The 122,129-nt window shown below is 54.2% G+C and overlaps 7 protein-coding genes across 21 annotated transcripts; 3 read left to right on the plus strand and 4 right to left on the minus strand.

The window, feature by feature from the left end:
• Window positions 1-4,851: 4,851 nt before the first annotated feature.
• FAM76A (family with sequence similarity 76 member A) lies at window positions 4,852-24,856 on the minus strand. 6 transcript variants are annotated; one of them, XM_067543262.1, is made up of 10 exons: window positions 24,688-24,846; window positions 24,180-24,244; window positions 22,539-22,593; window positions 21,808-21,960; window positions 20,574-20,731; window positions 19,463-19,549; window positions 18,641-18,772; window positions 10,964-11,099; window positions 9,798-9,899; window positions 4,852-7,061 (listed from the first exon to the last, which is right to left on the minus strand). In XM_067543262.1, the coding sequence occupies exons 1-10, from the start codon at window positions 24,766-24,768 to the stop codon at window positions 6,975-6,977; spliced, it is 1,056 nt and encodes a 351-aa protein (XP_067399363.1). In that variant the 5' UTR covers window positions 24,769-24,846; the 3' UTR covers window positions 4,852-6,974. The 6 variants fall into 6 exon arrangements, with proteins under 6 accessions (XP_067399363.1, XP_067399367.1, XP_067399366.1 ...); XM_067543261.1 differs by lacking the exon at window positions 4,852-7,061 and adding an exon at window positions 8,391-8,610 and having other exon boundaries at window positions 24,688-24,852; XM_067543266.1 differs by lacking the exon at window positions 21,808-21,960 and having other exon boundaries at window positions 24,688-24,849.
• Window positions 24,857-25,031: 175 nt separating this feature from the next.
• IFI6 (interferon alpha inducible protein 6) lies at window positions 25,032-40,496 on the plus strand. 6 transcript variants are annotated; one of them, XM_067543275.1, is made up of 7 exons: window positions 25,032-25,161; window positions 26,305-26,362; window positions 34,746-35,011; window positions 37,190-37,284; window positions 38,534-38,596; window positions 38,963-39,124; window positions 39,681-40,496. In XM_067543275.1, exons 3-7 carry the CDS (start codon window positions 35,004-35,006, stop codon window positions 39,785-39,787), a joined length of 435 nt encoding a protein of 144 aa, XP_067399376.1. In that variant the 5' UTR covers window positions 25,032-25,161; window positions 26,305-26,362; window positions 34,746-35,003; the 3' UTR covers window positions 39,788-40,496. The 6 variants fall into 6 exon arrangements, with proteins under 6 accessions (XP_067399376.1, XP_067399378.1, XP_067399379.1 ...); XM_067543277.1 differs by lacking the exon at window positions 34,746-35,011 and having other exon boundaries at window positions 25,034-25,161; XM_067543278.1 differs by lacking the exons at window positions 26,305-26,362; window positions 34,746-35,011 and having other exon boundaries at window positions 25,041-25,161.
• LOC137149758 (heat shock 70 kDa protein 1A-like) lies at window positions 27,733-29,887 on the plus strand. Its single transcript, XM_067543357.1, has one exon. It carries the CDS (start codon window positions 27,838-27,840, stop codon window positions 29,788-29,790), a length of 1,953 nt encoding a protein of 650 aa, XP_067399458.1. The 5' UTR covers window positions 27,733-27,837; the 3' UTR covers window positions 29,791-29,887.
• LOC137149707 (ryncolin-1-like) lies at window positions 40,247-50,366 on the minus strand. 5 transcript variants are annotated; one of them, XM_067543272.1, is made up of 9 exons: window positions 50,178-50,304; window positions 49,529-49,645; window positions 48,011-48,148; window positions 46,973-47,026; window positions 46,520-46,585; window positions 45,275-45,402; window positions 44,057-44,186; window positions 42,925-43,059; window positions 40,247-41,574 (listed from the first exon to the last, which is right to left on the minus strand). In XM_067543272.1, exons 3-9 carry the CDS (start codon window positions 48,069-48,071, stop codon window positions 41,327-41,329), a joined length of 822 nt encoding a protein of 273 aa, XP_067399373.1. In that variant the 5' UTR covers window positions 48,072-48,148; window positions 49,529-49,645; window positions 50,178-50,304; the 3' UTR covers window positions 40,247-41,326. The 5 variants fall into 5 exon arrangements, with proteins under 5 accessions (XP_067399373.1, XP_067399369.1, XP_067399368.1 ...); XM_067543268.1 differs by lacking the exon at window positions 49,529-49,645 and having other exon boundaries at window positions 46,520-46,564; window positions 50,178-50,366; XM_067543267.1 differs by lacking the exon at window positions 49,529-49,645 and having other exon boundaries at window positions 50,178-50,366.
• Window positions 50,367-53,776: 3,410 nt separating this feature from the next.
• Window positions 53,777-64,481, minus strand: LOC137149709 (digestive cysteine proteinase 1-like). The gene is made up of 11 exons (XM_067543279.1): window positions 64,405-64,481; window positions 63,277-63,336; window positions 61,541-61,633; window positions 60,683-60,855; window positions 59,783-60,023; window positions 58,528-58,729; window positions 57,496-57,689; window positions 56,886-56,977; window positions 56,199-56,360; window positions 55,202-55,391; window positions 53,777-54,464 (listed from the first exon to the last, which is right to left on the minus strand). The coding sequence occupies exons 1-11, from the start codon at window positions 64,454-64,456 to the stop codon at window positions 54,277-54,279; spliced, it is 1,647 nt and encodes a 548-aa protein (XP_067399380.1). The 5' UTR covers window positions 64,457-64,481; the 3' UTR covers window positions 53,777-54,276.
• A 7,502-nt stretch (window positions 64,482-71,983) lies between these two features.
• Window positions 71,984-93,478, plus strand: LOC137149759 (digestive cysteine proteinase 1-like). The gene is made up of 12 exons (XM_067543358.1): window positions 71,984-72,018; window positions 76,092-76,160; window positions 77,428-77,487; window positions 80,709-80,801; window positions 81,661-81,833; window positions 82,814-83,054; window positions 84,863-85,055; window positions 85,788-85,981; window positions 87,664-87,755; window positions 88,387-88,548; window positions 90,340-90,529; window positions 92,687-93,478. The coding sequence occupies exons 2-12, from the start codon at window positions 76,094-76,096 to the stop codon at window positions 92,872-92,874; spliced, it is 1,653 nt and encodes a 550-aa protein (XP_067399459.1). The 5' UTR covers window positions 71,984-72,018; window positions 76,092-76,093; the 3' UTR covers window positions 92,875-93,478.
• A 4,148-nt stretch (window positions 93,479-97,626) lies between these two features.
• LOC137149760 (digestive cysteine proteinase 1-like) lies at window positions 97,627-113,222 on the minus strand. Its single transcript, XM_067543359.1, has 11 exons — window positions 113,112-113,222; window positions 110,210-110,269; window positions 108,012-108,104; window positions 107,036-107,208; window positions 104,418-104,664; window positions 102,900-103,095; window positions 101,919-102,112; window positions 100,466-100,557; window positions 99,833-99,994; window positions 98,956-99,145; window positions 97,627-98,079 (listed from the first exon to the last, which is right to left on the minus strand). The coding sequence occupies exons 1-11, from the start codon at window positions 113,161-113,163 to the stop codon at window positions 97,892-97,894; spliced, it is 1,647 nt and encodes a 548-aa protein (XP_067399460.1). The 5' UTR covers window positions 113,164-113,222; the 3' UTR covers window positions 97,627-97,891.
• Window positions 113,223-122,129: the final 8,907 nt, after the last annotated feature.

Genomic DNA, 122,129 nt, shown 5'->3' on the forward strand with positions numbered 1-122,129 from the left:
CAACCCGTAGCTTCCACTGCCTTGAGCGCTTGACGTGCACGTTGTGTGCTGTCCCCTCGCCCTTCACCTTGCTGTCCGGCTGCACAGCACTAGGTAGGCACTTCCAGAAAAGGACAAAGAATGAGAACAAGGGCAATCCCGAGACTCTGGCTTCCTCGGGATGGCGGGGTGCTTTATTCTACAGGTAGACAGCTTCGCTGGCCTCCTTGCTGAGGCTGGCGGGATGGGGCCAAGCGTGGGGGTGGGTTTGCGTGTGGGATATGGACACATCCACATCTTTGTTCATGGGCTGTTTAACCCTGGTGTCCTCTGGAGTGTGTCTAACACGCAGCTGCCTGTTTGGCACTCTTTCCCAGGGTGTAGAAGCTGGTACCCAATCCCGTGCTGCAGCTCCCCTGGAAGCTGCCTACCTGGACCCTAACCTGGGCAGCCTGCAGCATCTGAGAGCATTTCTCTGCGGCCTCGCTAAACAGGCGGCTCCCGGAGAACCGGAATAGCAGCACCTGGCAGAGACCCGATGGTACTTCCGACTGCCCCTTCTTCTGGGGAGAACAGGCACTTTCAATGCAGTGCGGCAGGACAGCCATTGCTTCTTGTCTGGCCCCCTCTCCTCTGCTGTGTGCGGCCCTACCCATCCTCCAGGATCCAAATCCTTTTGGGGGCCACCACTTCCTGCTTTCCTACGGATGGGGCGTTAGGCTCGGCGGCTGCACCTTCCACAGCATTTCTAGCAGGCTGCACATCAGTGTCAGCCATTGTGACCACAGCTCAGGGAAGATACTAGGTGCCTTCTCTGATGCCCTAGACAGCTGGTTCTAGTTCTCCAGGGCTGCTTGTGTCTTCCCCCACCCAAGGAGTTTCCAAAGCTGCAGCTCTCAGTCCCACTTCCTTATAGCAGTCCAAGTCCATCCAGCCGCCCTTCGCTCAGCACATCAGCCAGCTGGTTACGATGCGCAGCCGAGGAGACACAGTCCTTCCCCCAGCTCTGCCAGAGGGGTGCGCGCTCTGCAAAGCAAACAGACAGACACAAGTCAAGCTGTGCCTGGGCAGGCTGCAAAAGCAATTCTGGCTGATGCCATCTTATCACCCTGTCCATCTGGTAATCTGATCGGAGCCAAAGCTGCAGCTGCACAGGTGAAAGGAATCCCTGGAGAAACGGCGCAGGTGGCCTTCTGGGACTTGTAGTTCTCTTTGTGCAGCGCGTTCATGGAGTGGAGAAAACTGACTGTTCCGGCATCCTGAACGTCAGCTGGTGCTGCGGTGAGACCCTCTGTCTCAGGGTAACGTCTCCCCTCTCCCTCAGCAATGTCATGTCTCAAAGCACCGTGGCAAAAAGGGCTAATGCAATTCTTGGCTATATAATAGGTAGTCAGTGCAGGGTTGGGATTTTGTCCTGTATACAGCGCCGGTGAGAGGGAAACGGGAATCCTGCATAGAGTTCTGGCGACCCACAGTTTAAAATGGATCTGAGGTTTGGGGAAAATGCAGAGAGTGTTACCAGAGCCATTAAAAGAGGCACATGAAAAGATGCAGCTTTTTAGAAACACAGAATTTACCCCAGGCTCCACAACATGCTTAGACACAAGTTAAAACCAATTACCCTGTTTTCCAGATATGCCAGGCACTTCCATTTCTAACTGGAGTCACATGGAGCTGCAGATGCTCAGCACATTTGAAAATCAGGCCCTCGGGCTTAGCCATATAAGGGATTTGACACTTGTGTAACTACACTAATATAGCTGCACCAGCAGGAGCCCCCGTCTACGGATGTAAAAGGAAGATTGCACTGATGAAAAATCCCTTGTGTTGGAGCTTTAAGCAGCAGCTAGAGGAAGGTTGACCACATGCTCTGGGCATGTAACTGCTGGTCGTTGTTGGTGAGCACAAGGAAGGTCCTCCTGATGCTGCAGTATGTGCACCTTTTGCACGGACCTTCTGAAGCACGAGAGATTTCCTTTGAGAAATGGAGTCTTGGCTAAGAAATACCTGGGTTTCAGCAAGAAAAGTTCCCTTATGTCACCAGAAGGGTAAGGCACCAGCACAGGAGTGGTAGGTATCATTATTGATTGACGGCATACTACTAGGAAGTAACTTACAGATCAAAAGGCAGGAATGGACATCAAGACGTCTGGTCAGTTGATGGGACTGGGAACCAAGACTCTAGGGTTCCATTCCAACGTCTGGCTCTGTGTCCCTTGGGCAAATCTCTTCACCTCTCTCCTTCCCTTTCCCAACCCGTAAAAGGAAGATAATGCTTACCTTCCTCCTGGATGAGTCATAAAGTGTAATTAACTGAAGCTTGTAAAAATGTTTGGAGATCCGAGGTTAAAAAGGCAAAGTAGCTCAAACCTGTTGACCTTCAGGGCAAGTTGCAAAATCCATCTGTTTGCCTGGGCTTTTAGGCAGTACGCAAGGAATGGGAGGGGTTTTGTTTTCGGCTTGAAATTACCAGCTGGTTTAGCTAATTTACTTTTACTGTGAGCAAAGGCTGTTATGTTGCTAGGTGGTTATTCACATGTGCGGGCCATGGTTTCACCTAATTGCCAGGGTGCCCAGAGCTATGGCCAGGACATTTTGTATTTAAATAATTATTAATAAATAATAATCTAGCACATTTCATCAGATGATCTCAAAGTGCTATACAAAATAGGAAAGTATCATTTACCACTGTTTTACAGATGGGGAAACTGAGGCATTGGGGCTAGGGGGTGGGAAAGAAGTGACTTGCCCAAGGTCACCCAGGAGGCTAGTGGCAGAACCAGGAATAGAACTGAGGTCTCCAGCATCCTAGTCCAGTTTTGATTGAAGCTGGAGTTCATTCATGCACCATACACAAAGCAATGCAGTACACCAGTTAATGGCGACAGCAGTGCCCTCTCTCGTTCACATGGATTCCACTCTTCTTTCTTTCCTCATTTGTTTCTGTAGAAGGTAACTCTGGTTATGGGTTTTTTTAATTTTGTTTCTAAGGGCAGAGGCGGGCGATATGAAACCTACCAACCAATTGTTTGCGAATGCTTGTGATTGTCTACCAAAAAAAATGAGAGATTCTAGTCATGAAACTTTGCAATAAAACCAACTAGTGCTATAAGATGTATTTAGGGTCATTAAATCTGCTTGACAGAGTTTTGGAGAAGGATGTATGGGCTAGGAGCCAAGAGCTATGAAATTCTTATTCAGTCTGCAGGTGGAAATTTCAAAGCAGCACCAAAGACTTTGGAGCCTGCATCCCACGAAATTCCCTCTCTGTATCTTCATGGTCTGAAAGGCAGGATGGCCATTTTGAAAGGGAGTGTTTGTGTAGGGATCAGAGCAATGGATTGGAACTCAGCAGTCCTGCATTCTACTTCCAGCTCTGACTTTCCATGTAGCTTGGAGCAAATCAAACCACTTCCCAATTCTCCTAGCTCTTGTAAAGTGGGGATAACTGGGGCGCAGGCAGGGATAAAATAATGTTTACATAGAACTCAGAAGAGAGAAAGCACCAGATAAACACTAAGGGTTATTTCTGTATTGTTGTTTTCTTTCGCTTGTATCAACCTGAATAGGGAACCACCCAACAATTAGTTCCTGGGCATAAACTACCTTCCTCCTCCAGATTGAAAGGGACCTTCAGCCAGTTTAGAGCACTGGAGCTCCAGAAAAAACAAGATTAACAAACAATCTTGATATTATTCAGTTGAAAAACAAGTATGTGTAAAAAACAAACAAACAAACAAACAAAAAAACAACCCCTTCAGGACTTCTATAAACACATGAGAAAGGGAAAACTGAGTATGTGTCCAGTTTCCCCCTGGCCCCAGCAGGTCACACTAATGTTTGAAAAGGGCTTTGAGGCCATAATCTGACAGTTGCCACAAAAACCTCACTCACACGTTTTCCTTTCACTAAGGTTGGTGGACCTCATTCAAGTACTTGAGCAAGTAATCAATGTGGCCGGTTCTGGGGTTCAAAAGCTGTGATGGCAACTGCTTCTGAACAATAACGTTAGACTAGGCTGTGGTGCTTTGGACCAAGCCACCTCCAGTTTGTTTTTAAATATATTTCAATTCACATGATCAGTATCTCTTTTCTCATAAGACTCTTCGGCACTTGACTCGTAAACAACGGGGCTGGTCAAAAGTTTTCATCAAAACTATTTTGACAGAAAATTGGACTTTAGCTTAAATTAAACATTGCACTGATAATGTCTGCTTTCTGCAGACAAAACGGATTTTTCTTTGGAAAACAAAATCCAAACCTTACCATATTGGATTGGGAAATGTGGTGGTGGTGGCTCACTGGGAGTTGTAGTTTGATTGCCTCGTGTTCCCATTCTCCACACAGGCTGGGCTCTGTGACCAGATTACATCTCCCATATGCACCACCTTCCCTCTCTACGAGCAGACCATAATCCCTCATGGAATTCCAGTCTAGAGAGGAGAATACACACAAGACACCCACACTACAACTCGCATGAGGCCCTAGGACAGCAGTTCCAAATTGAAAATGTTCAGGTGTCAGATTCAGTTTTGTGGAATTGGAATTTCCCCTGGATAAAACCTATTTTTTCGATCAGCCCTACTAACAGATGATCTAGGGGCACAGGCACAAAGGACCGTTAAGCATCTGCCACTGTACCTTGAAAAAGCCATCCCTTAGTCTTTTTCCCTATCAAGCCAGTGCTTTTCACTGTTCAGTTTTGGTTTTTAAAGCAATTCTGGTTGGAGAAGCAAAATGAATGAGGATCTTCTTGTCTGGCCCATCTGGGATAAATTCGAAGAGTGTGGATGTAACTGGCTAAGTTACAAGGATTCTTGCAACAGTCTTGACTATGAGAATGTAAAAGATAGAAGCAAAGGTACAAGAAAGCCGAATTAAAGAAAAAGCTGTTTAATTCTCCACCCGCACCAAATCCAAGAGCAGTACCACTAGTCCATTGTGCATAGCCAGGATCAGCAGCCAGATCAGTCGTAGGTGAGAGCTAAGGATGCCTTTTAGGGATTCATCCCCAACAGGCAAACAGAAAATATCAGACACGCAGAGATCAAGAGGATTTTTTTAAAACACTTTTAACGTTTGTCAGAGTTTTGTACAAATCAAAGCATCCCTTTAAAATCTCCGTTATTACAAACATACAAAGAAACAACGTTATTACTACAAACCATCAGCTACTCAGTTGCATGATCATGTGTCACAATTTAAAAAACCCCAACACTGTATATACAAGGCCCTTCTCCCTCGGTTATTATTTCTGTGTCTTGAAGGAAGCTAAGAAGCCAAGCCCCCATTTTAAAAAAAATCCTATTCATACATTTCAGACTTTTTCTAAAAATATGTGAAGTATAAAATTAGGTGGGTCTTTTTTTCTGCTGTCGCCCTCTGGCAGAGTGCAATGATTTCTTAGCATCCTAAAAGTCTTTTTAAAAACAAAAACAAAAAACACGACAGTATCTGACGCTTCAGTGTGCTCTTCCACGTTCAAAGCTAACAACATCTGAAAAGTGCCATTGAATAAATCCATCTTCATAAAAAAAAAAATCTCAACTCTCAACTTAAAAAGATTTATAAAAACCCAGCTAGAGCAGATGTCTCTTTCCATTTGGTGCCTGACCACATTAAGGTCGTTTCTTTCCCGTATACCCCCAGGATAGGGTCTCCAACCCCTGAGTTGTCTCTTCACATTGTGTGAATAGGGCTGGCCACCGGGATCCCATGGAGTAACCTGGCCTGGAATCTACTGGTTGGAGAGTCCATCTGCGCATTTCCCCCTAATGGCAGAATGTTTTTTATCTCCCTCTAAGACGCCCTGAGGCCAGAGCTCAAACAGCTGCAGAGCTCCTCTAATGAGGGTGGGTTGAGAGTACATGGACCAGCTGACCTTGCAGGAGCTGTTTATGGCCTCTTTGCCACAGAAGTCAGACTGTTTCAGAAAAGTAGAGAACTTTCTCAGCCCTTTTATCTTGCTGGCTTTTGTTGGGAATGGGGGTGGGGGGCTTCCGTTCTCTGTCCAGCACCCAAGAAACACTTCCTGCTTTGTGTCACTACTGACCTGACTGAACTCACTTCTTGTAACCAGACTCATCCTACACCTGACCTCAGGAAGGGATGTATACAAAACCTCAGGTAGGTGGAGGGAAGGAGATGTAAAAAGATAAACTTGATCCGGGACAGAGGGTGTCCAATACAGCCTCAAACTCTCCTTCCGCCTTTATTGCAGAAGGCAGTGCCAGAGAAGTTAGATTAGACCAAGCCACTACTAGAATATACTGAAACCCCAATGGTTACTGGTAAGCAGAGCCCCACAGGGACACCAGATGGTTCGATGCAATTATTCTGTAAGACTCTGAAACCAAAAGTTATCAAAACAGGCAGTTACGTTTGCCAAGCCAATATTTTCAAAACCCAAGATAAATATATAGCCTGGATTTTGGAAAGGTTTTTGAAAGATAGCTTAACCACTCCAGGCAGCTCAGTCTGATGCCCCAGCTCGCTCTCCAGGGAAGGTGATATAAGGGCTTCCCTTTAAAGGGGAAACAAAACTCTTTAAAATAAAGCTCTCATCACGCACCCAAAGCTCTTGGCAAGTCTGAAAACCAGCCAACAATGTACTGTGCCTCAGATCAGCAGATTTTAAACTGGACAGAGGGAGGCTCCAAAACAACAGGATCCCTGTTTTCTAATGTATGAATACCTGTTTTCCAAACAGGTATCTTCTGGAGAGCATTAGTTCCAGGGCATGGAGGGCAGCAAGATGCAGAGGGGCGGGGGGCACCCCTCCCCATGGATCACTATACTATACAACAGTGTTCAACAGATATTGAAACCAGACACACTCAAACATGCTGTCGAAAGGCAACACACACCAGGCGTTTCCATTGAGTCCATAGCGATAGGATAGTAACAAAACTGAGGTTTTGGATTCCAGCCGAACAGACAGGTCTCTAGCCAGACTCCTTGGTTAATGCTGGGGAAGCTCCCAGTTTGTTTTTGTTTTAAGGGGAGGTTATTGCTCCTGACTTCTCAGGCTTTTTGCCCTTGGATAGGGCAGCTGCTTGCTTCAGGAGTTCTCTGTTCTTGGCCTGGAAACACAGTGAAAATGGGTATTTTAATGGCATGGATCACTGTTACCCAAGAACTACCTGGACAGGCACAGCTGGCTTCCTTGATTCAGATCAAAAGGGACGTAGAAGTTGCTGTACTGGATCACACCAGCAAGTCCACTATCCCATTTCCACCAGCTGACACCACCTGGCTACAAAGGCAGGCAAACTCCAATGAATCTGACCCATCTACATGGGAGGATGGGGGAATTCCTTCCCAATTGCGGCAGCAATCAGCTTCCATCATGAAGCACAACAGATTAAGTGATTTTTCATTAGACGAGAGAGGGAGGGACCTTTCAATTCCCTGGGGAGTTGCCTGGGAAGCTTTCCTTTCCATCCCCCATCCTCTTTTATTTTTTGTTTCTGAGAAGAGCTGGATTAATGGCTCTGGAGACCAAAATCCACAGAACAAGATGCACGATGGGTGCAAGTTTCCCCCACACTGAACCCCCAATCCTCTTCAACACTGACCAATTCGAGCAGGGAGTGGCTTGATCAGAATTCCTGGCTTGTTTCACTCTTGCCCTCTTTACCGAGGCTGCAGACGTTACCAGGAAGCATTGCTGCATTGGTGGGTTCTGTGATATGAATCCCGGTCTTAGTGAACAAGTGATGAGATAAACGATTTCACAGAAATCACCAAACAGCAAGCGGGTAAGAACTTTCAGTCGCTACTAACCTGGACTGGATTCAAACAAGGCAGCCTAGAAGTGAAAGACTCTATGTCTTACTACAAAGTCTGAACTCTCTCTCTCCAAGCTGAATAGATATCTGGCCGCTTGCTTTTCTCGGTGGTACAGCACAAGCTACTGATGGCTGTCTGCATGCAAAGCCAGACATGGTTGTTCCGGGTCACTCTGCAAACTGCACGGTGTGGGCATGCCAGGTTCTAGAATGATCCTTGCCTACATCTGAGAACTTGTGTGAGCCAATTCTCCAGCTGCCCAGCAGATGGATCACAAACAAGAGAAGGGACACTACCTGTATGCAGCGCTAGAACAGAAAGGAATTTCCTCTGCCTCCTGCAGCTTTTAATACAGGCACCCACACAAACCCTGAACATGCCCCCAAACACAGGGCGTTTAAGATTTAAAAAAAAAAAAAAAAAAAAAGAGTGAATCTTATGAACACTTCAAGGTACCTGCAATACACTGCCATGATTTCAACTTTTATTTTGGAACCACTGGAGAAAAGTAGCTTCCAAAACCTTTGCCAGTGTTAGCTGAAGTATTACACTCAAGCACTGGAAAGATCAAGTTCTGGGCTGTCTCACTTAGAACTAAGTATAAAACACACACACCTCTCCACCCAGGAATGACAGGTATGTGAGGGCAAGCCAGTTCAGTTATTTGATTTTTTTATTTTAAAACTGAGCAAGTTTGGAGCTATCGAAAGGTGTCGGATTAACAGCTTTGGAGACTGAAGTCCTCTCTTTATCCACAGAACAGGTACAGCACAGGTCACGGCAGTGCCAGCTTCCCCACCTATTGCCCAGCAGATGTGCTTCTGCCCTGCCCTGGAGGGACTGTCACAAGAGATAAAAGAGAACTTCATTTCCTTGGCCTCTCTGCAGAGACTGCCAATAAAGGCAACCGGTTAGTGGCGACATGTAACGGGGATATTTGTCTACTAGGGACTGGAATGTCAGCTCACTCCACACAGGCCACCTAATAGCTTGCAGAGGGGAACAATTTTGGGTCATTTGGGGAAGATTCAAGCAGAGACAACATCAGAGATCACAGGCTCTGCCTCCCATTACCAGCCCCACAAGCCATCCAGTGTCTCTTAATTTTTCAATTCTAAAAGAAGGTGTCTCAACCCCAATCCAACACAACTACACTGCACACAGCAGAACTGTACTCAAAGCCTGGGATAGTCTTAGACAGCTTAAGAAGTTGCATAGTGGACAGGATCTCACAAGCACTGATAGATTTCTGACAGCATCTGTAATCTACAAAAACCTGTCCTACCCTAATAATTAACTTGGGTGTGTGATGATGGGGAAAGAACATTTTCTGCTGTGTCTTATCTGCACTTTTGTTTTTTTTCCCCCTCATTGCTAGAGCCTTAAGTGATCATAAACGCCAGAAAGAATAATTAAGGAGATGAACTTTGCACCCTATATATGATTTATTTCCTTTAATCAATTCCCTGTTCACGTATTCTCTTCTCAGGCCAGAATCCACCCCTGTCAGTATACTGTTTTCATGGCCTGACAAAAAATGGACATTTCCTACAAACTCAGGGACGTCTTTACAATGATATCTATTTAGTCCAACAAAAAGAACTACCCCTTGTTTGTTAGCTTTGTTCTCCTCGGCTACTGAGCTAATAAATAAATTAGGAACTCAGTGGTGCAATGGGTGGACAAATAGGCCTTACAATCTTGATACCCGGGTTCGAACTTGACTTTGATAATAAATAAAATGCCTTTCATGGTTCCCATCCAGTTCACAGGGGATACAACTATGCAATACAATAAGACTGAGCCCCGGAAGAGAATAGCAAGGGATGCTATAAGGATTCAAGTGTACTGGCAGAGCACAGTGGGGCCAAGTCCTATTCTAACAGGTGGTACTACAGGTCAGGATTGAGAGGCATTAGCAGAGTCACATGCGTGGAAGCCTGAGAAATGTTCAGAGCTAGGTAGTGGTCTCAGTCACTCCTGCAAAGATCACAGTTCAGCACATATAAAACCAGAAATGCCGTCACCTGTAACTGCTCCATGACTTCCTTATGTGTCTTCTCCATTTGATTCATTTTTGCCCTCATCTGGGATTCCTGGTACTGCAGATCAGCCTTTAGCTCCGTGATCTAAGGAGAAACAAGCAAGCAGCTTTTGGGTGAGTGAGGGGAAAAGGGACTTACTCAGTTTCCTTCGCCCTGAACAAATGTCTTGCCCTGAAAAACTCTGTCTCTGTAGAAGCCACCTTGGAGAAAGGAACGCATTCAGAAAGGTACAATGCTGAGATCCTGTAGGCCAAGGAGGATTCAGAACATTTACTTCCCCTCTGCAAGCCAGAGAACTTGCACCAAAAGGTGATACCAAAGGTGGGACCCAGGCAGGATCCCAGCATAGGTGCATCTTTAGTGACTCCAGTGCATTCTGTGACTCTGGGTAATTAATTTGTGGCCTGATTTTCAGAGGTGCTGATCACTGACAGCTCTTATTCACTTCTGCCCTGCTGAACACCAATAGGCTATGAACCATTCTGTGCCTCAATGTGTCTCTGTCAAATGGAAATAATGTCACTTACCCACCTGAGAGTGGGGTCTGTAGGAGTGGATTCATTAGCACTTGTAGCGCGCTGTGTAAGGTGTTGAGTAAGAAAGAGGATTCTCACAACGTGCTGTGAAAGCAGCCAGGGCTGAGGTCCATCAGCAGAGCTGCAGGGGACTCAGGAATGCCAAAGCAGCAGGTGCCATAAGTTGGGACGGAGGCTTATCTGAGCATTTACAGCCCTACCTACGCACACAAAGCAGCCCTGGGCTTCCTTGGCCTCAACCCCACCTGCCTACAGCCATTTCTTGATGTGCAGCAGTGGTCAGGAACTGGCAGCACATCAGGCTGGGCATACTGGTAGCACAAAGCAAAGGAAAAAGGGGTAATGTTCACTGTGTGATAGTGGGTGGTCAGAATTTGTTCCTCTCCACAATCCTGTCCCACCAATCTCCCAACAGCCAGAAAGCCACCTTCCTTCCTGCCACAAATGCCTGGCTCTTCAACCCTGGAAATTAACCAGCTTACAGACAACACCCCCTGAGAGTTAGCTGCTTTCCACAAGGCTAACAAGACAGACACTGTACAAATGTGCAAGATAGGGACCAGTTCATAATTCCCTCTGCAGCTGGTGTGAGGAAGCAGTCCAGGACTGTACCTTCTTTTCTTTCTCCAAGATCATCTGATCCTTCTGGTGCAGCATCTTTTTTAGAGTGGCCACTTCTTCCTTCAGCTGGGCAATAATAACGAAGTGGTCAGTGCCAGGGGAGTCCAGGGCAAGGTCTGGAGAAAAGCTGCAGGAGAGAGAAGGGAAAGGATCTCATCACACACCCCCTATACTCTCAGGCATATGGAAACCCTTTCACAGAGGACATCACGAACAAGAAGGTTTAGTCTCAGATAGCTACTTATCCATTCAAACCTATTCAAAAGCTACCTGAGTTACCTACAGCCTTGTCACCAGACACTGTGGGAATTCTGAGAGTCACATGGCATGAGAGCTGATCGTCCTGATCTGCGATATGATTTGTATCTGCGACAACAAGTTTAACTAAGTGTTCAGTAAAAAAGGATTGGAGACTGTTAGGATGTTTTCAATCATTAGGCACTGTCTGTGACTACCTCTACTTGCAAGGAAAAGATCCATTTTCAAATCAAGAGGTGTTGAAAAGCAACCAAAGAGTTAATGAAACTTTATGTGATCACCTAGGAACCCTCTAAGTCACTTGGAGTCCATGAAAGTGGAGGAAAACCCTTCACTAAATGCAAATCAGTGCCCTGGTAAATAATGGAACAGGAAAAAGAAACAAATTAACCCCCTAACTTAAACAAACAATAGAAAGAGGACACCTAGGTTACAGCCAAAGTTATCTCAGGAGGAAACAGGAAGAGATGCAGTGGGCTTTTTGTATTTTGATTCCAGTCATAGCACAATGATTTGGGAAAAAGCTTCATTACCACATCAAAGGAGAAAAAGACTATTCAGGAAGAGAGGAGTGAAGGGAAGATAATACACACATTCTTCTGAAACATCACTCACACACTGTCAGACACTATGAGTCTAGCTGGTTGGCTGACAGCTTGTTTGGGCAAGACACACACACTCTCCTATTCTGGTAAAGCATGAAGTCTCCCTGTAAAACTATCAAAGTTCTGTGCAGCTACGTTTATTATTATGTGTGCTGCAATAATGCCTAGGAACCCCTGTCATGGACCAGGCCTTCATTATGCTAGGCACTGTACAAACAGAACAAAGAGATGGTCCTTTCCCTGCCCCAAGAATCTGGCCCTAGAAATTACCTAGTCACCCACCACCTTCTGTAATCTTTGGTCTGTCTTTACAATATCTTTAACAGTTACCCCTTCATGCTAAGGAATAGTTTCCCAATATTGCATGCTATTGCTGTATAAATTATTTTAAAATTAATAATAAATAATGCAAGTATCTGACCTGAACCCTGTATTTTGACTGTGCATTGGGCCCTAATATTGGTAGGGTCTAAGACAAATTTAGTGTGGCCTCGTGCACTTAGGGCCAACGATCACCAGATTATAAACGTAACTGTTACTGACTCACTCTGTGGCCTGGGACAAGTTATGTCACCTCTGCCTCGGTTTCCCCATCTGTAAAATGGGAATAAGAATATCTGCTGCCTGCCTCCCAAGGGAGTTTCTTCAGTGCTTTGAAAAGACAGAATCTAATTGGACATAGTTTGAATAATGGGACAGGGTGTCAGGGATGTGATGGAGAAAGGCTCTTCTCCCTCGTGGAGGGTGGGAAAGGATCACTATTGGGAGTCCAAGGAGAGAAATTCAATGAATGGAGTTGCGTAGGTCATAAAGGTAACAGGACAGCCCTGCAGGGATAAGAAAGAAGTCCTGGCCAGGGAGGAAAGGAAAGCTTAATAGTGCAGGTTGGTGGGGGGTTCTGCATTAGAAAGTTTTATTGTCTTAGAACACGTTAACTACCATGATGTTAAATGCTTGGTATAGACAAGATAATGTATTTAACTTCATGTCTGCTGGCTGGGGCTAACCCTAGGGTGGAACCCATAATGTTACACATGGCCAGTCTTTGTCCATATTGAGCATTTAACATTGTGTGTGTTAATATGTGCTCCAGCACAATTTAATTTCTGAGTGTAGACATGGCTCTTGCACATGCAGTAGAGGAGACCACCTGTTCTTCAAACTGCTCGCCTATCGACCGTCACAGGCAGCCATCCCAACGAGAGCCTGCACCCCATAACAGAATGTGCTACTGCCCTGAAATGCGACATACAGGGAACTGGATTGGAGTTAGGGAAACAAAACAGCCTCCAGCACCTTTATACATGCACAATGCATTAATGTAACTCTTAGGATGTCCACTCTCTCAACAAGAGCTTCAAGCTTCCACATGCTACACAGATGTGCTGGGGTGAGAGGGAGCAGAGGAGAGAAAAAACTAAAATTCTCTCTGTGGAGGGAAAGCCAGGTTTCTTCACTGAATTGTCTGTTTACAAATAAGTCCTTGCCTATCCTACTTCATTCCTTGGCAATGGGGTCTCTCAGAATCAGAGAAAGATAGGGCTGGAAGGGACTTTGTGAGGTCATCAAGTCCAACTCTCTTTTCTGAGGCAGGATCCAGTAAATATAAACCATGCCTGAAAGGTCCAACCTGATCTTAAAAACCTCCAATGACAGCGATTCCACAACCTCTTTTGGGAGCTGGTTCCAGTGCTTAACTATCCTTATAATTCGAAAGTTTTTCCTAATATCTAACCTACATCTCTATTGCTGCAGATTAAGCCCATTACTTCTTGTCCTACCTTCAGTGGACCTGGAGAACTATTGATAACCTCTCTCTTTATAACAGCTCTTAAAATATTTGAAGCCTATTATCAGGTCTTTCTTCAGCATTCTTTTCTCAAGACCAAACATGCCCAATTTTTTAAAACTTTCCTCACAGGTCAGGTTTTCTAAATCTCTGTCATTTTTGTTGCTCTCCTCTGGACTCTCCAATTTGTCCACAAGAGTGTGGCACCTAGAACTGGACACAGTACTCCAGCTGAGGTCTCACCAGTGCTGAGCAGAGTGGGACAAATTCCCTCCCATGTCTTACATACAACACTCCTGTTAATACACCCCAAAATGATATTAGCGTTTTTCACAGCTACATCACATCGTTGACTCAGTTTCAATTTGTGATCCACTCTAACTGCTGAATCTTTTTCAGCAGGGCCACTGCCCAGCCAGTTATTTTTGTACGTTTTGTAGTCGTGCATTTAATTTTTTCTTCCTCAGTGTAGTACTTGACTTTACGGAATTTCATCTTGTTGATTTCAGACCAATTCTCCAACTTGTCAAGGTCATTTTGAATTCTAATCCTGTCCTCCAAAATGCTTTCAACCCCTCCCAACTTGGGGTCATTTGTAAATTGTTATAGTATAATCTCAACTCCATTGTCCAAGTAATTAATGAAAATATTGACTAGTACCAGATTCAGGACAGACCCTTGCAGGACCCCACTAAATATATCCTCCTAGTTTGACAGTGAACAACTGATAACTACTCTTTGAGAACAGCCTTTCAACCAACTGTGCTCCACACCTTATAGTAACTCCATCTAGACCACATTTCCCTAGTTTGTGTGTGAGACTGTCATGTGGGACTGTGTCAAAAGCCTTACTAAAATCAAGATCTATCACATCTACTGCTTCCCCTGATCCACTAAGCCAGTAACTTTGTCAAAGAAGGAAATTTGGTTGCTATGGCATGATTTGTTCTTGACAAATCTATACTGCTTATTCTTTATCAACCTATTATCGTCTAGCTGCTTGCAAATTGATTGTTTAATAATTTGTTGCAGTATCTTTTCAGGTACTGAAGTTAGGCTGACTTGTCTATAATTCCACGGGTCCTCTTCGTTCCCCTTTTTAAAGATAGGTACTATGTTTGCCCTTCTCCAGTCCTCCATGAGTTCTTGAAGAAATCACTACTGGTTCCAAGACTGCTTCATGAACCCTCCTGCTGTATCCCAAGGTAACAAACATTGCCAGGAGATTCAAAGACTTCTCAGGGCCACCCACTCAGGAAATTCTGCACTCCCTGGCTCATTCCCAGGCAAGACTACTTATTAAGGCAGAAGAGGAGAGTGGAAGAAAGACCCATCTGCTCCCTCCAGCACAGAATTAAAGGAATCGACAGCTTGAGACTGTTTTAAAGAGAGGTCCTCACCTTATTGCATCATTAACAAATATTGGCAAGTCACAAGCAAAGATGGAGGCCCCAAACTGAAAAAGAGCCTCAACTCACCCTTTGGCTTGGTGCCTGCAAACAGACAGCGGGAGTAATTATGCAGGTGCAAGCTGTGAGTACATTTCAGAATGGTCAGGCATCTGCATATCTGTACTGTGTGCACAATCAGGTTCTTAGATGTCCAACTGCTGTAACATGCCTTTGCAATTACATCAAGGTGAAAAAAAACTCAGAGGGCACTTTTTTAAAATCATGTCAATAAGTGAAGGGGTTTTTTCCCTGTCTTGGGTGAATCTCAATCCCTAATTTCAAGTTAGGAGTGGAAGCTACAAAGTTAGCTACAAAATTAGAATAAAACACATTTTTTAAAAAAGGGGCATTTTAAGATGTCCAACAGATACAGTCCTTGACATATACAAACTGTGGTACAACGAGCCCAGCACACTTTAGGGACAGCCCAATTCTGGGGGTGTCATTCTTCTCCTGCTATCAATCCCTCTCTCAGGGATGATGTTTCAGTTCTTTGAAAACACTGCTACTAAAGTCAGGCTGGTTTAAAGGGACGCAGTCAAGGTCGACAGTCAAATTACACTAAAAATAGCTCAGAAATTTCGTCCCAACTATGAAAAATCTGCCTAAACAAATACTTTCTAAACAGAAATAGTAGCTTTGGTCTAAGGTTGATTTAACTATATCAAAGCAGAAGCAGTTCACTCCAAACCACCCTCTCCACACTATGAGTACTTTAAGTATAAGCACAGAATTTTTGTGCATATGGGAATATTTTTATTTAATAGCATTTACTGCTCAACATTCCCTCAGGACAATATGAGTGAACAGGTAGAGGCTTTTTCTGTGCTAAAGAGATGACCAAGGGGATTCAGAGTACCAGAAGTGAAAGGAGTGTGGTGTTTTAATCTAATCCACTGGAAACATTTGTCTGTATCATAAAACCACATTGAGACAAACATGGCAATTTCATGTAATATCCTTGAAAAACCTTACTGAATTAAGTTTAAGTAACTTGGGAGTCCATTGTATTAAATACAGAGCTTATGTATTATTGTGGGCTGGGACTGCATGTAACCTCTCTCGGTGAGAGATCTGATGTGAACCCTGGGAAGTATTATGAACATCAAAGGACAGTATTGAACAATGGGCCAGATAAGGACTTCTGGGACAAGTGATTTGCCAGGGGAATCTCTCTGGCAGGAGGTGAATGCAAATTCCCCACCACTGGCTTTTAAAGCTATGCCCCAGGAAAAGACCACTGTCTGCTGATCACCTTTTCCCAGAGTCTCAAGATCAATGGCCCAAGAAAAGGATAGACTAAACTATTCACGGATGTGCTAGTTCTGAGCTACGGTTGTTATGAATATGTAATCATGGGGAAAATCCAGTTGTGGAGTTTAAAGAACTGACTCCTACCAGAGACCCTGTTGGAGTTGGGGAGTTCTCTCTGGTAAGCTTATTAGCACACATGTAGGTTCTTTTATTGTTTTTAATGCATTTTCTCTGTAATGTCTTCACCTTAAGAATAAATGTGGTGACTTGTGACTGCTGGCAATGACAACTGTTCATAGCTTCCAGAGACAAAGCAAAATGCAGATGCTGGCCTGATTTCACAGTCTGGCTTGCTGGAGATATCACAGTGAAAGCAGGGAACTGTGAAGTCTGGCAAAACCCCAGTCAGGAGGGAGAGAGGTGACAGCTGAGGAGCTGAGAGCCTAGAGGGGGTGCCCTTGAGAAACCATGGAGAGGGAACACAGGTGCAATTGACCTGACCTATGACACACATTTGTTAGCCTCCGCTCAGGACAAGCAATGGGCTGGGTGCAGCAGGCAAGGACTGAGGTGCTTTCATGGACCTGTTTGAGGTGATTCAGGATTGGAATAGCAACAAGTGCTGCAAGTCAAGGTGGGGAACACACCATCAGAACTGTGTGGGACCCATGAGTGGAAGAGCAGTGATGTCCACTGTCAGAGTTGTGGAACTCGGGACAGTAGGATTTGCTGCAGGGGAGTGTTGAATTTCACTGGGTGGTGAGGGATACCTAACCTCAGCCTGTGCTATGCCCGGCTCTTGCCAGTGCGGTCAGCTTCTCCACTCCATACATAGTAGAATTCACCCCAAAATGAACCATAAAAACTCCAGAATGTGACATTTTTAAATATGTAACTCAAATGCCACTGAAAAATCCCCAACCCACATGTGACAGAACATGAGAATGATCAACTCAAAGATATTAAACAGGAACATATGAAGCCAAAAGAGAGAGTTCAGCAGCTAAATGCAACAGAGGAGTTTCCATCTGCATCCACGAGGATGGAAAGCCTTCAAAGGTGAAGAGTAGAAATAAACTGGACCACAAAGGGGCTGCTACCAGTTAACTCAGCCCCAGATCACACAAATTTTGCCCATCTGAAGGCTGCATTGGCAATTTGCATAGAGCCCAAGGCCAGCACCTACTCTGCATAAAGACACAGCTGCCCTCAGCTCTAACACAGCGGGATTGCCCATGGAGAAGCTGTCTCTGTGAGCCATGCCTCTAAGTTACAGAGGGGGCAGCTGCATTGGAGAACTTAACTATTTTTCGGAACATCTACAAGGAACTGCAGCCCCAGGATTAAATTTCACTAACCACTAAGTGGTACCGTTGCCTCACAGAAATGGAGCCACATGTATTTAAAATGGCTGCAACGTGGGTCTTGGACAATGCAGAGCCCATTGCTGGAGCTTAGCAGAAATAGTTATAATTACGTATAACTTATTAATGGGATTTTCCTAAGAGCAGAGTAAGTTTTCGGTGAGGATCGGGGCCTAAAGGGCTTTAAAGTGAGAACAAGAGATTGTGCAAGAGTAAACTGAAATGAAGTCATTTGATTTATTAATCATTTGTTACATTTTTTTGAATGGATGGCTTGGGAACTGGTATTAGGACATGGAGCCTCTTTGCTTCCAAGTCACCTGTTAAGCTTTGTTACCACCTAATGGCTGCTCGGTATTTATGTGAAACGAGTTACAGGGGCTCACTCCAGTTCCTAGCGAGCAGGTATTTTAAAAATTCCACTGTCACAAGTGGCACTGCTCTACAACACAGTTGGCAGCCTCTGCAGAGGTGTCACAGATTGAATAGACCACCCTAGAAGTCGTGGTTGAGGGGTACTGGGTAGAGGGCAGCGTGCAGTGTTACTGCTTGTGCTGTACCTGTTCTGTCCAGGGGGAGGGAGTGTTCAATCTCCAGTCAATCAGCATTAAAGTCAGTTTAAAGGATTCTGCAACTGCTACACCTGAAAGAATTCTTTAAACTCAGTTTCATGCTTCGGCATTTCTTACATCAATAGCCACAGACAATGGGATAACGGTGTCCTTAGGATAGAGTTAAATGAAGAACAATTGAAATGGATGGCGAGCGCTTTACTAATGACTTTAATCGACTTAACAAGGGCCCTGGTGCTAACAAGCCTATGCTCTGCTCTGTATTCCCAATTCAATGCAGTTTGGAAGGAGATCCATCGAAAGGGACAGTTTTCATATATAAAACAATTCCCAGGGCAGGAGGGCAACAGGGGAGAAAACGATAGGTGATCTCACTTCAGGACGTCAATGCCTTGAGAAACAGGATAATGATGGGCACCGGGACTCTGTTGGGAAGCAGCCCACTGCACCAACACGGACGGGGCACTCTGGGTAGGGGGGCAAAGCATCTCGGGAGAGGAAGGAACGCTGAGAATTAGAGAGGAAAGGGAGGAATGAAAATATGCATGTACAAGAGCGTAAAAATATATATATATATATATATCCATCTCACTCTCTCCTGACACAGCTACTGAGTTCCCTTCTGCTGCATGCTCTGATGTCAATGGGAGCTGCATGCATACAGCAGTGGCAGAATCAGGTCCATTGTGTTCAGAAGAAACTGTTTATCACTTTCCCTCCCCGAAGCCGGGGGGGTAGGAGGGTGGGATAAGATTTCTATCTATATTCTCTCATCTAATGATTGTCTCCCTGCATTTTATTCTTTATTCTGATTGCAGCCTAGCTTTTATTCTAATAGATAACGCTCTAGCGTCACACTGCAGATCACAGCCCTATCACGCAGCCACCCTCTCCCTGGCACTGCGGGGTGAGGATAAAGCTGATCAAGCTGCAGGGTGTAATTGCTGGCGAACTCAACCGACAAGCAGTTTCTAGCAGGTACAAACATTGGGCATCCATTTGATTTTCAAGTGTACGTTTATGTGCCAGGTAGGCTTGGCCTCTGGGATCCCCGATGCTGCTAATGCAGTCCTTGGAGTCCCAATATTTGAGAGCCCCATCCTATCATATAAGCATTTTGATAGTTGTACTGAATTCTCTCTTATGCAAACTTAAACGTGACCACCCACTGGCATCTTCCCCAACCAACTGGCTCACCTGTCACCATTGGCTGATATGGCCTCGAACTTGGGTTTCTTCTTTGGAATTTCGTTCTGAATAGAGGAGGTGGATAAGGTTTTCTGGCTATGAAGGAAAAACAAGGAAGATACGTGTCAAAACCAAAAAGGCCTGCGAATCAGAGACAGTCTGGAAACAAGAAAGAGGCGCGGATAAATACCAGCCCCCACTAAAAGCATAGCCACAACACGCTTAGAGAGAACATCGCTCAAAGCAAAGCAATGGCCAGATAAAAGACCAATCCTTAAAAAGGAACTAGAGTTTATTTTATGCAATGTGCCAATCGAACCTCTAGGCACATGAAGATGCTATCTCCAAAACAATATATTTTAAAATAAACCTAAGTTGACCCAATATCCACAAGAACTGTAATACACTCCACAGTACGCAGAACCGGATACCTTCCCCAATCAGCTCAACCCCCTCAGAGTACCCCGGCAGCAGCTCCCAGATGTTCGAACTAGGGAACATCACGAAGAGTCTCCCAGGTGATCTCAACTGCAGGGGTTGAGCTGAATCAGTCAAGTTTGAATGCTGGGAGAACATGTCTAGGGATCAGATCAAAAGTGTGGGGGTCAGGAGTCCTAGCTCCGCCAACTGACTTGCTGTGTCATCTGGGACAAATCATTTCACTTTTCTATACCCTAGTTTCAGCCACCTGGAAGAGCAAGGCTACTACATGAATTAATGCTCTTCTGTCATTAAGTTGACAATGCTGCTTAACTTTAATTATTTGAGAAAACAACATAACATGTCAGTAAACATTCTGTAAAACAGACTGCACTATAGAGTTTCCTCCCTGAAGTGTTGTGATAGCATTAGGAGTTTAGGTCAGAACTACTGGGTTTGCATATTCGTTAAGTCAGAACTGGCCAGATTTTACTGAAAAAGAGACATATAATTATGTTAAAAGTCACCACAGTTACGCAGCAGTGAGGTCCAAGACACTTCTCCCACTTCTGTTGGGAAGTGGATCTGATGAATTTGAAACGTTCAGACCTCCTGCCTTCTCATCCCAGAAACATGTGTCTGGCACAAGGGATGAAAGCGACAGAAGGGAGCATATATGCAGCAATTGCATGCGAGTCACCTGTTGTAGTGGCTACCACTGATGAGCCTGCTGAACTGCTCCTTCTCTTGCAGGCTCGTCCGGGAAGAGCTGCTCAGATGTTTGCGTTGCTCTTTGGTCTTCTGTAGGACCCGTTTGTAGGACAATGTACACAGCCAGCACAGCAGCTTCCCATCCACCTGAAAGGCCAGGTAGGAAAATCAACAAAGAGAGGATTTCATCTCACTTCCTCCCAACATCCCAAGCCCGGAGTAAACAAGCAACCTGACAGCAACTTCAGATCAACCATCCTCAGGATTTACAGGCCCAAGGTAAGCAATCACAAACAATACACAAGCAGAGACTTGAGGGGTCCCTGAAGTGGAAGGGCCCTGACTGCATTCAGCACTGCCAGTGCAGTGAAGCCAGCACAGTCACAGTGATAAAAACCTGGCATCGCTACCATCGGTTCTGAGCCGACGCTTCTTGGCTTGTTTACATCACATGTTCCCCTGGACATTTTAGAGCAAGAAATCAAATCCTATGTAATTCAGGTATTTATAAACACAGAGCTCTACACCAGGACATCGAAGGCGCATGCTTTGGGAACCCGAACAATAATGCTCTATGCCAGTGGTTTTCAACCTTTTTTCATTTGAGGACCCCTAAAAAATTTCAAACAGAGATGTGGTCCCCTTTGGAAATCTTAGACAGTCTGCGGATCCCCAGGAGCTCGCAGACCATAGGTTGAAAACCAGTGCTCTAAAGGGGCTTTGTCCAGATGGTGGGAACTATCTATACAGCAACCAGAACTGTGGATTTAACATGGGCCCCAGGCCTACAAAGACTTATGCATGTGCTTAACTTTGGGTCAACACACAGTGTGTAAAGTTAAGAAAGTGCTTAAGTCTTCACAGGATCAGGGCCATGGAGCGTGTTTGTGAACAGTACATATTTTCAGCACCTCCTGCTAAGACATAAACAGTTACAGTCCCTTTATCCCTAGCACCAGTTTTGGAGTGGGGGTAGTGAACCTACACTCAGTTCACAGTAAGACCTGATCAAGGAGCTACAGTGCTGAAAATATAAAGTAATCCAATGAATTTAGTGTATTAACACCTCTCATAGCAAATGTAAATTCTTGGGCTGGCCAGAAAATACTTTATAGCTGACATGTTACTACTGCTGAAATCTGTGACTCTGTACAGAAGATGAACAGTCTATTACTGTGGTTAGTTCTTTCACCTTTCCAGCCCCATTTTACACAGAAACTCACCTTCTTTCTATCATCCTTCCTGTCGAACGCACACTGTTGCTTGCACTGTTCACAGGAGTGAGGTGGCCCATATTTCTTCTCAGAGTTCGTACAGCGCTGGCACTTGTTGCCAATAAATGCTGCTATTATGTTGCAGTACTGGCAGGGTTTTGGCTTTAAAAAGGACAGATACTGTACAGTTTAGCAATGCTTTTAATCACATGGCACATGTGCATTTGCCTTTTTCTTCTACCATTCGAACACTCCCATCTTCATAGTGACCCAGGAGTTGAACATTTATCTAAATAAGCCAGGGATCAGGGATCCAAACTAATTGCAGTACATGTTATTGGCCCATATACTTAAATTTATACCAACTTCTGCATAAGATGCCATGGGCTCTTTAATGACAAGTGGTCAGGACCTCAGCTTCAAACCTCATCTTAAAGGAAAGAAATGTTTATCTGTTTCCTGGTCAAATTTCAATATAGGTGATCACATTCTGGCTTCCCTAAATCCCCATGTAGTTTCAACTGCATATAGGATAGTTCACTTGCTGTCCTAAACTCATGTGAAGTATTGCCATTCACCATTTAAAAAAAAAAAAAAAGTGTCTATGTTTCACCCCAAAGGAAGCTGCATTTCAGTGGTGGGTGAAGTAATCCCTATATACACAGGCTGTAACAAGCTTTGGGATGAAAGACAATGGAAATACAATTATGAGGGTGGACAGGAGCGTCCCTGGCACTTACCGTTCCGTAGAGCTTCACATTCTGAGCACATTTCTTGCATATTGTGTTGGTTTTGCTGTTAAAACAAAATATTAAGAAAAAGCAAGAATGAAGCATAACTGTGCCAGTAATATCTGGGTACAGATGACGCCCTCTGCACTTGAGGGCTGAGTTTCCCCTAACATCCAATTCTCCTGGCAGGATTTTTGTATTCATCTTCCCTAGGGCTTGTATATTAAAATTTATTTGCTATCCCTGTCTAATGATGATAATTGGCCTGAGTGAGGTATTTATTGAAAGAGCATTTTCTTAAGGCACCCACTTTAATTTAATTAAGGCACCAGCCTTTAATTTCTGCAGATATTTGCTCAGTTGGGATTCTGGTTACCAATGAAATGGGTTTGTTGGTCACTAACTAATCTGCAGTGGACCTTTACCCAGCATCAAACCATATGACTCAGCACTAGTGATAATCTCAGTACTAGAAAGGGCAAGAACTAGAATAGCAGGGTTGATGCAGATCAGGATGGAAGTTCATTGATCCATATACGCAGGATGGAACAGAGGAACCACGTTGCACAGTGCCTGCCTGCAACAGGCTCAAAAGCTGCTGGGTTCACTAGTCCCTCTTCTTCATAAACTCTCCAACTCACAAAAATGAAATTAAAACCAAGCAGAGAACCATGTTTTTACTGCTGTAAATGCAGAAGCACAAGACAGGTATTCACGCTACAGCATAGAGAATGAGAATTACTTTTGCATGACAAAAAAACAAGGGGAACAGCTTCCGGGAGCCCGTAGGCACGTCACTGAAAGATACAGCTGTGCTCCACCCAGGAAGAAATGCCACACACACCATGCTGCAAAATGAGAAGACCACAGAATATGCCTGCCTGCCTGACAGAGCCTGGGACTACGATCAGAGCCTCATCAAGTAGCGTAACACTGGCCCATGCAAGCACTCGGCCGATGTATGACTGTGAGTGCTGGATCGTGGAAGGCACAATGCAAGGGGCATAACAAGAGTTTCAGGGAACAGACTGCTGTCTGGCATATGGGTTATGGACAAAGACTCATCAGTGGAAGGAGAGGAGCAGAGATAGGGATAGGAACATTTTGCAACAGAAAACAGTAGTGGAGAGAAAGGATGTCTCAGGGGTTGAGGTAATAGTCTAAGAAAAGTCTTTCACCTTTAAATTGCCAGTTCACAGGCAGCACAGGCCACTGGTTACCCAAAGCTGTTACCACCAACTGATGGTTGCTCATTGGCTTCTGTGAAAGGAGTTTGGTGGGTCTCACTCCTGTTCCCTCACTATAAACCCTGTCCCAACTGGCACTAATGTACCATGTTCACTTTCACAGCAGAACTCTCAAGGCCACCAAACTGTCTCCCTGGTATTTATAAGTGATACCTAAATATCAGGGTTCAGTTACTTTAGTAGGCCACCGTGTGTGAAGCTTGTACTGGCACTGCTTGTGCTGTAGCTGTTCAATGGAAAATTTCAGTCTCCAGAGCTCTCACAAATGCTAAATTCACATATAGAAAAAGGAACCTTCTTGAGGGAATCAAGATGCTGCAGTGGGACCATTCTGGACACGTGTTAAAGAAGCAGATACCAGCTATTTCTTACTCTCCAGTGTGTAAGTTCAGCAGAAATGTACCTCTCCTGTTGGAATTCGGTCCTGCAGTAAGTGCATTTGACAATGGGATGCGCAATCCGACACTCCTGCAACAAGCAGTAGAGTTAGTGCTTCTACCACACACCTTTCCCAAAGTCTGGGCAATCCCTCCCCACTCCCCCCAACACAACAACAGAGCAGCACTGACAAAACAGAAGCATCCTTCTCGGCAAAGGTCATTGTCCAGTCATTCTGCAATCACTCCTTCCAGGCACCCCATCCCCTCATTCCCCCCCCCCCACTCCTCCCCCACTCTTCCCCAGCCCCCCCCCCACTCCTCCCCCACTCTTCCCCAGGCCCCCCCCCATATCCCCTCCCCAGGCCCCTCATCCCCTCCCCAGGCCCCCCACTCCTCCCCCTCCCAGGCCCCCCTTCTCCCAGGGCTCCCCCACTTCTCCCCGGACCCTGGACCCCCCACTCCTCCCAGGGTTCCCCATCCCCCCCATCTCTCCCCCACCCCCCGGCTCCTCCCAGGGCCCCGCCCCCTGACCTTGCAGAGCTGCTGCCCCTGGCTCAGCGCCTCGAAGGGGAAGCGCTGGTGGCACTTGGTGCAAGCGTAAAGCGCCGCCATCCCGCCGCCCCCACTGACAGGCGCAGCCTAACCTGACCCGGGACGGGCGGTCGGGCGGCCGCGAGGCGGGGCTGCCACACCCGTCGCCGCCATTGGCTTTCGGTAACGTCGCTCATCGGGCGTGGCGCGCGCTCCGCCGCCGTTCCACGGCGCCCATTGGTTTCTCCCAGTGCCACTCCTGTGTGAGAGGGCGGGGCACGTCGAGGTCCTTCGGGTTGGGTGGAGCGGGAGTGTTGACGTCACTGGGGAGTTCTCCCATCCGGGGTGCGGACGGCGCGGTGACGTCACCCCTGGCGCGTCCCGGGAGCTCCCTCCAGCATCCGGCCACTCACGCGAGAGGAAGGAATTTAGGAGGCCGCGCAGAAGCGGAAGTGTCCCAGAAGCCTCCGCGCGGTTGGTTACCAGGAAGTGGGGGCAGACCTCCAGTCAGGCGGCCTAGGGGGAATTTAGCGGGCTTGGGTTGGGGAGGTGGGAGCTAGGGTACGATAGATGGGGAGGGGAGTGGTGGTACTGGGGGGCAGATGGGGAGGAGGGAAGTGGTGGTACTGGGGAGCAGATGGGGAGGGTGGGTGTGGCGGTACTGGGGGGCGGAGGGGGAATATGGGGTGGGGGGCAGATGGGAAGGAGGGAGGGTGGATGTGGGGTGGGGGGCAGAGGAGAGGAAGTTGGTGCGTGTAGATCGATCAAAGGCTGAAGGAAAGTGGGTCTGAGAAAGGGAGGCAGGATTCCGTGTGCATAACTCGAGGAAAACCTGAGACTTTAGTTTTCTTTGCAATGGGAATTTGCCCCCATTCCAGCCATCGATGGCCAGCTGCTGATGTAACGGCACTTCTGCAAGCCTGAAGCATAGACAAAGCAAGCTGCAGCTTGCATTGGTATCAAGTACAGAAGTTAACTCAATACATTGGATCCCAGAGAGAGAGGATTTTTAAAACCCAACCTACATGGCACTTTGTTTTTTACATTTCTGTCAGAGAGGACAATGAAAAGCCATTAAATCAGTTTCACTTTCAGGTTCTTAAGCGATGCAAAATTTTAAGTTTCAGACACTACAGGGGAATGTTCATTAGTTAAAAAATTGCTTTCTCTAAAGTTTTAAAATTAGAAAATCCCTTTTCTCATTTGAAAAAATTATACTTTGGGCCAAATTTAAATTCACAGCACCTGATCCACATTAAACAATCAAGATGGCAGCTTGTGGAGGAGAGAGGGTAGATGTAATTTTTATTAAATTAAAAGCACTTATGCATTTTAATGATTTGCACTTGTATTGCTACAGTAATTAGAATGTCTAAGGCCTAACTATGTTTGAAACTTGTCCTGATTCCAGCAATTGATGAAACTACACCTGGTGCAAACTTTTACTTTACTTTACAAAGAAAGCTGAAATTTGCAATGCCTGTCCTTATCCAGGCTTAACAGTTGGCTTGTTCGGATCATAGTGACAAAGAATGCACAGTACTGGTTTCTGATTCTTGTGTGTCATATTTCAAGTTTGCACATAATTGTATAATTTCCTACTGCTCTCCACTCCAGGGAGGAACACCTGAAGTCTCTGGGGGAATTGCAGTTTCAATATACTTCATAAAATACGGTAAATCTTTAGCACATTTTAATAGAAGTAGTGACCATGAAATTGGAGGCCCTCACTGCAATGCTGTGGTGTTGAATCTTTCCCACAATGCATGATCCTTTGTCAAATGCATGACAAAGTGGGTTGCAGCCCACGAAAGCTTATGCCTGCAGAAATGTGTTAGTCTTTAAGGTGCTACAGGACTCTCATTTTTGCTGTATAAGGACTAACACAGCTACTCCTCTGGAACTTTTCACCATGTAATAACCCTGTATCTCATTCCACAGAGTCTGTTTTTTGATGTTTGTGACCAGCAGTATGGATAGTAAATGGTTTGGAGGTTCAGGGAGTACGAGAAGTTGCCAAAGAGAACTTGATTCAGCTTCTGTTCCCTGTCACATTCTAGGGTTCTTCAGAACCCTGTCAGTTACTTCAGTAAGTTATGAACAGATATTTCCAGTTTCTAACTCTCCTTGTGTTCAATGCTTTGTGAATAATGAGCTTGCTTTTTGCAAGTCATACAAATATGTTTCACAGAGATCACTCGTCCAGTGCTGAAATGCAGCCATCTCTGGGCAGGATCATGCTAGCTGTTAACAGCCACTCAGCAATACTGCATGAAGATCACTCACCCAGCATTGAAGTTCTGCTGTCTCTGGAGTAGGGCATGGTATGGCCTGCAACAGTTTTGTGCAGGGAGGAAACCCAGTCCAGTTGAAAACTAGGGAGACAGCATGGACTTAGCTAGACACTTTAGCAAGCTCCATCCATCCTAATAATCTGTCCAAATACCCAGGCTGACCTCCAGATTGGAATGTGTGTAGTTCAAAAGATCCCATGGCATTTTTTTCCAAGAGTATGAGCATTAAAGCCCTAGGTTAAGACTTTCAAAATTGACTAGTGAAGTGCCCAACTTGAGGAATGTTAAAGGGGCCTGGTTTTTGGAAAGTGCTGAGCACCTGCTTATGATATGATTGTTTGATCCACACATTCCAATCTGGAGGTCAGTCTGGATTTAATTCTGGATGTTTTCTGGAAGGCTGGTCTTGCTGTTAAGGCATTAAGTTAGGATTTAGGGACTTGAGCAACCCACTTTTCCACCTCATGATCATGTGCCAGCCCCCACGGTGGGATGGCTGCTAAGATCATCAAAAGAACACTCCATGGTTAGTAAAATGGACAGAGCTGAGGGATGCACCCAGAGTATCAGCCGTTATTGGCTGAAGTCCTTCAACTGTATTGTGACATGTCTGTTGTGAGGTCACCAAGGTGTATGCGAGGGGGGCTGGCTGCACACTACATTGATCAAGAGAGGCAGCCAGGAGGAAGAGCTGCCAGCACAGCTGAGTGGGAGAGGACCCAAGGAAGGGGCTACCACCAGCCCTGTTGAGGGGAACCTGAATCAAAGAAGGGGTCACCACCTGCTCTGCTGAGGGGAATATTATGAGAGGTTACTAGCCTGTGAAGGGAATCCCTCTTTGGCAGAGTGTAACGTCATGGAGAAGAAATCATCCAAGCCTGCACTGAAACACCCAGCAATTGGTATTGACTTGGGCACCACTAAATCCTGTGTGGGCCTCTTCCGAGACGGCAAGGTGGAAATAATCGGTAATGACCAGGGTATCCGCACCACACCCAGCTGCGTGGCCTTCACTGAGGCTGGGAGGTTGATGGGGGATGAGGCCAAGAACCAGGCAGCCCTCAATTCTCCTAACATCATATTCAGTGCCAAGCGCTTGATTGGCCGAACATACGAGGACCCCGTTGTGCAGGCAGATGCGGCGTTCTGGCCCTTCCAGATTGTGGGAGCTGAGGGGAAACCCCAGGTGCAAGTGTCCTACAAAGGAAAGGAGAAGGCTTTCTACCCAGAGGAGATCTCCGCCATGGTTTTGGGTAACTTGAAGCAGATGGCTGAGGACTACCTGGGTCACCCCATCACCCATGCCATTGTCACCGTGCCAGCCCATTTCAATGACTCCCAGCGCCAGGCCACCAAAGATGCCGGGGCGATCGCTGGCCTCAGTGTGCTGAGGATGCTCAGTGAGACTACAGCTGCTGCCCTGGCATACAGTCTGGACAACCCTCCCAGTGGAGAACGCAACGTGCTTATCTTTGACCTGGGTGGAGGAACCTTCAACGTGTCTGTCCTCACGATTGATGGGGGCATACTCGAGGTGAAGGCCACCACTGGGGACACCCATCTGGGAGGAGATGATTTTGACAACTGCCTGGTGAGCTTCTTCATAGACGAATTCCTAAAGAAACATCAGGAGAACATCAGCAAGGACAGGAGGGCTGTGTGGAGACTCAGGATGGCCTGCGAGGGAGCCAAACGCACTTTATCCTCCAACCTCAAAGCCAGTATTGACTTGGATTGCCTGTACAAAGGGATCGATTTCCATGCAGACATCACCCGGGCCCAGTTTGAGGAGCTTTGTATTGACCTCTTCCAAAGGACCCTGAAGCCCGTGGAGAGGGCGCTTCAGGATGCAAAGCTGAGCCAGGCCCAGATCCATGATGTGGTCCTGGTGGGCGCTTCCACCCGCATCCCCAAGATCCAGGAACTGTTGCAGGATTTCTTTGGCGGCCGGCAGCTGAACAAAAGACTCAACCCGGATGAAGCCGTTGCCTATGGGGCAGCTGTTCAAGCCGCCATCCTGATGGGAGACAGGTCAGAGGTCACAAGGAGCCTGCTCTCCCTGGACGTGGTGTCCATGTCTCTGGGGGTTGAGACGGGTGCAGGGAAAATGCACACCCTGATCAGACGCAACACTGCCATTCCTGCAGTGGTAACTCGGACCTTCACCACCTTCGATGACCACCAGCCTGACCTGCTCATCCGAGCCTATGAGGGGGAGAGAGCTACTGCCAAGGAGAACCACCTGCTTGGCAGCTTCCTTTTGAAGGGCATTTCCCTCGCCCCTCGTGGCATGGTCTTGGTTGAGGTGACCTTCTATATTAATGCAGATGGCATCCTGACGGTATTTGCCCTGGACAAAGTCGCCGGAAATGCCAGCCCCGTCATTGTGGATGCCAACAAGGGGAGACTGAGCAGAGAGGAGATACAGAAGTTAGCGGCGGAGGCTGAGAGATACCAGGCGGAGGACAGGACACATAAATGGAAACTCGCCACCAAGAACTACCTTCAGTCCTGCGCTTTCAGTGTGAAGCGGACCTCAGAAGACGTCCTTAACTACTTCACCTTGCAGGCCAAGAAGAAGATGATGGAGAAATGTCAGCAGGCCTTCTCCTGGCTGAGTCCGACTGCATGGCTGAAGAGGAGGAGATCAGGCCCTATGAAAATGGTCATGGGGAACTCCCTTCCAGGACTTAAACGCCTCAGTAACAGCACCACAGGTGTCAACAGAACAAAATCAAATAAATTCGTGGTCACCACTTGCAGCTGGACTTTCCAGTTTACCCAGACTACCACCGTGATCTACCCATAGGTCTCCTAACAGGGACCCTGGGCTTGCTGGTTGCTGTTGATTTACCTGGATTTACCATCTGATATAGTCAATTCATAAATGGGACCCTTCCATGAATAACAACCATTGGCCTCAATAAATTCTGCCTCTCATACATGTCTACACAGTGCATTTACTAATTAACGGGCAAACAGCATGCTCCATGGAGTGTATGCCACAGATGTGTTTTGGGCTGGGATGTTCAAAGGAACCTAAGAAAGTTAGGTGCCAAATCCCATTGAACTTCAGTGGGAGTTGGGCACTTAACTTTCTTAAACTCCTTTCAAAATACTGGCCTTGGTGTCACTGTCATTTGTGTAGGGACTTCTGAACATGTTTGGGGGTTTAATGCAGAACCTATAGAAAATGTGTCCTTTTCAAAGGATAACCTAGAAATGTCCAAACTTTTATAGAGCAGCTTTGCTTTAAATATAAAATTAACTTGTTTTAAGGACAGATTCTAGTCTGGTATGCAAGGGTAAATCTGAAATGACTCCATTGATGCTAGCAGAGTAAGGGGCAGATTCTAATCTCAGTTACACTGTGGTAAATCTGGAGTAACTTCAGTTAAGTCAAAATAGTTAGGTCCAGATTGTGATCTGCTACCATGGCTTAAATCTGTATTGACTCTGGAGATGCATATCTTTTCAGATACATCTCCTCTGTAATCTAAACTGCCCATATCTTTTCAAATTAATTGAGTCTGTCCAGGCTGCCAAAACAGTTCCTTAGCTTTGGATCCCTTCCATTTCTTCTATATCTAATATGCCAACATTACTAGATCTGTGAAAGATGTTTGCTATGAAAAAGGAAAAAATCCACAAAACTTGTCAACTCACCTGTGTGCTCTGTGACAAATATAAAACTTATAACGAGTTCAAAGAAAGGTCGAGATTCATGGTCCTCTGAAAGCCAAAATTGTTTTTTAGTGACTGTGGTCAAGGGAATAAAAGATCTGGACAGCTGGGTTCTCAAGATAGTTTGCAAATACAGCCTATACTCTGCATTTTTCCTGCATAGACATCATTGCTTTCTGTAGAACATGAATTGAAGTTAGCATCCTGCTGCGAATGATGCAAGATCACGTCAGAATCATCATCAGCAGATTGTAAAATAACATAAAACAGTCTAACAGAGTATTTTCTCATCTTGTTTCACTATGCTGCCCTCTGCTGGGGGGAATTCTAACCCCTAACGAAGATCCATCTCTCAAGTGGTGAAGGACTGTACTTTAAAGGAGGAGGATCTGTGGAGGAATGATTCTCAGGATCTCCAGAGATGAGCCTATGCCTATGATCCTGGTACCATCAGCTCTAAGTGGCAGCCCCCTACTGCTTGTGTGACATGAGAATTCTTATCGCTGGTAACAACAGAAGGTCAAATAGGCCTAGTCAATGCACAATTTATACTATACTAGTACAGTCAAAATGTTATAATCCCTGCTCACCTCCAGTTTGGAAGCAGTTACACCGGCATAAAGGTGTTTTATCCTAGTATAGCTTACTCCTGTTCAGAAAGAGGAATAGACTGTTCTGGTATAAACACATTGTACCTGTATACCTGCTTCTACACTAGAGGTTGTACTGGTATAATGATCAGTTAAAATAAAAAAAATCATACCTCTAACCAGCCAAGATATACCAGTACCAAAACTGTAGACCAGGCCTGAGTCTCTCTCTGGGGCCATTTGGTCTGGTGTCTAGAAGGACTCAGGGTCGGTTATGGACTGAACCACAGATAGGAGCTAGTTCAGGTTCTTGATGGAGACAAGGGGCTGGGATACCTCCATCCAGAGATTAATGCCAGAAGAAAGGCAGGACACTTTCCAAGAGGAGGAGAGGAATCAGCTGGCACGGTTCCCAAAGTAACTGCATCTCTGACTGGAATGGAGCAAACAACTGATTTTTGTTTTTTAGTTTGGGCCAGGGTGGATTGATGTAAATCATTGTTTTAAATCATGATTTACATCACCAAGAGAATATCATTGATTTAAATCAAGTTTCCCACTGATACTTCTTCACGTATTTCTTAAACAATGGTGCAGATCTGATCACTAAAACACGTTAATTTACCACTCAATACAGCATTTTACAACATCTAGGAAAGTATACTTTGTGTCATTTTTTTAGATAACTTGATTTTTATTAATTTAGGAAATAGTACATAATACTCATTACCTGTGTCAAGCTGCAGATGCAGCAGCAGTACATTAGGAATGGTAAGAACTAAATCTCACACACACAGACACAATAGAAATTTTATTTTATTAAACTAAATCTTAAATGTTACATAAATGTTTCACATTTGCAAGTACAGCTGTCTCCTGAATTTCTGGCTGGCGGCTGTCCTTGTACTCTTTTTTTATTAACTCTAACAGGCAAGTCATCACAACAGTAAACGTACGTTGTCCTTTAAACTTCTACAACTAGCTCTCATCTTCCCTACTCCCACTGTCATTTTTATTCATAGACTGGAACAGAAATACGAGTTTTCCTGCTTTTTCAACTCCCAGTCAATTTCTTAGTTTTGAGTGAATAATACCAAATGATGAAAATGTTCTCTGCCTGCCCTCAGAGGAAGCTACTGTTGTGAAAAGTTGGCTTAGTAACTGCAGGAACTCTGTTTCAAGATGCCTGGCTAATGATTTCCACCAATTCAGGGGAGTGACTTTGTTCAAAGCATCATCAGTAAACATGTACTGTTTAAATGGTTCCACTTCAGCCCTGAAATTTATTATGAGTGACATAACTGAGGAGTGATTTTGAGATGCCCATGCCATGGCAGCAGCATCTTCTTCAGAAGTTAGGCATCTACCTTTATATCTGGGGTTGAGAATGTTCACAAGAAAACGAAGTGGAGTTTAGTGCTTGATCCATTGCTTCTTTATTGCCTGCAGTTTAACTTTCTGGTGAGATTCCTTTCTTCAATGTCTCTTGAAGTGCCTTCCAAATTTCGACAGCGTCGGCAATGCAGCAACAATTTCTCTGAAGTTTATTTAAGGTTATGAATATAGGCTTCAGTATACTGAGCATATCCTCTACATTCCTCTTTAAGCCAATGTTAGATGCTTTGCATGAGATACTTCCGTCCATTTTATCACGGTTTTCTTCACAAAGTTTTATGAGAATAGGCCAGTTCTTAATAAATTATTCAAAATAATCAACCACAGAATTCCATCGAATATCTTGAGGGAGAATTAGTTTGGATCTTCCTGCTTTCTTCAGTGAAGCTGAAGCAAAATGGTTGTTATGGAAGTATTTTGCGACTTCAACAACATTTTATTTTATTCCTGGAGAAGACGAACTTAAGTCTTTGGCTAAAGGATGCATTAAATGGGCACTGCAGCCATCTGTTATTAAGAAGCATCCTTCTGTTTCTTCTTCTAAGTATCTTCTCATCTTTGCCATGTTTGCAGCATTGTCTGTGACAAAACTGCGCACGTGACAGCTGAATTTTTGTTCACGGTTTATTGCAGCTTTCACTGCCACTTCTTTTAAATGTTCTGTTGTGTGGGCATTTCCCGATGTATCTATTGTTTCTGAAAGATATGTAACCTCATCTCCTGCTGTCACACAGGCACGTATTACTGGATCATAGTATGCATTGCTCCACCCATCAAGGCTTAAACTGGTAAATTTCCCCTCAGTATTTCTTGCACACTGTTCAAGTTCTTTCTCATGCACTGTATTTAGCAACCTTCCACCAATGTCTGCGCTACCAGGTGGAGTGTAACCTGGTCATAAGGACTCAACAATGTCAATGAAGTGTTTATTGTTAACAATGCGAAAAGGAGAATTTGTGGCATAAATGACCCGAGCAATCTCTTCATCTATGGTGTCTTGTTGGTATTTGCTGGTCCTTACTACAAACCCATCCATGGTGGTGGTTTTACTGGATGATTGGAATCTTTTGCTTGCTACTGATACTTTGTTTGAAATACGTTTAGTTGCAGCACTGCTGCTAAAAGTACCAACGGATGACTCTGAAGTTGTTGCAGACAGTCACAGTCAAAGCCTCTTATGCTTAAATGGGATCCTAAAACAAAATTCAAAAATGATTTTGAATAGTTGTTCTTCTCAGTCCTTCTCACTCTATTGTTCAGTTGGTGATTTACATTTTTTTCAGCCAGGATGCAGATCTGATTCCAAATTACCACAAAAGCTAAGACTGACTGCATTCAGAGTGCACTTAATTTTGGAGTAAGCCCCATAGAACTCACTGGCACTTCTGTTTTTCGTGAAAACAAGTATAGGATGGGGGTTCCCTTGGGAAAGCTGAGTTATGCTGAAGTAAAATAGGGAATAGACTTATGGCATCACCATTATGATCTGTGACTATGATGTTCCAAAATAAGGGGCATGTATTATGTAATATAAAATAAGAAAATGACACCCAGTGGCAACTGGCAACTCTAGATTTCTCTTACTGCAGCTTTCTGTACTGTATACTTGGGTGATAGATTCTAAACCTAGTTAACTAATTAAACAAGCCATAAGGATTAAAGCTAAACTTTTTTTTCTAACAGCATCCAACATAGCAATCAGCTTGGGAATTTACTTGTTAAATCACACTTATACTAAACGGCATGGAGAGAGTCTTGATGAATGATGCATTGCAAAGTGAATTATTTAAGTTACTAACCAGTTGATCCAAATTGTACTTCAGACATATCCACATCTTCATCCACATCATTTTCTCCCAATGAGCAATTTTCATTATGATGTTTCATTCTTGCAACTAGGCCCTGCATCTCCTTCTTGCACTGCTTACGCTTGACACATTTTCCTTTTTTATCCTGGGAAGGAATTTCTTCAAAATATTCCCAGATAGGGTCTCTCTTACGCCCAGAAGCCATGACCGTTTTTCTGTGGCAAAAGTGTGGGGGAATATAGGAAGCTGTGTGTGTACTGAATAATGTCTTCCCTTTTTCTTTCCAGTCCACTCCACTGTTCCTGTCTACTCTGCCTCCACCCTTTGTCTCTCTGTCTTTAAGACAGGGTTTTAACTAACTCCTCTGCCTTGCTTGGCCCAGCTCCACCACCACATAAGCACAGAACAACAACAATCCTATCCAGCCTGTGTCTTTCTTTGCACATGTGACTTTAGTCTGCTGAGAAACAGATGAAAGCCCCGAACTTTCAAGAAGCAAGAGCTGGCAGCTAGGCTGGACAGACTAGAGCCATTGATTCATTTTTATGAGACTGTAAGTGTAGGTTTAGCATGTTTATGATAAGATTTAATTGTAACTGTTATTTTTTAAATGAGAAATTTAGTATTTTACTGATTTAAAAAAAAATCTGATTTAAATTAAAAAAAAATAAATCATTGATTTTTATTTAGCCTGGTTTGGGCGCTTAAATTCCTAACTTTGTCCGGGGATTGTAAAGGTGTTAACGGGCCACTTCACCTTGAGTGGTCCCTTGAAATGTGTGTTAACTACTTATGCTAAGAAATCTGTTCCACCTTGTATTTAGCTGTGACACTTGGATTACCTTACCTTTCCCTGACCTGAAGGAGAGTTCGGTGTAAACTGGAAAGCTTGCCTCGCTCATCAACAGACAGACAAGTCCAATAAAATATATTACCCTCCTTCCCCGCCCCACTCCCCTTTCTTTTCCAGCTCAGTCGTGGACTACAGGCACCTGTGTCAGGAATGCCATTATCTGATGCCTGTGGAAAACAAAAGCCATTATTTAAAGTGATCCTGCAGCGATAGCAGGATGTGCTCCCTGTAGCATCATCCAAGTGGCCTCTGTTTACAAGTAAAACAGTGACTGATTTCCCCCCTTGACTGCCAGCACTGCAGATTCGCCGTATTGGAAGCTAGTCTACAGTGACAGCTGAATGCTTGCTGCTGTTTTGGAGAAGGGAGGGAGGGACCCAGCTGCCACTGCTGGGGTCTGGGAGGGTAGCGGAGGGGCAGCTTCCACTGCTGAATGGGGACGGAGAAGACAAAGAGGTGAGGCAGTTTTTGCACCTGTTCGACTACAGCAGCTGTGACTGGATCCTCAACTCTCCCGTCCCCCCATTGATGGGGTGTCCAGCTTTGGCACGGGGAGGTGTGTGGGGGGGCGACTGTCGTGAGCAAAGTTACTGATGTGCGGGGTGTACGTTTGCAGGATCAGGTGCAAAAGGGGAAAGTGGAAGTACCCCAAGTGCTGCCATGTACAAAGGGGAAGTGGTGGTGGTACCGGGGGAGATGTTACTGTTCTCTCCAAGTGCTAGTGACCGTGGCTGGTACCATAGGAAGTGAAGTGTTTGTAAGTGGCTGTGGATGTGTGCTTTTTAAATGGAGGAGGTCCCTTTAAGACTGAGTCTCAGTTTCCTGGACTCATTAATCTCCTTCCAGCAGAAACTGAATAGCGTGTCCGGATGAGAGAAATGAAACTTAAACAGCAGCAGGGAAATGGCAAGTGCATTTCGCAGATAACCGTCACAGCTCAGGACGGGGAGGAGCAACGGGTTGGGGATGAAAAGGTGCCCAAATCTGCTCTTTAGTCTACATCCTGATCGCAGGGAGGTGGCTTGTCCGACTCCCCGTGGTAGCTGTGCCAGGTAAAAAGGCGGCGCAATTAAGCTCTTTTGCTCAGTAACAGTGGGTAAATGCAAGGCAATTGCACTAGGTTGGAGAGAGAGACTCTGGACTGTGCAGAGAGCACAATTTGTTGTAGGATTTTAAACTCTTAGGAGTGACAGTTGGGGTCGGGAAGGAATTTCTGTCCAGGTCAGATTGGCAGAGATCCGGTGGGTTTTTTTGCCTTCCTCTGCAGCATGTGGCACGGGTCACTTGCAGGTTTAAACGAGTGTAAACGGTGGATTCTCTGCAACTTGGAGTCTTTACCTCTTGATTTGAGTAACTCAGCCAGAGGTTGGGAGTCCGTTCCAGGACTGGGGGTGGGGGGGAGAAGGGGAGGAGAGGAAGGGTGAGGTTCTGTGACCTGCCATGTGCTGGAGGTCAGACGAGATGAACACGATGGTCCCTTCTGACCTTCAAGTCTATGAGATGTGAGACTGGCTTGTAATGCACGGCCCCAAATCCCGTGGAACGGACAACTTGTCCTTTCAATGTATTTGTGGTATTTCCCCCCGAATACCCTTCTGAGGGGTAGGGTGACCAGATGTCCCAGGTTTATAGGACAGTCCCAATATATTTGGGCCTTTTTCTCATATAGGCACCTACTACTTCCCACCTCCAGCCTGATTGTTCACACTTGCTATCTGGTCGCCCTCCTGTGGAAACGATTTGGGGAAGGTTAGGGTTTACCTGTCATCTCCAGTAGGGGGCAGTGGTGCATGCGCGCACACCTCCCTCCCCGCAGCTGAACTGCAGGTAGTGGAATGGTAACCGGTGGGAATGAGGGTGTCACTTTCATACTTGCAGGAGGCAAACCCACTCAGGCGCCATGTGGCAGCAATTCCATCTCCTCCTCCTGGTGTCTCTGGTTCTGTCCAGGGGCTCTGCTGACCAGCTGGAATGTACGTTTATTTTTGCTTATTCCCCTTCCTCCCTCCCTCTTCTCCCCCCCCCCCCCCCCCCCCAATCAAAATCATCTTGGTGCTGGAGCCAGGTGCTACGTCAGCAGCTCTGGCGACTGGACGCTTCTGCTTTCTCCTTGGCATGGGCAACGGCATTGATTGCATGGAGGAAGTTTGAAATCTGTCATGTCCCTACCCTGGGAATTTGTCCTCATGGCCTCTGCAGTCTTAGCTCTTTTCCATGCAGACCCCCTAAACGTCTATATGTGTGCGCCATGGACGCTTGTGTGAGGGATGCTGTCATTGCCCTAGCGTCATAGGCTGGCATGGTATCTTATAGGTGGCATAGTAGCACTAAGGGCTCTAGTGAAGATGACATGAAAGCTTCTCTTCTCAGAAACTCCCAGTTTCCTGAGACTCTCCAGGACTGGCCTCTGCACCAGAAATGGTTGGCTGGTTGTTTTAAATGGCTTTTCTTTTGTGAGTTATAGCAGCTCATCTCCCTACAAGCACAAGAAGAGGGGCGGGGGGAAATACTCTTGGGACCTTTATTTAGCACAGTTCCATAAGTGAAACCCAGGGGATAAAATGCTGAACTCTGGGACCTGATCCTGCCAGCAGATCTCTACACCCACATGGATCTGAGTGCCGGACCAGGCCCTGGGTGTGGAAATAGCTTAGAAGCATTTCTGGACGTTCCAGAGAAACCTGGCTTTGATTTGACCAATGGGACAAGTCCAGAAATGTGGGCAGAGTGAAGACTGACAAATTGTCAGACAGATAGAATTGGGAGAGGCCAGAGGAATCGTATGATACTGTGTTGTTTGTGGAATTAAAGGCTGTGTTGTGATACACACACACGAGAGTTCTATGCAGAGTTATGGTTCCGAGCACAACTTTAAATGTAGCCTTTTCTGGCTAGAAGGCCCTATGGGGCAGCACTCAGATCACTACTTCACCCAGGAAAAAATGGAGACAAGGCCCCTACCTCTTGTAGTTCATAATCGAAGGCGCTACCCCCTTCACCCAGAGACGTCACTGAGGGTTCTGCATGAATGTCCATGTTCCCATGCACGGATCTGACTGCAAAATCGTGACCTAAACAAGCCTCTCTCCCCGTGACAGAATCCCTTCTTATTTTGTAGATGCAAAAATAAACCAACATTAAAACACAAAACCCCACCCACATGCCTTCTCTCACCCAGAAGGCCCAGTAATGCTAACGCTGTTTCTCTGCCCGTGTCTTTAGATGAAGAAGAGGAGGATGGCTGTGGACTCATAGATGCTCTCCCGTACGTGGTCGTGGGAGGAGGTGGGTTACTGATGACTCTCTGCGGTGGAGGCTGGGGTGGGAGGTGGGCAGAGAAAAAAGTGCACAACCCTGGAGCATCCCATCCATACAACCCCGGGGAATAGTAGATGGTTTTGTAGCAGTGTGAGCATGTGTGTGCGCTGAGTTTGTCAGTTCTCCCCACAGCACAAGGCGGGGGTGAGGGGGAGGGAGAGCAGCTGAAGTCTAATGCTCCAGACAGTCCTTAATGTGTCAAATGACGCTGTGTAAACCAAACGTGACCTTCCTCCTCTGTGGCGAATGCCTTACTCGGGCCAGGCAGTTTGGGTTCCAAAAGGAGATTGAAACTGAAATGCCTGTGATCTAATCTGTCTCTCTTTGCTCTAGCTGCTCTGGCGTATGGAGGACCAGCCATGCTGGGTATGTTGGGGTTCAAGGCCACCGGCATAGCAGCCAACTCTGTGGCCTCCTACTTGATGAGCTGGTCCGCTCTAAGTTCTGGAGGCGGCGTGCCAGCCGGGGGAATTGTGGCCACGCTCCAGAGCCTTGGTAAGTGGGACGTGCCGGGAGGCTGCCCCAGGTACAACCAGGGCAATGGACGTTTCAGACCCAGTGTGGGCTTTTAAAGAGTTTCCCCCCCTTTCACGTGCCTCTTTCACTCAGGATCGTTGTGATGGGGGGTGGTTTGCAAGACGAGCAGGGGGCTGGGCATCATGGCATTTGGGGGGTTCTTAGTACCCATGGTACAGTTGTGCCTAGAGGGTCCACCTGAGATCAAATGTCCTTCATGCTAAGTGTGGCATCAGCATAGTGAGAGAGAGAACCCCTTCCCCAGGGAGTTCCTGTTCTAAATAGCCAAGACACAGGACGGGAGGGGAAGCAGAGACGGGGTGACAGTGATTTGTGTACAGCAAAGTCAGGAGCCGTGACTCTGGCTTGTGTAACCCATGAGATCAGGGTGGGACTCTGTGAGTCTCAGTAGTTCAGTAGAGGTCAGGCCGGCTTCTCGCCTGGAGAGTGCGGGCATTGGATCCCTTCCCTGCCCGCCGGATTGCTTGGGATCTGCGCTGGCTAATCACTCGCCTCTATTTTGTGTGTGTTCCAGGGGCTTCAGCAGGCAGCACGGTCTGGGGGTCGATCGGCAGCAAGCTGGGCTTTGCTGCCCACCAGAATTACTTCTGCCTCAAGAAGCAGAAATCCAAGAAGCAGTAATCCCCCCCAGCTCCCCGCTCGCTGGCTGTCGGGAAAGCTGGCGCTGGGCTCTCGCTGTCATGCCTGAGCACTTATTGAGGGAGCCATAGCAGCACCTAGGGTGATTCCATTTTAGTTTGTAGCTAGCCCGGGCCGGGATCACTTCCCTGCCTCTCTCTAGCACTGTAGTGGCTAAAATTCCTTCTTCTCTACGCACTGGTGTCTAGAGACCCTACCCTTGCACATGGACTTCAGCGCAAAGACCTTGTGGACCGATTCCTCGTCACTGGAGAATGGCCCTTACATCCTGCGTGAGTGCCTATTCTCTGGCCTGGCCACTGGCGTGTTCATGTCCTGGCCCTTCAGCATCCAAAGGGCACGGCCGATCAGGAGCCCAATCTTGCTGACCTTATGTGAGCCACCCTCCTTCACCCGAGGCGTCTCACTGCAACCAGCGAGCGCACTCAGGCTCACCGACTAGTGCAGCTAGCAGGACCAGCGCCCCACCTTCCTTCACTCTGCTGGGAGGGGGGATCTCAGAGGAGCGAGGGAGTGGGTGAAGGGTGCACACACTAGATAAACTCTGCTGATGGCTCAGTTAGAAACCAGAGTACAATTTAGATAGAGAAACGAGTTGTTCACCTGGGGACCTTGGGAGTTCTCCTGGGCCTCCCCTGTCTGTAATGAGACTATCTCCCTGGTTCTGAATAAAGCTTTGGGTGCAAACATCTTCTAAAAATTGTAGGCACTTTATTTTCAAAAGAGAGCTGAGAGGTACAGGCCTATCCACCAGCCACCACTGAACACAGACAGGTCGGACCAGTTTTTCAAGCGCTCAGACCACTGAGATCTCAGCTGCCCCTTTGCGAGCTGTAGGGCCAGACTTTGGGTGGAGGTCTCTTGAAAATCTGACACCCTCCCTCCCCCATCCGGCGGAGACTGAGCCCTGCTGAAAACTGGGGCTGGCGGGTGCTAAGCAAGATGGTAAAATGCCAGCCCCGAGTCATCACAACCACCTTCACTGCAGTAGCTTGGCATTGAGCCAGAATACAGCTGCACTCGGATGGAATGAGTCTGCTTCGTGGGCGGTGTTTAATATAGTAACACTTTACATTGCTGTCGTGTTCCCCCTCCCAGGATCTCAGAGCCTCCTAGGTAATATATTGAGCTGTGAGACTGGCTGATATTATCACCTGCATTTTACAGAGGGGCGGCAACTTGCCCCCGGCTCAGACAGCAGGTCAGGGGGACCTGACCCCCAGCTCATCTTCCCTGTAGCAGAACAAGCAGGGGTTTAAGTAGAGGGAGGTGGAAAAGAGGGAGTGGGGGGCTGGGGAAATGCTTCTGCTTTAACTCCTGGAAACAGCCCCCTGCCCCCGGCCGGACTGGAGCCTGAAGGGGAGCCTGAATTGCAGGCTGCAGTACCACAGCAGCCCATGAGGTCCCAGCTAATGGCGAGTTCCCAGTTTACGAGCCCAGCAGAAGGGGTGTGCAGCTGCCAGGAGGTCCTCGGGGAAGGTTCCCTGTGTCGTCAGTGCAGTCCCCAGAGAGGGAGGCTGCCTACTGGGGTCTTATTTTCATGTCCACGTATTTGTAAGAGTAGTGGTACCCCTTCCCGGCGAACCAGTTGATCCCGTTGGCGTAGGAAGTGTGTTCACCTTTGAGGTACAGCCCGTTGAGGTTGGAGGAATGGCACTGACTGTACCACCAGCCGCCTTTGTGGAGGAGGGCACAGCTGCCCCCATGGGTGTCGTGGTCTTTGTCCCGGGTGGAGAACACCAGCCCGTTGTGCCCCGAGAGAGAATCTCCTGCAAGGGGAAGAAGGCAAATGCAAATGGCTTGGCCTGCAGCATCTTCGCTCCGTGCCCAAACTCACGGCCTTCACCTGAGAGCAAAGGGCTTTCCCTAGCTGCAGTCATAAGAGTCTTGCCTAGGTCAGCGGTTCAAATCCAGCTCATGTCTCTCTCCCTGTTATTTATTAGTAAGAAGTATCCCGTATGGGGCCCCGAGTCACACCTTGCACAGTCATTTACACTAGTGATAGGAGTGACACCATGCTGATCTGGCCGCATTTTACACTGCCAATGCTGCCACGGAGTGCAGGGCCAATGGCGAAGAAGTGGTCCTTACCCTGGCTGACTGGTGTGAAATGGGTTTGATGGATCACAGTCCTGTTTCTAGGAGACAGGTGGAGCCCCCATGCCCCTGGAGTCCCCCTCCCCAGTGTGGCCACGTACCCAGCACCCCGCCGGAGTTGTAGTCGGGTGGCCAGTGTCAGCTCCTGCAGCCACACTTGGCCGTTTTTGGTGCACTAACTTGAGCAGAGCTATAGGGTGTACGGCAGCCCGAGCAGAGATTCACATCCCCAACTGCAGCCTAGCCGGACCCTTCAGTGCTGAGAGGAAGATGCTGCTTCCTCGACTTCTTAAAGTGTCGCGAACCGTCCTGGAGGTGAGGGGCGGGGACGTCACCAGCAGGATCCCGAGGAAGCGGTTCCCACCCCCAGCCTTGCTGAAGGGATCCTGACCTGCAGCACGCCTTCGCCCTCCTCCTCCAGGGCTGGGCTTCCCCACCCTGCCCTGCAAATGCACCCTGCCTTGACACTGCTGCACCCCCTTGGGCCGGACAGCTGTGACTGCTCTCCCCACACTATCTGCCGGTGGTGGGCAGGGCCCTGCACATCTGCGGCTATCCCCTTTATATCGGGACCATTTTTGTGGCTTGAGGATCGGCTGCGGATCCAAATGTTGTATCTGTGCAGGGCTCAGATGGGGGGGCTGCTGGTTTTTCCTGTGACTTGCTCTGGTACCCTTGGGGAGACTGCCAGCATGGGGACAGAGCCTCGGCTGATTCACATTGTCCTCACCCCAGTCCTTTAGGCCAGGGAAAGACTGTCCCTTGGTGACGAGCTAGCCTCATGGAACAAGCTTTCCCCGTCTGCAGTTCTGGGTTCAGACACCGGAGAGGGCCCGCTGCTGGGCGGAGGGCCTCACCCCTGCGATAGTCGGGTGGCAAAGCCACTAGGGCGAGCTGGTGCACTTCTGGCACGGCTGCCTGTCTCTGCTCAGGACAGGCCGAGGCGTGTAATAGCAAAGGGGTGCCCTGGTGACCCCGATCCCCCCCCTAGCAGTCGGCAGGCCTGAGTGAAAGTCACTCACCCAGGGTACCACCCACGTAGGAGCCCAAGGCCAGCCTGTATTTTTCCTCTTCGCTCTGGATTTTGAAGCTGCTGTACTTGGCGAACGTGCCCGACTCGTTGAAGTCCCTGGCGTCAACCCGCAGCTGGTAGGTCCCTGACGGCAAAAGGACAGCCAGACGTCAGAGGTCCAGCCGTGGCATGGGACCAACACGATAAGGGGCTGGGTGGAGACGGGGGAGGATGCAGGAAGCTGCAGTGCCCCTGAGGGCCAGGGTCAGGCTGGAGGCACAAGGAGGGGAAACCCCAAAGGAAATGGGGGCTGGGATGGTGCATGAGGGCGCGGTACAGGAGGGGCTAAAGACTGGGTTGACGTGGCGGGGAGCTGAGCGCCGGAAGCACCTGCGGTCTGAAAGGGGGCTGGACTCCTATGATCACACCACAACAGCAAAGCACACCAGGGGCGTCAGCTCAGAGCTGGGAGCCGTCTCCTTCTGGAGCTGACTAGCCAATACTGAACTCTGCTTGGGGGTCACCCTTTTTCTAGGAGCCTTTCCCAGCATGCTCTGCTGCTAGGAACCTTTCCCAGCATGCTCTGCTGCTAGCAGGCCCTTTAAACGCTGGCAGCTCCAGGCCCCCCAGGGGCCATTTTGCCTCTGGCTGCTGCAGGTTAGATGTCTCTCCTGTCCCCAGGGGGAGTTGGTAGCTGCCTGTCCAAGCAGGCGGGGCATTGCTCAGAAGGCTACGTTCCGCGTTGGTGCTTCCAGCCACACTGAACTGGCTGCGTGGGCAGCAGCGAGCAAAGGGCTGCGTTGGCTTCCCAGCTGATCAGGAAAAGGCTCTCCGGGATGCTCAACTCCCAGGGCCAGGCTCCCACCCCTGTGATGCTCGGGGTCGCTCTGTGAAAGTCAGTGACTTTGCACCGTTGTCATGGAGATCAGAACCTGGCCGGCCAGCCGCCCACCCCTTACCTCACCCGTTCTGCTGGTCTCCCCCTGCCCGGTTCGGTTCCTCAGAAAGGGGCGGATGGAAGATCAGCACGCGGCGTGACGGCATCGCTGCAAATCACATGCTTCTGCCTCCGTCCTGAGCCTCCCCTGGCCCTCTCCCGGTGGCTGCGCCAGCCCCAGCTGGGGGGCGAAAGGGCTCCTTACCGGTGCTGGTGAGAAGGTGGATGTTGTTGTTGCCCAGCCAGAACTCCGATGCTTGGTTTCCAAACCCTCTCTTGTAGGACTCCCAGCCCCGGTAGAAATCCACTGACCCATCCTGGCGCCTCTGGAACACCTGGAAGGCAAGGGGCGGCTCATGCAATACAGGCATGACATTCCGAGCTGGGCAGGAACCCGTCCTTCCGCTGAAGCTGCGGGCCGGCTCCCAGAGTGTCCGATGTCCCTCCTTCAGATGATCTCAGTGAAAACCAAACAGACACCTCCCCACTGAAGGATCTTGTATGGTGCCTACTGCCACGGGGCACCAGCTGGGACTGACCCCCTAGATCTCCCTCGCTGCAGGCATAAGGGCTCTGTGGTTGGAGGCAAAGGACTGAAGAACAGATTTGCAACAGTGCTAACACCCAGCTGCACCTATGGCATCACCCCCGGCCAGAGATTAAAAGCACTGGGTGGCTGTGAAGGGGCATGGCCAGGCTCCTGGAGAAAGGAGACTAATGAGCTCTTCTGGGCTCGTTAGCCCTAATAAGGTGCATCTGTAAGGCTTTCTCTGGCTGGAGGGAGCTTAGAAAGGGTAACCCAGCCCCAGGAAGGGGTGGTGAGCAGGAAGAAGACTGTCATGACGGAGACAGAGCAGCCAAGAGAGCGAAGGTCTCAGGCCTTCCTGCCCCTGCATGGACCAGCTGCCAAGCAGGGTGCCCGGAGTAGAGGGGCTGGAGGCAGACCCTGCTTAAAAGCAGCAGAGACAGGCCAGCTTTGCCTTTCTGTTCTCTCCCTGTGATTCCCCTCCCGGCAAGGGGAAGCAAGAAAAGATCCCTCTCTTCATTCGTTTGGTCTGGAGAGCCCCTTGTGCGCTACGGACAGCGGGAGGATGTTCTAAAGAATGTGGCCTGGGGTCTGGTGGGGACTCTGGGGAGCCTGGGGCGCACCCCCCAGCAGCCAGCGTGCTGAGCTCTTTGGAAAGACCGGCTACCTGGTGCCTACACCAGAGACGAGCTCTCCTGAACATTGGGCCCAAACTCCCCTAACCGGGGCCCCCAGCAGAGTCTTCAACCTTGTATGTGAGCCAGCCGCCGACCCACTGACCCACTCTGTACAATGGGGGTTGTTATCAGGTAGGTGGAAGCCTGCGTGGAGAGGTTTATTTCTTCCAGCAGCCTCTCCTGCCTTGGCCTGCTGGCCCCAGTCAGTAGCAGGACTCACCAGCCAGCCTCCCCCATCCGTTTCCATGTCACAGAAGACGGTCAGCATTCTCCCCGGCTGGGGGTGGATGGTGTACCAGCCGGTCAGTGCCACTCCATGCTCCAGCAGCTCCTGGCAGTTCCTGGCACCTGCCCCTCAGGGGAAACACCAGCCGAGTGAGTTCTTTATGGACACGGCCATTAGGGATGCTAAATCCAACACAGGGGATGGGGTGGGGGGCAGGGGTGACATCCCAGAGCACCAGCCACTCTGTGCTGGATGAATCCCTACCGCTGAGCAGTGGGAATGAATGAAAGACATTGGCTTTCACAGCCATCTGCTGGCTGGCTGACAAACACACCGCGATCAGGGACTCGCAGAGCTGGGCAAAGAACTTTTCGGTTCACGGGCCGAAAATGAACATTTTCTGAAATTTTTTGCACACTGAAAAGCCAAAGAAAATTTTGGCTTGGGCTGAACAGAAGCTTTGTTTAGATTCGATGCCGTGTTCAGATTTTTTGTCCATTTTGAGATGTGTGACTGTTTTAAATACGACTGGCAATGTGGTGGCAAAAAAGTCATTTTGAACCAAAAATCCAAACGTGTTTAGAAAGTATCAAAGTGAAATGTTGGGGGAGGGAGGCAGGGGGATCAGGGTTTGTTTGTTTGACTGAAACAATGTGGTGAAAGCAATGCAAATCCTGGAAACATTTTGCTGGCCTGGAAGCAGCATTTTTCACAGAGGAGAAAGTCACCCCGCTGTGATCTCAGAGCTGGCCCCGGGCTGTGAGGAGCTGGGAGACAGCTGGGTGGGTTCTCTCCAGCTGTACTGAACAAACACCTGCAGGTGACATCAGAAGTGCAGGTGATGAGGGTGGGGTGAAGAATGAACTAGCTGTGACCCGGCTGGTTTATGCTAGAGCTGATGGTAGATGCATTTGAGAGGCTTTAACTGGGTTTTGATGATGCTCTGGGTCTCTGGAGGAGTAAACTGATGCTAGAGAAAAGGGGCTTGTCATAACGTGACGGGCAGCTGTGTTGGGTGGCACCTTGGGATGTTGTTGTGGGGTGGCTGGGCTCACTTGGTGGCTTCCCTTCATGCTAATCAATTGTTTCTCCTAGAGTTACTCCCTTAGCTTAGGTGGTAGCGGCCTGTGGTTTTGGTGCAGAAAGTGCAGGGTTTGATCCCCAGGGATGGCCTGTGTGTTCACAGCTGTGTTGGTGCACTCCCTGGGGGTAGGGTTTGCGGCTGAGGAAGGCATGTACCTTGCTGTGGAGAGCTGTCAGGACCAGCAGAACTGCAGGCTTCTCCTGTGGGAAGAGAGACGCAGCCTGTGGGAAGGGGAGAAGAGGGGGAGAGGTTTCCGCAAGCTCTGAAGAGGGCGGCTCTCCACCGTCACAGCAGCGCGGTGACAGGACCTTGCAGGGGGTGCTGGCAGCAATGGGGGGTGGCAGGGGATCTCGGTGACGAGGCCAGACTTTCATCCCCAGCAGCTGAGTCCTTTTCCCAACGTGGAGTAGGGCCAACGTCTCTCCTCCAGAGCAGAGGAGGCGGGGGAGGTGAGAACCCCTGGGAACGCAGCACTCGGATCAGTTTGCAGGCAAGAGTCCAGACGGGCCAAGGGAGTTAGCAGGGCGCAGTTGGTGGATAGAGCCATGAGGCTTCCAAAGGGGCCCGAATCTGCATCCTGCCCTCCCCCAAAGTCCCAGCAAAGTTACCTCGGTCTCCTTTGGGTCCAGCCTTCCCCAGTGCCCCGGGGGAGCCCTTCTCGCCTGAAGAAAGAGACCAGAGACACGGGCATGGTTCCCTTTGTTGTGCCTTTAGAGAGACCTGACCACTGCGTTTAAAAGCCACACAATGCGGCCGGGGAGTAGGGAGCAGTCGGGCTGGGGATTTCCAAGAGGACCCGGCGTCTTTTGCTTCTAGGTCGTGAGTTCAAATTCTGCCCAGGTTGGTACCGTTTATTGGCTCGGGTGAAACGAGTGAGCAGGTCTCAATGGACAGGGGTGTGTTTGCTAGGAAAAATCCCAGAGGCCACGTCTCTTGCCCCTGGCCAGTCACTGGGTACTTGGTTCACTCACTCCATGCAAGGGATATGGCACCAGTGTTTTAGTGGCAGAAATGAGCAGCCAATACCTGCTGGGCACAGGTTCCTCTTTCAAAGTTCTGCTGCACGCTCTCCTGTCCCCACGTCCTGCCTTGTCCGGTCACACAGTAAACTCTGGAGGGCAGGGACTGTCTGGACAGCACCCAGCCCCCTCCCACTCTGATCTGTTGTGGTACCTAGGATCACTGGTAATTGTAAGGCGAGCCGGAGAGCCAGACTCCGCCGTACAACTCGCCCCTGGATTCTGCAAAGCTGTCTGACACCGTCTATGCTCCCGCTGAAATATCACCAGAAGCCAAACGCTGCTTTCCCTCGCATGGCTTGAAATGCCGCTCAGTCCAGCCGCTCGGCGCCCCCAGTGTGCGCGCCTGAGGAGCACCGTGCTCTGGAGTGGAGCGCTAGGGCTGGGAGTTTCCCTCAAGCGGTGTCCTGCTTGCCTCCCGCTTTCCATCCGCCTCCTCTGAAATGCAGCTTGGCGACCAGCTCCCCCGCCTCTCGGCACCTGTCGGGTTAGCTAGCGCTGAGCGTTCACATGGAGTCTGCCCATCCCTTTGTCTTGCCTGGGTCTGGATGTCTGTCACTAAGAGAACAACTCTGGCCTGCTTTATACTGAGGCTGTGACTGCTGAGTTCTGAGAGCATCCTCTCACCTGCGGGCCCTCGAGGGCCTGGATCTCCTTTAGCCCCAGGTAGGCCGTTTGTCCCTGGCATGCCTGGAATTCCCGGGATCCCTGGCTGGCTCTGGAAAAAGATCTTGTCTGCTCCGCACTGGGATAATCCCTTCAGCTCTGAAACAGGCAGAGAAGCAGGCTGGAGTGAAGAGAACAGGGGTACAGCACAGGGCCAGGATGTGACCATGGGAAATGCTCACAGAGCCAGGAGGCTGAAACTGTCTAACGACATTTAGCCATTCGCCGGCCATGTATCTGAACGGGAACGCATCTCTTGTCTGAAGCATGGTAGCCAGTCCATATCCGGTACAGCAGCCTGACCCGCTAGCTCTGCCACCTCCTATGTGCAAGGAATACGTGGGCCTGGGATTCTGCAGGAAATGTAAAGGGTCTGGGAAGGCGCCTGCTCCGTCGGCCCAAATCTCGGCCTTCATTGGTTAAGGGTTTAGCTGGCCAGAGTGATAGGAAGCAGATGGATCAACCAGGACAGGAGGGACAGGCAGCCGAAAGTGAGATTTTTTTTTTCATTTTTTAAGTGAGAATAGAATTAAACATCCCCTCCCCGCACCAGACAGTCACAAATGGCAAATGCGGGTAAATTAAACCTGAACCTCCATTATGCCGATCGGAGAAACCTCGGCGCGCAGAGGTTACGTGCCTGGCGTCAGATGATCCAGCAAGCTGGTGGCAGAGCCAGGGATAGATCCTAATTCTCCTGACTCCCAGCCTGTGCTTTCACCCCTGGATACCCTCCTGCTCACCTGCCAGGGACGGTAACATTGAGACACGGGAGGGGTCGGGCCCTGTGTCAGATTTCAGCTGGAGATCAGTCCCTGTCTCTGAACTTCTACCAGTCTTCCATCTTGGGAGAAAATCTGCCCGTTTTAAACATTAGGACGTTTAAAGCAGCGGTTCTCAGCCGCTGGGGGTACACAGAGGTCTTCCAGGAGGCACATCAACTCATCTAGCTGTCTGCCTAGTTTTACAACAGGCCGCATAGAAAGCACTAGCAAAGTCAGTACACACTAAAAACGTCATACAGGCAGTGACTTGGTTATGCTGCTCCATGTGCTACGCTGCAAGGGGAGTACAGTATTTATATTGATCTATTTATAATTGTATGGTAAAAATGAGAGTCAGCAATTGTTCAGGAATCGTGCGCTGGGCCACTTTTGGATTCTTATGTCTGATTTTGCAAGCAAGCTCTGTGGTTTGTGAGGTGAAGCATGGGGTACGCAAGACAAATTGGACTCCTGAAAGGGTACAATAGTCTGGAAAGGGTGAGAACCATTAGTTTAAAGTAATAATTAAAAATGGTATGGGGTGGGGAGGGAGGAGCTGGGTCGCCCTGGGAAGTGTGGGCTCATAACAACTCTGAATGTTTTCTGAGCCCCCAACAATATTCTAGGTATTTCTCCATCCAAGTAATGAGACGCTCCCTGCCCCAACAGGTTCTGAAGCAATATTTAACAGGAGATAAGAGCAGAATGTCCTCACCAAATTAAGAGGAGGGAGAAGCAGGGCAAACATGGCTGGGACGCTTTCCCCTGGTTACACAGCCAGTGTAGCTGTGCTCATTGGATCTGTGCTGTGCGCGCTGGTGGGGACGGGCAGCTGTCAAGGAGAAGGGAGAAAGGCCAAGGAGGAAAGGACTGTCGTCTGACTTCAGCGAGAGCAGTAGCATTAGCCACGTTTGGCAGATGGGGAAACCGAGGCACGGAGTGATTGTCACCCAGCGAGTCGGCGGGCAGAGCTGGAATGGGCCCCCAGAGTGACCACAGCTAAAACACTCTAGACAGGACAATTCACCTCTGGAGCCACTTCTCCTGTCCTTCTGACGACGTGCAAAATGGCCAAGGTGTTAATTCCCCGTCAGGGTCTCTGTGCACCCCAACAGCAAGAAGGAACCCAGCCCCCGGTCAGGGTCGGGGGAGCAGCAGGGAGCTCCCCAGAAACGCAGCTGCCCGGCAATGCCACGCTGCAGCCCTGCCTCAGGAACCGGCTCCCTGCTGGAGCCCATGAGCAGGTGGCTGAGTTTGGCCCTGAGATTTGTAGGGTTCCAGAAAGCACCCCTAACCCCCACTGATTTCCCGGGGAGCTGCTGGCTCTCAGCTCTGCTCCGAATTCCACCCCTCCAGCTACTCACGTGTACAGCAGCTAGACTCCTCTGCAAAGCCGGCTTGGGGGGCGGCAGCAGCCAGCAGAAGCACCAGCGTGAGGGGAAGGCCCGGGCAAGCCTTCATCTTGTCCTACTGCCCCAGGCTGTTACCCCTCCGGACGCCTCTCGGCGCCAGGGCTGCTCTGCCCCTTTTATACTCTGCCCGCTGGCTCTGAATAGCTCCCGCAATGGGGGAGTGAGGCAGGGGTGACCTTTCCCGCTAGGAGACCGTACAACAGCCAAACACCGGGTTTGTGTAACGCCTGCTCTGCCCAGGGTCAGCGTGTGGCGCAAGAGTTGGGCTCAGAGGCTCCTGACAGTCCTCTGGGGGTGGAGGGGCGAGCGGGGGAGGAGCAGACTTGATTTTGCTCTCGGTCCTGGCAGTGTAAATGGTGAGCCGCTCCACTAAAACCAATGGAGTGACACCGGGGCAAAGTCTGTGCAAGGGAGATTGGAAACTGGCCCCAGTGGGGCAGCCTCCTGCAGCATGGAGCCAGGCCCGGGAGGAAGATGCAGGACAGCGGATAGGCATGTGTGTCCCCCTCCACCTGGAGCTGCAGTGGTGGACCAGGGAGGGCCCCCTGCTGCAGGGAAAGACCGTGAGCTGTGCTCCCCTGGGGTTAGCCCCCAGCAGCATTCTGCTAACCTCCTGCCTTCCCCCATCCTGTGTTCAAGGCAATGCCAGCCCGGCAGATGAACCCCTCTGTCCCCTTTCTTGGTGCGTCTGTGTGTTGTGCCCGGCGTGTTCTCTGGCACGGAGCATCTTGGGGCGTTTTTTTACAGGGAGCTGCATGGAGCATCTCGCCGCTCCTTGTCGCTCAGAGCGGTCAGTCATGCCGGTTCGCTTTAGGTCAAGGGAAAGCGACAGACGATGACGTGAGGTCTCCTGCTCACAAGCAGCCTCTCAAAAGAAAATGGAAATTGTGGCTCAAAGTGGCTTCTGGTCGGGGGAAAACTTCACCGTCCCCACCAGGGATCAAAATCTCTCTGCTGCTTCTTAACGCTCTGCCGGAGGATCTGAAACAAAACCGGAGCGAGGGCTGGCTCCCCCATTTCCCACAGCAGCTACTTCTCCTCCGAGTCAGCACGATATCTAACCCCTCCAGCCAGTGATTCCCAGGGGGAACGTTAACCAAGCCTGAGAAATCTCATCAGCTGTTAGTGCCAATTTACAGATGGGTAAACTGAGGCCCACGGAGCCGATGCGATTTATGTAGATTTCTGGCACGAGTTAGTGGCAGCGCTGGGCATAGAACCCAGCCGTCAAGCTTCTGCTCTAACCACTAGACTGGTACTAAGCTGATGCCGAGGGAAAGTCCCAGGCGCCCCCCACTTCCTCCTTCGACATGCCTCTTGCTGTTTTGTTCTGACTTTACTCCGCTTGTTGCAAGGCACCTTTAAAGCTGGGCCGGGGGAGGATCACTGACTCTGTTCCCACTGAGCAACCGCACTTCTCTGCTTTTCCAAGTGCAGCAGAAATGGGCTTCCTCACCTGTGCGTGCACCAGCATGATCATCAGTATGGTCATTTTGGGGACTAGGGGGCTCGGGGGGGGGGGAACTCCTCACTGCAGCTGGCTGGTTTTCTCAGCTTGCTGTCACAGAACGCCTGTGCTCACCCTGTTCCTTCATTACTGGAAATGTCAGCAGCGCTGCCAGGCAATGCAGGGCTAGGTGCAAAGGTCAGTTGCTGGGAGCAAACAGAAATGAACGTGTCCTGGGCCACCCTACGCTGGCAGACAGTGGAGGGGACGGGGGGAATTTTGTCTTCCCTTTTGGGGGAGGCCAGCTGCAATGTTTGTTATGGGGGCTGTATGGAAAGTGCCACCGGTGTGCATACAGTTCTGCTGATGGGCCTCTGCTGGGGCTAGTCTGAGACTTCGTCTACGAATGTTTCAGCTGGGCTGAGGTCCGGGTGATGCTCATCACACACGGGGCACTGCACAGCAGACCTCGGGTCTGGTAGAGCTGGGGCAACACTAGTTTTGGTAGAACCAAAGCAAAGAAGGACGGTCGCGCCTTGAATTGATACCAGGTGGGCTTTCCTTAAGGCTAATTCAGGCTGGGCCTGCCTGCACTATTGCTGAGGACCCCTGATCCAGCCATCCCTCTCCTGCAGTCCCAGCAGAGGAAGTCCTCAGCTAACTCTGGAAAGTTTCCTTGAACCCAAAGTCACAGGCTGTGGCTGTTCAGGCCACCACTGCCCTTTCACCCCCTGTGCGGGTGTCCCTCCAGACTGTGTCCAAGGAGTTCCTGTTCAAACTCCTTTTCCTGGAGGAAAGGACAACCCCGAGCAAGGCAGTGCCTATAGCCAGGGCGTGCTGGGTGTCCACCCCACGCAAGGCAGAACAGGTTGTTAGCACAGGTGACCTGATAGGCTGCAACGGGGTCTGGGAGCAAGCAGACTGGAGTTGCTAGACATAGGGCCCCTGGCCTGGAATCCGGAGAAGTGGCCCAGGCCTGGGTTCCCCTAGAAGCCACTGGGGAAGCGGCACAGAACCTGGCCTTGGACCGGAAGACTGTCTGCAGTGGCATGAGGACAGCTGATCCAGGGAGGACTTGGATACCCTGGAAGGGGAGAACCATGGTGACCTAGCCAGAGGGCTGAACCAGGAAGAGGGGGCACCCTGCGTTCCTGGGTGGGGGCACGATGCCAGGAAGGGGCATCGGACTGGAGTGGAGCAAATCCCCAGATGTGGCCAAAAGGAGGTGCCCCAAGGGTGAGTGAACCCTGTGACGCAGGGACAGAACCTCGGTGTGTGTAAACAGGCAAAGCTCCATTGATGGCCATGGAGCCATTCTGACTCTCACCGCCCCAGTGGATTTAGCTGTTTGGACTCTCTGCTGCACCAAAGTGATCCCTGCTCGCTGAGAGAGTCTGGCTGTTAGCAGGAGCGGGGCTGGATGAGCCTAGGGAGGGGGTCGCTTTGGTTCCAGGAGCCCTGAGCTGCAAGGTCTTTTCCCCCTCGCCTCTTCCATGGCGAGGCAGCGGCAGGGGCAGTAGGAACGCTGAGTTGGAGAGGAGCTGCGTGCGCCTGCCCTAGCAGGAGGGGTTCCCTGCTCCGATCCCTGGGGCGGTGCTGGGCAGCCTCACGGACACGGTAGGGTAGTGGCTCTCAACCTTTAAAGACGACTGTACCCCTTTCAGGAATCTGATTTGTCTCGCGTTCCCCAAGTTTCACCTCACTTAAGAACTTACAAAATCAGACATAAAAATAGCGCAGTGGCACAGCGCGCTGTTACTGAAAAACTGCCTCCGTTCTCATTTCTACCATCTCATTATAAAATCAATCCCCTGGAATACAAATATTGGGCGTGCATTGCAGCGTAGAGTACACGAGCAGTATAAACAAGTCCATTGCCTGTACCACGCTCTACTTTGTACTGACTTCGCTGGTGCTTTTCATGTAGCCTGTCGTAAAACTAGGCAAATATCTAGATGAGCTGATGTGGCCCCTGGAAGACGGTTGCGTGCCCTCAGGGGTACATGTACCCATGGTTGAGAGCCACTGCTGTAGGACCAGGCCCGTCTAAACCCAACTTCCCCCAGCTCCTCCCTTAAACACACAGACACGGCAAATTTCTCTTCTAAAATTTATTGTCTGCAGTGATATCCTGGCTCTCTCCAGGGACTCTTCTGTGGTGCAGTGGAGCCGAGACCTTAGCTATGCCTGCTTCCATATTCCTCAGTGGCCCTGCCTCGCTCTCCCAGCATATGTAGTCCACCATCTCCCCCACTCACGACTTTACACGCTAGTTGCACTGTGGCAGGGGTGCTTGGTGCACAGACACTCATCAGCGGGGCCGTTCTGAGGCCATCGGAGGTGCAGAGGGCCTCAGCTGCCTTGGGTTTGGAGAACACTCAGCATCTCACAGGGCCTTGAGTGAACCAGCCCCGCTGTGGCGCTGATGATGCATTAAATACTCGGGGAGGGGGAGTGATCTTCCCTAGTCAGAGGGATGCTTTCAGGCCTCCAACCTGTTCAAGTAACTGGAGTCGAGGGGGAGCTCCGTGGGTCTCTCTCTCCAGGGCTAGCTGGTCTCTTGGGTGAGGCTGGGGGAACCGGCCCTGCACCCGGTGTCAGCTGTCAGGCCAGGACGGGGTACGTTGCAGCCGTCGCCACCCCGCAGTTGTTGTCCTTCATGGACATGAGGATGTAGCCGTCGTTGCCCCAGTAGGTGGACCAGGAGTTTTTGATGAGCCAATAGCTCTCCCCTTGCAGGACCCCGTAGCCCACGGCCAGCACCGCATGGTCCAGCTCCATGCTCTTGTTGCCTAGGAGAAAGGAGGAGATTTAGTCTTTCTCTGGTGGGAGGCCAGAGACTCGGTGGTGGGAGGTTCCTGCACGCAGGGGAGGCCAGCAGGTCCTGTCTTGTGCAGAAGAACCACCCTACATGTCTTTGTCGCTGCACCCACTAGTAGATTGATCATGTTACCGCCGTATGGGCTTTCGTCTAGAGGGGAATGAATAAGGGGGGGCTATGAAAATGGGTAAAAGATAATGCCTGGCAGGGAAGCTCAATGTCAGCCGGGAACAACCGGCTGCCCAATGAATTTAAAAAGGTAACGTTTTAAAAACCTGCTTTTTTATGCAATGCATGAGCAGCCTGCGGAACTCCTGGCCACAGGAGATCACTGAGGCCCCGCGTTTAGCAAGTGTCAGAGGATTGGGCATAGAGAGGGAACAGTCACAGTGAGGTTAGGCGGGGACGGGGTAAAAGAGAAGAGCTATGAATCCTCTTGCTTTCGAGCACCAGGCAGCCACTCTCTGCGTGGGGGGAGGGCAAAGCTCCCCCCATGGGTAGGTTGTTCCACGAGGGGGTTTCTTGCACCCTCCTCTGATGCAGCTGGGGGGATGGGAGCCGCGGCGAGATGCACCACTGGTCTGATCTCGCTGTGGCAGGACTTGATGCAGCTGCCCTTGCTGGTGCCTCCAATGAATCTGGCTCTGTCCAATGTGAGACCATCAACGTCCTCCCCCAGCAGAGACCCTCGTCCCCCCCCAGACTCACCGCAGGTAGGTTCGTAGTAGACACCGTTGGCATAGAACGCAAAGGACTTGGGGGAGGCGTCGATGTTCACGGCCACTGGGCCATGCTTGTAGAGCGCAGCTTTCAGGGCTGTGACGTTCCCAGGGTCTACGTTAATGTAGCCAGCAACCCTGGCGACGAGCTCGGACTGGTTGTAGTGGCAGTAGCCGTTCTGGAGGGGAAAGACAAATGCAGAACCCTGCACATGGGCCAGGTCTCTCCTTCCTTCCCTAGGCCAGGACACCAGGGCAGAGGAGACAAGGCAAGGCCTGGCCCGGGGGACCCCATCAGTGCTGGGCTGTCCCGTCTGTTAACGCTCCCCCTGGCGAAGGAAGAAGTTTCCCTGCTCCTGCTGGAGATCCACTGGACCCAGATCACAGCCCCCTCTCCTCCCTGCCTGCTGAACAGTCTCAGGGTTTGGATCCGAACAGCCCAGAGTGACGGGTCCTGTGCTCCTTTCAATCCACCGCCAGGGTGACGAGGCGTGAGTGCCAGCCGCCGTGCAGGCCCTGACGCACAAGGCCAATGTCGCATTGAGCTCACTGGAGCGGCTCTCATGGGAAGTTACTCCCGTCCGTGAGGGGGGGCAGAACTGGAGCTCTGGCTAGGTACTTCCACAGCCCCTGGCGCTGTAACCGCTCCGCCTCTCGCAGCCAGCCGGGGCCGCAGGGCAGCGCTGAGTCCGTTCTACGGCTGGGGCGCAGAAGGGGGGGCGGCTCTGCACCCTCATCTGCATTTGTGGGCAGGGGGAGCTGCAGCTGCTCAGCGCCTCCGCAAAGGTCCGGCCGGGGGTGATTTGCCTGTGGGCACAGAGGGAGCCTGGCAGAGCCGGGGACTGAACCCAGGTCCCTGGACACTGCTTTAACCACAAGGCCATCTTGCCTCTGCCAGGCCTGGTAGTCTCTGGAGTGGAAGCACCCGTCACCCGACAGCGTGGAGAGGGGCTCGGTGTCTCCTCTGACGCTGGCCCCGGACTCACCTGGCCCATGTACGGCCCGTAGGACTCGGTGCTGGCGATGCCCCCGTGCTTCATCATCCACTCGTACGCCAGCCACTCCTCGCCGCCATCGCAGGCGTGGTTCCCGAAGCCCCAGGAGCAGTCAATCAGGACTTGCTGGGACAGCGGGGTCAGCACTCCGGTCTGGGGGGCAGGCAGGAGAAAGTCAGGGTCCCTGCCCGAGAGCGCTGGAGTCCCTTGGTCGATGCCCAGGGGAGATGGGGCTTCCCTGGCTCAGGGAGGGGTCAGTTGTCTCGCCTCCTCCAGGAGAAACAGCCACAGGTTCCCTCCAGGCGCTGCCTCCACCTGGGGCCCGTGCCCAGGGGGTCACTGGATTGTGCCCGGGTGCCCGCTCATTCAAGGACATTTTTGCCCCCCGCATTGCTCCCTCTCCCCAAGGTGCGGGGTGGCCTCTGCTTCCCCGGTGTGTTGTGTCTAGCAAGTGCCACATCTCACAACTGCTCTTTATGGGCAGCCAGAGGCCGTCCACAGAGCCAGGCTGTTTTCCCCTCCCGTGCTGCGACCTTAATGCCCGGGGTGGATTCTCCCGTCCGGCGGATCGGCCCAGCGTAGGAGACTGACACGTGGCTGTGGGCTCCGCTGCCCTGGGCTACCTGGAAGACTCTGAACTGCTCCTGCCCCAGACCGGCAAGGCAGGCGGGTTCTCACCTTGAGAAACAAGGCCCCCTCCATCGCCCCGGTGGTAGCAAAGCTCCAGCAGGAGCCGCAGACGGCCTGGTCCTTCACTGGGGTGACGGCACCTGGAGAGGGAGAGGTTACCGGGCGGGACGAGGGACAAGGTTACCGGGCGGGGCGGTTTGCATTTAAGTAAGTTGGGATTTTTTAAAATCTTCCCCGTTCTTCCGTGAGAAAGAAAAGTTCCTTTTCACAGAAAGCGACTGACCCCACGGAGGCCATTTGTGGGGCTTGAACCTGGGACCCTCAGAGCTAAAAACAGGTGCCTCGGCTGCCTGAGCTAAAAAGAGGCTTCATAATAAGCAGAGGCGGCATGAGACTCAAACCTCTTCTGTGGCCCCCTCTCTAGAGAGGGCCATGGCCTGTGCCCTTACTGTGGGTTACACTGGCTCTGGTCAGGCTCTCCCTGCCCTCCCTGCCCCGCGTGTGGAGAGCACAGAGCTGGTTTTCGGGGGGACCCATTTTCCCTTCTTAGGCTGTGACACGCAGCAGCTCCAGATGAGCCCCTGGGGCAGGGCTTAGACTCCCTGCTTCTCCAGGGGAAGGTTAGGCGGGGAGGCAGACCACGGCAAGTCTCACTCACCGTACAGCCTCCAGTCCAGGCTCTCCGGCAGGGCCAGGCTCTTGTATCTCTCCGCCGGGAACGGCTGCCCGTTGTTGGGAGCCCCGCTCTTCAGCCGCCCCCTCAGCACGGCCATCTCCTCCGGGGTGCGGTCGGCCAGGTGGTTCACCACCAGTTTGTAGGGCAGGTTGGCCCGATTCTTGGAGTGGATGTACCTGGGAGGGGGTGAACGCAGGGAAGAGAGGGAGCCGGGCAGCATTGGCTATTGCAGCCAGTAACCCCAAAAAACCAACCGGCCTCCCAGACAATCCTAACAAGCCGGGGCAGCTCCTAGCTATGCCAGGGCGCATGGGAGAAGCCATCCCAGGAGAAGCGTCCTCCTCCCACCTGCTGAGGTTAGCTGATTGGGGACGGCTAATCTGGAGTCTGGAGAAACTCAGCCTTGTAAAGAGAGGGAAGAGCCTGGGGCAGTATCTGGGCCAGGCTCTATGGGCCGTGATGGAGGCTGCTGGTTTTAACTGCAGAGCAGTCGCCCCTTAGCACTTCTCCAAGGAGCGCTGGCCATGCCAGAGACTCAGCCTGCGTCACTTCACGCCATTTGGGGAATTCCCTTGTCTTGGGGCTGCCCCACGGGTGGTGGGGGAGGCCAGGGGTTTGCAGCCAAACTTCCAGCCCCGGGTGGAGATGCCTGGGGCGGGATTTTCGGCGGGACTTGAGCGTCCCTCACTCCAAGAGCTGCGGTTGTTCGGCACCTCTGAAAAAACTGAGCCCGATGGGTCCCAAGCTGGATGCCCAAAGATAATCACACTGGGAAACTGTGTCCTGGATTCTTTTCAGGCATAAGACGCAGCGAAACCTGTGAGCGAGGCCACGCTGACTCCCTTCGTGAGAGAGTGCCCCGGCGCACATCAGACCGGGCAAGAGTCTCTTCCCGCGTTATTCGAAGACACTGCTATCCAGCAACCAGCTTTTTTGCTGGTCCCTTGCGTCTTTCCTTGAGACGCTTAAGCAAACCCTCTTGTCCCTCCTTTTCATTCCTGGATAGCCCCGTACCTCATGTTGTGGATGAAGGTGCGTTTCCTGTGCTCCATCTCCTTCTTACTGCTGTACGTCTTCCTGAACTTCGCCTTGTAGTGGTGGAACAGCCGGTAATGGGCTCTGTCTGTGTCTTGAACTCTCCCCACAAATTCCTGCATCGGATTGGCCAGGATCTGGTGCTCCGGCCCTGCGCCAGGCCAGTGCTCACACTTTAGACCTAGAACAGAGGCAGAAGCAATGGTCATTGACAAGTTTGTGGCAGGCACAGGTTATCCCTGGAGCAGACGGGCAGGGCAAAAGTTACCAAGAGGGGGACTGACTTTATCTGATCAATCATAAGGAAGATGCATCTTCACCAGTTAACTTCTTGCTGCAGCATAAAGTTCTGGCTGGTTTATAGGTTACTGCTTGACTACTAGCTAGTATAGGGCTGAATTGTGGTGGGTAGGTCAGTGTGCTAGTGTCAGCCAAGGTAGAGACTAGGCCAGATTTTGCTGTTATACTGGTGTTAATCTGGAGTAATTCCCTTGCAATCGCGGGGGAGGAAGGTTACATCAGTGAAAATCCAGGGTAAGAGCAGAATCTGGCACGGTACCAGTTGTTCGCTTTGTTACAGAAGGATGGCGAGCTCTTTTCTAGTCCGTTTATCCAGTTACGTTTTAGAACCGTAGGGTCGAGGACGGGGAGGTTTGGGTAGAGGGAGCATCTGTATCCGCTAGGAAATTCCCAGGGCGTGGGGTTTTTTTTTCCCTCAAAACCCTCCCCAGTGGAAGCCAATGGTACTGCATGTGCTGATGGCACCTAATCCACACCGTGGCGTGAGACCAGTGCGCAGGCAGTGCTAGAGCAATCTGGCCTCTCCAGTAGAGCTCATCAGAAGGGAGTCAGAAAAGCGGAGGCACAGGGAGCCTGGCATCAGTTAGCGGCTGAGGTTCTGGGCGGCTCTCACCGGCTAAGGGGCCGTATGGAAGTGTTCATGCTCATCTGCCCCGTGCACATTCACACCCAGCGTTTGCCAGCCAGCGTCTGCAGGGCAAGGATCTTTCAGTCTGCACGGATCACCCACAGGACTGCAGAGCCGTCTGCACGGGCATTGCTCGGCTTTCCAAGCACAGACCTGGGAGTCCCTTGAGAACCAACCCATTTGCTTAGCACTGCTCTACCAATTCGTGCTTGCGTGGTGTGGAGGGGCTGTGCAGTGTCTCACCTGGATACTTGTGCTGGGGGTGGCATCGGGAACCCTCTAGGCTAGGGCAGCAGGTGCACTCACCTTGCGGGAGGCTGAAGACCCCGGCGGGGAAGCTGCGGGAGAAGCTGCTGTAGTCGATTTCGTACTTGTCGTAGTGGGAGCCCAGCAGGCTGTTGAAGCCCCTCATCTCGTAGTGGACGGGCACGGGGCCCTCGGCAGAGCTGGCCACCCACAGGGTGTAGACGTTTTTCTTCTGGCCCCAGTAGGAAATGTTCTGCAGCATGGCGCAGAGCTGCCCTCCGTAGTACTCCACCCGCACGGGCTGGGGAGACAATGGGGCTGGGGTCAGTGCTGCCCAATGCTTCTGAATGAGGCGGGAGAGCTGAACGCTGGAGCGAGAGCTGCACCGCGGTGCTAAGACAAGGCCCTGCCCGCGGAGCTCTGGCCAGCAGCCGTGTGAGCGCTGAGCGGCAGGACGGAGGCTAGCCTGTAGCCGTCACGCTAGCCCATGCCACGCGTTCACTTCTCATGTTTGGAAACCTGAGGTCTAGTTGCAGGCCAGTCCTCCCCTTCTTGGGGGACATTCTCCCTGGTCACACAGAGGAAGGACTCCCTGGACCCCTCTCCACTTGTGCACCCATGGAAGAGACAGTCAGCTCCCCATTCAGCCCTGGCACAAGCTCCGCTGACATGAGTGGCAAGGTCCCTCCCTTAGAGCAGGGCTGGGTCTGGCCCTGTGCTCGTAATGTCACTGCCAGGGAAAGGGGTGGGCTGGCTAAATGACCCGTCGTGCACTAGTCTGCTACAGAGCCCCACGGCACGTGTGCTATGGAAGGTTGCTGCACCCTGGCCAGCGGCTCTGTGGTCTGGAGCAGGGCGAGGTCACTAGCGGGTCTCCCGGCGGGAAGGAGCCCATTCACTGAGCAGGATGCCTGGTGTCCGGGGCCCTGCCTCGGCAGGTTCCACGAGACGGGGGCTCACCTGGAAGCCGTCCAGGAGGGGGAAGACGCTCTGCGGGCTGATTAGATCCCCGGCGGTGCCGTTGACCCGGAAGCACTTCTGAACGTTTGCCTCGGTTTCTGTGGTTTCCGGGGTCACCTTGAAACTGGCGCCAAAGGGCTCCATGGAGCCAAGCTGATACGTGATGACTTGGCCTGCAGGGACGCACCCAGGGCAAGCGGTTACTGTAGACGGTGACAGCCCTCCAGGGGAGCAATGGGGGGGGGCCCTCAAGTAGGAGTAAACAGGGTGCTCCCAGCGGCAGGATCAGGGCCCCGGAACCTCCCTCCTGCTTCCCACTCCTTCGCCAGTGGAGCTACCCTGGCGTAGTGCTGGGAGCAGAGGAGAGGCAAAGCAGGGCCCCTGTTGCTGGACAGGGGAGGGTGGCCAGTTTGTGGCAGCAGCTGTGACCTGAAGCCATTAGCTGCTTTCTAGCAAAGAAACACTGGCTAAACCGGAGCTGTATGCACTGTGGGCCTAATCCCAGGCATCCTGGCTTGGATTTCCCTCTGTTCTTGCTCAGGCAGACGCCCCCAGCCTTCACTGGCAACATGCTAGGGCCAGGCCCTATGCTTTGGGGTGCAGCTAGGAGCTAATGCTGGAAGATCCCTTGATCTGCACCACCCAGCTGACCTCCTAACCTTAGCCTGAAGGGGCGAGGCTCAGGTGCTGTGTCTTGGGGGGGGGGTGCTCTGCCCCCTCCTACAGAGACACACCCACCGCCCTAGATGCACTCACAGGAGAGAGCCAGACACGGGCCATCCCTTCAGTCTGGGGAAGGGGAGAAGGACATGCCCTACCTGCCGGGACCGCTACCCCAACGGGGCCCCAGTTACCTACCGTGGTAGTACTGGATACGGCTCTGTCCTCCGGTCAGGTTGTACCAGGCTTCGAAGGGCTCCTCGATTTCAGCATAGGGCAGGCGGATGACCCCTGCAGGACACAAGGTGATGGGAACCAGAGCAGGCAGAGTCTGTCCCATGGAGACAGAGGGACAAGGTCGCATTCACGGTTAATCGCCTTAGAGACGGTATCCACAGGCCATGCGCTTGGACAGGGCCGTCAGCTGCAGGGCGAAGGCAGGGGAAGCCAACTACTGTCTGATTTTAAACGCAGGAGGGCCTAATCCTGAGCCCCGGCTCACTCTGCAGCCAGGCAAACTCTCCCTGAAGCCAGTGGGAGGGTGTAAAAGCCAAGCAAGGGACTGTCCCGGTGTGCTCTAGCCTGCTTTCACGGCCCAGCATTTGCAGTGCAAATCATTGTTCAGGGCTGCGAGGTCATGGCAGATTTAGGGTGGGGGCTGGGGCAGCGCAGAGGGACGTTTCAGACCCCAGAGACCTCCCTTCTAGAGAGGGATGAACCCGAACCCACCTCCTGGGCCCAGGGCACTTGCCCGGCTGAGATTGTAAGTTTCAGTTTGTCTCCTCTCAAAGCCCGGTTATACAGGGGTCCTAACCAAACCCCTCCAGAGGGGAAACAGCTCATTTGCCAGGGTGCAGGAGGGGCTAGAGGTGGGGACCGTGGGATTTAAGGTTGTTTAAATATGTGATTGAACAAAATGATGTGGCTGGCACCTCCTCCTGAGTGCACTGAGAAATTGGCACTGAAGCCCCTCCCCCCCCACCTGTGGGCTCTGCTGCAGTGTATAGTGTTAGCAGCACTGGAAACAAAGCTGATAAGAACAGGGGGGATGGAACATACCAGCCCCCTCCTGCCTTTGTGGCAGGTAAGCCCGCAGCTCTGCTTTTGCAGGAGCACGGGGTGATGTTGTGGCTTCTGCAGCATTACTTTCCTCCCTGCTCTTCGGAACCTCCACAGGAGTGTGGCATCCAACCCCAGGTCTTTGCAGGTCTCCTTTCAATAAAGGAGGTGCAACCTGCTTTCTAAATGTAAAGATGGAACCAACCATATTAGAGCAGGCGGGGCTCAGAGCCCTGCATCTGCACTGCTGTGTGTGTTGTGGCTGGTGAGGGAGTCTGATCTGAATCCCTAGATCCAGCCCCAGCCATGCAGCTTTCGTGTCTGGGACACCTCCTGAGCCAGGAGGGGATTGATTTCCCACTATGGCTGACATCGCAAGAGAAGAGCTAACCCCCGAGGGAGCTGGGATCTCAGAGGGCCCGGTGGCTCCTGAACTCTTGTACCCAGACCCCAGGCTAAACGTGACTTGGCTCTGAGCACCCCCTCTGCCCTGCCTCTCTAGCCGTACTTTGGGCCATATTTTCAAAGGTATTGAGGTGCAAAAGCTGCAGATCAGCACCTAGGGGGATTTTCAGAAGCGCCGAGGCACCAAACTCCCCTTGATTTCAAGTGGAAGTTAGGTGCCCGTCCTACTTCAGCGTTTGTGGAAATCCCACTAGGCCCCTATCTGCACCTCTAGGCACCTTAAACACCTGTGAAACTCTGTCCTTGTGTGATTCCACAGCACCTTCCAGGCAAGGACCTCCAAGCACTTTGCAAATATTAATTAAGCCTCAGAACTGCTCTCCTTAAGGCACCACTGTTGGAGAGACATCCTCCCCAGCCCTGGGACAGCCCCCAATACACACAGGGCCAACCCCAGCGTGGAGCATTACCTGTAACATGATAGACATCTCCGAACTTGGGGACCGGCTGCAGGAGTTTGCCCTCTGCTCCTGGAAGAGAAGAATCATCTTATTCCCCTGTGGGAGCCTCTTTGTTTCACTCCTCTGCGCCCCCAAGACCAGCCCAGAGATGTGAAGCCCTCACAGCTTTCCAGGGGCCGTGCACAGTGTCTATCCCTGCCAGATGCAGTCTGGGTGACAGTGCCTTAGTCAGAAGAGCGGGAAGGAAACTCGGCCGGCTCGTCGCCTGGAGCTGATCCCTCTGAGAACCCCAAGCTGGGGATGGATGATTCCCAGCTGCCTAGTCGGGGGCTTGCCCGGGGGCTCATGTGAATCCCAGGGACGAGGAGATGAGCATGGCCTGCCCAGGGGTTCTCACGCTCTCTCTCCCCACCTGCCTGCCAGCAGCACCGGACCCCACCGGCTACTCCCCAGAATTAGCTCCGTTACACACCTCCGTGCCCAATCCACACGCCTGCGGTGTCCCACTCCCCCAGACCAAGTCAGAGGCCCAACGGGACCAGGCCCACCGAGTGAGCGTCTGGGGTGTGGGATCAATCCTTGGCTTCCCTGCCGCAGGTCAGCGCTCAGTGTCCCAGAAAGCAACCGCATCTACCGTCGACTGCAGTACCAGCCCGGGCCAGAACGAGGGAGGCCTCCGAGAATCCCTGGATTTTCAGTTCCTTCCCCACCCCCCCAGCTCCTCCCCACAACTACTTTCCACTGGGGAAAGCTCCCGCCACCCCCAGAAGCCAGAGCTCAGAAGTCAGAGCCCAGGGCAGACCCTTTAAAGTGGGTGCGGTGCCCCTCGGGGCAGAGAACAGCCAGGACTCGGTGGGCCTGGCTATAAAGGGGGATTCTTGACGGAGGCTGCTGGAGGCCGACAGACACAGTGGGACTTGCAGACTCAAGCTCCCAGACTGAGAGACGGACGCCGCCTGTGCTGCTCAGCGGCACCACGCAGCCCCCCTCGGTCTGGGCCTGGCCTCTGGAGTCACAGAAGGGACAGCCAAGCACCATGACCTGTTCAGCATTCGCCACCCCTCCAGTCACTTGTGTCCTTTTCTGTAGCCTCCAATATACCGGGTGGGGCTGGGATTAGCAGGGAGAAAAACTCACCTTGGCAACAGCTCCACCACAGAAAGCCCAGCATCCATTGGAGGGTCCCCATCCCTGCAAGGTGTGCAGCCAGGCACTCCCTCACTCCGCCTCTGCAAGCTGAACCTCCCAGAACCACCCTAAAAAAGAGGCTGGATGTAAATAACCGGCAGCCTGTCAACCAATGGGGAAAGTCGGTTTTCGCCTGCCCCAGGGGCGGGTTAAAAAAATGTTGCTGAAGTCAAGAATCGTGAAGGGGCAGGGCCGGGCGGTTTCTTTGCACCCCGCCTATTGGCTGCTGAAGGTCGAGTGTTTGAAGCCGCAGCTCAGGATGTGTCCAGCGTGCGCATTGCAAGACAATCGCTGTCAGACAGATCGAGGCCAAAAGAAGCTGTCCCTGAGTTCAGGGCTGGGATGGGGAGTGGCGCGTGCGGGAGTTGCTGAAGTCCTCAGACACGTCCGGTTGCAGTGATGACTAGGCTCTAGAAGTTGGCCGTGCTGCATCATTTTTGCTTTAGTCTCTGCATGCCATGACGCCCACTCAGGGTCTCACCATGCAGATCTCCCTGGCCAGTGTTTCAGTACTTCAGTTATGGGTGCCATAGACAAACAGATTGTGGCGTGACCCCATGCTATTGCTCCTTCAAGATCCCCTCACCCCCCTGTTTCTCTCCTCCACACCGTTTGTTTCCATCTGATGTTGGAACCGTTCTCCGGCTGCCAAGGAGAATGCTGTTTGTTTGTCTGGAGCCTGGCATTACACATTTCTCTAGGCATTAGGAGTAAAATTTGCAAGAGCAGGTATTTTGAGGATATCAGCTGGGGAGAAGGGTGCAACTTGAGACACCATAGGTTTGCAGAGGTGCTGTGCGCCTGCAGCTCCGGTTGAAGTCAACGTGGGCACCCAAAGTCAGCGGCCCCTTTTGAAAATGTGCCTCAGGGCGCTGCATAACGTCCAGCATCGGACGCCAAGAATCTCTGTATAAACATCTAGGTTGAACCCCTCCCGCTGTGACTCGTTATCTGGGAGAGATGCTGAATGCTTTGTGTCTGACTCATCCCTGAGCTTTCAGTCAGTGGCAACAGCTTGTCAGGCTGATTATATGTTTGGTTGGTTGGTTGTTAATTTAAAAAAAAAACCCAGAATAAATAAGAATGAATAAAGAATGCAGAAAAGGGAAAACGCTTAGTAACTAGTTCACAGGTAGCCTTCACTTGCTTCCATCCCAAGGCCACCCACGAGCGCTTTTTCATCCAGCTATGTCAGTATGTTCTTTGGAACCCAAAACAAAGCCGATAAGAGCTCTGCTTTCTCTACCAGATCCTCCTGGTTCATGCTTACGCTTGTAAGTAATTCAGGCCAAATTCTGCTCTGTTTCCCGGTGTAAAGCTGGAGTGATTCCACTCAGGTCCATGGAGTTACTTGGGCTTTTCAGCAGGGTAGGGGAAAGCAGAATCCACGTTGTTGATTTTAAGAGCCTCGGGGGTTAATCCTGATATGTTTATATTGTGTGAGCACCAAGCGGCCACCATCTAAGGACCCAGCCCCATTGTGCGAAGCACTGTACACACCCAGAAAGACAGTCCATTGCCCACAGAGCTCACAATCTAAGTGTAAGGCAAGACGCAACAAGCAGAGAGGGGGAATAGACGTCCAGCTTTCTCCAAGAACTGATTTGGTGCCACGAAGCCTCTCACATCAGCCACAGGCTGGATACGGGCTCTGAGTCCAGCTCATCTTCTCTCTGGCAGCCTGGATGGCTGCGGGGACTCAGTGCATCAGCACGTGCGGGCTGCTTTCCCTGAAGGTGTTTGTCAGGGTTGCTCAAGCCGACTGGCTCTGACGGAGGAAGCAGAGCCAGGCTCGTCCCTTAATTAATTTGAAGGGCTAAAATTTCTGCTAAGCCTCACGGCAACAAACCCTCAGAACGTTTCTGGTGAAGTCCCGTGTGAACCGTTTGTCGCGATGAAGGGCCAGGAACCGTTCTGCAGGGCTGTGCAAAGTCAAGTGCAAGAGAAAGAGAAGAAGCGGCCACTGGCCGTGGGGCTTGGAGATCACAAGGCGAGAGAACGGGGCTGAAGGTGAAGCCGGCATCCCTGAAAGGCGGCCCCTATCTGGGCGACTGCCACATGTTGCCATTGCAGCTGCTAGCGCTAGTCACAACACCGTTGTCAGAGCCAATGTCGGATGGGCAAGAGAAACACCCAGAATACAGAGCAGAGGTTGGATTCTTTGCCCACGTGGTGTGTTGATGAGCCCCAGCAAAACTCGTTCTGGATTGTTTTTTCCATCTCCTAAAAGGCAGAGAAAGAAAAGACCTGTTAGCTCCCCAGGCAACCCTCTGGCCTGGGTCTCTTCCTTAACGCTCCTTTTCTAGCACATTATTCAGTCTGGTTGTAAAAGTTTTGCTGCCCAAAGATTTCCCAGAAGTCCTCAGCATAGAGGTATCCATTTCAGACTGAGGGGGGCGTGAAGGGGATGAACTGAGGGAGGGATGGGGTGGTTTGAACTTGGGGGGGCAATGGGGGCTGAAATGAGGGGGTGGCTGGGCTGAGGGAGGGGCTGAACAGATGGGGGACGAGGGGAACAGGATTGATGTGGAGGTTGGGGGCAGGATTCATTGCTGGGCAGGGGGTGGGCGGATGAGGGCGGAGGGGGTGAGAGCTTCTGCAGCAGAAGCTAAAATTCCCTCCCCAGTAAATGTGGCGACACTAATTGTCACACATGCATGGTGGGGGAGGGCAGGCAGAGTTCAAACAGCCAAAACCAGACCAACCCCCTGCCCCCCAAGATCCCCTTTTAAAAGATCTCATGATTTTGGGGGCCAATTTCATGACTTTTGATCCCTGGGGGTAGCACTAGTGACGTAGCTGGGTTGCCATCCCTCCCCGCTCCGCTGTCCCGGCTAGCCTCAGCTGAAAGCGCTCTCCAGTCTTCGGTGTGGACGGAAGTGGGGATGCGGCAGCAGCAGGAGCAGAGTCTGGGCTAAGTCTCCAATGTAGATGCAAGAGCCTGCGCCCAGTTTTCAAAAGTCACCCGGGAGCCCTGAGTCCCACGGAGGGTCAGTCCGAGTTAGACTCCTAAATCATGCTGGAACATGACACCCTGGCTCCTAATTCCCCTTGGTGCAATTCTCTGGGCACCGGATCCACCCATCCAGCTGGTTCCCCGGTGGCGTCCGGCAGCAATTTGCTCAGTGGCCCAGCCTGTGGGACGAGTCCAGCAGCCCTACAGGGCCGGGCGGCATCTGATCCAGAATGATTTGCTTCCCCTACAGGTGCCTTCTGACATTCCCAGCAGGGCCCTTTTCTGGGTGGATCAGCTCCGTTCCAGCACGGTCAGTTCAATGCCGGACACGTGAATAACTTTAGAGAAGGCCACACACACACACACGCACGCAGAGTGCAGGGCTCGTCCTCTCCAGCAGGGGGTGGTGCGTGCACACACACAAACCCACCTTGCTCTCTAAGAGGGAAATGGGGTCTAGTGGTTAGAGCAGGGGAGGTCTCGTGGGTCAGAATTTCCAAGTATTAGTGTCAGGTTCCTGTCTAGTGACAGTCAGGGGAGCCCTTTGCCTGTGCTGAAGAAGTGCTGGGAGCTAAGCATCTGACCCTTCAGTGTGGCATTGTAAAGAGGCAGGCCAGAGGTTACTCAGACTGATGGGACTCTCAGCTCTGGTCTAATGTTTCCCCCCAGCCCCAGAAGTGGCAGCTGAGTCCCTCTGGCCATTCCCAGCCCTTCCCCAGGGTCTCTAGATCACATTAGCTGCTCCCCCTAGTTTCCTGTGAGACCTCATTCCCCAGGCCTGGCAAACACACAGGCTGAGAGGCATTCAGCACCAGGCACTGCTCCAGTCTCTGCAGCCAGGCTTTGGATTCCTGAGATTTGCTGATCCCCTGGGGCCCTGGCAGAGTTAAATGACTCCTGTCTTCACAGCTCTCCATGTGGGAGCCCCCTCATTGGACTGGAATCGGGGCCTCTCTTCACGTGCTCCGTAGGGCCCCGCTGCCCGCATCCCCACGCCCAGCACAACTGAAATGGCATGTGGCTCCCAGAGCAAACCTCGGACCAGGCTGGACCCACCAAACGGTGAATATCCCTGTCCCGGCTGGACCACGATGCAGCACTGAGATGCCGGCTGAATGGATACAGGGATGGGTGAAGCTCTGACCAATCCCAGCCCTTGGGCCAGGTGAGCTCCGCTTCTAGACCTCACCCATCGGGTGGTTGGAACGGGGGGCTTGGAGCTAGCAGTTGTGGGTTCTTTCCCTGGCTCTGGGATGGGCGTAGGGTTTAGAAGTGAGAGCAGGTGGGGCCTGGGAATCTGGAACCTTGGGTTCTTTTGGCTTGAAGAAATGTCAGCTGGCTGTAGAAAATATTATTATCCCAGAGGATGGGCAGGGAGAGATCTGCCCTTGTGTTCTGTCCCGGGGCTCAGTTGACGGATGCTAACCCAGCTCTTCCCGTCCGTTACCCCAAAGGGCCGAGTGTCAAGGTTGGGAAGAGACGGATACGCGAAGGCAATCCCTGAACTCCACGCTGTGAGGCTGCAACTCATGGCCAGGTACGTCTCAGTCCCCACCCATTGCCAACACCAGGGACCTGAGAAGGGAGACTTGCCGAGGGGGAAGCAGGTGGGGGATGCGTCTTTGTACCAGAGGAACAGCTGGGAAGAGTTATCTTGGGAGTCATGGTGGATAATCAGCTGACCATGAGCTCCCAGTGCGATGTTATGGCCAAAGGGGTTAATGCAGTCCTGGGATGGACAAACAGGAGAAGCTTGAGGAGGAGCCAAGAGGGTGTTTTACCTGCTGGAATCCTGGCTCTGGTTCTGGAGGGTGTCGGTCAGTTGGAGACGGGTCAGAAGAGACACGAGAATGATTAAGAGATTGGAAAACATGCCGCAGAGAGCTAGATTCAAGGAGTTTGATCCATTTAACTACACAAAAAGAAGGTTCAGGGACAACTTGATCCCAGTCTGGAAGGACCTACACGGGGAACAGATATTTGATGATGGGTGCTCTCTCTCAACCTCTCTCTCTCTCTCTCTCTCTCTCTCTCTCTCTCTCTCTCTCTCTCTCTGACTGGTTGTAATGTTGTGTCTTTTGCCTTTTAAATAACAGTCATGAGATGAAGAAGCCCCCCTGGCCTGGCCTGGTTTACTAACTATACACTATGTGACAGGCCGAGCTACACCCACACAGCTGCTCTGGTTGCCTGCTAAACCACAGAACATGGTGAGCGCCCTGAGCGGGCTCACTGATTATTTAAAGTGACACCACCCAACTCCTATGCACAGCCACAGACTCGCATAGGATACAAACTAGTTTTTTTTTCTCTTCCTTTTTATGGATCGTTTCTCTGTTTCCAGCTGAGCCGCTACGGGAGTTAGCGTCATGACTGTGCCTGGGACTCACCTGAGTAAAGGCAAACCTGTGAACTTGATGTGCCACTCAACCCACAGCGTTGGTGCCACCGTCACCTGTGCCTGGAACAGGGATAATGCCAGGCTGGGGCAGTCCCAGCGGGAGCTGGTTTTGGGAGCATCGCAGCAAAGCAGGCTGGGGAATACTCCTGTGATGTTCTGGGCACGGCTGGGACATCCTGCCCCTCCTCCGTCCCCATAACTGGGTAAGTGCCCAGGCTGAGGGCCCCATACCATCCTCGTCTGGAGGCCAGGTTGAGTCCCATGCACTGTGTTGAGGGCCACTGGACACTGGTGATGCTAGCCCCCATCTGCCCCTCATGGCATCACCCACGCCTCTTCCCCAGGGACCATTTGAGCCAGAATCACACAGGCCCTTCGTTTGGGTCTACAGGAGCTCTGCAGCCACTTGGAGAATCCCTGAGGCAGTTGCCACTGAGATCTCCTGAGATCCCAACCCTCTGGGGTCCCCACTGCACCGCCAGTACCTTAAACACAAAGAGGACCCATTGCTCAGTCTGCCAGCTCCCTTATGGTGTGAATCGGCCATAGCTCCTTTGGAGTCAATGGGGCCAGACCCCCCAGTTGAAATAAGTTAGTTTAGGTGCATTAGATAAACAAAGCTACATCGATTTACACCATCGATTTGCCCAGTCTATGGGAGATTCTGGCTGGGTGACTTATCTTGGCAGGTTCTAATCTAGGCTTTCAGATGCTTCTGCCTGATTACATGTCACCTTAGCTAAGAATTTCCAGACTGTCTGATGTTTGGGTTTTTAAAGTTCATTTTTCTGTGTCTTTAAGTTACTGATCATTTCCCCTCCTAAACTCCTGCTTAACGAAGGCTTTTGTCTGAGAATTTTCTTATCGTTTTCTCGGTAATAAAGTTCTGTTAAAAATAATGGGTGCGCGTAGCAAAGCAGGGACTGCAGGCAGGGGGCTGTGTGAGTGGAATGCCAGGAATCCATGGTGTCTCAGGCCCCGGGGGCTCATGCAGGCCGTAGCCAGCCTAGAGGGCTCCACCCCGTACAGTCCTGGTCCTTGCAGGATTCCTCAGCCCCGCAGGAGGGAGAACCGTTGCAATGACGTTCAGGCGCTGTGGAAAACAGGCATTGTTAGTGCAGAACCCACATGCTGACAGAGCTGGAGTAATTCTCCAGCCCTCTAAGCTGCAGGAAATGTGGGGTGCGGCTGTTAGCAAATTCTCCCTATAGGGTGGCTACTAGAAGGCACCATCAATCAGTCTCTCATTCACACACATACACTTGCTGCCCACACTGAGGGTCAGTGGCCGGGTCCTGTCCTTGGCGGTGGGCTCCGGTGGTTTAGAGCAGAGGGAGGGGGACTCAGGGCTTCTGGGCTCTGTCCTTGGCGGTGGGAAGCGAATGGGTTAGAGCCGGGGGACTCAGGACTTCCCGGGTTTTCTTCCTGGCTTTGCCCGCAGTCCTTCCTGTGGGATCATTTCACTTTGTTCTCTGACCTCAGCAAAAAACACCTGCTTTGCTTGGAAGCTGAGAACCCCCAGCCCTCAGGGCCGATGATAGTGATGCGGAGGGATGTGCCTGTTCCCAATAACCCCGTCATTCCCAGCAACTCCCCTGCCCCTGGCCAAATAGGCCCTCCTGGCTGGGAGCTAAAAGGGCTGTAACAGCTGGTGGCTCTGAGAGACCCCAGGAAAGGGATGAAGCTTTGTCCCGTTTTAGCACCATCCAGCGAAGCATCTGGTGAGCTCCTCACCTCAGCCTTTGGGGAGAGAGGGGGGGAGGTCTCTGTCCCCATGGCACAGATGGAGAAAAATGGCAGAACAAAAGAGAATGTGGGAGCCTTAATTCCCAGCCCCCGCCCCCCTGCTCCCCCTCCCAGAGCTGGGGATACAACCCAGGAGTCCTGACCCCCAGCACCCCCACTCTAACCTGCTAGACTCCCCTCCCGGAAACGGGCGTGGAACCCAGAAGTCCTGACTCCCAGTCATTCTAACCACTGAACCTTACTGCCAGCTCAACAGCAAGAGCGTTGCCTTTAAGAGCCCGGAAGTCTCTACCAAGGTTCCCTTTCCTCTCCTGAGGCATCAGCCACTCACAGCGCTGACGCTATTGCCACAGATATAGATGAATACGATTCCTAGTTATCTAACCCCTCTGCCCTGCTGGTTAGTGTCTGCGGTGGGATGAGGCCACACCCCAGCTGCTAACCCAGGCCCAGGGCCCAGGTAAGAGCCACTCGGCTTTATTGGGGGGCAAAAACCTGTCTGGGGGGAATGATTCTTCGATTCTCTAAGTCACCAAAAGTAGGTGAAGGGGTGGTACTTTGTTATGGGTGCAGCTCCAACTGAGATCAGGGCCCCATTGTGCCCGTCCCTGCCCCATCTGAGGCCAGGCCCCTCTTGTGCCAGGGGCTGCACACACACACGGAGAGAGACAGTCCCTACCCCGAAGAGCTTACAATCGAAATTGACAAAAGGGGAAACTGAGGCACAGAGAGGAGCCACAACATGTGCCCGCTGTCTTACAGCTGGTGTGTGGCAGATGCGGGAGTGGAACGCAGGCGCTCTGGGCCCCAGTGCAGTGTTTTAGCCACTGGACCTCACTATCTCAGCGTTACTGGTACTAGCATTGAAAATACACCGGGGGCTCCCCACACACAGCGTGAGCGACAGCTCCCGCCCCAAAGAGTCCCAGTGTAAACTATGGGGCCGGGAAACCGCAAGGTAACATGGCTTTGAGTGACTAAACAGTGGGTGGGCCCCACTCCTGAGTTGTCTGCTGTGCTCCACAGATTGAAAAGATCAATCAACGAACGGGAGGTTGTCACGTGATACGAGGTCCTGTAGGGTAGATTCAGAACATGTTTGATTAAATGGCTGCTCGTAGCGGGAGCATGGTGTTTCGATTGGAGCGGAGGTGTCTGAGAGTCAGCACTCCTGGGTCTAGGAGGGAAGTGGGGTCTAGTTGGGTACAACGGGGGGTCCAGGTTTCAGTACTCCTGGGTTCTAGTCCTGGCTGTAGGAGCAATGAATCAGGACTCCTGGGTTCTGTTCATGGCTTTGGGAGGGGAAATTTATTTTCAGACACATCCTGACTGTTGGCGCCTACCTGGCCAGTTGCCCCATTGCCCGGAAATTGTGTTCTCAGAATGGTGTGATTACATCTGATACTGGCTGTCACCAGGGTGTGGCTAGAGATTGAGACAGAGAAGGGACTCAGATAAACAATCTAGCAATCGGGGCAGAAGGCGCAGAGGAAGCGTTAGGCCTGATCTACATTACAGACATCTGCAAGATGGCTGAAGACGGTTCCTTATTCTCAGTTCCTTATTCGTGGTTCCAGCTCTTTATTGGTGGTTCCATGCTCCTTAGAAAAAGGGCAAAATGATTGTAAAGGACAGCCCGGTAAGAGAACATCTTTCGAAATGTCATCAGATGAATGTGATTGAAGGAGGCACAAGTGGAAATGACAAATTCCTTTATTAGTGACAGACTCAAGTGAGGAGCTGGGTTTTCACAGCCTGGACGGGAAAAAAGAAGGTTTGAGTCACCCCCTGTGACATATCCCCACGGCCCTCAGGCTGGGAATTGCCACTCGCTGCCTTGAAGCTTTGTTCTTGAGTAATATGCTGCAAAATGTCATGCCCCCCGCCCTTCCATTTTGTATTTGGAGTTTGAATGAGGAGCTGGGGTTTGGCTGGCTGTATGGGACAAAATCAGGCTTGGTCGCCCCAAGTGACACGTCCCCACGCCCATGAAGCTGTTCGGACGTAGTTGAGACGTGGAACTCCTCAACTTACAACATTTACCTTGTGAAAAGTTGTGGCCCGTGTCACCAGCCCTTCGCATCCCCTTTAGCAGGGTAACCGGAGCAGCAACTCGGGGCATTTCAGGGGGTGAAGCTGCGGCGTCTATATTTGCAGGGCGAGGGCCTTGGCAAGCGTGGTGCTCGTCCCATGTGCTGGCTGGTTGTTCTCCGGGGAGATTCGATTGCTAGGTTGCAGGCCCCTGATGCAAAGGTCTGGCTGAGTTTCAGTGAGGGCCTTGTCGCTGGGACCTCTGGGGTTTGAACAGTGTTGGACGTCTGAGCGGTTGTTAGCTCCTGTTTGGGCTGAGCCGTGAGGCTTCGGATATAAGTCAGTTGACGTAAACAAGAGTGGCAAACGGGGAGTGTGATTCCTGCGTTAGGTCTGGCTCTCCACCAGGCAGCAGATAGGGCTGAGGAGAGAACACGTGCTGTGACCTACCTTGGACGTGCTCTGCTTTGCCTTCTGCCAGAAGGCGGAATAGGTTTCTGGTGTAGGACGTGCAAGCTGGCAGCCGCACCAGAGGAGCAGACATGGGGTCTGGAAGCGTAAATTGCAAGAAAATGAAGACTTCTTGGACGACCAGATTTAGAAACAATTGTCATAGATGCCAGAGGGGAAGGATCAGTGATAAGGGAATTAGAGAGAGTAGAAACCAAAGAAACGGACAGACAGTTTGTGACCTGGAAAGAGAGCCAGGAGATATCCAACCCGACTAGAACATCTTCAGATACTCAGCAAGTCAACTACGGAAGCACCTGTCTCTGGAGGAATGGAATAAAGCTACAGGGGATAAACCTGGTGGGTGTCCTGGTGGTATGAAATAAGCAGCAACCAAGCCAGGTTCTTCAGCCATCCTAAGAATGCAAACAATTGGCGACTCCATATTAAGAAGAGTGGACAGAGAATTCAGCGACAGACACAAGGACGATAGGACGGTGCGCTGTCTCCCTGCAGTGAAGATAGGAGATGTAACTGCAGCATTAGATGGGATGATGAAGTTGTCTTACAAGTCTCCTCTCATGATGATGCGGCATCACTTCGAACCACACAGATTATAGAAGATCCCAGGCACCTTGAAAGGGAGGAGAAGAAAAGGAAAGTCCTCAGAGATCCTACTGGTCCAATGAGCAAGAGAAGGCAGAAAATACTGGAGGTGAACTGTTGGCTGCCGGACGGGTGTGAGGCTGAAGGTTTTGGTTTTGTGGAACATCCAGTGGGAAAGAGAGCCATGCACACAGGATGGCCTGCATCGCACGAGTGGGGAACTAATCTCAGCTGCAGGGCTGTAGCTGCTCTGAGGACATTAAACCACCGATGCAAAGGGGAGGGTAGTAAAGGAAATAAATGCTGAACAAAACTCAGCCGCAAGATGTCATGAACAAATTGAACTGATGGGAACAGAGATTCTTCAGTTGCACATGTACCAGTGCAGGGAGCCTGGGTAACCAGCAGGAGGAATTACTAAGGTGCCAAGATTCAGACAGTGCAAGCTGTATGACCCGAGTGACTGTAGGCCGGTTAGCTTAAGGCAGAGAGGCACGACTCACCCCGCATTGCGCTAGGCTGATTCTTTGCAGACTGACTGCTGAGGCCCCGGACCACAGGCTTCCCTACAGAGCCCCCTAGCCTGCCAGCAGGCCCAGGAGACCCCTTACTGGTAAAGCGACAGCTTGCCGGATTTACCCTGTTTCAATGCACCGTGCTTGTTTCGCTGAGGGGGGCTGCAATGAGGAACGCCAGGACAAAGTGCCGTTTTGCCAGTATACGCTGCACCCACTAGAAGCACTTTGCCGCTGTAGTCTAGCTATGCTCTCCAAGTGGCCCTAGTGTAGAAAGGGCCTCAGGGGGGCGCTGTGCTGCAGGGAGTGGATGTGGGGGCCTTGGTAGGGGGTGCTCCCCTCATGTGCTGCAAGGAGCAGGGTGGGGGGCTCAGCAGCGGGTGCTTTCCCCTTACTTGTCACTTGATTGGTGACACTGCACCTTTCTGGCCATCATATCCCCGTGGCTCTTTCCCAAGCGGTCAGGGCGTCCTCTCAGGGTCCCAGTCACATCCCAGTGCGGTTAATTCCCTTCCATCTCCCTAAATTTCCCGGCAATGTCAGCTCCACACAGGATCCTTCCTCCAGTTCTGCCCTGAAATTGCCATCCACGTTGCTACAAGCTTTCAAGCAGCCGGCATGCCCCTCCCCAGAGCTGGCTGCATTTCACAGGTGAGGGCACGACCCTGCACGTGCGGCCTACAAAGCACACTGGGAGGGAAATGTAACCCCTCCTTGCTTTGTCGGACAAATCCGCTGAGCTTTGTTCCCCTCCTGGCTTAGAAACTGCTTTACAAAGGGCCCTAGGTGCAGAACATCAGGTCGCGATGCCGGCTAGAGAAGATGCAGCTGATCCCGTGGCCAGATGCCGATGGAAATGCAGGGACCAGAAGAGCTTCCCCAGAGAAATGATTCATGTGATTAATTCCTGATCCTTTTTCCACCCCCCCAGACATGATGGAAACTCTGTTCTGGAAGAAAATGGCCTCTCTTCTGTTGCCTGCATTTTGCTTTCTGAGCGGTGAGTGTAACGTACACACAACCACGCACGTGCGCGGAGCTGCCTCACAGACCTGCCACGCCCAGGAACTTTGGGGCAACACTGTCCCAAGCACCTGAGAGCCGGTCATCCCTGCAGCAGGTGTGTTAGTGCGGGGAGCTGACACAGGTTAAAACAGCAGCGAAGTCACAGCAGCTAGGGTTAGCAGCTCCAGTTAAAGCCTAGCGGGCAAACTGGGCTTGCCCTCGAGTGAAAACCCGAGCTGCTGTCTTCTCGCTGCTGTTTTAACCCCAGTCCAGATCCTACCTCTTGTGTTTATCCCGGAGTTACCCTGCGCTGGCCTAGCCCGAGTGGCATATCCACACTGCAAAGCGCTACCCGTGCCAGACCTGCGTGGCGGCACCCACAACGGTGCAGTGCTAGGCGAGGAGCTGGGATGGGTTTATGTGGGGGGTGGGGAGGACATCTCTAAGCCCTTCGTTTTCAGGGTTTATTTGGTTTGAAATCGCCTGGGGAGTTTTTCTTAAACGTAAAAACCGGGTGAAAATTAGTGAAGAATCAGAAAGGAAGGGGAGTGGGGGGTGCGGAGAGGGGGTAGGGGTGCTTGGCACTGATGGGAGCGGGAGCCGGGGCGGAGTTACTCCTGATGTAGCAGTTGGACAGCTGCCAGCCCGTCGTGCTCCCCCACTCTGCTGGGCTCTGTGCCATGGGGCGGTGTTGAAGGGCTGGGGTCTGGAGCAGGCTGTGTCCGGCTGGGGAAGCAGACAGGGCTCTCTGCCATGGGACGGCCCCATCCGCTTCCCCTGTGAAACGTTCCCGGGCCCCCAAAAAGCCAAAATCTGAGTGAAAAATCGGTAAAACCCGAATTGTAGCTTTTCAAACCCCAGGAGTTTTGGGGGGGAATCAGCAAATCCCAACAATGAAGGACCTTGAATGTAACCAAACCCATCCTGGGCTGGCGCAGATCTGTGCTCCCTCTGGGACGCCTGCTTTACAAAAGGGTTTGCCAGGGAGCCCTGCTCCTAGCGTGAGGTAGCGTAGCCACCGCCTCTTCTCCATTCCCGGTGTATTAAGGCCCTGATTCAGCGAGGTGTTTAAGCCCATGCCTGACTTTAAGCACCCGAGTAGCCCCAAGGGGATTTCAGTGGGATCGAGTGATTAAAGACCGGCACTTCCTTACGTACCAGCCTTTGGCAGCCTGGGAAGATTTCCTGTCTCCTGGCCCCTCCGGCTGGTTTGGGGAGGGAAATGTCTGATGCCGAGAAATCAGCTGATCCTTGTTTGACAGGAGCAGGGTGTGCGTCTGGCTGGATCGTCCCTGATTTTGGCAACGTCTACCATGTCTCAGGTGAGCGGGCCGGGTACTCTGTGGTTTGGGGTCTGTATAGCAGTCTCTTCTCCTGCCTGCCGATCACTGCGGAGCGTGCGTCTCGTGGTGACGCCTCAGCCCCAGAAACGTCCCTGCCCTGCCCTCTGGTAAGACACATGTGGGATAATCCTGAGCCCTGATCTGGCCCCTCTGAGCCATGGAAGTGGTAAGTGGGGAGCTTTAGCAGCTGTGGAAACTGAGCCCCAGAGATTATCATTTATACGGGGCCATAAAGGTGCAGCCACCATGGCTTGTAGCCTCCTGGGAGCCCAACAGTCTTTAATGTTAACCAGAGAGACTGAAAACACCCCTTGTAAACTAGCGTTCTCCAGCCGCCTCCCCTCCCCAGATACGGCAGGACTGCTATGGGGAAAGGGAATATTTCGGGCCATCACTGTAGTGCTTAACAAAGACCAACAGCTCGTCTCTTAGCACTTCAACTCTTCTTCATCCATAGCGGGAGGACAGGTCTTGTGGTTAACGCACTGGGCGGAGACTCGGGAGTGGTGGGTTCAGTTGTGGCTCTCCCTGTGAGACCCGGGGCAAGTCGCTGCCTCAGTCTGTGCCTCGGTTTCCCCATCTGTGAAATGGGGATGATGGTACATTCCAGGAGGCCGGTGAGGATAAATCCAGTGCTGGTTTTATTTGGGATTCTGGGGGGATGGAAGCCGTGTCAATATCTTGATAGAATAGAACCCTTTACCGCCACTCTCAGACAAAGACAGACAGACAGACACCAGCTGGGAAGGGAAAGGAAGCAGGAGACCCTCATCTCTAGTAAGCAAGAGTTAACAAACAAACCCTCTGCCTGCTCGGTCTCCCAGTGCATCTGGCACCCGAGTCCCCGATGGGCGCGGCTCATTGCAGTAAACATTGTGTTTGCAACCCTCAGGCTTGCAACTGGATCTGAGCTGGTGGACCCTTGCGTCCACACAGAGCCCCACAGGGGCAAGGATCTGGCCCTTGACTGAGTCCCCCACTCCCCAACTGCAGGGCAGGACTGTCTTAATAAGAGTCTGCCTGCCAAGCTGGCTCCCTCTCCTCATGGCCATCAGTCTAAGTGATAGCTACAGATGGCAGCAGGGCTGTCTTGTCCAGCTAGCTTCTCAGACCCATTAGGGTCCACTCTGCAACAGTGCCGGGCAGTTAATAATAATAACAATTAATACCTAGCTCCCCTCATCAGATCGCAAAGTGCTTTACAAAGAAGCAGCATTCTCATTACCCCCATTTGACAGATGGGAAAACTGAGGCACAAGAGGGGGGCATGATTTGCCCATGGTCACCCATTGGGCCAGTGGCAGGGCTAGGAATAGAATCCAGGTCTCCTGAGTCCCTCGCCAGTGCTCTAGCTACTAGGCAATACTGCTTCTCATTAGAGGGAGGCAATTACTCTGTGTTACGATTACTGTAAAGTCCTTCAGTACACCTGGTCTAGGTTCCTGGGTGAGACTTGAGCTCCAGAAGCTATTGCCAAGTCTCCGGGCCACAGGCCCAGTGTCTCTTGTTAAGAGGAAAAGTAAAATCAGTGCAGAGAATAGGAAGGAGCTCGGGGGGAGGGGAGGAGTGTGAATCAGGAGGAGAGAGACAGAAAAGCACTAACAAGCTCTAAGAAGACAGAGGGTGGCTCCGTTGTTTACACAACCCAAGGGACAGCGGCAACTTGTTTGCTGGTTCCTTGTTCCAAAACACAGCCCCGGTCAAGGCCAGCCGGAAAAGGGGCTTTATCTCGACCTTCACCCACAGCCTACGTCAAAGCAGCTAGACCAGCGTGGCTGCGGGAATGGCCTCCCCCAGAAGCATCTCCCTCCTGCGTGCCAGACCTCTGACACGCGTTCCCCTTTCACCCTCACCTCACATCCTCCAGTGGGGCTCAGTGCTCAGCTTCTCCGCGCGCCTGCTCGGCCCAGCTGAGGGCTGGGGGAGGTGGCCGAGGTGACATGACGCTGCAGCTGAAGGCGTCGGTCCCAGCTCAGGCAAAGGGATGGGTGCTGGCTTTGAGCGCCTGGCACACTAAAAATAGCAGTGTGGCCACAACACGAGCACGTCCCGAGGGTCTCGGACAGGATGGCACTTGTGCAGCTCGCTGCCCCGGCTACCCTGCTGCTGTTTTTAGTGCACGAACCCGATCAAAGCTAGCGCATGTCCGGCTGCCTGAGCCGGAAATTGCACCTCCAGCTGCAGTGTAGACGTACTCTAAGCCAGCTGGGGGATGAATTGACCCCAGTGCAAGTTAGAGCAGCCCAGAGGCTGCTGCGACTTACACAGAATCATAGAAGATGAGGGCTGGCAGGGAGCTCAGGAGGTGTCTAGTCCAACCCCCTGCTCAGAGCAGGACCAACCCCAACTAAATCAGCTAGAACTGTCTCCCATCAACCAGAAATCAGCGAGTGCATCACACTCCACTACCCCATTGTCTCCCTTCTCCCAGCCAGCCCTGATACCCCCTGTGCCCACGTGAGGCGCTGCCAGTCCAGGGTTCCCCCGCACCCAGAGAATCCTCAGCCGTTCCTCGAGGGGCAGTTTTCGGGTCACTTTGCTCCACTCTGGCCCTGGATCGCTCATTAAATTAACATTGCAGCTGGCATGAGTAAAAGGTCTCCCTCGTCCTTTCTGTCTCTTGCGGGGATAACAGTTGGCCGGAGGCCTATCTGGGTAACTGACATAACCCAGCCCCTGGAGAGCGCAAGGGGGAAATCTGCACTGAGCAGCTTCCCGGCGAGAGGCTCTGGGATGGGAGGGAGCGGCAATGCCGCGGAGGGTGAAGTGGCTTGGCCTAATTTCCTCTCCATTGGGCCAGGCTGTTCCGTTGCTGCTTCACGGTGCTGGTGTCCCAGTATATTTCCCGGGGTGGGGAGGGGGGCATGTGGAGCTGTCTGCATCTCGTCATCCATATCTCAGGACCCGGGGAGCAGCTGGGCGCACAGATCTGCGTCTCCGGGAACTCTCGCCGATGGAGGCTCCACTCCACTGGATGTGAAATGGGGCGGAATGGGGATTCTGACCCAGTTTAACCTCCAGAACTGAAAGCTGGTCCCCAGGCTCTTGGCGTGCCCAGGGCGTGGCACTGCGTGTGGCATGAATCAGGCACATCTGAGCTTGCCCAGGGGGTGGCACCGCATGTGCCATGAATCGGGTGTGTCTGAGCTCATCTTGGCACAGACTCTGGCTAACCCGGCGGCTGGTCTTGCACACTGCAGGGGTGATTGACATGCCGTTTGCTGAGATCAAGGAGCCCTTTGAAGCCTGGTACAACCTGTCCGGAGAAAAGAGCCGTATCGAGTACTACCACGGTAGGCCAGCTGGACCTCTGTGGGAGACGTGTTCCCTCGCAGCTCCTGACCAGGTGCCAGGGCCCGGCCCCACCGTTGGGGCCACATTCAGAGGCGATGGCCAGAAGGCTGTCAGAGCCTCAGTGGGACAACGCCCCCCCAGGCTAACGTGCCCCCAGGGACCAAGCCATGGATGAGGGGGACCTGATTAGCATCGCTGTGTCTTGGGGTCTGATCCGGAGCCCAACGGGAGCCTGTCCATTTACTTCCGTGCGCCTTGGAGCAGGGGATCCTCTGAGCAGATGGGGGAAGTAATGGAGACCTACATCCTCGCAGCTGCTCGTTGTTCCCTGGGCTCCCCTTCTCTCTTCCCACCGACAGCCGAGGGCCGGGGGTCTGCACGTTCCGGTGGGTGTGAGCCGGAGGGACAGCCTGCAGGAGGTGCTAGGTGCCGCCACTTGTGAAATACACCGCGGCTCTCCACGGCGGGGCGCGCACGGCCTGGTGCTCGGCCCGCGCTAGGCCGTCGTTTTCCCCCTGTTCACGTAGCCCGGCGCAGCTCAGCACCGGTGCAGAGAGGATAGCAGGGCAGCCGGGCCAGTGGCTATGGCGAGGTGGCAGCTAACAGCTCCCAGGGCTGCGTCCCCACCTCCCCGGGATCTGCGGCGGTGACGTGTGGCACTGGCCCCATGTGGGTCTGAAAAGCTACAGACGCTGACACTTCTTTATATGCAGCTGGAGAGTGAGACGTGAGCTGCCGTTTCCCCTTCTCCACCTGCACAGGGAGAGAGGGAGACCCCGGCTCTTTCTCCCCGTCCCTTGCGTGAGGCTGGACCCAGGAACCGTCTTGCCCTGCCTGCATCTCTTCCCTGCCTCCTAGGGCAAGTGGTCACCTTCCAGTACGGGGCTGAGAGGCCCTTTGGTGCCCTCTACAAGGTCACCCCAGAGACTACAGAGGTGGAGGTGAACGTCCGGAAGTGCTTCCGGATCGGCGGCACCCCTGGGCACCGCGTCTATCCACAGAGCGTCTTCCCCAGGCTGGGCGGCTTCAAGGTGAGTCTCTAAAGCAGTGTTTCTCAACCTGAGGGTTGTGACAGTTTTAGAGGGGTCGCTGGTATTGGGAGTGGCAAGAAAGGCAATTGCCTGGATCCACAGGGGCGCCATGAAACTAAGTTACATGCCTCAGCCCCGTGGGGGTGGGACTCAGGCTTCAGGGGTACAGTAGTTTGGAAAGGTTAAGAACCACTGCTCTAAAGCGAGGCAGGCGGAAAAGCCAGGATGTCAGGCGCTTGGTTCACAGCCAAGGGCTTCCTTTGGCCTGGGTGGCTTGCTGGCTTGGCTGGACGCCCGCCCTGCCGAGGCGTCTTGTAGCAAACGGGGTCTCCCCAGTACCCGCCAGACCCAGCCAAGTCTGAACGAGGAGCCTAGCCGCCCCCACACACACACACACACACACACACACACACACACACACACACACACACACACACACACACACACACACACACACACACACACGCGTATGTGCTTCTCTCCTGTGGATGTTTGCTGGGGGGTCGGAAGGGGCTGAATGCAGGGGAAAAGCCTTGGTTAGTGTCACTCCAGTGCTCCCAGTGTCCTGCCTGGAGGGGAGGTGTGGATGGACTGACGCTGTCTCCTGGCCTTCACCTAGTGGGCCTGGTGGAAAGCAACTTCTCAGTTGCTGCCAGCACTCCTTTAGGGAATGGCTGGCCCTGAATCTGGGCAGGGGGGAGAGGCTGAACTGCATTCCCTCCCCCAGGCGCTATGGCGCCGGAGTTGCTGATGAAATAAAATTCTAGCCACGCTAACCCCTCCCCGGAGGGTCCCTTCCGCCTGGCACTGGCAGTGTCCTCTGCTTGGGAACTGGAAATACGGGGACCCTAGCAAAGGATCTAAAGGTTATGGCAATATTGTTGTGACCTCGCAGCCCCCCTACAACAGCCTGGGGACCCCCCGTTCGGGAAACGTTGCGTTCAGACTACACAGCACCGAGACTAACATTGCCTGCCCAGCACGTGCGGGAGGAGTACTACGGAGGGCAGCTCTGCACCGTGTGGCAGAACGTGTCGAGCTGGGGCCAGAAGAAGAACGTCTACACCCTGTGGGTGGCCAGCTCCGCCGAGGGCCCCGTGCCCGTCCACTACGAGATGAGGGGCTTCAACAGCCTGCTGGGCTCCCACTACGACAAGTACGAAATCGACTACAGCCGCTTCTCCCGCAGCTTCCCCGCCGGGGTCTTGGACCTCCCGAGTGGTGAGTGGCAATTCCCCCTCCACACCGGGGAAATGCTGAGCCCTTCCCCGGGGGCAGGGGACACCTGAAACCGGAGCTCCTGAACCTGTGCAGGGAGGCCCGTGGCCCTGGGGCCAGGATCTGGGAGCCAGGACGCTGCCGGAAGAAGCCACAAAACATTGACCAAAGCCATGGTGGGAACATGAACCCGCTCGCCTCGCTCTTTCAAGCCAGGGACAGTATCGTAGCGTAGCGGGGCAGCCAGGAGGGGCCGCGTGTCAGAGTGATTCATTGGCTGCTGTGAAATCTCCACGTGTTTGCACGGCTCCGAGACATGGAAACACACGGCTGGTTAATGCTGAAATGCGGCCCAGCCAGCGCTCAAATAAAGGGAGGTTGATCCGGATTCAAACTGATGAGTAGCAAACTTCACATTAGCGTGTTCAGCTGGCCCTGGGATGGGGGGACCCTGTGATTTGGTGACCCCCCTGCAGATGTGTTGGCTGAACCAGCCATAGCTTCAGCGATGCAGACCCCCACCTCGCTGTCCAGTGGGCTAAAGCCGGCACGCTGAGCTTCCCAGGATGGAGAAGGAACGAAGGGCTTGTTTCAGGCGGAGGTGCAGCACTCCATGCATTCTTGACCAGGGGCTGCACGTGTCTGGAAGGTGGAAAGGAGCGACTGGCTTGAATATGCAGCTGTTCGCAAGCCTAGTTCTGACCAGCACGTGTTTCACCCCACGGCCAATGTCCTAGCCCTGCCAGGAGGGCTCTGGTGGGACAGTGCTGTGCCTGTCCTAGGGGATACCGCCTGCTTAGCAAAAACTAGAGTGGGAAACGGGAAAGGGCTCCCTCACCTATTTGCTTGGGAGCCTTCATTCCCTTCCAAAATGTGCTAGCGAGGCAGTCTCCTCTTCTTCATCAGACACCAGTGCCAGACTCTGGGGGAGCCACGTGTCTTGGGGGTGGTCCCAGGTCACTGTTATTCTGGGGGGCCGGGGTTCCCAACCCACAAATATCATTTTTACAGCCCTGAAGGGCCACCAGTCTCTCAGCTCATAAAAAAATGCCTTGACGTGTACACCATTAAGGACCACGAGTCACTCGTATTTAAAGGAAGCATTGCAATGCTCCTGGGCTCATGTTTACAGTCACTATTTTACACCTACAAATGACACACAGTGTGTCACACACGCACGGACAAAGCACTAGTGTAGATGAGTGACTGTCACTACACACTGAAGCAGGTGGCCTGGCAGCTAAGTCACGGTGGGCGACAAACCGGAAGGCCCTGATTTTTAGAGTCCTGCCCTTCTTCAAGCATGGTGGGTCCTGGCTGCTCCGCCAGCAGCACCCCCATCCCCCAACTGCAGCCAGACGGAAGGAGTTCAGGGAGGAGGCTGCCTCCTTACTGATCTCCACTCCCTCTGGCTCCAGCAGGGACCCCAGCGCCTGTGGACCCAGGCAGAGCACTTTGCCGTGCTCCCTGCTACAGCCAAGGGAGGGGAGCGCTGATCTCCCGTCCCCTTGGCTACAGCAAGGAGCCTGCACTGGTCTTGTAGCCCCACGGCAACGTGCTCTGCCTGGGTCCTTCTGCAGCCAGTGAGCGGGGAGCGGTGGGCCACTTTGAAAGACCTCCCGGGCCACTTTTGGCCCCCGGGCCCCGGGTTGGGAACCCCTGCTGGAGTGCACGCCGTGGGCATGAAGCTCAAGAAGCAGCTGGGTTGTGGGAGGTGTGTTAATGCAAGCAGGGGCGGCACAGAGACGGGGGGACCGCAGGCGGGTGTCTGGGAGCAATGGGTGTAACCTCTAGATCTGCTGCTGCCCTAGACATGGAGTGTGAGTTTCCCCCGGGAGACGGAGCGGAGCACCGCCTCCTGGCCAACCCCATGCAGGATTTCGTGGGCAGGCAGGCGGCCCAAGGCCATCAGCTGTTCCATCGCTACCGGCGGAGGTACAAGAAGGAGTACGGCAGCGAGAGGGAGCTGGAGCACAGGGCGCAAACCTTCGTTCACAACATGAGGTGTGGGAGCCTGGAGGCGAGGCAGCCGGGTCCGTGGGGCGCCGGGTGTGGCTGTGCCGGTTTTCGGGGAGGGGGCAGGGAACGGGATGGTGCCAGTGCTTCATCCCAGATTCGCCTCGTTCCTCTGACCCAGCCCGGAGGGACCCAAGGACGTGCCGAAGAGTCAGGCCAGCCCCAGGGCGACACGGGACGAATTTGATCCTGGCCCCTTCCTGTAATGTCAGTGTCGGGCTGATGCTGCCGCCAGGGCGGGCATGTGGGGCTAACCAGCGGTTCTGCCAGTGAACGTAATCTCCCTGTGCTAGAACAAGGTTCTGCAGGACTTCCTCTGCCCAGAGTAGCTGCTTCTGCAGATTGCCATAGATGTGAGAGTGCCAGAGACAGCGGTACCCCCCCCCCACTGCCCCACACTCCCCACTCCTAATGAGAATGAAGCCTGTACCCCATTCACCCTTAGGCCAGCGTAAAGGGGCCTTGGGGTAAACGCGAATCAGGCCTGAGGCTCTGGCCATCCATCCGCTGCTGGCTTTGTAGCAAGAGAGGAGGAGATGCACGTCCTGGGAGGTGACTGCTTCGGGCTGGCTGTCTAGCAAAAAGCAGCCCTTGACCTCACGCCAAACTGCGGTGATTTGAACGCGCGTGTGCGAGGGGCTGCTGCAGGGATGCCATCGGGGCTGCCCACCAGCTGGAGCTGCCCGGCTCCCCCTCTTCACCACATCCATCCCCTCCCAGGTTCGTCCACTCCAAGAATCGGGCCAACCTGCCCTACAAGCTGGCGCTGAACCACCTGGCCGACCGCACCCCGGAGGAGCTGGCCGTGCTGCGGGGGCGGCGGCAGGACCAAGCTCCCAACGACGGGCGGCTGTTCCCGGCGGCGCTGTACGCTGGCATCATCCTGCCCGAGAGCCTGGACTGGAGGCTGTATGGTGAGCGGGGCTGCCCGCGGCAGCAGAGCGCGGGGTGTTCTCCGAGCACCCCTGGGGCTGCTTCACTCCCCGACTGGTCCTCGCTGTCCTGCAGTCACCTGGCACGTGGGAAACACGCTCCAGCGACGCTGAAATGGAGCCGGTTAGGCCTGCCAGAGCCTGGGGGGCAGGGAAGGGGGTATGGGACGACTGCCTGCTTTATACCCACATTTCAGCTGCCATCCTGTCAGTTATGGACTGGATGGTGCTTGTGGGAGGGTGACTGTCCCCTTTAAATAGGGGCTGACAGACCCCTATTCTCCTGGGCCCTTGTGGGCGGTTGAAAGCCTAGGGAAGGGCAGGTGTTGGGAGAGAAGAAGATGGATCCAAGGGAACAGTTAATGCTTGTGGAGGTGTGGGGGAAGGAACCTAGGTTACTGTCTCTTTAAGGGCCCAGGCCTAGGAGACTTGGGGGGGATAAGAGGGGCGGGAGCAGGGCTCCCCTATCTGGCAGGATCGGATGAGCCATGGGAAGGAAGGCAGGATATCTGCTGCCTCCTTTCTCTCCCAGCAGGAGAGATCTCCGCCCCAGCGGGGGAAGCAGGGCTGTGGGCTTGCTGACCTCTCCCAGCCCAGGGAGGACGTGGGGGCCCAGCTAGGAGAAACTGCTCTCAGGCTGCATCTGGCCTGAACCAGCGCAGCCCCAGCACGGAGGGAGGGCTGAGCTGGGGAGAAGGCTGGGACACATGGGGCTCCCCCAGGTTTGTTCCCTCTCACAGAGGTAGTAAATCTGACCCCACAAAAGGGGGATCTTGTGCTCAGCGCTCAGGTCAGGGCGTCAGTGAGTGCAGAGGACCCAGAGGGGGTTGAGGGCAGGGTGACCCCAGGCCGGGGGTTGCCCTGGAGGTGGTGACCCTGTTGCAGGGCTCCGCCTGGAACCCGTTGTTCTACCTTAACTCGACAGAGGAGGGCAGTGTTGAGTACCACACCCGGCTCCCAACGCTGTCAGGACCAGTGGGGCGAATTCCCCGAGAGAAAGGCTGGGGGCCTTTTTCGTTTATTCACGTGATGCTTTCACAGTAGCCAGCCCTGGCTGGACTGGGGAGAGACGACCCGAATCCCGAGACCCATCCCCTGGGCAGGGGTGGGGGACTTTCATACACACCCTCCTGCTAGCTGCCTTTCCCGCGTGACCCCCGCCCTGCCGGCTGCTGGGCAGGTAGGTTACCCAAGCACAGGCTCTTCAACGGCGCGTGGGTGAGTCTCTAACCTCCAGGTCCGGGGTAGACGTACCCCGAGTCGTCGTGACTCCAGCACCGATTGGGCTGGAAGGTTTACTTGACGCCAGCTGAGCCTCCTCTCTGACTTTGGCCCTCCCACTAGCACAGCCGCGGCTCCAGCCGGGCAAGCGGCATCCTGGTACCAGGCACGTGATGCAAACCCGACTGCTCCTCCATGTGCGTGAGCCATCTAGTCACGTGCACAGGCCCCCTGCTCCCCGGCCAGATGCCCCAAAAGTTTGCCGCTTGACTCGTTGTATTGACACCTGCCCTTCGTGCTGCATTTCTTCAGGCTATCGAGGCACCTGGGGTGGAGGGAGAAGGCAACAAGTGGCAATTTCCAGGGGGAAAGAGGAGAGAGAACAGAGGCTGGGAAGATTAGATGGCTGAAGTGTATGGCTCATTTCTTATCCTGTCCGCCAGGTGCGGTGACCCCGGTGAAGGACCAGGCGATGTGCGGCTCCTGCTGGAGCTTTGCTGGTACGGGGGCGTTAGAAGGTGCCCTCTTCCTGAAGGTAACGTCCCAGCTCCCTCCCCAGAAGAAAGGCTGCCTCGTCACATCCGGAGCGTGGCCGAACTGGGTGGAACAGCCAAGGCACCCGCCATTGTCGCTCTTTCAGTTATTATCTGTATTATGGTAGCACCTGGCTGCTGCAGCTGAGATCCCGGGCTCCTGGTGCTAGGAGCTGTATGCACACACAGTAAGAGATTGCAAGCAGGGGAGGTACAGAGACCGGGGGATTGCAGGAGGGCGTCCTGCCCGGAACAGCGTACGTTCGAAATAGACAAGACAAAGGGGAGAAGAGAAACATCCCTCGCCCCATTTAACCGGTGGGGAACGGGAGCACGGAGAGATGAAGTGACTTCCAGGGCCACGCAACGAGCCCAGACCTCCCGTGTCCCAGGCCACAAGGGAGCACAAGACCCTCCCTCCCCTCTGCTGACGGGGTGTAGGGAGAGTGGGCCCCATAGAACAGAAGGGGAGCACCGCCCCAGTGCGGGGGGGGGGGGGGTGTCTCCTTGGACGAGGTCTTGGGGAAGCTCTGAGTGAGAAGTCTGGGTCACCAGCCAGCCTTTCTGTCGAGGGGCCGGTGAGGTTAAGGTCTGAGTTCTCTGTGCCCGACCCTGCCCTCCTTTCCCCCCCAGACTGGAGAGCTGACCCCCCTGTCTCAGCAAGCGCTGATCGACTGCTCCTGGGGCTTTGGGAACTACGCCTGCGATGGCGGCCTCACTTGGCGGGCCTTCGAATGGGTCAAGAAGCACGGCGGCCTGCCGAGCGCCGAGTCCTACGGGCCATACATAGGCCAGGTGAGTCGGGCGGCTCTTCTAGGCAGCTGCCAGGGGAGCCTCTGAGAGAACTTGTGCCGCGTGGCCGGGGGCCGAGTGGAGCTGTGACGCGGAGAGCCCCAGGGCAATGAACTGCGGGCTCCCTTGGGCAAAGGCTGGGGCTGCTGACCTGAGAGCTTGGTGCAGGGCCCAGCACAGCAGCCATGATGGAAGTGGCCCGGGACGGACTCCGGGGAGCAGCCGATTGCTCCCTCCCTGCAGTGGCTCTGTTGCTGTGCTGCACAGATGGGGACGCTCAGGCATGGTCCTGGCTGCCCGACGACGGATACTCTGGGCCTCCGTTCACCAGCCTCCAGGGCTCTGACAGGGCAGCTGAGACTAAACCCGTCCCTCCAGTCACTGTGCAATGCCCTGGCGTGCGGTGAGACTATGGCATGCCCTAGATGTCAGCGGGGTGACTCAGGGGGGTCAGGCAGAGGTTCATACCAGAGTCCAGAGCCAGGGACGGGGGGAGCCTGGGGTGAGGTTAGTAGATGCCTAGCGAGAACATACTCCTGGGGGCTGAACTTCCTGGTGCTCGGTGGCGGATCTTGCAGGACTGAGTCCAACAGGAGCCTTATCGTCGATTTCAAAGGCTGCAAAATCCGGTCCAGAACAAGGCCTAGCGGCCTGAATTGTGAACGTATCTGTGGAGTGGATGAGCCACCTAGTGCTGGGGCTGCAGGATGGAGGGGTGCTGCTGGCTAACACGTTCCTAGGCAGGCAGGGCTACTCTGGCTAACGCTCCGGGGAGCCCAGGTCATCGTGATGGAACTTACTAGCCCCGTTCTCCTACCCCCGAGCCCCAGAGATGGGAGCGGGGAGCCTTTATTTCTTGCTTGACACGATAACCGGTTTTAGACAACTCGCAGGGGCTCTGGTTTCACGTGGAAGGTGTTCCAGTCCCACAGTGATGGGCAGTGGTGTAAAACCCTTGGTGGAACGGAGAGCTAGATAACGGCTTCTGGCGATCCTGAAAGCTCCCCTCACTGCAGAACTCTCTTCCCTCTTACAGGGATCTCAGACCCAAGCAAACCTCCCGGTTCTACTTGGCTCTGAGCCCTGCAGACGTTTCTTCGTCTGGCTTCTCCCCTGCTGCCGTAACCCTCGTTACAGCCCCTGTCGCACCTGGCTCCTGAGAGCACGTCATTCAAAGACCAGAGGGGCTGGGTAAGGCTGGGACCCAGGTCTGCAGCGCGCCCGGTGCCTGATGCGTCCATGCTGCTAGCAGCAGCCCCAGCACAGGTGCACTGAATGTGCTGTAAGCCCTGGGAGACTCAGCACCCCAGGCAGTGCCACCCACGCAGACCCCATTGTAGCACCCGCCGTGACCGCTGCCTGGCCCCGGTGCACTGTTTAAGCATGGAGGGTCTGCCAGGACCCGTCCATGCAACTGGGCCGCACAGAGCTTGCTGCTCCAACAGGCCTTGCCGGGATTCTGCCCTCGGCTCTGTTGCCTGGCTTGGCTGCTGATGCTCCCGGCTGGCTACGATCCCCACCTAGGCTCCTGATGCTGGTTCTGACCTTTGACTTGACTCCTCGTTTCTGCATTTGTCCTTGAGCCCTGACTCCCACCAGGCTCTCCCCCCGGTCCTACCTGCTAGGCCGGACTACTCACGTCCTGGGCATGACAGGACTTAACAGATGCCCCGGGCCCTTCTCCTCGCTCTGGCTCTTTGCCGTGGTAGGGGGCGGACGGAGGTTTCTCTGGGCGCGTCCTGGCTCTGCAAGGACATGCGACCCATATTGCCGTTGAACTCCCCTGTCTCCTAGAACGGCTACTGCCGCTACAATGCGTCTCAGCTCCTCGCCCGCCTCACGGGCTACGTCAACATCCCCCCCGGCAACGTCACCGCCATGAAAGCCGCCGTCTTCAAGCGCGGCCCCGTGGCCGTCAGCATCGACGCCTCCGCCAAGTCCTTCTTGTTTTACGCCAGTGGTGTCTACCACGAGCCCCGGTGCGGTGAGTCCAGGCCTGCCAGCGGCACGGCGCTTGCTGGGGGGCGAGGTTGCCTGTCTAGCAGGCGAGGTCCTGTCGTGTTAATCCCAGGTTGTCAGGAGACAGGGCCAGGAGAGTCCTGCTCTCTCCAGGGTTTCTCTAGTGCCTCCAGCAGCACAGGCTGGGTGAGTCTCTCATGCATCACCTTGCGGCACACCCTCCCTCTCCCAGGGGGAAAATAAATAGGGGACCACACCTGCCCACCAGCCTGGGGGTGTTGGTTCCTAGTGCAACTGTATGGGAGCCACTTCTGTGCCCTGCAGGACCGGCCCCACGATGAAAAGCACCCTGGGCAGCACGCACACCACAGAACCGGGTTGGCTCCGGACAACTTCCAGGCCCTCTGCTGCATCCCCTATACGTGCACCTTCAGAGATCCTGGAAATCCAAGGGGTGGGTGTCACATGCTGGGGTGCAGCCCAGCCCAGTGAGGGGTTGTCACCGCCTGCCCTGCATGCGTGGGTGCCTCACAAGGCTTTGGTGGTGTAGCTCCCAGCCGCAAACAGCAGGCAGGTGACACCCTGAGTGTCTGTGTATAGCTGCAGTCCTGGTCCAGCTACTCTGACCCCGGCAGACGGGCAGCAACAAGCCAGCCGCACTCTGGTTTCCACCGGCCTTGGTTACTGCTTCCAGGGTGACTCCAACACACCCCCAGTCCTGGATTTACCCCAAAACATGTGTTCTCCCTGTCCAGCCCTCTCCGGGACAGTGCAGATCTGAAAGGTCGGTTGCCCCCTAAGGGGTCAATATTGAACTGTTTGCTACTTTAGCTGGTGTTACCAAACAGTTCAGTTTCAACTCAGCCCTGGCTTAGTTTAGTTTAAAAATAAAACCAGTTTATTCAACTACAAAAGTGCGTGCAAGGCTAAGGTATTAAAGTCAGAAATGGTTAGGAAAGAAATAAAACACGTTCTGGGAGCTAAAACTTAACAAGCGAGACTTGGTCCAAGGTAAAATCTTTACCCCGGGTTCCTAGCAGCATGGCTTCTTAGGTCAGGATCTCCCCCAAAGTCAAAGGGCTTCTTCTTTTGTTGTCTTAGGCGTATGTGAGAGAGAGAGGGAGAGATCACTTGGGGTTTTTCTGCCCCTCACTTTTGTAGTCCACTTACCCTTGGGAGTGGATTCTTCTCCAGATTACCCCTCAAAGCAAAGATTATCCAAACAGGAAAGAAGGTGATGTGGAATCTGATGGTGAAGGTGGCTCCAGGCTCCTGTGTATGTTGACACACAGACTTGCTGTGTCTCCTGCCATTGCCACCCCCTGCTGTCCCTAGGACACTGTTTGCTAATTCTATGTAAATTGAGGCAAACCCACAATCCTTTGCTTTGGCTAGGACTGCTTAACAGCTCCTGCCTAGTCCAGGCTGGGTGGATTTGAACATATGCTGACATCCTGCAGGGGGAATTCATAACATGACATATAACGTTGCTACAGGCTTTTCACCACGATGTGATCGACCAGCAAGTTATTCATTTCCAAATGACCCCTTCCAAGGCATATTGGGTACAAAGATTACCACAGCAGCGTGGGGTGAGGGGTGGAATACAGCGGTGCTTCCAGGCACCACGGGCCCCTGCTTCCATGGCATTCCTGTGTCTCTTCTGCAAGCTCTCGCTCCTCCCCCCCCCCCCCCCCCCCCCCACACACACACACACACACACACACACACACAACAGCACTTAGAAAGGTGTTGCATTCTCATGCTTGAAGAACCCCTGGTAAGTGGAGCAATGTGAGGGGCTCTTCCGGTGCCATGCGCCAGCCCCCTTGCGCTCAGCGTTTGCCAAGAGCTTTGCACTGGCTCTGCCACCAGGTGGCAAGCGTGGTCCATCCCAGAGGCCAGGCACCCAGTAACTTCCCTGGCAGAACGAGGCTAGCCAGGCCTCTGAGACTGCCCCGTGTAAAAGAGACCTGCCTGTACCACTCTCAAAGCTGCCTGCAGGAGGGCATTTGGTTCCCCCTGGGGGATGTGGCGGAGGCTACCCCTAGGGAGATTCCCAACCCACGGCCTCCGATGCAGACATGATTCCAGGGGGCGGGGGATTCTGGTCTGTAACTGCAGCGGGGTTAATGTCAGCCTGAGAAACCCCTGGGCTAATCGCCTTTCCTCTCCGCCGTAGGGAACACCAGCAGCAGCCTGAACCACGCGGTGCTGGCCGTGGGCTATGGGGTCCTGCAAGGGGAGAGCTATTGGCTCATCAAGAACTCCTGGTCCACCTACTGGGGCAACGACGGCTACATCCTCATGTCCACGCAGGACAACAACTGCGGGGTGGCGACGGCGGCGACATACCCCGTCCTGGAGTGATCTCCCGCCGCTCCGGGGTCAGAGGGAAGCCAGCTGGGCTTGGGAGGCTGGTACTTAGCAGTTGGCTAGTCCTGCAAGTTGTCTATGCTTGGCTTGTGCGCCGGAGGGGACCGAGTGATGCTGCTTTAGCGCCTGATCCTGCATGGCCCGGGCGCCTGCTCGTTTCTGCTGAGTGCTGTGAATTCCTGGGGAAGCCAAATGGGATCTGAGGACACCCGGGGGTGCTCAGCACGCGGCAGGGCCAGCCCCCTGGATTTCGGCACAGCCGCGTGCGACGCTCCCCCTGGGTATGGCTGTGCCGGGATACGAGGGGTGACGCAGGTAGGCAGACCCGAGCCAGCTTTGATCTAGCTAGACACAGCCTCAGCCGGCCTCGATCTAGCTAGATCAAAGCCGGCTTGAGTAACACCACTAGTGTAGACACAGCAAGCACAGGGGCTGCCGGGGCCAGCATCCCGCATACACTGGGTACCTACTCCGGCAGCCAGCCTGCACCACACCTACGCTGCAGTCCTTACTCACGCCGGCTCTCACCAGCTCAGCTCCGCCTACAGACGCAGCGCGCTCGCCTCCTGATGGCAGCCCCGACATACGGAGAGTGGAACAGCCCTAAGCCGAGATACTTTCCGTAGGGAGCATCCTGGGGCGGGCCAGAGAGAAGTCAGACCAGCTGCTGTGGGCGGGCTGAGCCCTAGCTCCCGCGGGGAACTGAAAGGAGGGGTTCTCTGTATGGTCACTGGTGCTCTGGCCCCTTCCCCGCTCTCCCTGTAGCTGGCGAGGATGGAGGACAGCAGTCTGATGAATTACAGTCACTAGGGCAACAGCCGGGACTGCAGCTAGCAAAGGGAACCAGCTGATGTGACTGATTCAGGCCCTGTCAATCAGCTCTCTGGTCCAGGCACAAAGTAGTCTGGTCTTGGGAGAGTTGTTTGTTTGCTGGGCTCCCCCAGGAATGGAATGGAGTGGAATGGGGAACCCAGCTAGGCCTCTGGGGTCACAAGGGAAAGCATAAATGATTCCTCCTCTTAGAAGCCAGGCCACCTGGATTCCCCCAGCTGCAGGCTCCGCTCTGCGCTGTGGGACCCTGCCCCCGTGTCTCAGCACTTGTTTAAGAGAGTAAAGGTCCTGCCATTCCCCAGGAGTGTGAAGAAAACTGGCCACAGGCGGCGTGTAATGGCTGCAGCATTGTCTTGCTGAGTCTGCTGGGCGTGTGAAATGAGAGTGGTGTTGTGTGTGAACCGCTCTGTTCTTCTCAGTTAGTTGTTAACTCTGAACCCTAATGATATTCCTCTAAACATCAGCATTGTTAATTATCTCCCCGCTGAAGAGTTTACCTGTGGATCCCGACCTGCCCCCATGCCTTCCCGGGGGCCAGAAATCCCCAACTGCTCCCAACCCAGATGTCAAAAGCGCCAGTGATGAGCTAGGGAGGCTGCCCAGAGGGGTCATGCTCTTTGTGTATGAGGGGAGGGTCAGCACTGAGCTGGGGCTGCCAGCCGCCTTGTCCTGCCAGCGAGCGTACAGGGTGCACATATCACTCCCAGGGGAGACGCTGTCGCCTCCAGAGATAGGAGGGTTCCCTCTTCCAGCTGTTCAGTGGCTGGATGTGGGGATCATGGAGGGGGAATCCAGGTGCTGTTACCCTGAACTGCGACAGGCCGTACTGACTCAGAGAAAGGACTCACCAGCCCCCATCCCTGCAGGGGGCTGATTGGACTTTGGTGGCCTCCCAGCCACGCACTGACTCAGGCTGCAATGGGGCACAGCACACGGGGCTTGCCAGCCCGCCACACCCCGGCCCTCGCTGTGGGACCTGGAAGTTGGGTCACTTCCCACATCCTCATCTAGGCAGCCTCTGAGCATCTTGTTTTCTTCTGAGCAGGGGCCCTGTGGGTGCTGGCTAGCTGCCCTCACATGGGCTGGCGAGCTCCCTGTTCTCTGTCTGCACAGCTTGCCCAGGCAGCCTCCCAGGGGGCAGCCGGAGCTGTGAGCCCAACCTGGAAAACAGTCAGGCCACAATTTGAAGTCCTAGGCGAGGTTAATTCAGTTTCTTCCAGGAATCCCTCACTGGTCACATCTCGCCCAGCTGTTGGGGTGCAGGGGGCTGAGGGGAGATGCTTTAGAGACACGTGGCACGAGTGGACCTAGCTCATTACAGCCCTTGGGGTGACTCGCAGGGATGCAGGGCGCTCTGACTGGCACACTGCACTGCAAGGGCCAGAAACCCCAGGGTGCAACCCAGGAACATGCTGAAACATCAGCGTTGCCCAGTTCCTGAGTTTCCCCACAGGGACGACCCTGGCCAGGGGGAAGCCGCTTCCAGAAGTCCCGCCTTTCTGCTGGTGACCCCTGAGGAGAGATCCAGCCGGCTGGTCCTGAGCCAGAGCAACCCCTCGGGTTCCACGCGGGGCATGTGGCGCCAGGCTCCAGCCTCGCAACGGCAAAGACCCCATGAACAAGGAGGGAGCTGCCTGTCGTGTCTGTTAGAGGGTGGCTGACGTCTCACCGTGGGGTTACCGTAGCTGCTGGTCTCAGGGCTTTTCTACGCATCCACACGGTGCCTCAGCTCGGCGGTGGGGGCAGCACAAAAGCCTGGCTGGTCTGAGCTTGGCTTCTTGCTGCGACAGTCTCGCACGATCCCTGCTGCGGCTGCCCCTCGTGAGCCCCCAGCGGTGCAGAACTGGGCTGCAGAGTCCCGGCCGGAGGGAGAGCAATGCACCAGCCAACTCCGGCACGCGCGTTTGCTCAGCTCACCTCCTGCTGCAGCCCTGCCGCACCCAGGCATATCTGCTTTGGAAGAGCTGTGTTCCTTCCTCTTAGAGATAAGAAGCCCCAGTTCGACGATTCTGAGCCGCCCCCGGTGCCGCAGCCTTGGCCGTCGCTATGATGCAGACGCAGACCCTCATCCGTTGCCCAAGGCTGGACTAAGCTCTTAGCAGGCCAGAGCAGCAACGGGGGGAGGGGGGGTGTGTGTGGGGGGGCTAGGTCTTCACCGCAGCGCTTGCGTGAACTCCTCGTGGGTCAGCCCAGCTCCAGGGAGAGCGGCGTGCTTGTGTTAACCGCCAAGGCGGCGTGCTGACGCCAGCTGCAGCCTGCGGCCCCGGAGTGGCCAGCCAGCGTGCGTGAAAAGCACCACCACGCTCAGATGACGGGTTTTTGTGTGCGGACAGGTTCGAGTTTGGGGCGACACCCACATTCGCTGCAGCGAAGACAAGCCCTGAGAGTCCGGCCAGCTTCTCGGGGGCTGTCGGCAGGCCTGGCGAGGGCTGCAGGAGCTGGGTCAGTGTTCGGTCTCCCACATCCGAGGAGGAAGGTGTAAGAACCAGGTCGTAGCAACTGTGGGATAATCTCCCTCGGAAGCACCTGGCTGTGGTTGCTGGCAAAAGACAGGCCACTGGGCTAGACCGACCATTAGTCTGCCCCAGTACAGCCGTTCTTAATCTACCCCCCGGGAAATCTCTACCCGACCTCTATCACCTAGAGGCCGGCTCCAGCCCTGAAACGCCAGGTTTGTCGTCCTTTCCGCCGTGGGTGCTGGGGCCGTCGCAGCAAAGGCATCGGAATGCATCTTCCCTCCACAGCAGTGACGGTTCTGCCACTTCTCCTGGGTGCCTGGCCGCAGCCCCACGTTCTCCTAAGGCACCCTCCCGCTTAGGCTTGGAGGGACGAAGCCGGCTTGCCAGGCCAAAGGGCGAGGTGCTGGAGCTAAGGGAGCGGCGGGTGCTGTTGCTTGAGGTGGTGTCCACCATACACCGGGTTCGCAGTTTGGTTCAATGGCCACAGCTGCGTCTGCTCCTCCCGCCCCAGCCCGTGCTGGGGAGACCTGAGAGCTGCCCTGGGCTGGGATCTCAGTTCGAGGGGGTGACTGCTCCCAACATGCACTGGGGCTCCTGGAGTTTAAAGAGCTGCATCCCCAGCCCCCTCCTCTGTCAGCGAGGGAGGGAATCTGTGCAAAGCCCCACCCGGGAGGGGGCCAGCGACGGGCTGAAGGGCTGCGGCTGTACAGCCCCGTAGCACCAGGCTGCGCTTGGAGGCAATGACATCTCACCCTGGCTTAGCAGCAGGCCCTCGGTGCTGGGAGGGGTGCCCATGGCCCAAGCTTCCCAGCCATGAGCCCCACCTGCCCTGAGCCCAGCTGGGCGGGCTGTTAGTGCCGATTGGTGAGCTTGCTGGCTGGCCTCAGGGGGCAGATGAGAATCAGCTTCTAAGTGGAGTCAGCTGCACCTGGCCTGGCCATGCTCTGAGCCGGCAGGGTTCCCTGCACCAGCCTAAATGGACTGGAAGGAAGCTTCCCCTGCAGCAGTGAGGACCCCTGCACGCCCCCGGGGCCCTGCGAGCACCAGGAGAGCACAGCTGGCTGCTGGAGGGAGCCACCCCTGCCAGGTACCAAGGGAGGAGGAGGTTTTCTTGGGGGGTGAAGAGGGATGACCTGGTGGATTAGGGGAGCAGCTGGGGTGGGGGGCCCGTGTGTGTAGTGCTGCCCCTGGTGGCAGCGGTGGGGAGCGCATAGAGAGCAGTGGGGAGCAAAGCCACCATGTGATGCGACTGAATTCCCCCACCGGGTTGCAAAGAGAGATGGGCCGGCGTGTTCCCAGGTGCTTTATTGGCAGCAGCAGAGTGAGCGACATCCACGGCATCCCCCTGGGCTTCTTTGGGCCCCTCGGTAGCCAGGCTGCCAGCCCAAGGGGACAGACTTCCATGTACGGCACTCCCCTGCCCCAGGCACAGGCAGACACCTTTTTCACCCCCTCCCCCCCCCGGGGCTGCTTTAGTTTTCATTGCAGGGACTTAGTGCCAGGAGGAATGGATTCGATGCAGCCAAGCTTCTTAAAGGGCCGGTCCCAGGGAAGGAAGCAGGCCAGCAGAAATGAGGTCCTCCCGCGGGTGTCTCTGCTAAGATGAAATCCACATGGGCCTGCAAAATAAGTGCCCAGCCTGTTTCCTCACCTAGGCCTGGGAACCCTTGTGGGCTGGGCTAGGATGGTTTAGGGCAGCCCGGCCTCTCCGGTACTGGGGGTCACTCCAGGATGGGGTACGTGGCATCCGTCGCCACCCCGCAGTTGTTGTCCTTCATGGACATGAGGATGTAGCCGTTGTTGCCCCAGTAGGTGGACCAGGAGTTCTTCACCAGCCAGTACAGCTCTCCTTGGAGCACCCCGTAGCCAACAGCCAAGACCGCATGGTCCAAGTTTTCTTTCTTGTTACCTGGAGAGGCAAAAATAAATGTCAGCCGACAGCCCTGCCCTAGGAACAAGCTCACTAGTTCTATAACGAGGACCGAGCGTCTCAGCCACACATCTCAAAGTACTTCGCAGCGGATAAGTGTTGTCATCCCCCAGGTAAACTGAGGCACTGGGTTAGAGGAACTAGCCCAAAAGTCACATAGCAAGTGAACTGCAGAGCTGGGACTAGAAACCAGGAGTCCTGGCGCCCAGTCCAGTGCCCTCGCGTCTACCCCAGCTTGCCTTTCATGTGTTCCTCAACCCAGCAGGCATGATCTGAGCAGTGGCTCCACGCTTCACAGCTGCCCTTCCGCAGCCTGGTGTTAAAGTGGAAGGCGGCAGCAAAGCAGTTGGGTTTTATTCCAGGTGCCCCTTTTGGAGACTGAATCCGAAACCCTCCCACCCAGCGTGTGGCCCTGGTGAAGCCCTGCCGTGCGGGGGCAGTATAATCCTCCTCCGCTCCATGGGTTCCTCCGGTTCCATTTCCTTTCATCACAGCCACTGGGCCTCCTCCCAGCCCCACGGAAAACCCCGAACCTAGCTAAACTGGCTTGCCGGTCTGTTCTGCACCCACGCAGCTGGGAAAGGAGACACGGCTGCCCCCGGTGTCAGATCCCATGCAAAGCACTTGTCGAGCCGCTCCAGGGAGCTGGCGGCGTCATCGCTTTTGCAGCCATCATTGGCCGCGTCCCAGCATTGAACAAGGTTTGACTCCCCTGCATTAGGGTGTGTCTGGGCACACCCCGGGCGCACGCCTATGATTGCCAGGCGCGGCCCCCGGACGCCAACCACCCGGGGCTGGGTTACAGCCATGCAAAGCCACCCCAGGAGACGCCGGGCCCTGCAGGGCCACACTCACCGCACTTGGGTTCGTAGTAGACGCCGTTGGCGTAGAAGGAGAAGGAGCGGTGGGAGGCGTCGATGCTGACGGCCACGGGGCCGTTCTTGTAGATGGCGGCTTTCAGGGCCGTGATGTTCCCCGAGGTGACGTTGACGTAGCTTTTCAGCTTGGCCACCAGCTCGGACTTGTTGTAGTGGCACAAGCCGTTCTGCAACCACACACAGCGTGGTGGGGGGGGGGGAGGAGGCTGGTAACGTGACACCCGGATCCTCTCCTCCACCCCTGCCCGCACGAGCCAGGCCAACGCCCCCGGGGGCAGGGCGCCTCGTCTGCTCAGACAAACCTGCTGTCACCAGCGGAAGCCCCTAGGCCCGATGGAAGCCCGGAGCGTCTGGCTGCTGGGGTGTCCAGTCTACAGTTAACACCCCCCTTTTGCTTTCTATGACCCCGACCAGCACTGGGTCCCAGGGCCTCCCCTGCGTGATGGATTTATCCTCACAATGCCCCGGATAGGCAAGGGAGTCTCTCACCCCCAAGCCACAGTCAGGGAAACTGAGGCACAGAGAGAGCAAAGTGACTTGCCACGCAGGTCTTGCTAGGGCTTTACCAGGACCATGCAGCTGTCATTGGGACCAACAAGGGCACGTTGTCAGCAGTCCCAGCGGCTGTTTCCCTTGTCGCTGATTCCAAGCAGGTCGCTGGAGTGGCCCGATGGGCTACAGCCCAAAACCCCTACAGGTCTCGGCCCTGCTGGAGGCAGAAGCTCCCCCCCCCCCCTCCCAATCTGGCTCACAGACCCGGGACGTCCCAGGGAGGCTCAGCGGGCCCAGAGCTGCCGTGCCCAGGGAACTGCTCCACGGGCACCCGCAGCAGAATCCGGTTGCACCGCGCTCACCTGCCCTTTGTAGGGGCCATAGGAATCGGTGGTGGCGATGCCGCCGTGCTTTTTGATCCACTCGTAGGCGCTCCACTCCTCGCCCCCGTCGCAGCCGTAGTTCCCGAAGCCCCAGGAGCAGTCGATCAGGATTTGCTGGGAGAGCGAGGTCAGCACTCCGGTCTGGGGAGGGAGGGAGGGAAACGCTGGCCTCAGCTGCAAACCGGCAGCCAGGCGGCTGGATTGGGAACTCCAAGCCGAGAGGTGGTGGTCGCCACGGGACTTTCCCAGGTCGGCCCGTCCGCCATCCCCGCCTCCGGCCGGTCCGGAGCTACGGACGTGCCACCTGCGGCCCTTGCAGGGGGCAGTCCCCGCAATGCCTGGATCCCCCTGATTCAGCCCAGGACTGTTTCCACCACCACCGCCAAGATTCCTCTCCAGCTGCTGGAGCATCCCCTTGTTCCAGGGGCTGCCCATTCCCAGCATCCTGGGAGCCGGGCTCTGACAGCTGCAGAGCGGCCCCTGCACTCACAAGCCGAGTGCTGGCGTGTCTGCACCGTCCCGCTGGGGAGCCGGCTGGGCTGCCCCTGTCACGCAGCTCGTGCCTCCATCGGGCCGGGCAATCTCCTCGACGGGAAGCAGGCGGACTCTCACCTTGAGGAATAAGGCACCTTCCATCACCCCGCTGGCACCAAAGCTCCAGCAGGAGCCGCACACGGCCTGGTCCTTCACCGGAGTCACCGCGCCTGGGCAGGGAGGGAGATGTTAGCGACTGGCCAGGTGCATCCAGGAGTTTTTCATCTGGTTCCCTCTGCCTGGCTTCATCCCCGGCCGCCCAAGAACTACCAACGCTCCCCTGTGATGCAGGGCAGGGCGTATCATGCGGGAGACTGGAATTTGAGCTGTTCGGGCCTGGTGTTTCCCTGGCCTCGGTGCTGGCGGAGCCCTCGACCCCTGGCAGGGCTGCCCATGCCGGCGAAGTCACGGCTGGGCTCCAGGCCACGTTGTCACTGAGCGAGGCAGGGTCAGGTCTGGGTCGGAGGCGCAGCGGCGCTGACACCCAGCAGAGTGTGCTTTTCATTGCCTCTCAGCGAGCCCCGTGGCCAAGGAAGGCGTGACCCCGGGGGGGGGGGGCTGGAGGGCGGTGCCGGCCATGCAGGGGCTTAATGGCGACAATCCGTGGGGATTCAGTAGAGAGCGCTGAGTGCGTGCAAACCGTAGAAGCGGGTGCATTGCAGCTGCCCTTTGCATTTCACTACTGCCTTCCCTCCAGGGGTGCCCAGGTGCTATACAAGCTGCCGTGCATTAGGTCTCACCCGGCCCTGTGGGGCAGGGAAGTATCACCATCGGCACTTGACAGCTGGGGAAACTGAGGCAGAGCCTCGGTGACTTGCCAACGGTGACCCGGGGAGTCTGTGCCGGGAGCAGAAGCCAGGTCATTTGCTGCCTAGGTGAACCGCAAGGCTCCTCGCAGGAAGGGTCTAGAATTGGCATTGAAGCCTCCTGTGACTTTACGGCTTCAGGGAGTTGCTCACGTGGGCTGATAAACGGCCCAACGTCTGCACAGCTCAGGGGGTGGCGGCGATGTTTCAGTAAGGCCAGCTCGGGTGTCATTTGTTCCCCATCAATCCCGCCCCGAGGCATTCAGTCTAATGCCAGCCCCGTGCCAGCCTGAACAGCGCTCCCCAGGGCTCTGGGTTACGGTGGGATGCCAACAGCTCCAGACTGGGAGTGTGTCGTGCTCAGAAGTGCCCGGTGGGTGTTTTTTTTTTCAGGGACCTCTGATTTTTGGAGTCCCGACGCGCGCCCCACCAGGCCAGGCTCCGACAGCACTGAGCCCTTCCAGCTCCCATTGACTTCCATGGCAGCGGGGGGTGCCCAGCACTCAGGAAATATGGACCCTCAACGTCCCACGTTGGGCACCCAAAAATTGAGGCAACCGATTGCTCAAAAGTGTGGTGGTGTCCCCAGCCACCCGAGGGTTAAAGCACCCTGGGTGGCAGTGGGGGTCCCTGTGCCAAGGGGGTGGGGAAATCGAGGCAGACATAAATGCTCCACCCAGAGCGCGCCTTCTGCCCAGAGTCAGCCATGTAACAAACCCGCTCACCATACAGCCTCCAGTCCAGGCTCTCGGGCAGGATGATGCCAGTGTAGAGCTCTGCCGGGAACGGCTCCCCGTTGTTGGGGGTCCCGCTCTTTAGCCGCCCCCGCAGCACGGCCAGCTCCTCCGGGGTGCGGTCGGCCAGGTGGTTCAGCGCCAGCTTGTAGGGCAGGTTGGCCCGATTCTTGGAGTGGACGAACCTGGGAGGGGATGGATGCGGTGAAGAGGGGGAGCCGGGCAGCTCCGGCTGGTGGGCGCAGCCCCTCCTGGCACGGACTCTGCTCTCCCCCCTGCGAGGCCAGCAGATTAACCCTTAGAATGCTGGTGCAGCCGCCTGTGGCAGCCAGACACCTTCGGGGGATGCCCAGTGCCCCCCGGCTGCAGCCCAAGCGGGTTCTGTGGGTTGGGGACAGCGAGAGCCAAGTGATGCTGGCCGGACATGAAGTCAGCGGATCGCCTCCCGACTGTAGCATAGACACACCCCGCGAGGTGAGATCCCAGCTCCTGCGGGCACCCCCAAGGCGGCTCTGCTCTAGCCAGGTCCAGGCTGGCTCCAGTCACAGTGGCCGTGCAGCCACGGCAGCGGGAGTGGTGGCACTCGCTGGCCTCCAGAGTACAGCCCCGCCCGGGACCCTGGCGCACGCTGGTGCGGCCCGCGCGTATCACCCCCCTGGGACGTCATTTGTTCCCCATTGATCCCTCCCTCAGGCTCCATTCTCGACCCACTAGCTAGAGTCCTCGCCCAGGCCAGGCCCAGTGCCGCTAGCCACGTGGCCAGGCCGCCCTCTGCCCCTTCCCAGGCCGGCTCCAGAAGGTCCGTTCCTGAGGCAGCCAAGCGAGAGCCCCATCCCAGCTCCCCGTGAGACCCCTCCGACCCCCCTGACGCTGCGCTTGGACAGCAGAGACTCTGTTTCCTTCAGCTCTCTGCTCCCACCGCCTCCTCCGGACCCCAGCCGCCCTGCCCCTGGGTCCCGGGCAGCCCCGGACCTCATGTTGTGGGTGAAGGCGTGCTTCCTGTGCTCCATCTCCTGCTCGCTCCGGTAGCTCTTCCTGAATGTCTTCCTGTAGTGGTGGAACACCTGGTGGGACCGGTCCTCCTGCTGCCCCACAAAGTCTTGCATGGGGTTGGCCAGGATCCAGCGTTCTGCCCCCAAGCCGGGGAGCGCCCCACACGAGTGCGTCCCTAGGGCGCAAGCACAGGCAGAGGTCACCTGAGGCTTCCCCCGACACCCCCCCTCCCCCCGCCCCGGCTAGGTGCAGCCTTTTCCCATACAAGAGGCTTCAGCAACTGCTCTGATGCCTGCAGGGGCAGGCGGACCACGCCCGAATGCTGAGCTCCAGCCGCCCCAGCTGCACGGGGATTTGCCTCTGCTGCACGATGCTTTTCCCGTGGACTGTTCCTCGCTCCCTTTGGAAATGCAACTCAGCAGGGCTGGGTCAGACAAGGCTGCAGGGCCGCCCTGATTCACTGCTCTAGAGCGATAATTAGAACCCCCCCCCCCAGGGAGCTGGGACGTCCCCTCCTCTGTCTATCCAGACTGCAGCAGGCTCCCACTCCCTTTCGTAGGAGGCAGCCTCCACCTTCCGGCTGCAGGTTCCTGTCACAGCCGCACGCTGGTTCGGGAGGGGACACAGTCGTCTCTCCCAGCCCCTCCTGGGCCTGCCCGACCCGTTATCCCCCTGCTGGCACGGCCTCGGGGCCCGGTGCAGAGACAAGGCATTGGCGTGGGCCCTGGGCACGGGATCTTGGCCCTTCCAGGTGCCAAGAGCCACGTTACGCCAGTGTGGCTTGCCCAGAGCTGGGCTACCTTGCAGACAGGGCCCGGCTCTGCTGAGAACCTTGTCAGCCGAGCTGGCTTCTCTGTCGTGTCCCCAGCCAGGGACCAGTGGAAAGATCTGAGAGCAGGCAGCAGCCCCGGCCCATCTGTCTCGGACATTTCTACAGCCGCCGTGGCTGAGCCGCCCTTGCTCAATGTCCGCGTGGGGCCGGAGAGGGGAGAGAGTGCTGCTTTCACGGCCTCTCCCCCGAGTGCCTCCGTCGAAATAGTTTCGCTGCTGCCGCTGGGCATGTTCTGAATCCGATATCAGGATCTCGCGTGGAAACAGGACGTGGGGCAGCGCCCATCACCTCCCCTCTGTCCCAACCACAGCCACCAGGAGGGCTTCCAGGCGACTTGGCGGGAGCAGGAAGGGTCTTGAGTCAATTCCGGGGGATCTTGGTTTCAATTCCTGACTCTGCCGCAGGTGGCCTTGGGCAAGCCACGTCCTCTCGCTGTGCCTCAATTCCTAATCCTCAGCTCAGATCCCTCCCTCCCTCCCTCCGGCTGCCTTGTCTACTTCCCCTTCAGGGCCGGGACGGTCTCTGCACACGTCTTTGTGCAGCCCCTAGCGCAAAGGGCCCCTGCTCCCCGTTGAGGGCTGCTGGAATGCAGCGAAGAGGGTTGTCTCGGGGAGGGATAAATCCTGGCCCAGGTGCTGAGCAGGGATGGGGAGGGCCCGCCTTACCGTTGGCGGGGAGGTTGAAGACCGAGGCGGGGAAGCTGTGGGAGAAGTCGCTGTAGTCGATCTCGTACTTGTCGTAGTGGGAGCCCAGCACGCCGTTGAAGCCCCTCATCTCGTAGTGGACGGGTGACCAGCCGCAGCTGGTGTTGGTCACCCACAAGGTGTAGATGTTCTTCTTCTTCTTGCCCCAGTTGGACACCTCTTGCCACACGGTGCAGTACTGCCCTTTGAAGTACTCCTCCCGCAGGAACTGGGGGAGGCAATGGAGGGAGGCGGTGTTAGGCCCAGGGGCTTTTCCCAGCGCTCTGCTGGGGAGACTGACTCACGTGCCCCGCTCTCCCCGGGCAGCCTTGCCCGCAGCACCTCATTTCTGCCCCCAGGCAGTTGGCGCCCCTCCAGCCCCGAGCCTTGCCTCTGGAGAGGCTGCCCGGCCCACGCTAGGCACCAGCTGCAGACCCGGGCTCGTGTCACTTTTGAAATACAGCTGCCAGCCCGGTGCCCAGAGATGACAGTTTAGTTACGCTCGTGGGGGCGGGGACTGTCTCTTTTATTCTGTCCGTCCAGCGCCTAGCGCCGTGGGGGCCTGGTCCGTCACTGGATCTCCTACCGGCAGACTAATCAATTTCTCCAAGTCACCCAGAGGGCTGCCTTCACTCATGGGGGTGGAAATGCCTTGGCCACATCAGAAAAGTCCTTCTGGCTCCCATGATACCCAGGGCTATCCCCAGCCCCCATCCTCCCTTCCAGTCCAGTCCTCCCTCGTCTACCTATGGCTATGTCCTCCAACAACCTCCCCCCCATTCTTATGGGCTCGGCAGATGTCCCCCATGTCCGCGCTGCTTCTGTCCAGCAGAGCCAATTGAGTAGGTTGCATTAAGTTCCTCTTCAGACTGCGTGTTGATGGGCCTGCCTCAAAGTACAGCTCTATTCCTGAGTGACGCAAAGGCCGGCATCGGAGAGTGCCACATCCCCTGGCTCTCCATGCCCCCCTATCGAATTCACACCATTTGCAAGCCAACCAATTCCTGACTGCCCGCCCTGGGATCTGAGAGTCAAGCTGAGTTCTTTCCTTCTGGAGCAACTGCCCAGTCAGAAGGATTCTGCCCCCAGTGACATCTGGGTCACCCCCTGGGGATTGCCTGGGTGGAACGGGGGCGGCACCTGGAATTCAGTTAGTAACGCTGCTGCTCCACGAGGCAGACCAGAATCCAGTTCCTTCTCCTAGAGCTGGGCTGGCTCTGCAGGATTCACCAGCGTAAAGAGCCATGAAAGTGGCTTTGATTAGTCCTGGGAGCAACCTGGCCTCTGAATATACATAATGAGCAGCTGTGTTATTAGCACTTGTATTCCTGTAGCACCCAGTGACTCCAGTCAAGGATCAGGGCCCCCTGTGCTAGGCGCTGTACGTGCACATCATAAGGAGATGGGCCTTGCTCAAAAGAACTCCCAGTCTAAGTACGTGTGAGTCTTTCTGTAGCCCCTCTCCACACAGAGCTGCATTAAGCAAGTTGCAGTGTGTCGAGGAGTTTCCCCTGGACACCCATGCCTTTTAAACAGCCATTGCCGAATTATCTCCTGGGCAAAGCAGATTTCAGTTTTCCTTCAGAGTCCAGGACACGTGAAAACAACTTTGCCCAAAGCCCACGACGGGGATCTCACAACAGCAGGCAGCTGAGTCACCACATGGGCTCGCCCAACTTGCCCGGGGAGTTCTGCCACCTTCTTGCAGGAAGGACTAGTTGCAACAAATCTGCTAGGGTTGGGAAAAGAGAAGAGATTCTCGGCCAGCGTCAGTGCCTCCTTCCCAGGCTCACCTCTTGAGTTCTCCTTCCACAGGGCCTGGCTGGATGGGCAACCCTCCTGCTCTGATTGGGGGCAACACGGCTAACAAAGCGACACTGGACTCCGTGGCTTGCCGTGCTATCTTTGAACTGCTTACACACGGGGCCTCCCCAGAGGGCCTGGAACTGGTTCTGCCGGCTCTTATGCTTCCCCAGTGCAGAGGCTGGAGAGGAGCGGGCAGAGTGTAAAATATACCCTCAATCTGTACCTGGAGTATCCTCAAGGATGTTCAGCTGGTGCTAGAGCAGCCTAGGGGCTGCTCTAAACTGCGCCACATATTGGAACAGAGAACAGGGGAGCTGTAACCAGTTCTCTAACAGTGCCCTCTCCCTGTTGCACCCTGGATCTGGGCAGCGCCACATGATGTATGCATGAACCTTCACAGGCCAGGAAGGACCAGGAAGCATGCTGCAAGATACAGGGACTTAAGGAGACCGAGGCTTGGCGTTTACTGACAAGCTGTTGAACAGCTGTGTGTAGCATACCCCTAAGGAGGCGGCAAATGGAGCGGGACAGGGCGTGGGCAGGCCAGTTGTCAGGCACTGTCCATAATGCCAGATCAGAAGGGCCCTAACAGTTCTCCCGGCTACCACGAACCCATCTGCTGCTTTGACCCAGCCAGACCCTCGAGCATGACGTCAGTCTGGGCGCTGCAGGACGCCAGTGCAGCTACGGTGAGTCGCGGCAGCTGAGGATCTGCCCCACTGCCTGGTGTCCTGCTTGACAGGAGCCTGCGCTCCTCCCCGCTCCTGGCCAGAGCCCTGGCGTAAGGGGCTCACCTTGAAGCCATGCGTGTGGGGGAAGACGCTCTGCGGTTTGATGAGCTTCTCTTTCGTGCCGTTGAGCTGGAAGCACTTCACGACATTCAGCTCCGTCTCGGTCGTTTCCGGCGTAATTTTGTAGGTGGTACCGTACGGCTTCTTCGCTCCCAGCTGGTAAGTTATCACCTGGCCTGCGAAGTAGGAAGGGAAAATAGAGGCAGCAAGTTTCCGTGCAGGGCTGCTCGTAAGCGTTCTCCACCCTCCTCCCACAGGACACCGACTGGGGGCTGCTTTCCTCCTCAGACCAGCCAGGATTGTGATGCCAGCAATCTGATCTCTGTGCTGCATTGAGCTGCGGGCATGGAGAGCCGGGCACGGCACGTAGCACAGCTGGAGGAAGTGTCACTCGAGGACCCTGCGCTCCCCCTGCAATAGGGATCTGCTCATCGGTACGTGACATCCCCGTTGCTGCCCGCTGTTTCCACCGAGTCGTCCAAGGCCAGCTCAGAGGATCCCAGGATGGGATCAAGACAGGTTTCCTGCCTCTGCATCCGTGGGGCCGGGGCACTGAGCGCACAGGTTGGCAGGCACGCACTGCAGAGAAGAGCCGTTAGCGGCTCTGTACCCTAAATGCACTAAGCAAATCAGGGTCTGGCTGGGCAAGTGGCTGGTGTCGTGATGCTGCTGGGACCTCAACTCCCTGTTGCAGTCCTTGGGAGCTCAGCGTTCTCTGCACTTTCCAGGACTGGGCCTGCAGCGTGTCGCTCGCCAGCGCCATGAAACGCACGGCCCCTCTGCAACCGCTCTTAGCCTTGAACTCTTCTCCAACAGCTGCAGCTCCTGAATTAACCCAGCAAGCCTGATGCAATAGCAGGAGCTGGTGTCAACACAGAGTTGGCACGTGACAAGTTCTGTCCTTCCTGCTTTACAGACCCACAGGAGACTCACTCCACTCATGCAACAGCCTCCTCCCACAAGGCCCCTGGGAGCTTACCATTATAGTACTGGATACGGCTCTGATTTCCGGTCAGGTTGTACCAGGCTTCGAAGGGCTCCTCGATTTCGGCGTATGGCAGGCTGATAACCCCTGCAGGACGTGAGGTGACAGGTGCCAGGTTAGCCAGTGTCTTTCACTGGGAGTCCAGGGACAAGGGCGTCTCTGTAGTTAGTGGAGATTCCCCGAGAGAACACAAACGTCTGTCATTTCTAGCGGACACGGGTGACAAGCATGCGCCTATCGCACAGGCGTGCATACCTCGCTTTGGTGCTCTCTGTGTTGTGGGAGTTTATCTTAACGTGCTGGGTCTGGAAATTGCACCAGGCCAGGCCCGTTCTCACAGGTGTTCGAGGATTGTCGTAAACCAGTGCAAGCCTCCAACCAGCTGCCCCCCGCTGCCCTAAGCTACGTTGGGTGGTTTCGCAAGATCCCGCAGAGGGACGCTCCTGCGCTCAGGATGCGTTAGGCCCCATGGCTGCGCTTTGAGCCGAGGAGAAATGCTTGTGCTAGGTCTGATTGAGCCAGCGGGAAGGGCTGGCTGCCCCAGGACGCGCCCGGGCTCTTAGACAGGTGTGTGCTCAGGGCGGCTAGCCCTTCCTGCCGCTTGCTACCCGCAATTCTTAGCATGCTGGCTCGATCAGGGTTACGGCGAGCGTCTCCTCCAGCTGGGAATCACGTTCCCGGCTGCGAGCGTAGCTGTGCACGTGTAGCGGAGAGGAGGTGCCCGCTTCAGTGTGGTGTGTGTCTCAGACACGCGGTAACGTGACTAGGGGGCTCCGGTCTGTATCACTCCGGCACTCGATTCCCGACAGCCCTGGTGCCGTCTCTCATTCCCTTGGGTCACGCAGTCACCCATGGACGATGGACTCGGCCCTTGGTTTCTAGGGTCTGAATTCTGTGTAGGAAGCCCAAGTTCCTCCATGACCAGCCTGTTGCCAAATCTCCTGGGCATGGCTTCTTAGAGTAGCCCCCTCCTTTCCCTCCCCCCACCCACACACCCTTGTTTTCTTGGGCTTGTAATTGCTAGGAGAGTTTATCCAGAGCAACTACTCCGAGTGAGGCTTTAGCCAGGGGGCAATTGTGCGTTTCAAAAGGCCAGGCTCTGTGGTTGGATGGAGAATCAAAGGAAGCCAGGCATTCAAGCGCAGCTTTGTTGCCTAACAGGGTTTGTGTAGGAACGTGTCACACGAGCAGCTGGCTTGCCAAAAGCCAAGCCATCGTTTCATGCCGGGAAGATGCCGCGGACTCTCCTAAGAGGCCTGGCATCAAGACATTCTTCCGCACCGAGTCTAGGGAAGGACTCATAATTATCCTTCCGTGGGTTTGTCAGGTGCACCCAGAGTGTACAGGGCGCAGGCCACGCTCAGGAAAACACAGTTCCTGCCCCCAGAGCTTCCTGTCTTAGACCAGCAAAACTGGCACCCGGCAGGAGAGGGACGCGGGCCCTGATCCTCACAGGCGGTTAGGCGCCTGCTGTCCACTGAAATCACTGGAAGTTAGGAGCACCGATACCTCGGAGGATCTGGCCCGTGGTGCCTTAGGGGCTGGATGGGTGCCCAGCTCTGGTTGTCAGGAGAGCTGGGAGCTGATGGAGTTACTGGCTCAAGCTCTCCCTTGGGTAATTTTTCTTCCGGGAAGGGCAGATCCGCCACAAGGACTCAATTAACTGCAGCAGCAGGTCGCCCCACGCAGCCTTGCGCAACTGCTCCGGGCGAACTCGGCTGGGCGGAGGCCGGGGTGCTTCTCAGGTACCAGACAACCTGAGCTTCATGCAGGAGTGCTGGAGAGAGGAGACTGCAGAGGACGCCCGGCCTAAAGCCCAGCACGGGCTCCTGGCTCAGGGGAGTTGCACGCTTCCATCTGGTTTGGTCTCAACTCCACTAAAGGCCTGATTGTGCATTTCCCGATGCCCAGAGTTCCCCTCCTCTGGGGACCTGAATGCAGCTCTTAAGCGCAGCATCTGCGACAGAGATCAATAGCTCTTCCACTGACACTCACGCTCACACTGTAAGTGGGGTGACCAGATGTCCCGATTCTATAGGGACGGTCCCGATATTCAGGGCTTTGTCTGATACAGACGCCTATCCCCCCCTGCCCCGGTTTCTCACATTTGCTGTCTGGTCCCACTAATTGTAAGCAAGGCGAGTGTTTGATTTGCTGCCCCTCCGGCCCTGAGTGGACAAGCAGAACGTTACCTTTGACATGGTAGATATCTCCAAATTCAGGGATTTGGCCTAGACGTTTGCAGCCTTTTCCTGAAAGAAAAGGAAAGCAGATGTTCAGACCCGGCCCTGGCCTGCTAACCAAGCCAGGAAAGGCAAGCGTCCTGGAGTCTCACAGTGCATGGTGGAGGGAGGAGACGACTGGTCAGAAAATTCCCCCTCTTCTGTAGTCGGGTGAACTTTGGCAGCCAACATGTTCCTCCCCTGTGGGGATGGCAGGAGAGCTCCAGTTACACCCCAGGGCCAGTGTCAGTCCTGGTGCAAATGGGTGCAATGCCAGGGGCTTCAGCGGAGCTGTGCATGTTTACAACCGCTCTTGGCTCTGCAAATGGCTTTCTGGGTTTGCAGGGAGCCCTCACTCCACCAAGGAGGTCTAAGATAAAGGGGGCAAGCCCCATGCCGTGGCCTGTAGTACTGGGAGCATCCTAAATCAGCCAATAGTGAGGTCTGTAACTGTGAGCTTCACCGACTGGCTGCACTGCGTTAATCTCCCAAAGTCCTGTCCCAGAATGCACTGAGCTTCCTGGGACACCAGGCGGAGTAACCGGAGGGATGTCTCCCAAACCCCACACCTGGTGCTTTTCCCCTGGGGAGGTTTGTGTCAGTGCATGCTCGCCCACTCCCTGGAACAGGGGACGGCTTCCTGGTCTGCGGCTCCTTGCTGGAGCCAGGAGACACTAGCCTCTGCCGGGGGCTCACAGGTTTCACTGGCTGGTTTAAAAAAAAAAAAAGATATGGCCAAGATTTCCGCAGGGGATGCCTGAAGCCAAGCTCCTAAATGCGCACCCAGGCACCAGTGTAAATGGGCGTGGGTCTCAAAAGTGACAAATGTCCAGTGGTTCCCACTGGGAGCGGCACCTAGTTGCATTAGGAGGGCTGGTAAAGCGTGGTCTCGGGACCTACGCTGTTGCCCTGGGGATTACACAGGGATGGCAGAGAGCTGGATTTGACCTTCACAGTTTAAGGCAGAGGCACATGCCTCCTCTCCGGCTTTACCCCAGGGGATGTGGGCGTCCAGCCACAATCTCTGCTTCCCAAGAATTCGGCTGGGGCGTAGTCACCAGCTGCAGCCTGACGCCAACACGCCCTGTGTTTTAAGGAGCTCGTCTTTTCTCTCCTGTCAGCATCTTCCTTGGAGGGGGACGGTTCCTTAAGCTGGAGGTGTAACCACAGCCTGGCTGGAAGCAATGGCTCCGCTCTGCAGAGCAGGCCTGGCTGCCCTCTGCTCCTTCCACCCTTTGGTCCCCCATCCGAGGCTGGGGAGCTGGGAGGCAAGGCAGCCGGCACGTGGCACATAGTGAGACAGTTCCAAGCCGGTTCTATATAAAGGACTTGGCGGGGGTCAGGGCTGCTGCACCCCCCAGCCCTTCCCCCTGGAAGCTCCCCAGCTCCGACAGCGAGGGAGCGCGGTGGGATTGCCAGCGTCGCCCCAGCCACTTCCCGGCTGCAGCCACCACGGCAGGACAAGCTGCTGGAAGACGGGCGCCCGCTCTCGCCCAGAGAGAGCCTGGCTGGACGGGTTTGCTTTTAAGGTATAAAAGCAAAAATCCTGGATTCGCCCTGGAGCCCCAGTGAAGTTTCACTGCTGTCCCTGCTTCCCCCCCCCCGCCCAGATCAGCCCCTCTACCCCTGCACGGCCACCCCAGCCTGCTGTGTTCCCCCTACTCCAGCGCCACGGCCCGCTGCACAGGGCACCATGAGGCCAAGGACTACAGCGGCCGCTTCCCCAGTTGGTGGCTTGTAGAAGCCAGTGGCCCCATGTGAGAACTAACCAGCCAGTCCAGCTTGTCTGGGCACATTTCACTGGTCATAGAGCCAAGTTCCCCAGCTACTAATAATACTCGGCATCATCCAGCTGAGGATCTCCAAGCACTTCCCAGACACTGGTGAGTAGTCTCATGCCCCCTCTGCCTGGCATGGACAGTCAGCATTGTTCTCTCCTACTACAGATGGGGAAACTGAGGACCAGAAAGGGGAAGTGACTTGCTCAAGGTCACGGGAAGCCACGGAGCCCCAGTCTCAGTCCTACGCCCTAACTACACCCCATCCGTCCTCTCATGCAGGATGAGGAGAGGTGCTCAGGTAGGCAGACAGGTTCCCCTGCTCCCAGCACCTGGCTCCTGCAATCCACCCAGCTCCATGGTGCTCCCACTTGGCAGGGAACAAACATTCCCACTGGAACATCATGAGTCAACAGTGCAATGCTGTTGCAAAAAAAGCTAACATGGCTCTGGGATGCATCAGCAGGAGTGTTGTAAGCAAGACACGAGCCGCAATTCTTCTGCTCTGCTCTGCGCTTATTAAGCCTCAGCTGGAGTCTTGTGTCCAGTTCTGGGCGCCACATTTCAGGAAAGAGGTGGACAAATTGGAGAAAGTCCAGAGAAGAGCAACACAAATGATTAAAGGTCTAGAAAACACGACCTATGGGACAAGACTGAGAGCAGTGGGTTTGTTCAGCCTGGAGAAGAGACGAGTAGAGGGGACAGGATAACAGCTTTCAAGTAGATAACAGGTGGTCACAAGGAGGAGGGAGAAAAATTGCTCTTAACGGCTGAGGACAGGACAAGAAGCAAAGGGCTTAAACTGCTGCGAGGGAGGTTTAGGTTGGACATTAGGAAAAACTTCCTGCCTGTCAGGGTGGTTCATCACTGGAATAAATTGTCTAAGGCGGTCATGGAATCTCCATCACTGGAGATTTTTAAGAGCAGCTTAGACAAACAGCTGTCAGGGATGGTCTAGATATTACTAGTGCAGGGGCCTGGCCCTCTTCCAGCCCTACGACTCTATGAGCATCCCTCGGGGCTGAGGCAGCTCAGCTCCTCTCCGCTCCCCTGCAGTTACAGCTGAGAGTGGCCCGGCAGGTGGGGAGACTCACCTGGGACCCAGCTCCACAAGGCGACCAGCAGAACCCACTGGAGTGCCCCCATCCTCGCAGCTCCCTGCTCAACCTGCCCTCGGCTGCAGCCGTCTGAGCAGCAGCTCCTAGCACCACCTTTAAACGGCCCTGGCAAGACCAGGAACTCGGCCAGCCAATGGCAACAGCCAGGCCCTCCCCAGAGGAGGGGAAGGAGCCTGAGCGTGTCTTTGCAAACAGCTCATTTGCTGGTGCACGTCTGTCCCCAGCACCAGGAAGGGGGACTGGGGCGAAAGAGGGAGGAGAGGGGAGGTGAAATAAAAGGGCGAGAGCGCAGCTTCCCATGCCTAGCTCAGGAGGGGAGCAGAGGCCCGGCTGGGGAGCCGCTATGCGGCACTGGGAAGAGCTGCAAGGGGCAGTGGGGTGCAAGGGTTGGAGAGTGGGGACCGACGGGGGGCCTCAGTGGTGGGACAGGCCCGGCAATAGCTTTTGCAAGATTGGACTTGCTGGACTTGCTGCTCGGCTTGGAAGCCCCCTGATAACCAGCCAGTGGGTGGGGGGGAACCGCAGGTCAGAGCGTTGGCAGAGCTGGGTGCGCTCAGGCCTGGCAGAGCCGGGGGCTGCAGATCAGGAGTGAGGGGCGGGAGGCGCCCGCGGCTGAAGCAGAGGGGCTGTGAATCAAGACCAAAATTCCGGGCGTCTCCTGCAGTCCCGCGGAGCCTTGCCTTCCTCCGAGTGCGCCAGGCCTCTCCTGCAGCGGGCTCCTGTCGACGCAGGGCCCGATCGGCTCCTTGGCGCGGGGAGGGGCTGGCCGGCTTTGGGCAGCCTGACCCCAGTGCTCACCAGAGCGCTTCCACCTGCCTAGCCCCGTCCCGCAGGTGCCCCCTGCACTGCTCCTCCTCAGAGTTTCGCCTGCCCCGTCAGACTGTCAGGCCCCTCTCGGGGCGCTCCGTGAAGCTGACGCTGCTCAAGCTGGGGGGTGACTTTTAAGCAGAACAGCCCCTCTCCCTCCCCCCCCCACTGTGCCGGGCAAGAACAGGCAGGCTGGGGAAGGGTCCCGGGCAGGGCCCGATTAACTCCCCTGTGGGTCTGTGGCTATTAGATTTTGTTGCGTTACCTCTGCCCTTCAGAGCAGCTGTGTGTCGTCCCCCCCCTCCCCCCGTGGGCGGCCGGCGGCGACTTGCAGTAGCTGTGTGGCAGCCCAAATCCAGGGGCCCAGTCGGGCCCCGCAGGGTCACTCCCGCCCAGGGGCTCGGCCCCGAGCCGGACGAGCGGCTGCAGGGAGGGAAGGTTCTGCACCGGCTGCCTCCGCCTGCGTCAGCAGAAACGGCAGCCCCCTCACCCCATATGAGCCTGTCCTCCCCACCCCGCGTGCACGGCCTGGGCTGCCTGTTAGGGGAATGCAGCCCCTGGAAGACCAGCCGGTGGGTATCCTAGGGGCCAAGGAGAGCCGGAGAGCGAGGAGTCAGACCTGAGATCAGGGTGATGGGTGTCCCGCGGCCGAGCCAGCACGGGATGGAAAAGGCTCCGTGCTGATTGGTGTGAATAAACTGGCCTTGGCCATGGCAGCTGCATGGGGGGCTACCTGACAGCTGCCAAGCGGGCAGGCAGTCCTGGGTTCACAAATGGGCTCCCCCCTTCCCAGGGCGGGCCGGGGGGGCAGGTTTTCAGCAGGACCTGCCAAGCCGCAGGCAGGAATCTCCACAGGTGGAGCGAACGCGCCAGGCTCGCAGCCTCTATGGCCGGGGCACAGAGGGGGGCCGCGCCTGCACCCAGGGGTCCCGTTTCTTTGCCCAGCAGGAGGGAAACTGAGGCAGGGAAAAACATCCAGGCGGGAAGGGGACGCCGGCCGCTTGATGTCTTCTGATTGGGTGGACACGGCGATTCCGCCAGTGATGTCGGCATGGCAGCCAATCACAGCTGTCGGTCTGTGGGCGTGGGGGCCAGTCCCTCCTTGCCTCCCGACCCTGGCAGTGCACGCTGCCCACAGAATGTAGCCGGGACCCTTGGCGAATGGACCAGCCTTTGGTCTGGGTCTGGGGGGGACCCCGGGGTCGCCCCTGCCCCCACAGCACCGCACCCCCAGCTGCACCTGGGAGCAGCCGTGTGCCCCTGAGCCCCGTGGAAAGGCCGAGTGAGCCCAGGCTGGGCGTGCCAGGCCGGCTGCGAGTGACACCTCGGCGCTAAAAGCCGCTGGCCACCTCTTCTTATGCACAATGGGTCAAGTGGCTTCCTGATGAATTCACAGAGACCTTCCAGTCTCCACCGCACACCACTGCCAGCCGCCGGGGTGGTGCCTGAACTCCCCGGGGAGGCGTCTAGCTAGTGCAACGGGGCCCTCGCCTTTTTTTCTCCTGGCTGACGTGCGAAACCATGGCCCGGGCTGCAGCCCCTCAGTGCTCCCCTGCGGGGCGATACTTGCTGCAGCAGCTGATGCTGAAGGAGGAAGCTGGGCCGGCCTCCGCCCTGGGCCTCCTGCAAGCGTCTACGGTGGAAACGCAGCCACCTCGCCTCAGTCTTGTGCAGCGCAGCCCATGGCCGCTGGGTCGCTGATAAGAGGTGGCAAGTGGTCGGGCAGGTTCCTGTTCCAGGCACGCTCCCCCTACTGCTGCCATTCACAGCCAGGCAGCCAGCCAGGGCTTATTCCCAGTGCCAAAGAGCCGGCATCTCTCCGGAGCTCAGCGGGATCCTGGAGAGGCTGGCGCAAAGGGATCTGCTGACTGCAACAGCACCTTTCCAGCCCAGAAGTTCCCAAAGCCCTTCACAAATGGGCTCATTGCCTGCTGGGGCTGCCAGTCAGTGCCGGCAGGGACAGGAGAACAGCGCCTGCTGTGACACAGCGGCTGGGTGTCTTGTCCCTGGAGGGCTCCTAAGCAAGCCCAGCCGGTCTTAGCTTCTGAGAGGCGACCGGTCCAGGCGCTGTGCCGGAGAGAAGGTAAATGGCTCTTCCCGGGACATGCTGCAGCCACATCTCACAACAGCTTCCCCTGGCCTGGGTTAAAGCTAATCCTGGCCTGGGCTGATCCAAAACACGGAGCCTCAGAACTGCTCTGGGGCCGGGGGTGATTCCACTGGAGACTAAATGAGTGGCTGGGTTCTGCCAGAGCAAAGGGCTGGGATCAGCTGGGCTCTCTGATCCCACCGCCCCCACCACCATGGGACACCCTTCCTGCAGCCAGCATCGCGCCGCGCTGCCCACGAGCACGGGGTCCAATCCTCCACTGCCCTGCACACTGCGGAGCCTCTGGTGCCCGTGCAAAGTGGAAGTAAAACGCCGCCGCTGGGGAGAGCACGTGGCGAGCTGAGCATTGGGAGCAATTACTGAGCCAGGTGGAAATGCTGGCACAGAGGGCAGGGCGGTAAAGGCTCAGGGACAAGTGCAACCGAACGCTTTCCGTGGTGCATCAGGGTCCCCAGTGCATCCTCGCCCCAGCGTGATCACCCAGCTCCTGCAGCAGAGCCGCTCGCCTAGCGCCCTCGCTGGGAGGTTTGGGTCATGTCCAAACAGGCACCACTGGTGTGTGGGGTGGACTGAGGAGACCGGGCTGCCCCCTTGCACCTTCTTAGCCACGCCGGGCGTGGTGGCCAGCACCAGTCGGACCCAGAGCAGCGTAAAATGCTGGCTCCCCGCTGTTGGAACCGCCTTGTACGAGGGCTGGGCCAGCTGTGTGAGGAGCCAAGCCATCGCTCAGGTACTGCACGCGCCAGGCCTCCCCGCTGATAACCTTCTACCAGACCTGTTCACCGGGCACGGCCAGCGCCTGAATGTGTAGACGACCATGCCCCTGTCGGGGTGAATGCCCCTCCCCTTTCCCCACCACCCCAGGGCTTCCCCGGCATAGCAGATCGCAGGATGCCTGCAAGGGACTGTTGCAACGCACCATGGTTGTTAACTCTGTTGCAAGCTCCTTCCTGTGTGAATGAAGGTCCAGCTCCTTCTTGTTGTGGCAGGAGGTGAAAGGGGTCACTCGTGTGCCTCGCTGCGGGACACCCTGCCGGCTAACACGTCACTAGCTGCTGAACTTGGGGGGCAACGCGGATGCCAGTTCTGCCTTGCCATCCCTTCCACTGAGACTCATGGGGCCGCTGCTGAGCAGAGATGCCCCGCACAGCCATTGCAGGGGCCATGGGCGTTGGGACCACCTGGGTCTTTCCTGTTCTCTGCCTGTGGCACGCAGCTGTGTTAGTTCCCTGTGGTCTGAAATGCTTTGGTCTGACATAGGCCTCTGGCATGAGGCATGAGGGTGAAATGTGCTGGTCATACAGGAGGTCCTACTAGATGATCTCATGGTCTCACTCTAGTAGCTCTTACATTCATTAGCAGGCCTTCCAACCCCAAAGCGCTTTCCGTGCCAGGGCCAAGGGTTTCCAACCCAGTAGCCTAAAGCCAGGCTACTTGGGTCTCTGTTTCGGCACCTCGCTGAGTGGTCTGATTTTCAAAGGTGCTGAACCCCCCAGCAGCTCCCAATGCCGTCACCTGGAGCTTCAGGGTATGCAGCGCTTTGGGATTTGCTAAAGAGCCTAGGGGAATCAGGCACTGTGGCCAAGATTTTCAACTTTGACTAATTTCAGGGCTGATTTTTCAGAGAGCAGGGGCTCAGCACTTTCTGGAAATCCAGATCCCTTTCAGGTGACTCAGGTTGGGACCCAAAAATTCAAGCGCCCCCCCCACCCCCAAATCACTAGCCACATTTGAAATTCTTGGCCCAAGGGTCCTTTGGTGTACACATATGCAGCACCACTGCAATGCAGCCACCTCAGGGGTGGAGAGTGGCAGCCATGCACAAGGAACCGGACACATAGGTAGTGGGCCAGAGACACAGGAAGTAGAAAAGGGAGGATGATACAGAAGCTGATGAGCCATAAATACTGTCTGAATGGGGAATCAGCCAAAACCTTTAGCCACCCCTATAGACAGGAGGGCAACGGGCCTGTTTCAGCATCCCTCGCTGTGAGCTCATTGGGCGCCAGCAGCAGTGAGCCTCTTTGCACCGACATCATGCCTTTGCTATGCAGGTCTTTCAAATGCACCCCTTAAAATAGCCACCGGGGTGCAAAAAATATCACCTGGTTAGTGCCGAAAATACCCCGGCGCCTTGTGCTCCGGTCCCAGAGGCTGGATTGAGTCTGCAGGGAGAGAGCCAGCCTCCAGAACCAGGTCGGGGAGGGGATATATTTAGCGCTGGCCACTGGGGTTATTTTGGAGATGTGGTAAGTGCTAGCAGTGGCCTCGAGCTGCTCAGACGCCAGTTCCTCTCCCCCCCTCACCTGAAAACAGCCTCGGGTTTGGTTTGTTCTCACTGCAGCAAACTTCTGCAAGAGCTTACTTTGCAATGGCTGCATCCCTTCCTTTCGCCCCCGCTGCACACCCCCATTCCCTCCAGGGGCCTCGTGGTCCCGGGCAGAGCTGGGGTGCAGAGCCCCTACGTAAGGGAGTTGTCCCCTTCGGGTCACAAGGCCTACGTGCCTGAGCTCTCCCCTGCATCGTTAAGGCTCCCAGCCTGGCCCAGCAGCCAATGGGTTTCCAGACAGGCTCCTTGCTTCCCAGCCCCCCCAACGCCCCCCAGCTTGTGTTTTTAAAAGGGGTTTGGCACTTCCGAAGGGACAGCGCAGCAGGGACCGTGGGCAGGGCAAGCTTTGCCCATGTTGTCCTGCCAGTGGGGCTCCACCCTGCCCTGGAGGTGCTGCTCCGGGGATAACCAGCGCATTTGGTCTCTGTGCCCCGTTCAGTCCACGGCCTCGGCAGCCACTTGACGGTGGAGCTGTGGACACACGGACGCTCCCCTAGTAGGAATGCTGGGAGATCCCCTACTTCCTCCAGAGGCCTAGTCCGTGTGCCAGCCCCAAGCCCCGCCGCCTCTCCCGACAGCACTTTCTGAAGTGCCATTTTCCAGGGGCCAGGGCCGCTTGGCACAGCTCCGATGTCTCTGTGCTGCTCTCCCACGCTCAGGGACCCCCCCCCCCGCCCGCTGTCTGCCTGCAGCCTGCCCATGCAGGCAACTCAGGGGCAGCAGCGACTGCTGGGGTAGCAGAGCGCTGGGCCAGGCCGTGATGCCCCTGCAGCCCCGCTGCTCCGTTCTGAGACGCGCTGATGCTCTCGGGACGATCCCTGTTATTCTCCAGCTTCGGGGCGGGGATAGGGGGAGATGTTTCCTTAGGGTCTGAACCAGAACATCCCCTGCACAGAGGCCAGGCTGGCATCAGTCAGCATGGCGCCAGGGCATCCAGCGCCCGTTACCCCCCAGCTGGCAGAACCAGCGTTCAGGTTATTCTCCCCGTGCTGCCACAGCTGGTTGGTTCCATTACCCCTCGGCATGTGGGTAGGAGGAGACCTCAGGGCATCTAACGCACACGTCACCCCACTGGAGCGGGGCTGCCTTAGGGTTAACGCAGCGCCCAGTGGTGTGACGGTCTGCCTGGAATTTCACATGGGCCCAGAGCACCGAGCACTGCCACAGAGAGGGGACCTCCCTTGCTCCACCCCCTGCCCTCCCCCACCACAGAGCACCTGCCGAAAAACAGGGAGCAAGGGAGTGAAAGCGGAGCAAAAGGAAGATGTGAGCTTTGCACAGGGAGTGCTTCTGTGCATGTCCCTGGGGGGGGGTTATTTCTACTTAGACTGTAAGCCTCTTGGAGTAGGGCCCTTCTTTTTGTTCTGTGTTTTATGCAGCGCCTAGTGCAATGGGGGTCTGGCCCGTGACTGGAACACCCAGAATACACCTAATAGCACTAAAAATGTACAGCGCCTGGCACAATGGGGGCCTGGTCCCATGACTGGGGCTCCTAGGAACTACCCTAAAACATCTAACAGCAATAAAACGTACAGTGCCTGTCACTATGGGGGGCCTGATCCCATGACTGGCGCTCCTAAGCATTACAGCAATAATGTGCGCATAGTAAAAGTCCCTGCCCCAAAGAGCTGACAATCTAAACAGACCAGATAGACAAAGAGCAGGAGAGGAAACTGAGGCACAGAGCAGGGCTGTGTCTTGCCTAAGATCACACAGATAGTCAATGGCAGAGCAGGGAACAGGACCTGCATGTTCGGACATCCAGTGCAGTGGGGTTTACACTGCCTCTGATGGTTTTCTAATGGCCTGATTCTCCTCGCACTCAGTCAGGTGTAACTCAGGAGTGGCTCCTTACAGCTGGCAGGGTCTCCCCTCTGAGTCTGGTGTTGGGCTGTCAGACCCCTTTGCGACACAAGGGCTGTCAAGGGAGCCTCTAGAATGGAGATCTGTATTCCTTATTCAATCCGGAGGCTGGGATTGCTAACGCTGGAGAGGGATGTGCCAAAATGCTCCTGGGGCCCTTGCACTCATTAAAACCCAGGCGGCACTTCCTGCAGAGGTGTGAAGCTGGTCAGATCTGAGGTTGGGTAAGCACCTATTTTCCCGCTGCTGTCCTGGCTAAGGAAATCCTTTTGCACTTCCCCTCCAGAGACAGCCAGGCCTTGCTGCTAACACAGAATGGCTGCATTCCACCCCAGTGGTAGTTGCAGCGCAGAGATGGGTGATGGCTTCCTTCGGAGGCCGCCTGCAAAGTGCTTTGAGATTCTTTTGGAGGGAAGGCGAGCTGTTGATTTGTGATGGTGGGGGTGATGGTTGTGTTGTGCAATGTTTTCCATGCCCCCTCTCTCAGAGATATATCACCCCACCCCCACACTGTGCTGAGAACCAGCACAAGGGTCTGCACCCTTAAGTCCCTTTTGTGCACCCTGTCTCCACGGGAGAGGGAGGGGGAATATCATCCTCTGATTTATATTCCTGTTTTGTGGGGAAATTTTGCCATTCGGTTTTGAATCAGTTCCCTCCCTCCCCCATATTTCTTTGGGGGAAAGATACCCCATTATGGTAGCGTGTTCGTGAAGGGGAGAGGAAGAATTGCATTATTGCTTGGGAGTGGTTCATACTGGTTTGTTAGGGACTTTGGGTTGGCTTTAATGAGTTTAGATCCAGATCCTCAATGGCATTTAGGCTTCATCCTGTGCTGACAGCTGGGCCTCAGTGCTTAGGACAGACGCTGGACTGGTGGCTCTGAAAGCCGCTGCAGGAGTGCAGTGCATTACCTGCAGAGTTAGACTTGAGCAAAACGTTTCTATGGAAACTTTTTATTTCCTGGCCAAAAACACAGATTCGGTGACTCCGAAACATTTCGCAGATTTGTGTCGGCCTTGCCAAATTGTTTTGGTTGGGAAAAAATGATCACTACAAAAACCAAAATCAGGAAAATGCCTAAACGTTTTGATTCCAGACACTTTGTGTTTTGAAATATCCTTCGCTTTTATTTCTGATAGCTGGAAAAGGCTCAAAATCCAAACGAAACGGTGCATTTCAGGTCGAAGCAAACGTTTCGGTTGACCTCCGTTGAAAATTTTTTCGACTCCTCAATTGGCTGAAAATCTCCAGGGCTTTTGGCTTTGGTTCATCCTGAAACCATTTAAAAAAAAAAAAAAAAATCTTTTGCCATCGCCAACGAACCGAGAAATCCGCTCTCCATCCAGCAGGATGGGCATCGCGTCTGGGCATCCTGGGCATCTTCCTCCAGCGGCTGCCCCTTGGTCTTGTGCCTCAAAACTACCCCAGCGGTTCCATCTCTAGCAAGGAGCAGAAGGTGTGGCCCCCTTAACTCATTCAGCCTGTGCTCTCAGAAGGGGTCAACCCTGGCGGGTTGGGCACCGGCTCGGGAATCATGGGGGTCATTGACCTGCTCAGCAATTTTAGGGGAGTCCCTTCACCGCTCAGCCAGTAGCTACCTGGCATTAGGAAGGAATTTCTCTGTGAGCAAGTTATTTCATAATTGCCCGTTGTGGGGTTTCTTGCAGCTGCTTCTGGCCTATTAGAGACAAATAACTGGGATCCCGAGTCTGAGCCTTTCTGTCGGTAGCTATGACCCTAATCCTCAAAGGTATTTAGGTGCCTACCTACCACTGAAGTCCATGGGATTTTTTAATTTGTTTGAAATCAATGGGATTTAGGTGTCAGAATCTCTTTGAGGATCTGGGTCCAGAGGTAGCAGGAGCAGGGGGCACTAGGGTTG

Source organism: Emydura macquarii, unplaced genomic scaffold, assembly GCF_026122565.2.
Source record: "Emydura macquarii macquarii isolate MOO-44397 ecotype Brisbane River unplaced genomic scaffold, CSIRO-AGI_Emac_v2 contig_820, whole genome shotgun sequence".
Taxonomy (NCBI): Eukaryota; Metazoa; Chordata; order Testudines; family Chelidae; genus Emydura; species Emydura macquarii.

Excerpts from the sequence above, each read along its gene's own strand:
- IFI6 (XM_067543273.1), top strand. The coding sequence starts at position 36,278 with ATGAAAAGGTGCCCAAATCTGCTCTTTAGTCTACATCCTGATCGCAGG. Across the intron at positions 37,285-38,533 it reads CTCTGCTGACCAGCTGGAAT|ATGAAGAAGAGGAGGATGGC; the intron begins GTACGTTTATTT and ends CCGTGTCTTTAG. Across the intron at positions 38,597-38,962 it reads GTACGTGGTCGTGGGAGGAG|CTGCTCTGGCGTATGGAGGA; the intron begins GTGGGTTACTGA and ends TCTTTGCTCTAG.
- LOC137149709 (XM_067543279.1), bottom strand. The coding sequence starts at position 64,456 with ATGGGGACCCTCCAATGGATGCTGGGCTTTCTGTGGTGGAGCTGTTGC. Across the intron at positions 61,634-63,276 it reads AGATGTCTATCATGTTACAG|GGGTCATCCGCCTGCCCTAT; the intron begins GTAATGCTCCAC and ends TGTGTCCTGCAG. Across the intron at positions 54,465-55,201 it reads CTACTACGAACCTACCTGCG|GCAACAAGAGCATGGAGCTG; the intron begins GTGAGTCTGGGG and ends CCTTTCTCCTAG.
- LOC137149758 (XM_067543357.1), top strand. The coding sequence starts at position 27,838 with ATGGAGAAGAAATCATCCAAGCCTGCACTGAAACACCCAGCAATTGGT.
- LOC137149707 (XM_067543267.1), bottom strand. The coding sequence starts at position 50,274 with ATGAAGGCTTGCCCGGGCCTTCCCCTCACGCTGGTGCTTCTGCTGGCT. Across the intron at positions 44,187-45,274 it reads CGGATGGGGGAGGCTGGCTG|GTGTTCCAGAGGCGCCAGGA; the intron begins GTGAGTCCTGCT and ends CTTGCCTTCCAG. Across the intron at positions 43,060-44,056 it reads CCACCTTCTCACCAGCACCG|GGACCTACCAGCTGCGGGTT; the intron begins GTAAGGAGCCCT and ends TTTTGCCGTCAG.
- LOC137149760 (XM_067543359.1), bottom strand. The coding sequence starts at position 113,163 with ATGGGGGCACTCCAGTGGGTTCTGCTGGTCGCCTTGTGGAGCTGGGTC. Across the intron at positions 102,113-102,899 it reads GCCTTCACCCACAACATGAG|GTTCGTCCACTCCAAGAATC; the intron begins GTCCGGGGCTGC and ends ATCCCCTCCCAG. Across the intron at positions 99,995-100,465 it reads AAGGTGCCTTATTCCTCAAG|ACCGGAGTGCTGACCTCGCT; the intron begins GTGAGAGTCCGC and ends CTCCCTCCCCAG.
- FAM76A (XM_067543261.1), bottom strand. The coding sequence starts at position 24,768 with ATGGCGGCGCTTTACGCTTGCACCAAGTGCCACCAGCGCTTCCCCTTC. Across the intron at positions 20,732-21,807 it reads GGAAGGATGATAGAAAGAAG|GTGGATGGGAAGCTGCTGTG; the intron begins GTGAGTTTCTGT and ends CTGGCCTTTCAG. Across the intron at positions 9,900-10,963 it reads TCTTGGAGAAAGAAAAGAAG|ATCACGGAGCTAAAGGCTGA; the intron begins GTACAGTCCTGG and ends GTTTCTCCTTAG.
- LOC137149759 (XM_067543358.1), top strand. The coding sequence starts at position 76,094 with ATGATGGAAACTCTGTTCTGGAAGAAAATGGCCTCTCTTCTGTTGCCT. Across the intron at positions 81,834-82,813 it reads CCAGGCTGGGCGGCTTCAAG|CACGTGCGGGAGGAGTACTA; the intron begins GTGAGTCTCTAA and ends TTGCCTGCCCAG. Across the intron at positions 90,530-92,686 it reads CTACCACGAGCCCCGGTGCG|GGAACACCAGCAGCAGCCTG; the intron begins GTGAGTCCAGGC and ends TCTCCGCCGTAG.